Source organism: Euleptes europaea, chromosome 14 (assembly GCF_029931775.1).
Source record: "Euleptes europaea isolate rEulEur1 chromosome 14, rEulEur1.hap1, whole genome shotgun sequence".
In the NCBI taxonomy this organism is placed as follows: domain Eukaryota; kingdom Metazoa; phylum Chordata; class Lepidosauria; order Squamata; family Sphaerodactylidae; genus Euleptes; species Euleptes europaea.
Genome location: NC_079325.1, coordinates 26139114 through 26261897, shown reverse-complemented (window position 1 = coordinate 26261897; position 122784 = coordinate 26139114). Strand labels below are relative to the sequence as shown.

Here is a 122784-nt window from a genome sequence, read left to right as displayed (position 1 = left end):
CTAGGAACAGTTGAGGGCAGCAGGAAAGGAGGAAGACCCAACAAGAGATGGATTGATTCAATAAAGGAAGCCACAGCCCTCAATTTACAAGACCTGAGCAAGGCTGTCAAAGATAGGACATTTTGGAGGACATTGATTCATAGGGTCGCCATGAGTCGGAAGCGACTTGACAGCACTTAACACACACACACACACATATAATAAAAGTGTAGATCGTATGTTGTAGGTGCCAGCCAACTTAAGACACTGATTTAATAATACAGTGCAAGGTGCTCAAGTTACAAAAAGGACTCGCTTAAAAAAATATAATCCTTAGCACATCTAGTGAGCATTATGATTTCTGTCACCATCCTCCCTTTTGAAGAGGATAGGGACCCCAAACCAACCCTGGCTTCTCTAGGCAAGCCTCCAGCAATTGAACAAGAATGAACAGTTTTCCCCATTGTCACCAGTACTTGACAAATATCACAAAAGTCAGGTGTGCCATGTATTCTTTCCACTTTTTTACTTGTGCCTTTAAAATGTGAATAATGATGCCCGAGGCTGACCCTTTAATATGTGGCCATACCTCAGGCTGTGCCCAAGACTACCAGCAAATGCTTAGAGAAAGCATGGCGTATACGAGATACATCTAAAATGTAATTGAATATTTAATTTCAGTCAGTGCTAGCCGGCAGTGCCCAGCACAAGGAAATTTTAAATGAACCCAACTGGTTCACCCCTTCTGTTTCGCAGCCATGCCATATCATTCCGTCCTGGGTGTAAGTATGATGTGTACTATTTCCGGCAGGACAGTCACAGCAATAGCAAAAAGCCAGTGCTGGAGATTAGCCACAAGGTGCCATAGATCAGGCTTCTGGATTTTATCTATAACATTTGCTAATGGGCAGCTGTGCTCAGATTAAGTATTTTCAATGTCATAGACTAGAATGTCATGGAGAGACAGCAGGTTGTAGTGGTTAAGAGCGGCGGACTCGGAGAGCCGGGCTTGATTCCCCACTCCTCCACATGAAGCCTGCTGAGTGATCTTGGGCCGGTGACAGTTCTCTCAGAGCCCTCTCAGTCTCACTTACCTCACAGGGTGTCTGTTGTGGGCAGAGAAGAGAATGCAAGGGTAAGCTGCTCTGAGTCTCCTTAAGATAGAAAAAATGAGGTATAAAAACCTTATCCTTTTAAAAGAGGCAGCGATTAAGTTCAGAACATCCCACCGCTGCCCCCATAACTATTCTTAAAGAGATATTAATGATTTGCATCAAATCTAGATGTTGGTGATTTTTTATTTATTCAGATATTTATGCCTTACGTTTCTTTCCAATGAGGACTCAAAGCCACTTACAGTATCATTTTCCTCTGCTCATTTTCCTCTTGCCCAAAGTCACCCAGCAAGTGTCCATGGCAGAGTTTGGAACTGAACCTGGTTCTCCAAGCCGGACACTAATCCCTATGTCACACTGGCTCTTCATTCCTGACTACAGCTGCCTCCTTTTTTTCTAGTCTCTGTTGAGCCGGAATATTATATCTTCATTATCTTTGCTCACAATAGTTTAATATCTTCTACATCTGCTACATCTCACAAGTTCTTCATTTCACGAGATCTTAAAGCAGAGCTACAATACAGCCCTTTTTCCTGGGAGTAAGCCCCATTGAATAGACCTGAGCAGGATTCTGAGCAGACCTGCTTAGTATGGCACCCTGTTGGGCTGCTTTTTGAGATCAACCGTTTGAGTTGTTTTTGTGCTGTTGGGGCACACAGAAAAGAGAAAGGGGTCTGCACCTTTGTTCTGAAACATTCTATTATCAGAGATGAACAACTAATTTAACAACAAAACATACTAGAGTCAGAACTGAGATTCCCCCCCCCCCCTAGTCTTTCACTGATAAAGGAAAGATGCTAGGAATTGAGCCTGACATATTTTGGAGAACGTTGCCAGGCTGCTGCTAAAGAAGCAGCCAGATCATTTCTGACATGGCTGACTCCCATGCCCAAACCAGAGGTTGCAGCTAAACCCAAAACTGCTCTATGTTAGCAAGTACACCGCTGTAGCTGCTTGCCAAAAGAGGGAGCTGTTGGCCAGCTATCTGCTAATATTAAGAGCCACCAAGGCAGGTGCCCAGAAGATACTGCAACTCAGGGCCTCTGCCATTGTCAGGTGACCCACAGGATTGGTGGCTTTTCATCCGGCCCAGAAAGCCTCAAACCTTTGCTAAACTCTTATGTTTGAGCAAAGACTAGAGCCTGATTTACACTTGCAAATGAATGCTGGCTGAATTGACTGTACCCCATCAGCCTCCAGGTAGTGGATTCCAATTTTGAAGAAGTTGTTTAAGAAAACAACAACTCACCAACAGAAAACTAGCACTGCAGAAGAAACGGCCAACTCACCCCTCAGTTTTGCTTGCTGTGCTGGTTTTATATTTGCATGCAGCATTTCAACGCATGATCCTCCACCAGCAATCTGAAGAAGGTACTGTCGACTTGAGTGTTCCAGGCATGAGATGATCAGAAGCGGTTTGGCATTGCCTTCCTCCACACAGCAACCCCAGTCTTCCCCGTCAGTCTCCCATTCAATCACTAACCACAGCCAACCCTGCTTAGATCTCACAACCTGACAAGCTTGGGCAAACTGGGCTTATCAGGCAGCTCACCGGCAATCTGATGTGGACAGAAACCCAACTTCATCCTCACCTTACTCTGTGTGTGTGTAAAGTGCCGTCAAGTCACAGCCGACTTATGGTGACCCCTTTTGGGGGGTTTTCATGGCAAGAGACTAACAGAGGTGGTTTGCCAGTGCCTTCCTCTGCACAGCAACCCTGGTATTCCTTGGTGGTCTCCCATCCAAATACTAACCAGGGCTGACCCTGCTTAGCTTCTGAGATCTGACGAGATCAGCCTAGCCTGGGCCATCCAGGTCAAGGCCACCTTACTCTACTCTACAGTTAAACCAGGCCTTTGTTGCTAATAGACTGCCTGCACCTTCCCTCTCATTCACATGCCAACCTGCCTTTTGCCTATCCCACTCAGATGAAGGAGGATGTGACTCCACAGCGCAGCTTTGACATTGCCCTAGGTGAGAGTGCACACCAGAACATGCACCATAATCTTGTGTACACAATGTTACGGGACTTGTAAATGAAACCCTTTCAGTCCACTAGAAGAGAAAGCCAAGATGTTGTGTTGTCTACTCTGTGAGCAGCAACTCTCCAGGGTCTCAGGTAAGGTCTTTCACATCACCTACGATCTGATCCATTTTAAACTGGACTGAACCTGGCATTTTCTGTATTGAAAGGAGATGCTGTACCACTGAGCTATGATAGAGTTCCACCTGCATCCCATTTCCTGGCTGGTTTCTTCTCTCCCTTGCCAGTCATCTTCATGAGCTTTTGACTTAACCTGCTATAGGAAGTATATTATAAAAGGTCATGTAATCAATTTGTGAAATTTCATAATCATACTACATTAGAACAAAAAGTGACCAAATGAACCAAGAAGAAGCAGGCATGAAACTGAGAAGAGGGGTGAAAGGAAGGTAGTATTGATATAGCCGGTTCCATTGACAGACAACAAGTAAAAAAGATCTGTTTGGGCTCTTTTCCTCCTTGGAAACTTTGAGAAGGAAACCAGACAATTTGTCCTTTTCAGTCTGATAGAGATTTTAAAGCTGATTTTATAACTGTTCCCACCTTTGTGCAATACTCTGCTCTAATTCCTGGAACGTCACAGCATTGTTTATTGCTTTGGGTCAAACTGTAAGGACCAGATGCAAAAGTGGGGGGGGGGGGACAGGACTCCTGTACCTTTGCATGTTGTGTAGAAGGGAGAAATTGGGCTTGGTGGGGACAGCTTGTCTTGAAACAGTGCTGCAGGAGAGGGGGGGGGGAACTGCACCAGATGAAATTCCCTTGTTTACAGCAGCCCGGTCTTTCCTCTGCATCTGGTCCCCTTAGGTCAGGAACAGATTACACATGCCTCAGAGCTGCAGAAAAACTAAGCGCACAACCTGAAGTCATGTCTGGCAATGACATGCCAGGCAACTCATTTTATGACGGTCACCTGACCGCTCTGGTATGCATGCATAAGTGATTGATCACAAAGCAAAGGCTGTGGGAGGTGACCTTGGAATCTCGACTTGCCTGGTGGTTGCAGCAATAGCACGCAGCAGCAGCATTTCTGAGCTGCTGATTTCCCCCTGCAGGGATTACATAAAACACCTGACAATACCCACCTACCTGCCACAGGAACCTCGTGACAGCTCCTGCCAGGGCAGCGTTTATGCAGCTGCAGCTCTTTCACAGAAAGAAAGGGCTTCTATTTTGGGGAAAATGTTTTCATTTGACCTATATTTAAAAGAAGAATGCGCAGTCACAAGGCAGGTGCTGAGCACCCATGCAACTAGATGAGATTTTGTTTTGTTTTAGTAACTTTCAAATATAGGAAATTGCCTTGTTGGACCTCATAGGCCGGGCAGCCAACTCTTTGCCAAATTTACTGGGGGTGGTGGTGGTTACTACCAATATCCTTATGTGCATAGCTTTTAAAGAGATTGGATGACTGTTCTGGTTAGAGTTTGAATCCTGTAAACTCTGTGCCCCTGCATAAATCCTAATCCATAGATTGTGCTTGTGTAATAGATTATGTGTGTGTTATGTGCTGTCAAATCGCTTCTGATATATGCCTATCCTATAAATGAATTACATCTAAAACATCCTATCTTTAACAGCCTGGTTCAGGTCTTGCAAACTGAAAGGCAGTGGCTTCCTTGTGGTAGATTACTTTAAGGGAAATCACATTTTTTTCACTAGTGCAAAGTCAGAGGGGAGGGAGTGGTTTGTGATTATAACTGCTCAGGGGAGAAGAATAAGAGCTTATCAATGTTACATTGGGGGTAGAAATAAACAGGAGACAGAAGATAGCTGAACTTATGAAGCTGCATTATACTAAGGTGTTTACCACAGAGGGAGAGGCTTGTGTAGTTTCCCCATTGCTGCTGAAGCTACAGATATAGTGTAGCAGCAGAAGGGCTTCCACATGGCAAGTCTCCCTGTAGTTTTCCTGTCCCAGTTTGCTAGCAGCAGCCATCCCTCCCTCCCTGCACCACTAGGGCCTTGCCTTTTCAGTATTTCTTTCCCCAATTGGCAACTGCATATTGCTATACTGTTGTAACAATATAACCATTTGAATATCAGGTTCTTACTTCCCAGTTTTCATTGAAAAGAAAGTCTCTTGTCCATTTCGTTGCCTTTCCCCTTATACTTCCACAACAAAAGGGGATAGAAACTTAACTTTCTTCTTTTAAATGAAAGCTGGGAATCAGAGAACCTAAAACAAAGATTTATAATTATATTCAGTTGGTGGTTTTTAAGAAACCCTTTGGTGGAAGGGGAGGAAACAGTCACTGCAGGGATAGGGTAGGGTAAATGGCTTCCATGTGGATAGGAATGGACAAATCTGGCAGCCATGCAAGTTTTGCTGCAATCTTTCCCAAACTTCGCAGCAAAGCAGATTTGGACAAAAATAGTAGAATACCGGGGAGGTACACAAATGCACCACAATGCTGTGGGGATGCAGGGGAAAAACCCCATTCCTAACAGCATCAAACCCATTGTTTGTTACCGATGTCATGTTTTGTACTGTTTTTATCACACTGTTTCCTAATTTTGCAATCCAGTCTCATCACACTGTATGTTTTATACTGTTTCTATTGCATTGTTTTAAATTCTGTAATGTGGTTTGAATCTCAGAATGAAAGGTGTACTATAAATTAATTAAATATATACTATTAAAATTCTGTCCCTCTGTGCTGACCCCTAATTAACAATAACATTTAACCTCTGATTTTTTCCTAATTAATAGATTCTGAAGGTACAGTGAGGTAGCATACAGCAAGTGGAATCTAAGTACGGACTGACATATAATTAGTATCTACAAACTGCCAGTGAAAATGATGCAAAATAGGGGAATCAGCTTTAGGGACAATTCTTCGGCCAACTAGCTAGCAAGGCATGATGTGGAACTAGGCTACATGGTCTAGAAATAGGGTCCCTGATAGAATATTTCCAAGCTAAATCAAGCCTTCATTCTCAACATTTTACTATGTGAAGTTTTCTACTGTTTATCATGACTTGGTAGCACATTTGATTTTAACACAGAGCCCTGCAGAAAAGCTTTGAAACATATAAAAAATAAATGCTTATCACTTATTTAGCATTTGTAGAGTGTTTAAGCATTTTACATACATTATTGTAAGTATTCCCTAGAACAGCCCTATAAATCAGGTTGTTGTTATCGTTCCATTGCTGAAGGGGTAGTGTAGAGGGTTGAGGGAGGGAATATAGCCAAAACCTACCTTCTGAGTTCACAGCAGAGGCAGGAGTTGAACCAGGGATTTCCTGATTCACAGCTCAGGACAAAAGTAGTTGTGACTACAGGATATCCATGTTCTGAAAGTACTAAAGGCACCAGCTAGGGTCCCAATCCAGAACAGAAGTGCAACATGGCAGTGGTGTGTGTGTGTGGGGGAAGCTAACTCTTTCCGTGTATCATTTTCCAAATTTGTACACAAACAAAGAACAGCTCTTTGTCCCACTGGAAGAACTGAACTCTACAGGAACTATGCAGCTGCTTTCAGCACTTTAATAAACTGTGTACAATTTGATAACAGCACTGCTGTAAGGAAGCATGTGGAAACAACCATGTGGAAATAACCACTACTGATCTGCCATACTTTTCCCACAGCTGGAATGTGCACTGACACTCCGTAGGTCTACACTTATTCAAAGCAATTTAAATCGCAATTTATCTCCACTGGAAAACTGTAAGGAACCTCAGCCATGTGCTTGGCGGAACATCTCTGTCTTACAAGCCCTGCAGAACTGGGCCAGATCTTGCAGGACTCTGGTCTCCTCAGACAGAGAGTTCCACCAGGCAGGGGCCACAGCCGAAAAGGCCCTGGCCCGGGACGAGGACAATCCTTGCAAATACAAAATCAGCAATCTACCCCAGCCTCAGCAGCAGCAACAGGAGGGTATAGCATCCAAACACCCCATTCCAAAACAGCACACGGCTGCTTCCACTCCTTGCTCCTCCCAGAGGGTTTCCAACCTCCAGGTACTAGCTGGAGATCTCCTGCTACTACAACTGATCTCCAGCCGACAGAGATCAGTTCACCTGTGAGGGGAAATCCCTGCATGGAAACAGTCCGAGTGCAAAAACTAAAGGCAATTCCAAACCAAACAGCTAGTGTGGAACCACCCAGTAGGTCATACAAATTCTCCAAGTGGTTATGTTTTTTTCTCCCATGGATAGTAATAAGCACTCTGGTGCAACAGATAATAAAAACAGCTTGTGACATAACATTAGTGGCAATTAAGTTATCTTGGCTGTGTGATTCCCTCACTGCCTTTGGTGGTGCAAGTTCTTTTACCCATGGTAGTACTGTCCTCTGTATCACTGCAGAGGCTGCTAATACCCAGCTGCTGAGGTTTTGTACATTACTGATGTTAAAAAAAATATTAATTCCAGTGACCCATCACATATTAATACAGTCATGTGTGAGGGCAGGGAAACATCAGTGCCAGGTAACCTGCACACCTGTATTTGTATTTCATGGATAGCAGGAGCTTTTGTTTAATTCTGATCCTCAAAGTAAGACAGGAAAAGATGCAAGCTCAGCAACAAGCTGGATTTATGGGCATTTCCCCTTTAATAACAGTTACACATGAAAGTTGAACCTACCCAGGATTGTCCTTTTGCCACCAGTGTTCAGTCATTATCTCAAAAAACAGTTTTGTGCCAAAAGCTCTTGGGAACTGTAGTTTGGTGAGGATGCTGAAAATCTGCTGTTAAAGATTCTTAGCCCACCTCAAAAATCCCTGCATTGCCTGAGGAGAGGGGATAACTATTAAATTATTTCAAGTATTTATATCTGGCAATTCTCTACCAGACGTGATGCTTGGGGCAGCTTACAACAGAGCATGTAAAATGCACACCTAAAACAGAAAAAAAGCCCTATAAAATCATACAAACCTAAAACACAAATGTGGCCAAAAAAAGTTATTTACCGTGCATTCCTGAGGGGATTGCCTGTACTGGGCTTAGGAGGTTTCGGCACCTAAATTTAGGAGGTTTCGGTTTAGGAGGTTTCGGCACCTAAATGGGCTTAGGAGGTTTTGGCACCTAAACTTCCGCCTGGCGCCAAAAATCTGTGCAACCCTCATAGGGAGAGTTCCTGAGTCGTAACGGCTTAGGAGGCCGGGAATGGCCTTCACGCCGTCGTTGGGGCCACAAACGCTGGCGTACGCTGCCCGGACACTGGCGCTGTGGGCCCTTGTGCTGGCGCAGGCCTTCGCTGGCCTCCAGAGGCCTTTTGTCCTGGCTGCCAGCGCGGCTCAGGAATGCGTGGTTTGAAAAAAGTTAACATATAATTAATAAAAACCAGACAGCACAATATCCCAAATAAAGTTGATAAATCTTAAAAGTCTGTGCATTGGGCACTATGACAATAAAAACATGTAACTCAAAAGCCAGCAGGAAAATACATTTAAGCAAAGAATAAAAGGGGGGGGGGGACTGGCAACCAGCTTAGGTTGTGGTGGCCTGATAGGTGCCTAGTGAAAGTAAGCCCTTCTTGTGCACATTGAGTTTTGTTCTCCACTCCTACTGCCAGCCAGAATGTCTGTTATAATCCAGCCAACATGTTTCCATGCGATTCCCAGTCCCAGCAATCTTCACTAAGTAGTCTTGTCACGTGAACCCAACTGCTATTACTGTAATGACAAGGTTTTGCAAGTAGCCGGTCTCTAGGTGAGGCTCAAGTTCCCACATCATCCGTGGGAAAGCCCTTGAGACAGGCAGGTAGTCACGAGCCATTTCCCTCCCATAATGAGTACAGCAGCTGAATAGGCCTTCTTTGGATTTGACTCAGGGAGATGCACCTCGGCATATGTCATTGGATGTCTCCTTACCCATAAGCACCTTTGCCCCACTGTTGATATCATGGAGTACAGCCATCAGGATACAACAAGAGAGGCAGTTGTTACGTAATTTCAAACACGTCTACAAACAATCTGCAAGGCAGAAAACACCTTCCCTCTGTCCTAGCCTGTTCACAATCCCATCTACACTTATGGGTAGGGATGCCATAGAACAGTGATTCTGAGGCATCTACAAATCTGTGGGGGGGCATTCAGAACTGCTGGGGCAAATGAGGTCCATTTACAATTTTAGCCAGCCTTTTGTCCCCACCTGCAGTGGTTTATGACAGCCAGAAGAAGAGTTGTAAAGAACCAATGGTTACAGTGTTGGATGAGGGACTGAGAGACCCAGGTTAGAATCCCCACTTTGCCATGGAATCTTGAATGAATGAAATGAAAGAATGAAAAAACCTTTAATGGCATAAGTAATATTACAATTGTTACAGAAGGTACATAAAATATGCAGTCATTAAGATAAAAACATAGGCCAGTAAATTCTAAAAATAGAAATTACAAACTTTGGGCTTTTTGAACTTTCATCACATCCACCAAAAAATTTGCAACATCTACAGTAACCTCCGGATCGGAATCATTTAATAAAAATTGACGTTTTGCTTGGGTAGATAGGTGATATTTGGAAAGAAGCCAATTTTTTAACCATTTCCCACGGGGTGTTTCATATAGAGGGCAGACCAACAGAATATGATCAATTGAGTCCAGGGAATGGGTATCACAGGGACAAGTCCTTTTCCTGGATTGGTATTTGTTGATACCTTCCATATAGCATCCTTGAAGGAAAGGCATTAACCCTAGCGAGAGAGAAGGCTCTGCGGAGGGGTGGCATGTCCAGAGTGTGAAAATAATGGGGAATATTGTTGGAATCTTGTTGGGTGCCTCCGGGCCACACACTCTCCGTTTCACCTACCTCACAGGGTTGTTGTGAAGATATAACCCTTCCCTTTTTATTTCAAGCTCATCTGACCAAAGATCTTGAGCGCAACATACATAAGATAAAAACAAAATTTACAGCATTATAGAGTGAAGATATAATAGAGTAGAGGAGCTGCTCTGGGTGTCCCCTTGGGGAGAAAGGTGGGGTTTGAATGCAGGAAATAAATAATTTGTAGACTGTTTACCCTGCTCAAGGATAAAATCCCAGGCCCTTCAAAAAGAGGCATGTAGTAAATAATAATCAAAACTATCCATCTCTGAGTTGTATGTATTTATCATAAATATACCTAAATAAAGTTGCCTTGTCTGGAGTGCTGTTTTATGTTCTAATATTTACTTGTGGCTTGGAAGGGACCTGCGGGGCACATGCAGGCCCCATTTGGATTAAGATCCCCCTCACACCATTTTCCTGACCTGAAGCGGTCCAGCGGATAATATTTCTTCCTTTGGGGAAACAAGGTGTCCCCATTAATGAAATCTGAAGTCCCCAACATGGCAAACAGCAGCCTGTTTCAGGTCAGGAAAACAGCATTGCGGACTGCGATCCCAACTGAAACTGGGCCTGTGTGTGCCTTAATTTCCCAGCACAGAACCTGCAATCACTTTTGACCCAGTGAGGACTTTGGGGGGGGAACCAAAAAAAAAAAGCCTCTCTCCCTCTTATTTATTTAATGCAGTTTTATCTCATCCTTCTTCTAAGGAGCTCGGGACACATGGTTCTCCTCTAGGGTTACCAGGTCCCTCGTTGCCACCGGCGGGAGATTTTTGGGGCAGAGCCTGAGGAGGGAGGGGTTTGGGGAGGAGAGGGACTTCAATGCCATAGAGTCCAATTGCCAAAGCAGCCATTTTTCTCCAGGTGATCTGATCTCTGTTGGCTGGAGATCAGTTGAATTAGCAGGAGATCTCCTGCTACTACCTGGCAATTGGCAACCCTATTCTCCTCTCCTCCATTTTGTCTTCACAACAACCCTGAAAGTGCCCTAAGGCCACCTAGGAGGTTTCCTAGCAATATCTGAACTCATCTCCCCAGTCCTAGTTCAACACTCTGCACTTTCCTGGGAGTCAGCCGTATGGAATAAAATGGGACTTTCTTCTGTGTAGACCCACTTAGGACCAGTCAAGGACCCTATAAAAATTCCCTTTTCCCATATGTTCCTATCATCCCTACTAACCAGGGACAGGTCCTTATTTTCTTATCCTGTCCTTAGTAAATCACTGTCCCTATTTTTCCCTCTTAGAATGCTGGGGATCATAGAATGGGTCTTCTGCAGGCTTTTAGTAGTGTGAATTGCTGTGCTGTTTACCCAATAACCTCCCCCCCCACAACCAAGCAGCTCTTTGCTCCATGCAAAGAAATATACAAGCACCATACAAGGATGTGGGGTGGAGTTGTGGCTTGGTGGTAGACTATCTGCTTTACATGCAGAAGGTCCCAGGTTCAATCTCCAGCATCCCCTGTTACAGGTGATATAAAAGATCTTGACCTTTGTCCTGGTAAAGATGCTGGCAAGTTGGAGTAGACAGTACTGATTCTGAGATCAGGAAAACAGCACAGGGGGAAAGGCTAAATTGTCATGCCACTACTGAATCCCCCTCCCAAGCTTTTAATAGCCGTTGGGAGATCCATTCATAAAGCCATCGTTAATCTTTCTTTGTCCTGAGTGTACACATGTAGGGTGTTGATAGAGGAATGCATCTTGTCTTCGGTGCACATTAATGTAAATTTATGCACATTAATCAAGGCACCATGCTGAGCACAACCTCAATGTCCCTACTCTGCAGCTAATGAGGAATATCTCAAACTGTCGATTAACCATATAAGACAGTAACGATGCTCTAGAATATCTTTAATGCAAAAAAAAAGGAACACCTGCTTGGCTTCTAAATCAGTGGAGACATGACTATTGCAGAGTGAATGTATGTAATGCACAGTGGGGAGAGTGAACCTTCAGTGATAAATAAGATCAAGCAGTATGAAATGTATGGAACTCACACAGATGCTGCTGAAAAGGAACCATAAGCCCATCAGCTGCGCAGATACTGGTCCACGGGCCAAGACTTAGAATGGTGTACCTCTGCTTAGGATTGCACTGTAGGCCCATCCTTTTCAATTTTTACTATTTATCACTAGTTTCTGTTGCTTCGTTAGCCATCTCAAGCAGATTCTGGAGAGGCAGGGTACCAATAATCTAAATCAATAAAGCATGATGAGGGCTCATACTACAAATAAAACTGGAGTTCTGTGACTGGAATACCATAGAAGCCACAGTCCCTAAGAAAGGGGGGCTGACTTTCTCGGGTGCGATTTTCTCAGTTGAAAGTCTCCCACCCGCCCCCACCTCCACTGCAACACACACATTCTGTTTTATGCCCACTAGGCAAGAAAAAGAGGTATCTGTGTTGTGCCTGCCTTTCCCCTTCCCCCTTCCCGGGCTAAAAACAGCCTGGAGGGTCTCATTTTTGATCAGGGAAATAAGGAAGAAGGACCAAATTAAATGCACCCTGGGGGGGGGGGCTTGCAGCTGCTTTTTCAGGGCCGGAGTTCCATTCACAGAACTCCAGCCCCACAGGTTCTTTGGCTCTGAGAAGTCAAGCAGGCTGCAACAACTACAGGTGGAATTACAAGGCTCACTCCTCACAGCATGTATTACAAAAGGGGCTGCAGCACAAGCCATAAGGCCAGGAAGGTTGCTGGTGCTATAGGGATGAACGCAGTCACATGCCAGAGAGTTTATACGTAGATAGCCTGAAGGCCTGTGGCTCATAGACTGGTTTTTCCCTGGAATTCACTGTAACATGCAACCATGTAAGGAGAGAACCTTTGTCTCAGACCCTTTGTAATCTGCCAAGGCTCAGGGAATGCGGATATGTCAATTTCCCAGAACACAGTTATGCAAGCAATTACCAGTCAAAGCCTTCAGAATGCAGTCCCCTGACTCTTCTGTAGCTAGCGATGTGAAGACCCAGGAAAAAAAGATATTTCCTTCAGGGGGAAAAGCACTGGTTTTGTGTTGTTGTTGTTTAGGCCTTTTTTCAATTGGAAAAAAGTAAAATTTTTGAAGAACACTAAAAATACCACCTTTGATTTTTTTTTCTTTTAAATTTTTAAGACATGGTTTTACTCACCCAAAATGTACAGCATGAAAAAATCTTACACGACACCTACACCACTCCAAAATGATAATTTCTGTGTATGTTGTAGACATGTGCAAGAGATTATCAACTATGTTTATTATTTAAATATAAATAATTTTAGCAACAATAAGCTATAATGTGTTTGGCAATCATAATTCATTAAAGGGCTTGGTGTTTTCAGTATTATAAAGTTTTAACTTGATGTCCAAATATGCTGGCAGTCCTATCTATTATGACTATGCGAGACTGTTCCTGACCAAATAACACACTTCCTTTTCTCTTTACTACAAAATTTTCTAATTTCAACTTTTATTTTTTCCAATCTCTCCAATGGCAAAAACTAAGGTATTTGTGCTAAGGTAGCACAGAATGCAGAAGTTTGCAGCTCTGTCTCCATGTTTCTCGCTCTGTGTGTGTGTGAGAGAGAGAGAGTGTGTGTGAAGTGCTTCCAAGTCGCTTCCAACTCATAGCGACCCTATGAATCAATGTCCTTCAAAATGTCCTATCTTTGACAACCTTGCTCAGATCTTGCAAACTGAGGGCTGTGGCTTCCTTTATCGAGCCAATCCATCTCTTGTTGGGTCTTCCTCTTTTCCTGCTGCCCTCAACTTTTTCTAGCATGACTGTCTTTTCCAGTGACTCTTGTCTTCTCATAATGTGACCAAAATACGATAGCCTCAGTTTAGTCATTTTAGCTTCTAGAGTCAGTTCAGGCTTGATTTGATCTATAACCCACTGATTTGTTTTTTTGGCCATCTACAGTATCAGTAACACTCTCCTCCAACACCACATTTCAAAGGAATCTACTTTCTTCCTATCAGCTTTCTTCAAAAAAGCTCTCTCTCTCTCTCTCTCTCTCTCTCTCTCTCTCTCTCTCTCTCTCTCTAATACTGGGTATATTTGCAATTATTCATATTTTTAAATTTCCTAAATATGCTAATCAGTACAGTTTTATATGCTAAAACAGGGTCCCCACTGTGGTGCCCGTGGGTGCCATGGCATCCATCAGCACCTTTTCTGGTGCCCGCCAAGCATTTTAGGAAGTGGGTGGATGCCCAGCAAGGCTCCTGATTGACTGCTGGAGATTTGACTGGCTGTGCAGATTTTTAAAAATGTTGCTTTGGCAGCAACCACTACCACAGCACAAGGATCTGAACTGTATTACTAAGGTTTAACTGTGTATTTTGTGGCTGGCTCTGCCTCCTGTGGCAGTAGGGTTGACAGGTGGGTGGTTTCGGTGGGCAATTGCCTGCCAATCCACTGGGGTGCTCCGGAGTGGGGATCACCCCCTGAAACCTCCCACCAATCGAGAGGGGGGACCTGGCAACCCTATGTGGCAGCTATTTTGTTGCTGCACCCACCCACTATGCCATGTCAGAATTCCAAATGTGCCTGCAGGCTCAAAAAGGTTGGGGACCTCTGTGCTAAGATGTGACAAATAATGCATTTATGTCATTAAAGCAGACAATTATGTTCAGGTTTAATATGAAAGTAAGTATTGCATATATTTCTCTTTTTCCACAAATTTGCATTCTTTCGGGGGGGGGGGGGAAGGAAACAATCAATGTTTGTTCCATGGCTTCAGAATTTCTGAAAATTTTACATCGCTGTCTGTGGCCACTAAAGATTAAGCATAGCTGCAGAAAGCCAAGAGGCCCCAGAGCATGGCAGTAACTAAATTAAAAGGTTAGGTAACATTTGCAACTGGAGAAAACAGCGTGCAAGTGTGGGACAGCACATTCCTACCTGACCGCTGTTGTCTGAACAGAGGTACTTTTTAGATATAGATCAGTTCCCATCCACTTAAATGGAGATCTCCCATGGGATAATTTCCCATGGAGTGGCAACATACCAGCTCTTCATTAAGCACTGCAGTAGTTCATCCACCCTTTCCATAACCTGGACATTGTCACCTTGCTGACTGTACATCTTTTGGTTCCCACTGAATCACCATAATCTCATGCAGGTTCCCAGGCACTTAATTGTTCCCTCTGGAATGCTCACCTTTTCTGTTCACATTGACTCACGCTCACCTTTCCTTAGCCACCTCCTCCTCCTTGCCAGGATTTAATTGCATTCTTATCCCGAGCACCTGTTTGCCTGACTATAAAACAGCAGGCATCTGAGCTGGTCAGAGTGTACATTTGTAATTCTCTGGCTTGTGAACGGTGTGGGATATGATCCTGTAGGGAAGAACCAAGTACTCAAAGGGCCAAAATCACAGACTCATCCGAGTTCCTTGAAAGGCATCCTCCTGTAAGTAAAAGAACATTTCTGCTTCTTGTGGTAGAATAAGAGAAAAATTGCTCAGAATATTGTAAAGATGATATCTCCTGCTATGTCCCACCTTTTTGGGAATCTGCTTTTTTGTTGTTGCCCTCCCCAATCCTTACGGGGATGGAGGGAGGGGTGATAAAATCCTTGTATAAAGTCAGACCTACAGGTGGTTTTGCAGAATTGTTCCACCTTTCTTTCCCTGCTCTATTGTATTATGAAAATACGCCATATATCTGTTCTGAGCATCCTGTCTTCCTTTCAGTGCCGTATTTAAAAATTGATTTGTTGTCACTGCATGTTTATTAATTTATTCCCTTTAAACCCCGCCTTTCTCCCCAATGGGGACCCAAAACAAGTTACATCGTTCTCCTCTCCTCCATGTTATCCTCACAATAGCCCTGTGAGGTATGTTAGGCTGAGAATGTGTGACTGGCCTAAGGTCACTCAACAAGCTTCCATGGCAGAATGAGAATTTCAATCTGGGGAATCCAACACGCTAATCCCTATACCTGTGTTGGCGAACCTATGGCACGCGTGCCAAGTCCGGCAAGTCGAGCCCTCTCTGTGGGCACGCGCAGGGGCGGCGGGGGCTTTGAAGGGAGCGCGGAGCCCTTCAAAGCCTCCCCCCCCTTCCCTGGACTCCCCGCGGGCCCCCCTTGCCGAGCTGGGAGGAAACCTCAGTATTCAGGTTAAATTGCCGTGTTGGCACTTTGCAATAAATAACTGGGTTTGGGGTTGCAGTTTGGGCACTCGGTCTCTAAAAGGTTCGCCATCACTGCCCTATACGGTATAATCCGGTGCCGGATTTACGTATAAACTAAACAAGCTATAGCTTAGGGGCCCTCTCTCTTGCCCCCCCCCCCAAATTAAAGGAAATAATAATTATTTAACTGTTAATATACTTCCTCTTAATTGTATTTCAGTTCAACAATTACTTTGATAAAATACATATTTTGTTATGTTCAAATGGCTTTAGATACCTATTAGGTCCATAAATTACCGTATAGCACAAAAAACAGCGACAATTTGTTGTTGACAAAGGACAGCTGGACATATAAAGGGCCCCATTACCTTCAGTAGCTTAGGGCCTCATCAAACCTAAATCTGGCCCTGCCTACACCACATATATTGTTATGATCAGAATTAAAAGACCCTTTTTGGCTTGCAGATGTTTCCACATACATCTCCAAGTGCTGATGTTGGCCTATAAAATGCTTAACAGCCTGGGATCAGGATCTGATCGTTCACTTACGTCATTATTTGAGGCTCTGCCCTGGTGCTCCTGCCTTCATAGATTAGGCGGGTAAGACAGGACGTTGTCACTGGTGGCAACCTAACGGTGGAACACCCTTCCCAGAAATATTCACATGCACCTATTCCTCTGTCATTTAAGTACCTGCTGTAGACTATCATTCCCTTGACATTTTTAGTAACTACATCACGCTGTCTTCTTGTTGTTTATGCAGCTGCTGATTTAGTTACACTTTATGGTGTTCTTTAATTGTCTCATCCTGTTGTTTTATTCATTTCTTTTATCTTGTTATTGATTGCACTGCAGTCTTGAAAGCGGTGAATGGACTGGTGGGATACAAATATTTTAAATAGATATTAAATATGGATGGTTCCCATGTGCTATTTCTAAAGGCGATTTAGATTGGTTAGTCTTCCTACAAAGGTTTTAGTTTCTCCTTTTTGTTCCCACTGTTCCCTGTCTTTCTAGCATATGTTGGATAGTTTATTTATTGTTTTTTAATTAAACATATATCCTGCCCTCCCCAGCACAGAAACCGGGCTCAGGGCAGACTGTTGGGACTGTGTTACTCCATGCTACACATTGCAATTATTTGCCCAGAAAAGCTTGATTTTGTGTCCTGTATAAATTATGCATAATTCATATTATTTTGCATAATTTATTCTAGTTTTGATAATCATGGAGAGGGTCAAAGAGCTGTTCAGGACACTGAAACCAGGCATCCAATCACTAGAAATATTATCCAGCTGCTTCTCTGTTTCTGAAATTTTTGGCAAACATCACCCACACGCTTTCAAGTGTACTTCACAGTCACAAGGGATAGACACCACTTTTAAAAATTAAATCTGGGATTTTGTTAGGAAGTTGCAGACAGCAACTTTCATCTTAGAAGAGGGCACTCTCTCTTCTCTCACATACATGTCTCTTCTAATTCTGCATCCAACGTCCTATTTTGCTTATGGCTGCAATGTTTAATCAGTTGATCAGGTAATTAAACCAAATGACTAAAAACAATGCCCCTGATTATTAGGGTAGCATTTTTTTAAATACAAGATCTGACAAAATCAGAGATGGCAAACCTCATATTACAAGAGGTATACTCGGAGGCTTTGAGAAAAGTTTTCTAACATTCATTGACTTAGATCCAAACTATCGGATTCAATTCAAAGGTGTTCAATGGAAGAGCAACAGAGAAATCCTGTGAGCAGAAATGCACCTTTGGATCTAATCTCATAATTTAGATCAAATCCATTGTGGAAAGGGTGAACTGTACTGCGTGAACCACACTAGTAGCTGAACAAGGTTCTGTAGCACTGGATTCAGCACTAGTATTTCTACTCTTAAGGAGTCCTAAGTTTACTTTGTTTTTTTTTTCATTGTTCTCCATGGTAGTGCCCTGTCTGTGATCTCCAGCTCAGAGGGCAGAGCAGGTTGTAAAAGCACAAGGACGTATTCCTATTAGTGGAAAATTCCTTTCTATTGAGTCTAAGCCTTAATTGTGGTTCAACAGGTTTTGGCCCTAGCTCTTTTCCCCCCTCCCCGTTGAAAAAAAAAATCAACCCTAGGGCATTTGTCAGATCACATGGGCAGATAATATAAGAATGGAGCTTACCCGCTCACACCAGATAGCATTTCCAAGAACAGAAAGATCCAGAGCCTTGTTCCTCAGATGTCAAGGCACACCTAGGAGAGCAGAGAGCACAAAATCTTGCATGTTAAGCCAACAAGTCCATCCCCTGCGAAACCAATGCACAGGTAACAGCTAAGCTTTCACAGTTAATTTCTGGACCTTTTCTGTTTCTCCTGGTGCCAGCTATTCTTCCATTAAAGGGAAGGGGAATTCTAAAAATTACGCGGCAGGGCCTTCTCTCTAGTGAAAGAGGCATGCATTTCCACCTAGACATTCTTGGGGACAGTGTTTCTTTCTGAATGTTTGTATGACTCTCTTCCCTACCCCAGCAAGAACCTTGGAGGGGAAGGGGATTAACTGTCGGTGGTAAAGAAGGCCACAGACGGTTTTGTTTTAACAGGAGTGCTTTGGACATCTTAAGTATTAGTGATTGTGTGGGGCAGCAGTCTGCACATGGCAGCACACAGCCAGGGGTGAAATTCACTTACATTTCTTACTGACACTGTCTCTGTGTGGGGGCTTGAAGCAGAAGACGGGGAGGTAACGCTTCACCCCCTTTCTTACTGGTACTCTGTACCATCCCATACCTGCTTATTTTTACCCCCTCCTAGGCCAGGCTAGCCTGATCTCATCAGATCTTGGAAGCTAAGCGGGGTCAGCTATGGTTGGTACTTGGATGGGAGATGACCAAGGAACTCTAGCACTGCTACACAGAGACAGGCAATGGCAAGCCCCCTCTGAATGTCTCTTGCCTTGAAAACCCTATGGGGTCGCCATAAGTTGGCTGTGACTTGATGGCAAACCCCTCCCACCAAACCCCAGCATGTTCTGTGTTACAAGTACTATATTTCATTCATGGCTGCTTGAGCAATGTTCTGAGTAGGGCTGAGGCATTGCTTTTTCAACTAGCGTTCCAAAATATTTAAGACCAACTCTTGGAATGGTTTACGTATTTACAGTGATTCAAGAGCCGTGTGCATCTGAGAACAAAAGAAACGTATTCCCATTAACTTTAACAGAACTGAGAGGAGGACTATGGTTAACATGTGCCCACAAGATGTTCCCACTCTTCTTCATTTTCTCCTCCCTCTTCTATATATTGCATGATGTGTCCTTGTTTAGTTTTTAGTGTACTGGGAGAGTGTGTGTGTGTGTGTATTTTTTTAGTGTTTCCATAGGAGTCAACAAACAACCATATGAATGGTGTTGAGTGCCATTAATTCAAATTAATTTGGAGCTAAAAGATGATGTAAAGGATTCGTACTTTATTTTTATGACCCTTTCTTCTCTTGTGACCTGGAGTTGCCCTCTCTATCTTCAGCCGGGCATGCTACTTTCACCTTCAAGCAACTGGAATGAAAGGGATTATTCCTTTCCACAAAATACTCCTCCCTTCAAGGGATACACAAACCCCCTAAAGCCATTCAGGGATCCCTGAAAGTGTCTTAAATATCCCTCAAAATTAGCATCCAATTGTGCTTTAGGTGAAATTCGGTGGCAATGTTAGTCCTGTCTCAAAATTTCCATGCATATCTAGAAGTAGATTACTGAGCCTTTTTTTTAGTTTGTGTGAATGTGTGAACTAGTCCATTTTTTATACAGCCTTAAGATTTCTACATGAGATGCAGCACATAAATGCAGCAGCTGCGATTCCCTGCAGCGGGGTACAAATGGGAGGGGAGAGAGGGCAAATGTGGATTTGTCTCTGTCTTAATTAATGAACTGGCCCATAATTGAGAATTACCAGTTTTCAGCATGCAGACACGGAGAAGAGGGAGGCAAACTATTTGTGGCAAATGGTGTTGTTTCGTAAAGTAGATACACACATGTATTCATATGCAGAAGCAACCTCCAAAACAATATTGCTGTCATATCCTATAGGAACTTTATGTAAAGTGACTCTCGCAGACAGTCTTCAAGATTGAAAATCCATATTGGTTCATTTGCCACCAAAGAAGCACCTTCTCTGCATGTATAGTAGCAAGTTTCCTTTGCAGCAGTGTAAACAGAAGGGCAATTACAGTGAAGAGGGGTGAGAGATGCTTTCATACATGCTGAATAATGCACTTTGCAGCCAAAATCCACTTGCAAACAATCATTAAAGTGCTTTGAAAGTGGATTGAAAGTGCTTTATTCAGTATGTGTGAAAGCATCTTAAGTGAGCAGAGGCTGCTGCAGACACTACCGATAAGCAATTACCCAAGAGGAGGTGCTGTTTATACCACTCCTGCAGGTTCCCTTCCTGCCCTGTTCATTGTAGCCAGAAAGCGCTGCTTGTAAATACTTAGATTAGTTTTCTTGAAGTACACAGTTCTGGGCTGATCTCCTAGAAACTGGATCTCTCTCTGCAGAGTCTTGCCAGGTCACGAGATCAATTCGTTCTCCATCACTGCAGAGGGGATGTGAGGATTGTGTAGAAATTCAGCTTCAGGGGGCATCATGCCTGACCTCCCAAAAAGGAAGCAGGACTCTAAAGTAATGGGGGAGGTGTCTCATTCTTCGTGGACTGCAGTGACTGGCTGTAAGTTTAAACCGTTCAAGGGGGGGGGGGGCTCAGAGACTGCCATCAAAATGGCTTCGCTTCTGCAGCATCCATGGGCTCCCGTTATTGTTTTTCTTTATCCAGTAATTTAGCTGCCTGTGGTGTGCCAAGCATCCTGGTATAGGCTTTTCAGGAAGCTGAGGCACACTACAAACATGCATTACCTTTATCCCCTGAGAACTGTAGTTTGCTAACGAAAGAGAATTCCCTGTAGATCCCAAGCTCCCCCTCCTCACCGAACTTCTCTTCACAGGGTTTTCTGCAAATAAGGGATGACTGAAGTTTATAGGATAAATTGGGGCTTAAAGTACCAGATTAGAGAAGTCACTTGTCCAAAATTTCAACCACTACGCCATTCTGGTCCTCCAAGTAAGTGAGGTGCGAAAACAGATATTCATGGTACCCGACCCACCCATTCATCCAATTTGCAGGCAGAACGCTCCCCTTATCTGCTGCAGCCTTGATTTGTTTGTCTCTATTTCCTTCTTTTCAAACTAATTGTATTTTACAGTCGCCGCTACTGGATTTTCTCAGCCAGAGGAGACCAAATGAAGTCTACAGTTTTTCCTCAAGACCTCCTTTCTGTTTCAGAGTCCAGTCTCCCTGTCCCTCTCTGGGCTTCAGCCTTCTCCTCGGCCTCCATCCCCCTGAAATACGGCTCCCCACCCCGAAATAGTTCACGACCGCTGTGCAGTTCAAGCATGGCATCTTCACCCTACCCAAGGTTCATTCATGCTGGAAAATATGGCGAGAATGAACAGGCAAGCTTGGAGATGTTAGGTTCGACTGTAGTACTTCTTTCTGCAGGGGGTGGGTTCCATCTTTTCCTTCATACAAACAGAAACCCAGCTCAGCAGGGAAAAGAGTTCTTCTTTCGCTTTGCTTGCTGAGCTACTCTTCTGTTTGGAGGGAGTTTCTAACATAGGGGAGCATTCCAAAACATGATTCACCACCTTCAGTTTGAAGTGGTACAGTCCACTCCATGACCTTATCCATCTATATGCGGGAAGGATACCTGAATTGACCATTTGCGGTGTTGTAATGGCTTCCCAAAGTTTGCCAGGCCCCCTCACTTTCCCCAATAGTATGTCCGCATGCTAAAGAGCAAGCCTTTTGATTCTCTGTGCAGGAATTCCTCCACTGTTCAAAATAATAATAATAATGAAGGCATTGATAACACTTAGCTCAGGTGCCTTATGAGTGCATAGTGAAAATTAATGCATTGCAAGCTACTTGCAAATGAAAAGGGTGAAGTATTACTGGTAACATTATCCTATTTTTGTGCAAATTTCCTTAGTAATAAGAAACAGAGGGGGGAAGCAGCAGGAAGCAGGAGAGAAATAATGGGATGTGCTATTAAAAGCAAAACCACGTCCAAAGAGAATTTTTCCCCGCAGTTTTTCATACAGCATCAGCAGCTCTTAATACTGGATGAAGCTGTGAATACTGTATGAAGCTACAGTTCAGTGGGGAGTCAGGCCTCTAAATGTTTCATGCCAACAGCTGCAGCTTTCCCCCTGGGCTCTGCATTTGCTGGTCCGTGTGCGTGCACAGAAGCAAGGCTCACTGACTGAATTGCATCTATACAGCCGTAATTAGCATTGTTTTGTAATAAACATATCTTCTTCGGTTCCTGCTTCTAAGCCAAGCAGAGTTCTGCCGCTGTTAGACAGAAAGCTGAGGTTTGTCTCATCTGTGTCCTCCAGTGATGACAAAGAGAGAGAAGCACAGGTGTATGAATGTATAGTATGCAAACTGGCTAGAAAAGATTGTGTATGGTATGCAAAATGACCCTGGGTAGAAATTTCAAGGTCTGTTAGGATCTCTTTCCCTTCCCCATCCCTGTCTCCAGATATTGTTTAAGGGCTGCGCCCATAATTTTTCACCAAAATAAGACTATAAGAGCCTTGTGCAGGGCTGGAACAGCATGGTGGGGGATAGAACTGCGCTCAGAGGATGCACAAGATTGACCCTCTCCTATGACCCTCTCTTCCCCCCACCCGTCCCATACAGGCTTTCAGGGTGTCTGCATACAGAAGGCCCTCTTTACAAACAAGTTGAGTAATTTTTCCTGTTTGGGGTTTTAAATAGGACCCTGAGATACTAGACACCGCATTTCTGAACTGAAGTGCTGGTCTGTATCCCACAAGATCCACTTGAAAATAAAGCCTCACAGAGTGGGACTTTCCTGCTTCCCCTTCCCACTGAGTCCTTTGATTCCTGGGAATCAACAGATCCTCAGGAATAGGATCTGGGCAACGGGGAGATCTAATGCAGGAAGGGGAAATGGATGAAAATTGCAGCCTTTCTGTCCTCAGAATGTTGTGGTAGGATAAAAGCTGCTATTTATAGATAGCCTTGGTTTAAAATATTAAGCCAGATTTCCATTCAAACCTTTGAGGAAAATCCGTCTTAGTGTCCAACCGTTCCTTAGAGACCGGGCCCATGCCCAAAATAATGTGGCTCTTTCAAAATTATGTAACCATCTGAATTGTGACATGCAAAAAATCGAAGGGACCAAAAGTACACCCTGACAACACTGCCTCTTGATTACATAATCTTTATCTGAGATGTGAGATCAAGAATGTCAGGTGTGCTGTCTCAAACCCTTGCATCGTACCACCTGATACTGATATTGCTTACATTCTTGGCTAGGAACAAAACACATATACACAATGCAGCCTATGTTATTATTACCTGCTTTAACTTCAGATTTTACCAACTGATTGTGTAAATCAGGGCTGGCTGGGTGGGTGGGTAGCTTCCCACTCACGTATATCTACCTCACCCTTCCTCCCAGAAGCTGACAGAGCTGTGTCACAGCTTCACAACAGTGCTACAAGGCTGAGAGATTTTTTACGCAAAGCCACGTTCACAGCAGACATCATAGGTGAGCAAAGATTCCCATATCAAAGCACAACATTATTCAGCATATAATTATTCTGCCCTTGCGGGCTGAGATACAATTTCCCCTATGGTTTTATAAAGGCTTTGCTTAGATCCGTGCCAAGTGAGTGATGGGAGAAGATGGGAGGGGCCGTGGTTCAGTGGTAGAGCATCTGCTTGGCATACAGAAGGTCCCAGGTTCAATCCCCGGCATCTCCAGTTAAAGGGACTAGGCAAGTAGGTGATGTGAAAGACCTCTGCCTGAGACCCTGGAGAGCTGCTGCCGGTCTGAGTAGACAATACTGACTTTGATGGACCAGGGGTTTGATTCAGTATAAGGCAGCTTCATGTGTTCATGGGAGTAGGGGTGTCATGCTGCACCTCTTGCTTATAGCCTTTGTAACTCAGGGCCCTTGAGGAAGCCCAGCTCATACAGGCAACATCCCTTTTTCCCTGCCAAGGAGCAATGGTTCCTTTCACTACTCTCTTCCCAGATTGAGAGAGAAGGTAAGCAGTAGCACGCTGCAATGTAAACAGGTGCTCTATGCCATCTGCAACTGCCTCGCTTGCAAGCCTCCTTACGCCAGTTCGTTTCCCAATAGCTCTCTAAATCACAGGCTCCCTAAATCACTGCCATTTGTATGCCTAAATACTTCTCACTGGGGGGAAAACCAAACAAAAAGCATTACACCTAAATGCAGGAGGGGCCCCCTCTTTTTACTGGAAAACTAAATCTCCCTGCAAATAGAAAACGAAATAGACACTGTCCTTCAGTGTTACTCCTCTGAAGATGCCTGCCACAGCTGCTGGCGAAACGTCGGGAAAGAAAATACCAAGACCACGGTCACACAGCCCAGATAACCTACAAGAACCACAGAAAACTAACTGTTCAAGAAGAATGGTTCAGCCTAACTGCAAGAAGTCCCCCAACCAAGCAGAACCATTCAAACATGGCATCCCCGACCTTTGACCTGAAATGGTACAATCCAGGGCAGCGTGGTGAGAATGCATTAAAAGGGTAACTCCCTTGAGAATAATCTGCTTTAGAATATGCTGGGTAAATGACATGTGATATAACATTGTATCTTCCAGCTCCATCTCTCTCTCTCTGACATAGCGCCTTTGTTGATACCATGCCAGGGTTTGTGATTTTGTACAGTGCTTGCTTGGTAATTTCATTGTTTGTTAAGATTGAATGGATACTAAATCCATAAAATCATTTGACTTTCTTTGCCACTCCTCAAATCTTCCTTTCCCTCCCAACCAACCACGTCCCTAGACAATCTCTATAATGCAAGTAGACCGAACTAGGCCGGTGTTCAACTAGCAATGGGTAGCTGAAGTTTGCAAATGTATAATTACCAATGCTTGTGCCATTGAGAGAATGGGAGAGGAAGTCATATCCAGTTTCTTCCAGAAAGGGGAAAAAATGTGAAGCTTTAATTTTAAGCATTAGTATCATACTTCCCTATGTAGCTGGAGTCTGAATTCTGTTTCCTCTTGTATGGGTGAGAAGCACAGTACAATTCAGATCCTACTGCAAAAAATAGTGATAGGAAGGGATGCATCTCCCTGTTTTCATTTGGATATACTTTAAAAAACATTTACTAATGTTGTGTGATAGCTTTTGAATTACAAAAAGCATTTCCCTCCTTTTTTGCCTAATGAAGAATGCTGTGTTGCCCACAGGGTTGCATGCTCTTATATAAAAAGATGTCTGTTTGCTTTATCCAATTTGGTTCTCTTACTCTCCAAGAGGTCACTACATGCACTAAAATTAGCATATACTGAGTTTGACCCATGTAGCTCAGAATTGTCCGCTCTGACTGGCTATGGCTCTCCTAGGTCTCCATCAGAGAACGGTTTTCCCCAGCATCAGCTACTTGACAAATGGGGGTACCAATCTGGGATGTTCTATATGCAGAGTGTGCATTCTTCTACTGAACCTCAGCTCCTTCCCAAAATTGGTGGAGTTCTAGGGTTGCCAGGTCTCTCTTCGCCACTGGTGGGAGGTTTTGGGGGTGGTGCCTGAGGAGGGTGGGGTTTGTGGAAGGGAGGGACTTCAATGCCATAGACTCCAATTGCCACAGCGGCCATTTTCTCCAGGTGAAATTATCTTTATCGGCTAGAGATCAGTTGTAATAGCAGGAGATCTCCAGCTAGTACCTGCAGATTGGCAACCCTATGGAGTTCTGATATAGTAGTGGAAGTATATCCTCAGACAGAAAATAGGGAAGGATACAGATTTTATAATGCTTCTCCTTGTACAAACAAGCCCTACAAAAAGACTGCCAGCATATGGGGGGAAAGATTCTAGATTCCCAGCATGTTTGCCAGACCATTTTGCTTGGCACCTGGGGCCACACCTCTGCCCATGCAATTGAGCCACTGCCAGGACTGCTGGGGCTGGAGGTACAGGAGAAGGCAGCAGGCATGACTTATGCCTTCATTGCCTCCCAAGCCTGCACAGCAACCAGCCAATCCAAGGCAAATCCCTGAAATGCTGGCAGCCCCACTGGGGCTTGTCTTGCTCCAAGCATGTCTGGCCATGTACAGCCCTCGTCTGCCCATCCCATTTTGTTTGCCAGCACCACAATGTCTTCACAAGTACTTTTTTCAGCCCTTGGGCCAAAAAAAGACCGCCTCTTTCCCTACTGTATTGTCTAGTCTTCTTCTTTAAAATAAAGGCTGTTACCGCACTTGTATTCCCAGCGATGTATTAAGAGTTTGAAAATGCTATAAAAAATACTGTTTGCACTTTCTTATTCCCACCGATGTATTAAGAGTTTGAAAATGTTATAAAAAATACTGTTCGCACTTTGTTTGGCCCCTTTAGCTGTGAAGACGTCTTCTAAACATTTATTAGCCATGGTATCCAAAAATCCTTTTAAAGCGATGTTTTTTATTACATTTTCAAACTCTATTGCTGGGAACACAAAGTGCGGTAACCCCCATAGTCTAAAATAAAGTCTTCGTCTTTAAAATAACAACAACAAAAAAATGTGATCCCCAAACTTCAGGCTAAAACAGAAAAGTCCATTCTAGAGGACTCTACCATACCGTTCTGCTGAATGTGTAGATCCAGCCAGTACTCTCTTCACCAAGCATTTCCCCTTGAAAATGGAGACCCTAAAAGTTAAAGTTAGAAGAGGCTGCACTGAGCTTTCTACTATCCCATGCTGTCTCGACCAAATGTGTTTAACCAACTACCCTTTAAGAGTCAGCTCCTAGGGTTGTTCAAGGTTCAGCCAAAGAAACCACTTAATGTCTCCATAGAGGAAACTTTGGATAATGCCAGCAGCTGCCTCTACGAATCAGGTATCAAGACCTGCCGCTAGATAGCTTAGAAACTGTTGTTAAGGCAACTAAACAGAGAAAGGAGGCGGGGGAGCCCTTGTTCTACTTTCTAACAGAATTCACGGAAGGAAAGCTTCCTTGCAAAGTACATATGACCTGCTTTGACCTGTGGGAAGCCAGGTTATGCTTAATAATGCTAAGCTGCTCCGTTCAAGACATCACATCAATAAGATGGCTTAATGCTTGACCAGAGTTTAGCACCCAAACTGTTGTGTTTTGCAGATCGGGAAATTCATGAGCAGATTGTCAGGGTGAGAGCTTATTTGTCCTTAACACGTAGTACTCTGAACAAACACCAGCAAAGCTATAAGGAACAATCTATTCTCCAAGCTTGGTTAAGGCCACACCTTCTGGCAATGAATGCCATAAGTGAATGATGTTCAGACTATCCCTGTGTGATGATGTCCTTTTTTCCTGTCCTAAACCTATTGCCAGTTCATTCCATAGGGTGATCCCAAGCGTTACAAGACAGGGAGAAAAAAATATCTTTCCATCATAGCTTTATAGATCTCTCTATAACTTCCCTGTTATCTTAACAGTATTAAATTTTCTGCCCGTGAATGGTTTCAGCTTTCGGTGTGTGTGTTTTTAATGGCTTTTATATAACTTTAACAATTTCCTATTCAATTTCCTTCTCTGCTTGCCTTCGTGTCAATTTTCATTTGTTTTCTAAGAGATTATACTCTTGTTTTGTCTTTGTTTGTTTGGTGTGTGTTTTTTTCATTTGGAAGAACTGTTTAAAGAAAGTCTTTTGTCCTTTCAGAGCAGACTCCCAATTACAAAACTGTCCATATACAGAGCCAATTTTCTCATTATATTAACCTGTTTTTAGTATCCACTGAGTTTCTACTCAATAGTGGCCCTAACCTTTTTTCACTTTTGTACTGGATTCTGGATTTCTGAAAAGTTCGTATCTTGAAACTATAAATCCAGTAATCTGATAAAACCAGATTATCATACAAATGTTATTTGAGGATAGTATAGAAATGTTATTTTTAATCTGAATGCCAAAATATCTTGGGAGGGTGGACAGGAGCATTACGGGCTTGCTATTAACTTCTTGTTCATTTAAAGTGTACCTGTTTACTCCCAAATCCCAGAGGATATGCAAGGCAGGACATAGAGATAAGCTAAATTTAGCATTTTTCTAAATCTTCCATCCCTTTAGTCAAACCAGAAGCTGATATAAGAGCCCTGGCTAGAAACCACGTAATTTCCTAGGTCAGGAAGTAGCATATTCTGCATACGGTGGAGAATGAAGGAGAGGTTTACCACAAAGGTAGTTTCAAAATAGAATGGCTGATCTCATTCTCCTTCACTTTCAGACTGTGTAGAGAACAGAAAGAAATGGCATTCAAAGGCAAAACCCACCTCAAACTGAAGAAGACCAAAATGGATGCTGCCTTGTGAGTATTTTGATCTGGCAGTTTAAGTTGTTGTTGATTCAGGAATAATACCAAACCACAACTTGGTGCTGCATGATACTGGGGGTGGGCTACAAACTAGGATTGCAAACTGGCTTCAAATCATGATCTGGGGGCCAAGCACAAACCCTAGTTTAATGTGAACCATAATGACCAATGAACTACAAATCACATCAGAAGATGGAACCACTTGGGGGCAGGTACCATCCTGCGAAAGTTGAAACCCCCAACATGAGCACTCCCAGAAGGTGATATACAGTGCAATCCTAAACAGAGTTACTCCAGTAAGCCCATTGATTTAAATGGTTAGGATTGCACTGTTTGTCACAGGGTGCTTTCCTATGCCCATGCTGACAGCGGAGATCTACCACTCTGCTACATTTAACTTCACTGTATTGATAAAAGAAACGTCCGTTGGCTTTGGCGCAATGGCAGATCTTACCCTTCAGAAGCTCTGGCCTGCTTTGCAAGTTTTGTCATCCCCTTGATGCCCGCCCCCCACACACACACACACTGCAAGGTACCACATTTACCATCTTTTTATAGACATTGCTGTTCTAGTTAGAGAAATCAGCGCTTTACAGAGTTATACCCATTGATATCATGGACTTAGGAGGGTATAGCTCTCTTTAGAATTGCGCTATTAGACTCTGTGCCTAGAAGGTATTTTTGAGCTATGAATATACTGTGAAACAGCTGTGTTAAACCAGCTAATGTCACAGCTGGGAAGAAGGAATGTGGGTGGGTCAAATCATTGTGTGGATGGCAGCCAATAGACAAAGGTAGAGGGGACTAAACTGCTTCTGATCGCATGTTATACATTTCTCTCAGTCCTGCCAAGACCATTTCTTGCCTGTCATGGATAGATATTGAACTTTAACTCGAAGTGGATGATTTTTAACCTTCCTTTAACAAGCTGACGCAAATTAGTCTGTTACATATTGACAAGTATCTGATAGCTCACACCACTTTGCCAAGAGGCAGCTAAACTAAAATGGGCTTTTGTAAGGCTCCCCGCCAGCCACTAAACCACAACAGCCAGCAGTGATTGTAAGAGGTTGGTTAAACTTTTAGGTGTTCACTGATAACTGTTCATTTAGTCAGGTATACAGCATTATCCAAGAGTTTCTGGGTAATAGACTGCAGCAGTGGGAACAAGGTTTAGGAAACTAAGGTAAGAAGAGCTGGCATTAAATAGGGGCACAGGGGGATTCTGAATAATGTAGAATGTTGTGCTGAAGTTCAGAAAAGTAGTAAAACCCTTGCAATTTATTGCAGTCTCAGAGCACTGAAACAGACTGCAGATAGAACTGGCTCAAATATTCTGAGCAAGGAAGGATTTGACATAGAGGCCAGGCAGAAGCTGTGTGATTCTGGGGAAATCAATGAATAAGGCAGAAAGGTTTAAACAGGATACCTAAAGGAATCTGGGCATCTGAGTAGTCATGATAAAGTGAACTCATAACAAATACAATACAGAATTATAAGGATGAGTCTGAGTGGTATGCAACAGAGGTAAATACTAGATGACAACTTTGTGTATGTACACAGAAGAAATTATGGAAATCTTCAGCAAAAAGCTTTTCTCTCAAATTCTTCCCCTCCCCAGGCTCCTGCCCGGGGTTGTGGGAAATATGTCCTTCTTTGGCATTCCTCCTTAGTTTTGACCCCATGGTTGATACAATCCTCAGACACAAGACCTTGGCCTTGCATGTGGACTTGGAAGTTATCTGCTTGGAACAAGGGTGATTATGAAGTGGGGCAGATGGGAGTTTTTTTTTTACAGATAAGTTCAAGAGGCTTATATCAGGGAGACAGGAGAACAGAGAATAAACTGTATTTTAATTACAGCTGTGATAAAACAGAAGGCTCTGGGGCAGGGATTTAAGCTGGTGCTTTTTGTTGAATCCAGGTTGCGGATGATTTTTTTAACTTATAGCTTTGGAATTATGTGTGGCTTCTCTTTCAGTTTAGCCACATGTCAGCTTGTTCACAGCTGCATGGAAACTGTAGGATGGGAAGCATATTCTAGTGAGTAAGCCTGTGTCAGAATCTGTTTTCTGTATCAGTAAAAGCGACTGGAGGTACAGGGTACAAATGTGGAAAGAAGGGTATTTCTGAGCTAAGGGGCAAGAGAAGAGGGAAGGGTTAATGGTCTTGCCCCCACCAGTGTGCTGCTGGCTGCATTTTATGGTTCAGCATCAAGGGAAGATGATGTGAAAGGAGAATCCTCTGGACTCAAAAGTCTGCTTATAAGGGCCAAAGTATATCTGATGCTGGAATTCCATTACTTCAACCAACCTGTAGTTTGGCCCTCAAGGGCAGCCAGGTGTGTATGTGGTGAAGAGGTGTCAAGTCAGAATCAGGCTGTGTGGATGTGTGGAAATAAGGTTTAACTCTTGCAATCCCCCATCATTTTTCTATTTTCTATTCGAAAATGCCCCCCTCAACTGTTTGAAGCCCCTTGTAAAAGAAAGACAAGCACAATATGGATATGTACCTTTCTTTTCTCTACCAGGGCTTTCATCAACATGTGGGTGATGGGATTTCTGGTCAGGAAAACAGCTCAATCCTCACGATGGAGTGATAGGAAAAACAGGCTTTTATTTATTGATTCCTCTTTCATGCTTCTTTTGAAAGTGCAGCCATGCGTGGTTTGCAAATATATTAGGGTTGCCAGCTCTGAGTTGGAAAATACCTGAAGATTTTTGGGGCAGAGCCTGAGTAGGGTGGGTTTTGGGGAGGGGAGGGACTTCAATGCCGTAGAGTCCAATTGCCAAAGCAGCCATTTTCTTCAGGTGAACTGATTTTTGTCGGCTGGAGATTAATTGTAATAGCAGGAGGTTGGCAACCCTAAAATATATACATAGGCTGGTGGGATGATTTTTCAGTAGTAAAGGGGATACACTCCGCACATGCTCAGAAGCTCTCTATTATCTCACATGTTCCTGGTGTGAACAGGCTATGGTGCAGGACCCTGGCTCAAATTAAAAGTGTTGCTATGGAGAATTGTGCATTGTAACAATAATTTGTTTCCCAAGAAGACCCGGGAATTGTAATTTGCGGGAGGGGAGTGGTAGCTAAGGAACTCAAACAAGGACTTCTGAATCCACAAATCAACATACAATTTCCTGGATCATTTGGGGGAAACCATGGCAATCAAGGTAATAGAAAATGAATACAAATTTGTGGTGTACATAGGGCCCAAGATTTGGATATTTGGATGTCTTTTTTAATCATTCCAGCTCCCAGTACCATTGTGAATATTACCAGTAGAATATGACATCAAACAGACGTGCAGACATCATTAACAAATCTCGAGCCAGAAAGTCCTTTGGTTTGTGTGCTCCCTTTCTAATACTTTTCCGTTTCATTCAATTGGAAAATCGAAGACTTCCCAGTTCAGAGCTAACTGTAATTTGTTGCAATGCCTAAATTGGTCAGAACAACAAATGATGGTTTGTTCTGTTACAAGCTGGGTACACAAGGTTGGGTGGAGAAGATATTTAGTTTTTCAGTTATGCATAAACTCAAGGACTTCCTGGCTTGTCCTCAACATGAACAAACCAAAGTTTGTTTGTGGTGTCTGAATGCAGTAGTACCAAAACACCATATCTTCTTGGAGGCACTCACTCTGCTTCCATAGCAGGCCCAGCTGAACCACCATCTATTCTTTTGCTACTGAATTTTGGCCCATTCACAGTTCCAAGTCCCAGTATTGCTACTTGACTCATGTGACAACTCTGAAGTTGCTTAAACACATATTGCTTTCTTAACTAATACAAACAATTACAGTCAGATGAAATAATTTGCTGTACCAACTGAACTTTGAAAAAAGTCTTTGCCATTTCCTCTGTCTGTTCTTGGTGTGTGACCGTGAAAATGCTCCCTCCCCTCTCCTGCCTCTCCTTTCTTTGTTCTGCCAGCGTGACTTGCTAGCTCATCCCCCTGATTACATAAGACTGTAAAAATTTCACAACTTGAACATAAGCATGTTTATTCAGTTCAATGGAACTTCCTTCCAGGAAAATGTGCTTTGAATAACAGCCCCAGCTAGTCTTAATGCATGTATACTGAGAAGTAAGCCCCACTGAGCTGAACAGGGCTCCCCAAAAAAGTGTTCACAGGTTTGCTGCCCTAAAGTTTCCAGAGACCCTGATCTTCTGCACTTATTTTGGAGGGGAAACTTTTTTCAGCCAAGGTCCAGACAACCTCACCTCAAATAGGCCCCATATGGTAGATCCAAAAGCATAAGAGGACCAGTTAATTTGGGAGAGCCGCAAGGAAAAGGGTGGAAGGGCTGATTTAACTGGAAAACCTGTCATCCCCCATCCTTGTCTAGTCTGTCTCTTATCTCATTGCTATATACGTCTGCTTACCTCTCCATCCATCTGGATATTTTTAACAGATCTGTCTCCATGGTAACATACACAAGGACTTCATAATATTTTCTAAGGTTTCTTCATGTGGTACATTTTTAATGGGTATACATTACAGCCCATGCTGTATACCCTTTAAAAGCTTTTAGTGTCCTGCAGGAGATTAAAAATAGACGTGTACGTACTTTGAATGTTATTGTATTAGCAGGTACGAAGGCTCTTAATATATATCCATTTACATTGTAATATGTGAAGCAGTGCCAAGACTAAATAGCTGCCGGGAAGCTTGCTAAAGACCCAAATTTAGCCATTTCTTCAAAATGTAAGACTTGAAACCACAAAAATTTAATTATTAATTGCCAGACGTCTGGTGAAAGACAGAGCTTGGACCATCAGGGAACATTTTTGGTTTTGGGGCTTCAGAAAAAATTCAATTTTGGTTCCTCTGCAGGGTTAAGGCCAGTAGAAGTAACAAAAGATTGTGAACCATTTTCCTTCCTGTCTTGTATAATTTTGTCCTTCCCTTCCTCCAAGGTGATTTACATTGTTCTCTCTTCCCCATGTTATCTTCACTGGTAGCATTGGTATACAGAGGTTTACTGCATATGGAGGTCCCTTTAGTCACCATGGCTATTAGGATGCAGAACATCCCAAGGTCAGTTTCCAGAACCTCCAGTTGAAAAAGGATCAGGTGATGTGAAAGACTTCTGCCTGAGACCCTAGAGAACCACTGCCAGCCTGAGTAGACAACACTGACCTTGACAAACCACTGCCCTGACCAAGTAAAAGGCAGCTTAGGGTATAAAAATACAAGAGCGAGTCAGGACATTTTCCTCCCGGTCAGATAGGAACCATATTGCTTAGTATCAGAGATAGCATCTTCAGTCTGTTCTCTAAGCCTTTACTTTTCATGTAGCCTGGTTGCAGAATTCTGTGCTGTAGTATGTGGGCTGTTTACTTGCCAATGGCACTTTTTTGCCTAGCGCTGATAAGTGGACTCCCCCAGATATGCATACGGCACCATGCTTTGTGGAGTTGAATGGAATAGCTCTGTCTTCTCCAGCACCACCCTGGCAAAACAACAATCTCCCTTGCCCTCGAATGTATGCACCGGCCTCTGTAGCATCTCCTGCTGGCCAAAGCAAAAGCTGGCACAGGAAAGAGCCAGCTGTTCTGAAGGTTAAACATGGAGCTCGAATTGTTTTGACCTAAGCCACAATTGTGCTTTTGTCTTGCGTAAGGCAGGGGGTCATTCAGGAATGAGACTGACGGTTAAAGCTGCCAGGAACTCTTTTATGCCACAATTAAGCACCTGCTACGACAGAACAAAATAAGCCAAATCATGCGGCTGGCAAGCCAAGCCTTTGTGCGTTCCTTCCCCCGTGACCCACTCGAAGAAGGAAGCTAAAAGCTGCTTCTCAGCTGCCTGCGGATTTCATTCCAGCCCAATGCAGGGAAATAAACAGCTTTGTGCATGAAGCCGGTGGCCTCCGCTCAAAGGTCCCCGTGGGCTTGCCGGGGAGCTGGCATTTAGGCAAAAAAAAAATATAATAACCCCCAAAGGATCCCCCCAGTCAAGTAAACCAAGGTTTCTTCTGCTATGGAGAGAGAGATCCCCATCTTGCGAGTTAGGTGAGAAGGAAGGCTGCGGCGGAATGGAGCCGGATGGGGATGGAGAGGGAGGGGGGAGAAGGGAGGTTGGGAATTGGGAGGTGGAGGCCTTCAGGAAGCGGAGAGATGCTAGTGTGACTGGACTGTTTAAAAGGTGCGGGGTGAGGTAGATGCCGGACCGCTGATGCAAGCTGACGCTGCATTGCATCAGTGCCGGCCCTTGGAGCCGTTCGCAGGAGCAGTGGCTAGGTTGAGCCTCGGTGGGGGAAAGAGCAAGAATGTTTATTTTGGTTAGGCATGGTGGGAGAGGGGAGGCGGGGAAAGGGAAGCAAGCCTTGAGCGAGGACAAGGAGGTATCACATAATCTAGATATGCTGGGTCGCAGATGCCGGTCTTGGCTGCCGGGGAGAGTGGGGCTGCTGCTCATCCGCTCCCCATTGGTCAGGCCCCCAGCGATGTCTTGAGATTTTACTGTCTGTCCTCAAACGAGGTGGGGTGGGGGGCAAAGGCAGAAAAGCAGAATGGAAACGATGCAGCTGACCCTCCCCAGGAGGGCTGCCCATCTGATGCAACCCAGTGTGTGTGTGTGATGCTGCTAGATGTAAAGCTGTGATAGTAGTTATCTTTAGCTTTCAGACTATTTTGGGATGGAGAAGGGTGGGGGGAAGCAAACCAAAGCTGTCTGAGTCAGTCCTTGACATGTACTTCACAAATCAGAGAGGCATTTGTATGTTGGGTTTGGTAGAAGGAGCCCTAGGTGTTGTTTTTGAATTTTATGTGTGTGTTGCAGATGGGGGGGAGTGCTATATCCTGTGGCTCAGTAGCATCTAGAAGGGCCCAGGTTCGACCCCTGGCATCTGGTTAAAAGGACCAGGAAGTACGTGATGTGAAAGACCTTTTCCTAAGGCCCTGAAGAGCCGCTGCAAGTCAGACAATACAATATTGGCCTTGATAGACCAAGGCAGCTTCTTATGTGTATTTATGTACCTCTGTCTTACCCAGCAAGCAGAAATGTAGCTGCCTTGTTTTGTCAGTGCCCAGAGGGGCAGCAAGAAGGGACAAGAAGTGTTCAGTTATGTTTCATATGTCAATCCTGTGACCAGATGTGTCAGAATTGAATGGCTACTGTGTAAGCTCTACCAACACTGATCAACACATGCAAATTCTTGAGAATTGACATCTGTCTTAGCAGAGGTTATGCTGTGGCATTTCAGTACCACTAGAGATAGTCTCCTTAGCTGGGCACTGTTTGTTTTTCACTAAAACCAATGACTTATACAGGTTGCTGGAGCATCCTGTGGAACACCTTAGAGTGGGACCACTAACCGATCAAATAGTCTGCAGATCTCAAGAGTGAACAGGTACAAGGTAAACTTGAAGCACCAGTTGAAGCAAGGGATGAGTGTGACTCTGAAGGCCAATTTTTTTGGCTAACAGGCAAAGAAATATAAGCCAAGAAGGTCTTCTCCCTTCTGCAAGGACTTAATACCAGAGATAGAACACAAGAAGATGGAAAGGTTAAGAATGTGGGAGGGATGAATGGATGCAGGGGTGCAAGAGGGGAACGTAGATGGTTCGTGCCTGCAAGCGTTAAAGAGATGGGTGAGATCGAAGTGTTCAAAGAGCTGCAAGGGACCAGAAAAATGGACATGGGAAGCAGAAAAGGACATCCCTGATCTGAACTTGAGTTCTAATCTAAGCTGTCCCTCCCCATACCTTGTTGCCATCGCGTCATCTCTAGTTTTCACCATATCTTGATTTACCAGCAGAGCTGTCTATCCTATTATTGGCCTGCAAGAATCTCCTACCTCACTAAAAAAAAAAAAAAAATACCCCACAGGTCTACAAAAGCATGATCTAATGTTTTAAGCTTGATCTATGTTTGGGGAGCATGTTTTTTTCCCCTCAGCATAAATGGGGGAGAGGGATGAGAAATGAATGATGAGAGGAAAAGGACCGTGGGAAATGTTTTGAATGAAAAGGTCAAGTGTGCTGGATAGATGGGGGGGGGGGGTTAAATTGGTGTAAGGATGCCCATTTAGGTCATAATTGCACAGGAACAGGATGGAAGAAAGAGGGGGGAAATCGAGAGGAATGAGAGGACAGGAATGAAAGATCCCAGGGTGCTAGCCGTGTGACATGGCAATTCTGTGCATTTTTATTCCAAAGCAGCTCCTGTTTTATTTCAATAAGGCTTAAAGTGTTCTTAGCATTGTAGATTTGCAGTGCAATCCTACCCGTGTATACTCAGATGTAAATCCCAGTGAGTTCAATGGGATTTACTTCCTAGTAAGTACATAGCATTGCGGCTTTATTGTTCATCAGCTTTCCTGGAAAATAATCCACTTCTTCAGACACTTCCTGTAACTGACGAAGGGAGCAACGTCTCTCTCTCTCTCTCTCTCTCTCTCTTTTGCCGGAAGGCAAGAGCAGAGAGAAAGCTAGCAGTAGCCGAAGAGCAGGGCGGGTGCCAGTCATTTCTGCACCCTTGGCAAGGCTAACTACTTGTGCCCCCCCCCCCCCGCCAATTGCTAACCAATATTCAAAAACAGATGTCTTGTAGAAAAACAAATAAAAGCACAACACTTTTTTATAAGACGTTATCATTAATGATATTCCACAGCACTGTTGTGGTACTGACCTTAAAATTATATATATATAATTAAATTTATATATAATGTATATATAATTATATAAATATATATATAATATATATAAATATATATATAATTAATTTATATATAATATAAATAAATTAATTGTCAGTTGCTTCCCCCCCCCCCAAAAAAATAATCTGTTTAAAACTGTGCCCCTCTGAGGTCTGCGCCCTAGGTGACCACCTAGTTCGCCTAATGGTAGCACCGGCCCTCCCGACGGGTAAATTTCTAGCTAGTCAATTAAGAGATTCCATGCAGAAGAAGATAATCAATAAAATACAGACTACAAAAGGACGGCTTTACACTACAACAGATACGATGAAAGCATTCGAACTATTTCACACCCGATGATATCAAAAGGATTTTATTTCGGATCGAGAAAATGGACAAATACTTGAGCAGTGTACAGGTCAGCAGACTATCCACTGAACAGCACAGAATTACGGGTGCTCCAATGCCAACCATAGAAATGAGAAGATGCAATAACTGAACAGAAGACAGATAAAACACCAGGCCCAGATGGAAGGACAGCTTTGTTGCATGGACTATTTAAGGACGACTGAAAGAACCCGTCCCCATCTTCGATACAGGGGGGCGGCCCCGGCCTCCCTCCCGCAGCCCCCCTTCCTTGGCTCGGGCTGCTGGTCCAGCCAGGCGCGCGCTCCCCCGGGCCTTGCTCCGCCTCAACCAATCGGCGGCCTCCGGGAGGGGGGATTGGAGGCGGGGCTTGCGCGTCGGAGGTTGGTTCTTTGGCTTTGTTGTTTTTTTGTGAATGAAAGCGGGCGGTGGGCGAGTCTCCTCCTGGGGCTGCAGCTGGCTCGGTTGCAGCCCGTCCAGCCCGCTCAGTTGCAGCGCGACTCCAGGGCCGGGAGGAGAGAGGGGGGCGTGTGTATAGGGGGGGTGCAGTGTGAGCCTTCCTGGGTTCCCCCCGGGCCGAGGAAGATGCTGGTGAGGAAGAGGCCATGGCTGCAGCAGCGCGAAGGGATGCACCCGCTCCGGTGCCGCCACGGGCTGTTATGTCAGAGCATCTGAGCGAGAGGGTTTGGGCGCTCCTCCCGCCACGGATCATCATGCCTCAAGCCAAGAGCTCGGCCCGTCCCGCTGGGAACTGCCTCTTCATACGTGTTGGTGTAAGTAACCGCTGCCTTGCCGGGGAGTCTGTCCAGCCGGGCCCCTCCTGACCTCGTAGACGTGCAGGCGAGCGGCCGCCTTGCAAAAAAAAATTAAGATTTGGCCATTTATACACGGGAGTTTTTGCTTTGGGCTTGCCGCTTTCTAGATGCGCGTTTCCCCCCATCTGAATTCTCAAAACTCTGCACGGAGGCTTATTTTTGAGTTTTGAGCATTCGGGTGGGGAAGACGCGCATCTACCGAGCAGCAAATCCAAGGCAAAACCTCCCGTGCATAAATGGCCATAGTATCTTGGAAAAGAAACCTGGGTCCGAGCGATGTTTTTTCCCCACCATCCGAATGCTCAAAACTCAAGAATACCCCCCCCCCCCCATGCAGTTTTGAGAATTCAGGTGGGGAAAATGTGCATCTAGGGAGCAGCAACTCCAAGGCAAAACCTCCCATGCATAAATGGCCTGTGCGTGTATGCAGTGTGCGCATACACACCTGTGTATAGTTTGCACTGCTCTCGACAGCTTTCTGCCTTTCTCTAGCATCCGGATGTGCTGGAGATTAGCAAGCTTCCGATGCCGCCCTTGATCGCTAGCTCTCTCCCCTCATACTCGCACGCACGTAGAACAGCCTTTATTTAATAATGCCTATTTCCCTTGTTGCCTGTATGGTTGGTTGCTGCACTGTCCCCAAAACAAACAACCGGAGTGGTTGCAGAAAACCCTGGCGGGATTGGGGTGGGGTTTGCAAAGTGGGCAGGGAGGGGAGAGCGCGGTAAATGGGTCCGGTGTGCAGCCTTGGCATAGTGGCTTTCGTGGCACGAGGCGGTGCGATGCATGTGGGGTTGTAATTTAGGTTCAGTTCAAAGAACTAGATGTGCAGTCTGGGGTTTGATGTGCTGAATAAGGGCGGGACGCTTAGTTGTCTGTTAGAGACACCTATTCGTACTTGGTTCAGCTTGACTTGCGATTTAAAAAAAGCATTGCTCATATTTAGGGATGACTTCAATTTGCATGATTTGTTATTTTGCATAGTGGGCATTGGCCTGCAGCTGCGGCTTCTTTGACCATGGGGCTTTGGCTTCTCTATTGAGATATTCAGACCATCCTTATGCTCCTGAAATACACAGTAGTCCTGCACTGTTCTTGTTCAATTGTTTTATTATTTTTGTTGCATTCTTTTCCTTTTGGGCTGACTGTGTGTGTGTGTGTGTGCGCGCGCCCGCAAAATATGAGATGCAGGAGGGGGGTACATTTGGCCTGGTAGTTGCTAGGAAACGGGCTAGGCTCCCCAGGAGATTCTCTAGTTTCCTTGGCAACCAGAGACTGGGGCAGCTTGCAGTGAACAAATTTCTACTCTCTCTCTCTCTCTCTGTCTCTCTCTGAGAGCAAGGCAGATTTGAGGGAGGGAAACCAAGCAGGGGACTAAGGAGGATGTGGAGCAAATCAGGGCATCGGTCGGCTGGAAGCAAGAGCTGAGGAGGGGGTAGAAGTAGCCAGAGGACTTAGTGCAGTGAGATAAGATAAGGCTAGGAGCGGTGTGTGTGTGTGTGTGTGTGTGCTGACTTCAAGAGCAAGGCGCTGGTGGGGAATGATGAATTTGGTGCACTCAGACGAAAGAGCTACAGAAATAGAAACGCAGCTGGAAACAGAAGGAATACGCCCCAGTTATCTTTCCCTGGGAGAGGGTTTTGTGTGCGTGCATCCCCTACTGCAGTTGCAAGGAGAGAATCACTGATGTTAGGGAGAGGTGGAGCAAACCAGAAACGGATTTGTCTGTGCAGGGACTTGATTGTCCTTTGTGAAATGTCACATGGACTGCGAGTTGGCTGACCGCCTCCACAGCTGGTGGTGGTGGAGTTTCACATGGCACAGGCTCTCGCTTTCCTTTTGCATTTTGTTCCGTCCCACGTGTCTTGTGCACTCATTTCCTCTGAGGCCGAAACCAGCTCCCGTTGGGAACGAGTTCTTTTAACTCTTGCGCCATGCAGTCATTTTCCTAGAGGGAGAACTAATTCGGTTACAGATGCTTGCTTGGGTGAAATGGGCTTGGCTCGGCAGTTAGCAGAGATGCTGGTGCTGAGATGGTACAAGCCCAAGTCTGCACACAGATTCTGACGGAGACCAACATCCGTTCTGCCTTTTTGTCACTGATTTATGCAGCTGCTGGTCACCCCCCTGACTAGAAACCGTGCAAACCCTGGCCCTGTTCTAAAATGTGCTGTTGGTTTTGGCAGGACACGTGCTGTTTATGGGTCTCAGGAACAACTTTATAATGTAACTGCGTAATGTTGTCTTTCTTCTGCTCCTCTCCTTTTGGCAATGATGCCTGGATTCTGGGAGGTCTGTGGAGATGGCAAGTGGAGAGTCAGTTCCTCGGGCCAAGTCTAATGTCAGCATCAGCCATCTTCCTTAAACAACACAATGCCCCTCGTTTCTAACTGCCCTCTTTCTGAAGGCACAAGAGAAACTTGCAAAGGGGAAGACTCACAATGCGTGCATATTGTGCCCGTGCTTTCATCACACGTACTATTTCTGTAGGGTCAGTTGACCCCTGATATGTGAGGTCTGCATGCATGTTATGTTGGGAATCCACCTCCGTAGGATCACCCCTGATGTTTACTTTATATTTTAAAAGAAGCTGTGTCATTTGATTGGGGCAGGGATATGGATCGATGCTGTGGTGGTGAATGAAGTTTTTCTAACTGCATCCTTCCGTTCAGTGTCCACGATCAAATCTGCTCTCTTCCCGATCTTACCGGGTTGCTTTTAGCCTTGGCAGGGGGGAAAGATGAGTTCTGTCTCTTTGACTGTCTTTTTCTCCAATCGGAGTTAAAAGCAGCTGGGTTGGTGGTTTTGACTGCAGGGAAAGCGTACTCTTTCCTAGTGTTGCTCTCTTCCATATTCCTTGGTAGTTTTTAAAGACTAAACTACGGTACATGGCAGGAGTTTTGGTTCACGTTTCCTGCTGGCCCTGTTCACATGTTACAGTTAACACACTGTATATCGGTTTGTAAGAAGGAGCCAGTGTGTGTGTGTGTTCTTGTTTTTTTGTGCAAATGAAATAGGGGACCAGTACTTAGATAAGGACATTGTTTAAATTACATGTTCAGCTGTATGAGCGTAACGTGACAATTACTCAAGACACGTATAAAGACAGATCAAGCGTACACTACTACATGGATGTGCATTTACTATAACTTGTTAACATGGCTGATGTAATGTGCCTTTTAGCTCTTAGATCTCTTTCTGGGTAACACAGTTGCTGTTGTACTCCTTTCATCTTTGGGAAATCTGTTGTTGGGATATATTGATTGTACTTGTACTTTCAATATTGTAATCAAATTATTTTATCCCTTTGCTCGTTTACTTATCAGTCAGGCTTCTTAAAAATATGTAAAAGCATGGACATTTATGATTTTGTAGTTGCTTTCTGAAATTCTGGAAGTACCTGGAGTACATGTTGAGCAAGTGGGATGTCAGTCTAAATAATACTAGCACTGTTACTACTACTAATAGTAAGATGATCACTTTATAGTGCAAGCCAATTTCCCCCGCTGATTTGCAACAGTCTACATATCTTACCTCTAGGATGGTTAGGGCAACATCCTGTTTTCCCAGCAGTTGGGTGGCAATATTTTGTTCCTGAGAAAAATATGTTGCTTCCCTCAGATACCCCATTGTTGCGATTTAGATTGCTGTGCGGAATGCAGTTCTGTTACTGGCAGGGGATGCTATTGACTACTGCTCATTGACAAGTGATGATACAGCTTGTGCAGGAAAAGCTCTTCTACTGTTACTGACACTATGGGTGAAGATCAAGAAGATCCAGGAGCTTTGAGAGCAGGAGAAGTCAGGTGGGCTTCCAACTGGGACTTCTGGCCAGTGTGATGGGCCAACAGTTTGAGGCAAAGGTTCTGTCCCACTCTCCAGATTGGGGTCCCCCACATGAAATCCAAGATGGCAGAACATAACAACAGGAACATTGGCCAATATGATTTCTCAGATTGCCAAGCCCCACCAGGGGAAAAGGGGGAAATAGCTATATTGTCACTCTCCCCACTTCTATCAAAATTAACTGTGTGCAAAAAATGAAACACTGCACAGCAAGTATAAAGAAGAAGAGTTGGTTTTTATACACCGACTTTCTCTACCAGTTAAGGGAGACACAAACCGGCTCACAATCACCTTCCCTTCCCCCCCCCCCATAACAGACACCTTGTGAGGTAGGTGGGGCTGAGAGAGCTCTAAGAGAGCTGAGACTAGCCCAAGGTCACCCAGCTGGCTTCATGTGTAGGAGCGGTGAAACCAACCCGGTTCACCAGATCAGCCTCTGCCGCTCATGTGGAGGAGTGAGGAATCAAACCCAGTTCTCCAAATCAGAGTCTACCGCTCCAAACCACTGCTCTTAACCACTACACCACGCTGGCTCTCTTGACCCCCATTGTCATTTTAGGCAAGTAGCAAAAGTGAAGCTGACACTTAATTCAACAGACTTTTGTGGCTGTGCTTTCCCTTTGAGATGGGGCTTAGACCGGGGTCCCTGCTTGCTCAAGTGCTTGGAGGCTGTGGCTTCCCCTACCTGGTGCCAGATCGTACAGTTTAGCAGTTTTATATATATGAGAGGTGAAACAGCAGCATGGTTGTTCCTCCAGGTGCATGGCTAAACCTGCTGCCCTCCCACATCAATGGTTTGGGGTCAGACATACCCCTGTTAATATCAGGATGAGTTTAAGGCCCATGATTGTGTAGGAAAACCCTCCAATTTTACCACCATGGGCGCAATGCGCTGTGTTCTAGAGTCGATGCTGCTATGTCATTAAGACTAAGATTTTTCAAGTGCTTTTAGTTGTTGGGCTCTTAATGAAAACACTTAAAGGCTTCTGTATTCAGGGTCTAATCTTCGGCAAAGGTGAATTGGCAGCACCCTGTTAAAACTAATGGAACCACTCCGATTACATGAGCTTGAAGAACTGAGCTGCGCTGCGTCGTCCTTGTGTGCTGGGCTAAGTGTGCCCAGTGCCTTCGAAATCCCACTAGTGCAGTGGTAATTGGGGCCGCCTGGTCCCTGCTGGTATTTCGCTTCTCTCATTGTGCAGGGGTTGGACTAGATGACCCTGGTGGTCCCTTCCAACTCTACAATTCTATGATTCTAAGATCTTTCTGTGTGGGAAAGCCAGCGTGCAGCATGGAGAATCCTTGTAGTACTCTGAGGTTGCTGAAAAGCGCCATTCACATCTCCTTACATAGGTTAGTGTGGCCTGCCTGGTCTTGTTCTGCTGCTCTGTTGTACCAGTGCACCAGCCTAGTATTGCAAGACCCGAGTTGACCTATTACTTAGGCCTGTGAGAAGCTCCCCAGCTGTGGGCTAGCTGCAGTTATGGAGGGAAGCATGCCCCCACCCAATACCTTCTCTTGTTAGTGTTTTTAATCCCCTGATCTACACTGCAGTGCCATAATTCCTTCTGAGTGCACTTTCCCTGGGGTACATCTGGCAGGGTCTCATCTCTCTAATGGCCACACACCCACACATGCTAGCTACTGGGTTGCTAGCATCTGCGCAGATATTTTAATCTGACAAAACAAAGTGAAGCAGCTGGAGTCCCAAATACCCAAGCTTCCCCAGAGTGGCGCCCCTGCTTAGAACAACCTGTTGAATTGCCCAAGCGTGGTGTGATTCTCCCTTAGAGCGTCGGGTTGTAAACTTTCCCACCATAGAAAACGAGTCAGAGTTCCAGCAGGGAGCCCCAGACCTTGAGCTCTAACTGTTTGGCCTGTTTTGAACCCAAGAGAAAGGCTGTGAGTAAAGATATCCCAAATGCCAGTTGTTCAAATTACCGGGCAGGCAGGCAGGGGGAGCTGGCTCCCCCCCCCTTGCTCTGTTATGCCCCAAAGCCTGTTTCTGAAAGAAGTGCATGCATGAGAGATCTTGACTGTGTGTGCGCATGTGTGTGTGCTCGCGCTCGGCTGCGGAGAGGAGTGAGATGTGAGGATGACAGGAAGAGAGGGAGGGGACAAATTCCATGTTCGGTCAGGGATGGATCTGGAAGCTTCCTTTGCCAAAGTGGAATGGGGGGGGACTCACATGAGCGAGCATGAGAGACACAAGGTGGGGAGGAGGCTGGATTCGAACCAATGGGGCATGTGTCCGACTGGGAGCTGAGCTCATGCCTGTTTTCATGAGCTTATTAAATTTTAAAGGGATGCTGCTTGGAATGCATGCTGGGAAGAGGCGGGGAGCTGGCTTGGCTTTCAGCCCTTTGCAGGGGCTCTTGTTTGTTGTTCTCTCCGTCCAGCTTGGTCTATGAGGATGGGGGAGGGCAGCCGTCCAAGTCCTCCGCTGCTTGGAAGACCTAGCAATGGGTTTCTCCCCCACCCCTGTTTGTTTGGGAGTGGACTAGGGAGATGTTCACAAGGAGTCTGGGGCATAGTGTACAGCATATTTCTAAGCCAGGCAGGTCTGTTCAGTTTGGGTCCAAAGGAGGGGCTGTGGCTCAGTGGTAGATCATCTGCTTAGCATGCAGAAGGTCCCCAGTTCAAACCCCAGCATTTCCAGTTAAAGGGACTAGGCAGGTAGATGATGACCTCTGCCTGAGACCCTAGAGAGCTGCTGCCGGTCTGAGTAGACAATACTGACTTTGATGGACCAAGGGTCTGATTCAGTACAAGGCAGCTTCATGTGTTCATGTGATCCGCTGGACGATGAGGGAATCTCACTGAATCAGACCTCAGTGGGGTGAATTTGGGAGTAGAGGAGATTCCATGATTTGACTGTTCTGTACCAGGTACTCAAGCCACCTCTAAGGGGCACCATCCTTTCTCCACCTATTGCAAGAGTGGCCCAGGTGGTTTGTTCATGGGCCTCGTTTTACTTTCTTGGCGTCAAAACCCAGAATAATTTTGCAGCTGCAAACTAGATTACGGATGCAGAGGCGCAATAGAAAGGGAAGCTCCAGCAGCCTGAGCCCCAGTTTTTGCCCCGAGCTAACCTTACCTCAGGTTGTATTGGGAATACATGCTGTCTGACTGTGGCCTTTGGTTATTTGGTTGGACTTCATGTCCTGTGGAATCTGGTTTTGCACCGGTTTCTTCAAGAGTGTGAATTCGTTGGTTTTGGAGCTGGGTAGGGACTAGAGATGCTTTCTGTTTACGAATCAGTGGGGAGCAAAGGAATGCCGAGTAAACAAGCTACAGCCTCTGGCACAGTGAAACAGAGGATTGATCAAAGAGCATCTGCTTGGTAGCCTTTGTTGTAGGGTAGAGAGACAATCACAAGGCATTATGGGGAGGGGATAAAGGTGTCCTCCCCCAGGAAGGCTGGTTTGGGAAGGAAACCATAGCATTCGTTCATTGACTAACACGCCTTTTCTGCTATCTTTTCCTCTCTACTGCTGCAGGTCCCAATTAATGGATTCTGACATGGATTATGAAAGGCCAAACGTAGAAACCATCAAGTGCGTCGTGGTTGGGGACAACGCAGTAGGCAAGACCAGGCTCATCTGTGCCCGTGCTTGCAATGCGACTCTGACTCAGTACCAGCTTCTTGCCACCCATGTGCCCACAGTCTGGGCCATTGACCAGTATCGTGTTTGCCAAGAGGTGAGCACTGTCTTTAGTGGTGGTGGCGGGGCTTTCCTGTGCTGGTAACATTTCCTCTTTTGGAGTTGGTCTGTCTGAGGTGACCCTAAATATCTTCCCCGGTTTGAGGAGCCACTTATACGCTTCTGGGGAATTGAACTCATCCTTTCTTCTTAAAGGCAGTCTGGCAATTGAACCTCTCCTTCCCCTCCAGGTATTGGAACGCTCCCGAGATGTTGTAGATGATGTTAGTGTATCCTTGCGACTTTGGGACACTTTCGGAGACCATCACAAGGACAGGCGCTTTGCTTATGGAAGGTGAGGACACTTTATTGGGGGCAGCACATGAAGGGAGAAGGTGAAAAGGAGGCAGAGGGGTGACTGTGCACACTGTGACAGGGAGGGAAATGAACAGGAATAGGGGGAGATGCTATACAGATGCAGTGTGTGGGGGGTGGGATGAAACAGAAAGAGATGTTAGGAGAGTGAAGCAATGACCAGGACTGAGATGAATGGGAGAGAGGAGGAGTTTCCAACATAGATAGGTGGAGGTATGCAGATGAATTGTTTAGACTTATTCTGATGGGGCGGGGGGCTATGCAGATAGGAGCAGATTCAGTTTCCAGTGGCTCCCTTTGGGTTATATTGGACCATGGAGATAGGGCAAAGGCTAGCATTTAGTCGCCATTCCAATGAATACACAAAGACCCATTGCATCTTCCCAAGGTGCTTAAAGTTTACTGGTCTTCCATTCACACAATCCATGACAACAAAGGGCATTTGCTAGCTTGTTATAACAGCGTGGGTTTTGCACTGAGATGAGGAAACAGGGAGAATAAATGCATGCATGGTCCCCCCCTCCAGCATGAGTGGGTGTCATATAAGGTACATGCTTGCACCTACCAGTGCTGACGGTTGCAAAGAGAAGGGATTGCTGGCTCCTGGCCGTCTCACTGATGCTTCCCTCCCTCCTCTTTGTCGGCAGATCTGATGTCGTAGTGTTGTGCTTCTCCATTGCTAACCCCAACTCCCTGCACCATGTGAAGACCATGTGGTACCCTGAGATCAAGCACTTCTGCCCCCGAGCTCCAGTCATCCTCGTGGGCTGCCAGCTGGACCTTCGCTACGCTGACCTGGAAGCGGTCAATCGAGCTAGGCGACCATTAGCCAGGTAGGCGAGACTGTAAGGCAGAGGCAAGTGGGTTGGATGGGCTTGGCTGCGAGCGGCCAACCTGTGGCACGTGTGCCACAAAATGAGAATTTCTGGCAATCTTGGAATGCAGGGGTGAACACTTGTGAGCTTGGCTAGATCTTGGGATGGTCTATGTGTATAGCAGTAGGCGAACTCTGAGAGAACGAACTGCATTGTACAATTAACTTTGTAATATTGTAAGTAAAAGGAATTAGCAAATCAAGGATCAAGTTTCTAGACCAGTAAGTTTCCTTCTATGGTTGTTTTCTCCTTGCAGAGAGTTCTTAAATTAGGGGTATATTAGAAAGTGTGGCCCCCCTTCCCTTGCAGTCAGGCCCATCTTCCACCTTAGCTGTCCATCGCTGCATTGCCATCTCATCCAGCAGCATATGTAGACCGGGCTGTAGTGTCAGGCTTATACTCAAACCCACCTCTGCAGTTTTGTACAATGCTGCCTCTTCCTTAGTTCAGCAGATTAGTGCCAGAATTACACCCAGGCATTGGGCAGTGGTGGGGGTTGCAGAGGAACTTTAGTGTGTACTAGAATGGCAGTGGTCTCCTACTTTGCACTTGGCTTGGAAGACACTTGCCAAAAGGGCTGGCCATCACTGACTAGGCAAAACAAGGGAGATTGGGGGAATACACTGTGACTGGAAAAGAAAGCTAGTGTGTGCAAAGAGGAAAAGAGGCCTTGGTTTTATGGGCTGATCTGGACATGTGATGGGGGGAAATGAGATTAACAATAAACAGAAAAAAGGAGAGTAGAAAGGAAGGCAGGTATAGCCTACTTGTTGCATCCTGCTACATGGGGTGCAGTGGTGCCAAAACCAATTGACATCCAGTATGGTGTAGTGGTTAGGAGCGGTGGAGTCTGATCTGGAGAACCGGGTTTGATTCCCTACTCCTCCACATGAGCGGTGGAGGCTAATCTGGTGAACTGGATTTGTTTCCCTGATCCCACACACAAAGCCAGCTGGGTGACCTTAGGCAAGTTAGAGCTCTCTCAGCCCCACCTACCTCACAGGGAGGGGAAGGGAAGGTGATTGTAAGCCGGTTTGAGTCTCCCTTAAGTGGTAGAGAAAGTCGGCATATAAAAACAAACTCTTCTTTGTCTTCTATATTGCTTTAATTAATTACCATGAGCCCCTAGCCCCTAGATCCACCCACTCCGATCTGATCATCATGTTGGCCTTGTGAAGTCCTTCAGTCACTCAGCAAACGTTAAGCCTGTTTTCGTCCTTCTGTTGTTTCAGACCAATCAAGCCCAATGAAATTCTCCCCCCAGAAAAGGGGCGAGAGGTGGCCAAAGAGCTGGGGATCCCTTATTACGAGACCAGCGTAGTAGCCCAGTTTGGCATCAAGGACGTCTTCGATAACGCCATAAGAGCCGCCCTCATCTCCCGCCGGCACCTCCAGTTCTGGAAGTCCCATCTACGTAATGTCCAAAGGCCATTACTCCAGGCCCCATTTCTGCCCCCCAAGCCGCCTCCACCCATCATCATCGTCCCCGACCCTCCTTCCAACAATGAAGAGCGACCTGCCCACTTGCTGGAGGACCCCTTGTGTGCGGATGTCATCCTGGTGCTGCAAGAGAGGATCAAAATCTACGCACACAAGATCTACCTCTCCACTGCTTCCTCCAAGTTCTACGACTTGTTCTCGATGGACTTGAGCGAGGAGGACCAGCAGGGCACCATTGGAAGTGGCACCGGGGGCGGTGTGGCGGAGCGAATGCTCCATCAGGAAGAAAGGCATCACGGGCGGGAATTCCTCCTGAGAGCTGCTAGCTTCGACATCTGCGAGAGCACTGAGGATGCTAACTCTGGCCAGCAAAAACCGTGCCTTAGAGCCTCCACCAGCGATGGGATCTTACGGGGCAAGAACTATGGGGAATGTGGGTTGAAGCGAGGCAGGATTCTTTCCTCTTGGAGCCGTGCCTTCGTCAGCATCCAGGAAGAGATGGCGGACGACCCCATGACGTACAAGCCCCGGCTTATGGTGGTGGTAAAGATGGAACCTTCCATCCAGTTGGGACCGTTCAGGGCTGTGCTCAAATACCTGTACACGGGGGAGCTAGACGAGAATGAGCGGGACCTCATGCATATTGCCCACATTGCTGAGTTGCTGGAAGTCTTCGACCTCAGGATGATGGTGGCCAACATCCTAAACAACGAGGCGTTCATGAACCAGGAGATCACCAAAGCCTTTCACGTCAGGAGAACCAACCGTGTTAAGGAGTGCCTGGCTAAAGGGACTTTTTCTGGTACGTTCTGAAGCAGTGTCAGCCATGTGGGACTGGGCAGTCTGGTCCACTGACATTCACTAGGGGAGTGGGGTTCAGGCAGTTTCTGGTGGAACCTCTCTTTTCAGCTGTTCCCTAGACTCAGTGTGCACAAGTAATTTGTAATAGAAAAGTCACCCCAAGGTGACTTTTCTGTTTCAGTGTCCATGAGTGAAAATGATCTTGCAAAAAGGGACACATGAACATATGAAGCTGCCTTATACTGAATCAGACCCTTGGTCCATCAAAGTCAGTATTGTCTACTCAGACGGGCAGCGGCTCTCCAGGGTCTCAGGCAGAGAAAGGTCTTTCATATCATCTACTTGCCTAGTCCCTTTAACTGGAGATGCTGGGGATTGAACCTGGGACCTTCTGCATGCCAAGCAGACGCTCTACAAACTGAGCCATGGCCCCTCCCCAAGTCATCTCTCGAATCTCAGGGTGCCATTCAAGGTCCTCCCCGCCTCCATTTTATCCTTACACCAACCCTGGAAGATGGGTAAAGCTGAGAGAGATGGACAGGCTTATGTCCACCCTACGAGCTTCCCAACCAGTGGAGATTTGAACTCCATTCTTACAAGACCCAACCCAACACTCTAACCACTATACAGTACTGGCTGTCAGTCTTGCAGTAATTCCTGTCTGTGGTGGGTCTGGTATTGTCATGGTGAACAGGACAGGAATGCAGCTTCCTTTGGGGTTTGGCAGCTGCAGGGGTGGTGGTGGGTAGCAGGATGATGAATCACAGTGCACTGATGTGCCTTTGCTTGCTTGCAGATGTCACCTTTATCCTGGACGATGGTGCTATCAGTGCCCACAAGCCCTTGCTAATTTCCAGCTGCGACTGGATGGCTGCTATGTTCGGGGGCCCGTTTGTGGAGAGCTCAACGCGAGAGGTGAGAGAGCCCGAGGGCCTGGAAGCCACAACCCCACCACACCTGATGTGCCAGTGTGGTTCTAATGAGCAAGCCTTTGCACGGCTGAGCTGAGATTCCCAGAGGACTAGAACTGCAGCACTGAAACAGATAGCGTATGCCTGCTGTTTGCTTTCACATGGGACTCTCCAGCCTGAGTCCCAAGAGAAGGGGAAAGGAGACAGGAAGACAAGAATTTTAGCACAAGCCACAGCTCTTTTGGAAGCGGAAAGAGCCTTTCTGTTCTATGCAGCAAACAGATGAAAGAGAAGGGAGACTTCATAAAAGCAGCAGGCCTTTTGCATTTTGCAGGCCGTCTGCCATGGATTTGGGGTGCTGTTAAGGACAGCAGGTCCGGTGCACAGGGCACAGTCCTCCCACACAGGCCTTACTGAAATAGATGCCATCTTGACAGGATGCAAGAGGACAGCAGTTATGGATAGAATAAGCATAGAATAAGATGATCCTACTGTAGTAGAAGGAGCCCCGTGGCACAGAGTGGTAAGCTGCAGTACTGCAGACCAAGCGCTGCTCATGACCTGAGTTCGATCCCGACGGGAGTTGGTTTCAGGTAGCCGGCTCAAGGTTGACTCAGCCTTCCATCATTCCCAGGTCAGAAAAATGAGTACCCAACTTGCTGGGGGTAAAGTGTAGATGACTGGGGAAGGCAATAGCAAACCAACCTGTAAACATAGTCTGCCTAGTAATCGTCGGGATGTGACGTCACGCCATGGGTCAGTAATGACCCGATGCTTTCACAGGGGACTACCTTTACCTTTACTGTAGTAGAGTGTAAGGATGAACACAACCATGCAACCTTCTGCTTCTGACTTTGCTGAGAAATGAACCCTCTTTGTGCTCATGTTCCTTCTGGTACAGGTGGTGTTACCTTACACAAGCAAGAGCTGCATGCGGGCGGTGCTCGAGTACCTGTACACCGGCCAGTTCTCTTCCACCTCAGACCTGGATTACATGAAGCTCATCATTCTGGCCAACCGCTTGTGTCTGCCACACCTGGTTGCTCTCACAGGTAATTTTGGGGCACCGTGGGCAAGATTTTATTGTCATAGCTGTAGTCACACATGGCTGCATGGCCTGCCAAGGAAACCTATACGTTCTGGTCCAAGAAAAAAAAACATCCAGATTTTCTTACAGGCTGCATCTTCTGGGTCTCGATGCTTCTCCTACCCCTTTAAAGTGCGTGCAGGCAATGTTTCACCCAATTGCTTAGTAAGCCAGTGAATGCAAAGGCTTTTTTTCCCCAGTTTTGTTAACGTTTTTATTTTATTGGAATCGTATAATGCAGAAAATAACCTTCATTTATACTCATACTGGGTGGCTTGTAGTTTTGCGGTTTCATTTCAACTTACAACGCCCCCTAGTGTCCTATTGGGCCTCTACAGTGGCCACAGAATGTCCGACTACAGTGCTAGTAAAGTCACTTATTAGATTGCTAGTGAACACCTGAACTTCAGGTGGATATAACTCAGCAATGGGGCTGGATGGATGTTCATTTCACTGTTAGCTGGCAGATATATTGAAGTAAAGGTGATTTAAATAAACCACTCAAAATCCGTCTGCAATTAAATGGAGCATTTGTAGAGCCTAGGATCGTATGTGGTTCAGTTGAAGAGCACCTGCTTTGAATGCTGAAGGCCCTGAGCATCTCAGTTAAAAGGATTTCGGATAGCAGGTATTAAGAAAAGCTTCTCTTTGCCTAAGAGATTCTAGAGAGCTTCTGCTAATCGGAGTAGACCATACTGCCCTAGATAGGCCAGAGGTCTATCTTGATGTAATTCTATTGGCAAATTGCCTTTCCTACTATAGCATTATGGTTGTTGGAGGAAAGGGGACAGTAATGATACTATTAAATTTATACACAAGTCTCTGTGCATTTCACATGGGAACTAGGAATATCATTTAAAGACAAAAGCCAGCATCCAAAGAATCATAATTTCTTGAGCTTAATGGGGGAGGGTCAGTTTTTTTTTCTCAGATGGAAGCCCCTCATGCTGAACGGCAAATAGCTTTTGGATTGGGGCAGCTTTCAAAAGTAGTTTGCTACTGACTTGGAGTAGGGGACATCAGGAGGAGGATCAGCTGCCGAAAGAGAAGAAGCAAAGAGATTCTACTGGGTTAGCTTAAGACCCTTTCAAGTGCCTACATAGCTCTTTGGCTCTTGGTCCAAGTGCTCAAACCTTTCCGAAGCAAAGGCTGGGCAGAATGACATTTCCCCCATGACATACAAAGTGAACATTCATGGCATTTGGTCAGTATAGCCTGTGATAGTCATAATTGCTCTAGGTACGAACCATATCATATTTATACTGCTGGTCTCAAGTTCCATGCCTTCCCAATCATTTTTTTAATATGGAAAAGTAGAATGCCTGCTTAAAGATGTTTATATTAACTTCATTTTAAACAAGGTAGTTAAACAAAGACACTAATGTTTCTGTTAAACATTTCAATCATTTTAAAATCGATTTTTAAATCAAATGTATCCGTTTTGATCCATCCTTACTGTTAGCAAATAGCTCACACTGTTAGTCGCTGACCTTGGCTGCATATGTGTTTATTTTACAGAGCAATTCACAGTGTCTGGTCTGATGGAGGCAACTCAGATGTTGGTGGATATTGATGGAGACGTCCTTGTGTTCCTGGAGCTGGCTCAGGTACAAGCTGTTCAGCCCTCATTCACCCTCAAGTAGGGATTTCACATTTCTCAGACCTGCTGTTTTGCTGTGAAATTCCCATTTTGATCACATCTCTCTCCCATTGTGCTAATTGAACCTGTGATCCTTTATTTTCACACCATGAAACTGCTAAAAAGATTTTAAAAAAAAACTTAGTAGAAAGAAATGTTTTGGTCTGGTGCCTAAAACACAGTATGGTGAATATTCCTGACTAGCTAGAAGCTAAACACACACTGTGCCCTGGTAGACCTACCAACCCAAGTGACTGAGAATCACGGCAATTACAGCCTGTATAGTCCTTGCCATTGATGTCTCTAGCTTCGTGCTAGGTTCCGCTCTGGCCTGCTAACATATGAAGAGTTATGGGAACTGGCTTTTAGAGGTAGATGGATGGGTGGAGGAATGGTGTAGAATTGTGTTGAGAACAGGCCCTCTTCACATCACCCAACTAAATCAATTGGCAGAAGAATACAGAAAGACAAAAAAAGTAGTACTTATTCTACCACCATGTAACTGGTTTACAGATTTATTGTTACTATTAACTTCATTTATAGCCCACCTTTCTCACTGAGACTCAAGGTATATTGCAAAACATGAAAAGTCATTCAACCAAACAGCAAAGACCTCTTGTCTGTGGTAGCTTGAAAAAAGGTTAGCCAAATTTAGGGTTGATAGGTCTGTTACTCATAGGCTGTTAGCCGCACAGCTAAATGAAAATCCTGTCTTCAGAGGCCCTAAAGTACCATAGTTACCAGATGGTGGAGGAGAACAGTAGATGGCTATTGCCATCTGCTTGTAAGCATCTCTTTGGCCCCTGTTGGAGGCAGGATGGTGGGTTAGAGACAGTCGGTGGCGCAGTGCTTATGTTCTAGCATTTTTAGTAACTTACAAGGACTTCTTTTTTACTTTTCCTGGTTGCATGCTCTGCAATGTCAGTAGCCTTGATAGTTCTCTGAAATATAGTTCTCCAAGTTAACACATGTTGGCTACACTGCAGTTTATTAAGGCTTATCTTGTTTCAATCTTTTTTTTCCAGTTCCATGGTGCCTACCAGCTTGCCGATTGGTGCCTGCATCACATCTGCACCAACTACAACAACATCTGTCGCAAGTTCCCTCGGGAGATGAAGGCAATGTCAACAGGTCAGCACACGTTAGGAGTCGGATGTGGCCTTTGGAGTCATTTAGACAGAAAGACAATGAATGTGTTTTAGAAATAAGGAGAAGAGGTCCTCTTAGCCACATGGAGCTCTGCTCTTTTATGGAGCCAGTAGACAACCCTTCTACAGCCTGTGGTGAAAAAGCACAACAGGCAGTGTTTCATGGCAACAGGCTGGTTAGAGCTTTTGGTTCCGCATGCACAAACACAACTTGTTTTCATTTTTTTACGATAAAAAATGAGCCTTGTGTACTCAGGTTCACATTCTCTCCCTCCTTTCTCTCCTGTGTGGAGCTGATCTTGAAGTCTACTTAAATTTGGAAGTCTTCAATCTAAGCACATTTTCTTGCAATTTCCAAATTTCGATGCTTCAACAAATTAGATGTTTGTTCCTTACTGGTAAACTAGAATTCTAAAACTGTTAAAACAATGCTTGTGGATCCTAGTTTGTAGTTGAGAATTTGTTATAGTGCTTGCATTCAAGGTGGTGAGAGAAAAAAATATGAGAGCCTAACAGATGGAAACAACATATGGCGACAGCATTAGAAAATTAAGCCCATTCCCAGGGATGGGCTATGGCTCAGTGACAAGCCATGTGTTAGGCATGCAGGTCCCCAGTTCAATCCCTGACATCTCCAGTTTAAGGATCAAGTCATAGGTAATGTGAGAGATCTCTACCTGGAACCTGAGAGCAGCTGCCTGTTTGAGTAAACAACACCAACCTTGATGGACCAGTGTCCTGGTTCTCTATAGGGCACCTTCTTGTATCTCTTCCCAGCCCTATCAGTTGTTACAGAACCTATTTCCTTAACACCTTTTGTTGTTACCTTCATTGCCCCGCTCATTGCTTCTTTCCCACTGCCAAACCAGTCTCATCCTCTCAACACAAAAACATATGGCAACCAACTGTGCCGCAGATAATTGCACGTAACGTAGGAAGGTTTGCCCTCTGTACACACAAACCATCTCTTTATTCCACAAACGACATATACATCAGATGCATTTGTTCAAATCTATTTTACATTTTATAATAGAAATTGAAGGCCAGTGTTTCACCTCCTTACTTCTTTCCACTACAGAGAACCAAGACTACTTTGAGAAGCACCGGTGGCCCCCTGTGTGGTACCTGAAGGAGGAGGACCACTATCAGAGGGCTAGGAAAGAACGCGAGAAGGAAGATTACCTCCACCAGAAACGGCAGCCTAAGAGAAGATGGCTCTTCTGGAATGCCTCCTCCCCTTCCCAGTCGCCATCCTCGTCAGCAGCCACAGCTTCATCTTCATCCTCCTCCTCTTCATCAGCTGTGGTTTGAGAGATGTCCTGCCCATGCTACCATAGTCTCTTACAAGAAGGGGGCCGACTGCCCTGAGCCAGTATCTGGTTCAACAGGCTTGGAGAAGATGGCCCCCCTCCTCAGCTACAACCCTCAGCGGAGAAAGTGCGCATGAATCATGTCCCTGAGAGGTTGGCAAGAACCTGCACAGGTGGAGCTCAGGAGCCGGAGCATCACGTCTCACGCGGAGCTCTGCGAGGTCCTGATCCCTGCCTCAGCCAGTGTTGCGACCGGCCGCCAGAGACCGCCCGTATGGAATGGCAGGCATGCCGGTTTCTTTACCAAGAGGCTCGCTCACCTAGCAGAACAAACCTCACGTTTACAGGAATGCCAGAGATTTTTTTTCTTTCTTGGTTTTAAAAAAGAAGAAAACGGGCTAGAAGATGCAACAACGTCTACATTATTTGTTTGAACTAAGATGGTTTTTTTGCTTTCCTTTGCAAAAAGAAAAAAGTGGGTGCTTCCCATTGTCTGTTGTGCGCCGTGACATTTCAAGCTGCTGTAAATGCTGGACCCCAGGATTTCTTCTGGGCTCCTTTTGATGGCAAGCAGCCATTTTCTGTTGCACTTACCCCCTCTGCTCTCACCTCTGGGATGTTAACTTAAGGAAAGGCACACATATCCGTGGAGCAGCAGGTGGCCGTAGGCCCTCCTCATGAAAGGCAGGCCCCGGCGGAGGAGGCACAGGCCGGCAGAAGCTCTGAAATAGCACCTGGACTGAGCAGCAGCGGCGAGGAGGAGGGTTCTCGACTAGGGAAGGCCACGCTTACTGCTGCCTGAGAAACCAGCCCATGAGGGCTGGGCAGATGCCGGTCTTTCTTCTGTCTTTCTTTTTGTCAGTGGCCTGCAACACAAATCTATCCGATCGACCAGGTTGAGATGGCAGGGAAGAGTCTGTTCCACACTAGCCTGCTCCGTTTGGATGTTTGGGAAGATGCTGCTTTTGGAAAGAATAGGAAACCCCAGGGGTTGACACGTCTGTTTTTGTTTTTTTAATGAAATAAACCAATACACAACAATTTGGATTTTAGTGTGGAAGGTTCAAGTTGTTAATAAATGGTATTTTAAAAAGACAGCTGTGTGCCTGTTGTGATTTGGCAGGGGGAGATGACGAGGAGACGTACCCCTAGAGAAGAAAGTAAGATATTCGTTCAAGGCCATGTGTACGCAAATGTGGGATTAAGGTTAAACTGTTCCAACAAAGCCCCCAACCATATTGACCTTGTGGGCACATTTGAAATTTTGAGAAGTGTTGAGCACCCCCACAAAATGGCTGCCTTGGGAGGGGCAATCAGATAATGGGAAGTTAAAGCCAAGCGATTTCCTATGATGCAGGCAGCTGTTGGAATGGGCGTTCCCTGCCGATCACAAGTCATGCCTCCTTGGGTCTCCTGAAACACCATCCAGTGAGCTGACGGAAGCCAGGAATTGCTTTAGGAAAATACACTTTGTGGAAGAAATAAGTGGGTACCATGTTATGGATCACTAAACTATTGTGGGCAAAGGATTACATTTTTGGGGGATTACTAGTTCCATCAAAGAAGTTGTTTTTAAACTCCGATTTTCTTGACCTTTTTAGGGAGATTCAAACCGGCTTACAATTGCCTTCCCTTCCCCTCCCCACAACAGGAACCTTGTGAGGTAGGTGGGGCTGAGAGAGTTCGGACAGAACTGTGACTAGCCCAAGGACACCCAGCTGGCTTCATGTGGAGGAGTGGGGGAACCAACCCAGTTCGCCAGATTAAAGTCCACCACTCTTAACCATGACACCATGCCAACTTTCAAAATAGCTAAAATTAAAGCCTTCAGTAATTCCTTGGCAATCCTTTTCTTGCCTTTTTGTGTACTTGGATTTGTGATTATAGCTCAGAAAGTGTAGCCTACTATTAGGAAATGAACAGAAAATAACAAGGAATTTCACTTGATTCTTTTACTTATCTCTGAAATGCTGTTTATCAGTTTAAGGTGTATGCTCTGCTACTTTAAAAAAATCTTTATACAGCTCCAATAATGTACATGGCATTTCACAGAGCTTCAAAACCAAAGAAAAAGGGGTCTTGCCCCAAAGGAGCTTACCATCTAACTTAGGAACGTTAGGTAGAATTGAACAAACTTGAGCCACCATGTTTACAAACTCTCTGGATTTCTTAACACCTCTTGAGATCCCAGTTAAGTTATGAAAAATCCACCTTGTTTGCTTTCAAATTCTGCAAACATCATTTATTAGAAATTTAAAAAAAAACTAACAACCAAGACAGATACACAGCCTATCAAGAAATGCACAAGTAACAAAACACTGAAACAATCAACAGGGCTACACAATCATGCACTAAGGTTTCATACTAGCATAGTGTTTGGGTCCCAGGTTCAATCCCTGGCCTTTCCAGTTAAGAGTCTCAAGTACTGGAAATGGCAAGCAGCTATTCTAGGCCCCAAAAGCCCCTCCAGTCACAGTAGGTAATACTGGGATAGACCAACGAGTGAGAAAAAGTAGAAAGCCAGTGTGGTATAGCAGTTGAACCAGGATTTGGGAGGCCCAGATTCAAATCCCTACTCGGTTGGGTGACACTAGGCCATGCCACGCACTCTCAGCCTAACTTCCCTCATAGGATTCTTGTGAGGATATAATGGAGATGAGAAGAATGTATGTCACTTTTGAGTATCCACTGGGGAGAAAAGTGTACATATATGAATAAATAAATGGTCTGACTCAGCAGACAACCTCTATTCATTATAACGGACAGTCTATTTCCTATATTAAGTTGTGAAGATTTTTCCTTTTTTTATATTACAAGCTGCCTGGGGGTGGAATAAGGCTGCAACAATAAACCTTCAAGTCCACCAAGAGGCAGCAGAAAGGAACAAGAGTCCAGTAGCACCTTAAAGACAAACAAAATTTCTGGCAGGGTTCCGTGAGTTCCAGCTCACTTCTTAGTAGAGGCAGTACTGGTAAGAAATTTAAGTTTCTTTCCTTCTTGTTGTAAGAAATGGGATAAAACTTGAGTAAGCCAGTTTGAGCTTCTCCAAGAGAGGACAGGATGCGAGCCTGAGGGGAGAGAAAGAGAAGGAAAAGAAGAAAAAGCGGTCTGTAAGAATTGGAAAGGAACCAGTGGGGCTTCCAGAAGTTAAGAGTTCTACTATCCAAGTGAACCTGAAGACTTTGTTTAATATTGATAATGTTAGGAGATCCCTGAGAAGAAGGGCCTAGAACCAGTGCATCTAACTATTAACTGATGGGTAGAAAAAACCCTGTTCAAGATGCTGTATTTACAACCCAACCAATATTTTGCATGAACCATTTGAAAAAGGCACGAGAGCTTCAATTTTGTACCACTCGAAGAATAAGAATTAGAAGTTAAAACTAGAAAAGCTTAGACCGTATACACTTGTACTGCCCCAGAATATTTTCTTTCACTCTTGGGAGATTCAATGCGTGAGAAAACACCGTTGCACATAGCATAAGAAAACATGGTTGCATGCACCAACCACATAAGAATGGTGTATGTGCAAGACTGGAGGATGTTCCAAAAACAGTGCAAGGCACTTTCGCACCCTTTGGCACAGTTTCCACCTTCAGCGCCTATAAAGTGGTGACAGAGCCTCTCTCCTCTCCCTCAGTTTCCTGAAGTTGCCACTGGAGAGAGGACCCAAGATTAGAATCTAAGGCGCTCACAGCAACAGAGGGAGGGGTGCGTGCATAGAACAACAGTCAGTCAACATCAGTTACATGCAAAGTTCAACCCTATTGTTCTTGTTGTGTTTTCTGTGCAGTCCCACATGGGAGAGTGGCAAGTTCGCTTAGCTGAAGAAGTGGGTGTGAAGCTCTTCATGAAACAAGCTGTAGAGGACCGCTTTGGCTACAGCAGAATCACTTTGGGAGTCCACATCAGTACTGTGGTGTCTGCTAAAGATAGATGGTGTCCATCAGCTGGCTGCTCTGCAGATCTCCAACAGGAAGGATCTACCCCAGAAGGCAGAGGATGAGGATTGGGCTGTAAAGCCTCAGAAGAAGAGTTGGTTTTTATATGCTGACTTTCTCTACCACTTAAGGAAGAATTAAACTGGCTTACAATCACTTCCCTTCCCCTCCCCACAACAGACACCCTGTGAGTTAAAAAATAAAGACACACACTGTGAGGTAGGTGGGACTGAGAGAGTGTGACTAGCCCAAGGTTACCCAGCTGGCTTCATGTGTAGGAGTGGGGAAACCAATCCAGTTCACCAGATGAGCCTCCGCAGCTCATGTAGAGGAGTGGGGAATCAAACCCAGTTCTCCAGATCAGAGTCCACCGCTCCAAACCACCGCTCTTAACCACTACACCATGCTGACTCTCAGGGAAGATGATGTTAGCTTCCTGAGAACACAGTCCAGTGAGACAATGGCTGGGCTGAAATTTTACAACCTTTTTGGGGGCCACCAAAGGCTAAAGAGATTTTTGCCCTTCCTGAGATGGTCTGTTCTGTGAAGGAGAGGGCTTGCTTAACCGAGTGAGCGCGGGGCCCTTTCTGAGTCATCCTGGACTGCTGGAAATACTGGCATTACTATATCCTGATTTAAGTGGAAAGATGAAACAAACTCTGGTAAGAATAGAAGACTTGAGCATATAAACCACCTTATTGTTATGAAACTTAAGGGATCATCTATTTAGCTTTGCAGAAGAAAGAAAAAGAATGCTGAAACAAAGCGTGCTCTTGGGTCTTACCATTATTTCAAAAGTTAAAACCATGCTGTGATCTTGGCTAATCGTTCCCAAGGTTTAGTTTCTCAGTGGTCAAGTTTCTTACTCTGAACTCCTCAACTGTAAGCAGGGGGGGGGGAGGCTGTTATAAACTGCTCCCTCAAGTACTGATGGCTTTCTGTTCTGTAGTTCTGGCTAATCTCTGCAACCCTGATAGGTTCTCGACTCTTGAGTCAAAATGGCCATGTTGTTGGCTTTTATGGCCTGGAAGCCCCAACTTGGATTTCCACAAACATAAGAGAAAAGATTCCTTTGGGAAGAGTTTAGCTGAATGATCTCTAGACCACCACAAGTCCATCTAAGCCACCCATGCATGATGGCAGTAAGTATTGTTCAATTAACAGTGCAGAGTGTGAAGAAGTATTCTGTTCTGCCTGTCCTGCTGGGGTCCAAGAATCTCATGCAATGGATACCCAAATCAATAAGCTGAAGAGACACAGATGGAGAGAAGTGCACTTGCATAGTTGCACAGGCCACCAATGGTTACAGCTATTGGCCTACAAGAAATAAAATTTTGGTCTAGTCAAGGGAATTCTGCCCCTTCTCCAAGGAACTGAAGAGTGTCCTATATGGGGCTTCCCTGGTACATCTTCCCTGGTACATCCCAGAGACTCCTACCACAGTGTCACTCATTGCTCTTCAGAGCTGCGCAGAGATTTGAATCCAGACCTGGTCCAGCTCTATCCACTCCACCACATTAGCTCTCTAACCATTTCAGAGAACCAGGCAGAAGCAGAAATTAGAGTTCAGAAACGGAAGACTGCAGAAGAGCAGAAACAAGGCTCCAAGAAATAAAAGCATTCAACCATCCTCTCAAAACAAGCCAGCGATAGCAGCCAGTAAAGACTTAATGTCTTTGGGAGCAACCCTGTTGGGGTTTACTCCAAGAAAAGCGTCTTCACAACTGCAGCCTTCAGAAGCTTATTTGACACTATGACACAAAACTAAAAACGATATATAAAAATTATAAAACTAACAAACACACACCAAAATAAATAAATATATACACACACACACATGTACACAAACACAATAAATCTAACACTTAAATATGAAAATCTCCCTTTTGCACTCTTAGCTGTGGAGATTTATATCTGCTTCCAAAGTGCATAAAGATCATATAGAAAGAGAAAAAGCTGAGGAAATAGTTATTCCTTGGGAGTGCAGGGAAACACAAATCAAGTTTGTATTAATTACGTGATTGAATATGATTGAAAGGGGTTGCACAATTGCTGTTGCAATCATCGAAGTCAGGGGACAGCTGAAAGATTCATTGTTAGGCTGCGATTTGAAATTCAGAATTTAAAATTATGCACCTAGAAAAACAGAACTAATCCTCTCACATAAGTTACGTATTAACATCTCTGCCAAAAGAAACGTCATTGCCACTCCAGTTTTCATATTAATTAACTGAAATTCTTCTCATACCTGACAGCAGCAGGATCCTTGAGCACTAACTAAGTTCCCACTCCAAAGATGACTTTGGTACAAAACTAAAGGAACAAAGTATCTAACCAGAGGAACATCAGCATGCCCAAAGATCCTTTCTTCACAGCAAGCATAAGAGGTTTTTAGGTACCACAAATGAAATCACTTTACAAAATGGAAAAAAATGGGTACCATTTTCCACTGGAAAGGCTCAGAGTGGCAGGATTTTTGCAGTGCAAATAGTTCAAATAAAGAAGTATTTTTAAAAAACTTCTGCCCAGAGAAACACACTGTATATGTGTATTCTGGACCAGCAAAGGAAATATCACAACCCGGTCCTGTGGCAAGAATCTGGGTCCCTGAGGCTGGCAACAGCCAGTCAGTGTAAACCACCGGGATATGTTCTCTACTCCTTGCAGTTCCTGGAAAAAATACTGTCAGCAAATCAGTTTTCTGCCTGGGTAGGAGGTATCAGCAGCCTACATTCCAGAAACAAAGTCCTGACACCAATAACTAGAAACCAATTATATATGACTGTGAGAGAGAATAAGTTGACAATCTGCCCAAGGAACCCAAGGCAGGCAACTATTGCTGACCGAAATTGTCTTGCAGGCCAGGTCTCTACACTGACAGCCCTGCCTTCATTCTTCATAGACATACAGATGCCTGGAGATCAGGGTTTCCCTTATTTTTATCTCAACCCCCTTGAGATTCACATTTGGGTCACAGAGTGTCTTCAGCAAAGTGTCCAAAGATGCATTCTTCCCATTTTTCTCTTGCCATGTCCGAAGCATCTGAAAGTGTTGTTCAGTCACACTGCCGTGGGCGTTTGCTTTAGCAATGTCAATCTCATTGTACGTCAAACCAAGGACCATCATGTAGGAATGCCACTTGTTGAGGGGCACCTCTTCCACAATAGTACAGAAAGACAGGCACAGAGCTAGAAGGAAAGCAGACAAAATGCTGTGAGAATGCCGTAATTCTGAGGGAGTCAAGGCAGTGGGGGGAAAGTCCAAATAAGGGGATATTGGGTGCAAAATTCAACATTTTGTGGTTCGTTTAACAAAAAAAAAATTCTGAGCTTTAAGCTTGTAAGTGTGAGTAAAAACTTGATTACTCTCTGAAGGCCAAGCCTGAACTCAATTCCCAGGGATTGGTGAAGGGGTTTCAAAGTGATATCACAGCAGGATGGGCTGAAGATAGACCACAATCCATCAGTAAATCCCTGGCTGGATCATGACAGATCTCTGAAAGCTCCTGCCTCAGAAGCCACACAGAGCCCTCATTTCACCAGCTGCACCTGTTCCTGACTGGGCCACTGGCATGCATTCTTTGGTAACATCCAGATTGGACTAATGTAGTGGACACCATGTTGTCCAGAAACTTCAACTGCTATGAAGTGAGGAGCAAAAATATCAACCACCTGAAGGAAGGACTGCCTCCACACATACATACAAGCCCAAGTAAGTACAAGCATCCCCCCCCCCCATCAGTTGCCATGCCTGGCAATCCTAGAAACAGGCCCAAGTTAGGCTCACAGTGAGTTCAAGCTCAGGTCTTTGAATACTGAGGAATAGTTTATCTTGCACTGAAATGCACATGGGAACACGGCCGGTGTGCTCAAACTGAGCTACAAGATCAGAAGAACACTTACTGTCTGCTGGGTCCTTCCCATCTGAGGGAACCAGCTTCCTCCTCTCCTCTTCTAAGGGTACTGGGCATTCCTACAAGTCAGAAAGGAGACAAACCACACAGCTTAATAAGATGTCTCATGGAAGAGAAGGGGAAGGGATATGCCACACAGTAGGCATTGTCGCTGTCTAACTCTACAATGAACTATTTCTAGTGAGTAGCTGAACAGGAGAGTTTAAAACGAACAACTGGTATCTGGCTATTTGTAATTTTAATTAGCAGCATCAGCACCAGCATCCTTTGTTCTAAGGAGCCCCAGACGGACCCTAGGTGTGAAAGTTTGATTTTGAATTTGTTTTTGACTTTAAGATTCAATCAGTGTGTATAAAAAGCAAGCCTCCGGTTACCTCTTCTCGCAAAGGGTTGGTTTCATCAGGCTGCCTTGTGCTGGGGCCAGGCTGACTTTGGGACAGCAGGTCCTTTCCTGCATTCCATTCATTGTCTTCACTCTCTGTTGGTCCGTGAGCGCACTTTGTCTGCAGCCATAGGAGAGTCTTGCAATGAGTACAAAACATGCATTAGGCCACACACAGGAAAAGTTAGCAGTAGCCCACACTGAGATGGGGAGGGAGCAATTTAGTCACAAAACCAAGCAGCAGGTAGGAGAGGCCACAGGAAGTCCCCTGCTAGACAATGGCCACCCACCCAAGCAGGAAAGATACCCCATCAGTTGCCCAAGGATTGCGGATGTGAGAACAACCACCTCACCTTCGACCAAGGGCTGCTATAGGTTTTTTGTTTTTCAAATCCCAAATTTAATCTGTTGACTGTAAACTGTGTCTATAAATCTTCCAAAAAAATAAAGCCCTTTATTTTCGTGTCGCCTCTCCACCGCTTACAAAATAAAAATCAAAAACCACATTACAAGATATTAATTAAAATGCAGCATTAAAAACCCAGCCCAGCATAAAATTAGAGACCATCAAACAGACTGCTAGCAGCTTAAAATACAAGTTTCCAGACTAAAGTAGTGTGTTTTTAAAAAGCCTGGATAAACAGAAATGTTTTGGACTGGTGCCTAAAAGAAAGCAACATAAGCAGCAGGTGACCCTCAAGAGGAAGGGCATTTCATAAGCAAGGTACCACTACTCAAAAAGCCCTATCTTTGGTTTGCCTCGTGCCTCATCTCTGAAAGCAGGGCACAGAGAACAGGGCTTGTGAGGCAAATCTTAAGTGGTGAGCTGGACAATATGGGAGGGAGTGGTCCTTCCCAAAGGTGGTCTTTCACATACTTGGTCATTTGGAAGAAAGTTCCACTAAGTTAAATAGGATTTGCTCCCAATTAAATGTGCACAAGATAGTAGCCTTATCTCTTGAAGTAATCCATAAGAAAGACAGCATGCTATCACTTTACTATATCCTTCTATGAAACTGGGATATATTTGGAGAAATTGAATATCTCAACAAGCGTCAGATTCATTCGCTTGATAATTTGGAATCTTTACATACCCTGCTCCCAAATAGCTTAAAGATGTTTACCCCCCCAAAAAACCCAATATAATCAAAGCAAAATGGGGGGGGGGCGCTGTAAATAATACAGAACTAATCATAAAAACCACCACCATCCAAAAAAGAAAAATTCCAAATACTTCGTAACAGTCAATTGCAAGTTAAAAAACAACAACAAAAATCTTTACAACCTTCTGTGAGCTGGGACAGAGAGGATGATCTGCTAACCTCTATATGGAAAAAAGTTCCAAATTTTGCAAGCCACAGCTGTAAAAAAGTATACTTCTCACTACGTTCCAAATTTTGCAGGCCACAGCTGTAAAAAAGTGTACCTATAACTACCATTGTTGTGGCCAGTTGTGGGACAAAGGGCGAGCAATGCAAGCGATCTGACCTCAGTTAGAGGGGAGGCTCTCAGAGAATTTTTCCATGATAAGAGGTTAAGATACCATAGAGAAGGAGTCGTACAGAAGTGTCTCTGTTTGTATATTTAGGGGAGGCGCTGTGCATGGCTCAGTGCAAGAGCACATAATTTGTGCGCAGTTCCCAGTTCAATTTCAGATTCCTGTAAAAGGATCCCTGTTAGCAGGTGTTAGGGAAAACTTCTCTGTCTAGGATTCTGGAGAGCTGCTAACAGTCAGAGGAAACAGTTCTAAGCTAGATGAACCAGTAGTCTTACCCAGTATGATGGATGGCTAATATACATGACAATATATGTATTAATATACGAGTCAGTGTGATGTAATATTTTAGTGACAGACTAGGTAGATGAAGGGAATGCTGTAGATGTAGTGTACCTTGATTTCAGTAAACATTTGATAAAGTCCCCCATGATCTTCTTGAAACAAAGCTAGTAAAATGTGGGCTGGACAGTGCTAAGGAGGATTGGTAATTGGTTGACCAACCGAACCCAAAGGGTGCTCATTAATGGCACAATTTTATCCTGGAGAGGAGTGACCAGTGGGGTGCCACAGGGGTCTGTCCTGGGACTGGTACTATTTAATATTTTTATAAATGACTTGGATGATGGGATAGAGAGCATGCTAATCAAATTTGCAGATGACACCAAGTTAGGAGGGGTAGTTAATACCCCGGAGGATAGGGTCAGAGTTCAGAATGACCTTGATAGACTGGAGAGCTGGGCCATAAGTAATAAAATGGATTTCAATAGGGAGAAGTGTAAGGTACTTCACCTAGGCAGAAACAACATAAGGCACAGGTACAGGATGGGAGAGAGTTGGCTTGACAACAGTACATGTGAAAGAGATCTGGGAGTCTTAGTGGACCACAAACTGAACATGAGTCAACAGTGTGATATGGCAGCCAAGAAGGCCAATGCAATTCTGGGCTGCATCAATAGGAGTATGTATCTAGATCAAGGGAAGTAATACTACCACTGTATTCTGCATTGGTCAGACCTCATTTGGAATACTGTGTCCAGTTTTGGGCTCCACAATTTAAGAAAGATGTTGACAAGTTGGAGCGTGTCCAGAGGAGGGCGATCAGAATGGGCAAAGGTCTGGAATCCATGCCCTATGAGGAGAGACTTAGGGAGTTGGTTTTGTTTAGTTTGGAGAAGAGAAGATTGAGGGAGACATGATAGTCATGTTTAAATATTTGAAAGGATGTCATGTTGATGAGGGAACTAGCTTGTTCTCTGTTGCTTCAGAGACTAGGACACGGAGTAATGGATTTAAACTAATAGAAAAGTGATTCCACCTAAACATTAGGAAGAACGTCCTGATGGTGAGGGCTGTTCGATGGTGGAATGCACTGCCTCGGAGGGTGGTGGAGTCCCTGTCTTTGGAGGCTGGATGGCCATCTGTTGGAAGTGCTTTGATTGTGGGATCCTGCATGGTGGGGGGAGGGTTGGGGTCACTGGGGATGTGGGGGGAGGTAGTTGTTAATTTTCTGCATTGGGCAGGAGGTTGGACTAGATGACCCTGGTGGTCCCTTCCAACTCTATGATTCTATGATTCTAGGGCTAATGAGATATGGTTTCAAATGCTTGCTCAGCCAGGAATCTCAACCAGGAAGCCTGAGCTGCTTGGAGGAGTGGCAAGATAAGAATGCCATCTATCTATTTAATTTTGAACTGACTCCAGAGTGCAGAGCCAAAAAAAATCCACAAAATGTGCTTTGCTAGGAAATCCAAAATGGCTAATACAAGGTGGGTTGGCAGGGACGGATGAGTGGCAGGGTTGGTAGCAGAGACAAGAAGGATGAGTAAGGGAGGGAAGCTAGAGAAAAGAGAAGAAAGAAAAAATGCAGCAAAATGGAGGGGAAGAAATGCTAGGTGGATTGAAGGTAAGTGAAAGATGGGGGGAAGAGAAGGGTAGGTGGGAGGGGAAAAAGCAGGGAAAGGGGGAGAAGCTGCAGGGGATGTGAAGGGAGGGAAATGTGGGGGAAAGAATCAGGGTGAGAGGGTGGGATTCCTCCTCTCTGCAAGACCTCACTGGTCCCTCACACATTAACAGTTACTTTCTACCTTCCACAGAGATGGATGCAGATCACATTTACTCACCTTTGAACGGATCGAGTTTGCTCTAGTTCTTGTTGCGTAGTCTGCAAAAGAGGGCAGAGTGCCATTAGACAACTTCAGCCTGAAAAGCCCAGATCAGGGCTGGAAAAACCATTTTAGTCAACTAGCCAAGAAGAGAGGTTGCCTCTTGCCCATCTATCATCATCAAGCCCAGCATTCTCAAAAGTTTCTGATGCAGAAGAAAAAGAAGAGTTGGTTTTTATACCCCACTTTTTCTCTACCTTCAAGGAATCTCAAAGCGGCTTCCCATCCCCTCACTACAACAGGCACCTTGTGAGGTAGGTGGGGCTGAGAGAGTTCTGACTAGCCCAAGGTCACCCGCAAGCTTCCCCCCATTACTAATTGTCACCCTGAGCTCTCAAAGGGCAACCCAAACAGGTAGGCCTCAGAATGCTTCCGAAGGTCCTTGCGACTGGATTTGGGGGGAACCTGTGGTAGGGATACCCCTCATGGTGAGGGGGCAGCAACCAAGAAAGCCATTCTCTCATTCTTGATGGCTTAATTTGATGCATTATGACAGCCATTGTATTTCAAAAGCTAATGAGACACAAAGGAAAGGCAGCAACTAAAGTATGTTGAAGCTAATTTGTAGGTTATAACCAGCATCTTAAACTGTACTCAGAGAGTAGGGATCTGGTGTGGGTGTTGGGGCACTGATACAATGCATTATTATGTCCTCGATGAGGCACAAGGACCTAAACATACACACACACACACAAAAGCCATGTGCTGTATTCACACTACTTTCTGTTCACTGGATTTAGAATTGTTTGTGGCTTCATGTGAAATGCTACCAATACAAGAGGGATGGGGCCAAGTAATTCCTTTTCTATTCAATGTGCAAGTTTTGAGGAGGAAGCAAAAAAACAAAGTGCTGCAACAGCAACTTTAGAATCCAGTATCTGAAAAAATTTCGACTTTGTAAAGATAGCAAATTTCTACACCTTATGCAGCAGAGACATGCTAGAAAGCATGTGGGCCATCCCCACAAACATCACAGAAGCCAGAGAGCCTGCTGGATATGATTTCCAGTAGTTGGAGGAGGGGAGCTTCAGTGTTCCTTGCCCATCCCCTGACCAGCAACTTCAGAATAAACTATGCCTGATTATAAAATACTGGTTGCAGTATACTGCAGAATTTCAGTCACTTGGGTGCAAATTTTTAGTTTCTTTTAATATAGCACCACCCACAGCCCTGGTATTACAACTATACTCTGCCCATTTACAACTGAGAACATTAGGACTTGTCTCCCCAATACTTAACGCCGAAATACCATTCTTACCTCGAAAACAGCACCGGAGATTCTTCCTGTACTTGTAAATCGCAACAACGATACACAGAACAAGGATGCCACCGAAGATGCCAACCCACAGTGGAGTAAGTGTTTTGGAATCTCAAAAGAAAGACACAAGATAATCTCAAAAGAAAGACACAAGATAATCTCAAAAGAAAGATACAAGAGGCCAAAGGCTGTTAACAATATAACAAAAATAACTGCCCGGGTAATAATAAATAAATATAATTAGGTAAGACAATAATGAAGTTGTAATTTGGATTCAGTACCTTATCCCTGCTTATAATAGCAAATTGGGCTATTTTTGGCGCAACTCTAGAAGGAACACTGCCTCTCCCACCTGTATGCACACACACTCTCCACACACACAGAAACCTACCATTCTTTCCTGATGGAACAGTTGGTGAGCTTGTTGGGATTGGCACACACTCTATGTCACTCTGTGGGGTGCAAGGCTGCGCCATCTCTTCTCCATCAGGACACCTAGGTGACAGAAAAAACAATGTACTTTCTCCAAATGGACTACAAGAAACTAGAATTCCAGATGCATCCTTGAGAAGCAACACTGAAGGAGTGAAATATACCTTCAGAATAAAGAATGTGGTACAGCCCCCTCAGGTAGGCAGATAAGCAACATTATGACGCAGTGGAATTAGGTTGCATTGTACCAGCCAGAAGAACAGTTCACTCTTTGGCAACTGATCTTCTGGAAACAAGGTACCTGGGGTTCCAGTTGGCATAAGGGTGCGGCCTGTATGTTTAGACAGGTCTCTTTTTTGCCTTTCTGTTTGAGCATAAATTAGTCCTCCTGAAATTGTACCATTTCAAATGTAGACGGAACAAAATACACTTTCCAACAACCTTTCAGGTACAAAGCCCCATGTTCTATTGTTGAGGAAGAAGAGATCTGATCTAGCTCTCTTCTTGAAATGCTAGCTCTTAGTTTTTGTTTTGTTTTTAAAAAGAAAAACAAAAATGAGAAAGGGGGATTCAAGAATGTGACCTGTGCTTTCTGAAGTAGTACAGTCCTAGGATTGCATTACAAGTGTTTTTCCTGAATGCGCAGTTCAGTTCATATACACTGCAGTTAGGACTGTGCACCCTGCCCAAGTAAGCTGCCTGTCAATGACTGCACTGTGAATCATGGAAAGAAAAGCAGAGAGATCTCAGAGTATCCCAAGCACTTTCCCTTTTGTATTTTGGAAGAGATGTCACAGTTGCATACATATTTGCATATCTGCACCAAAGGCATAGAAGCCTGAGAAGATTTGGATGGGGTTAAGTGGTGTTGGGGTAGGAGCCCCATGGCGCAGAGTTGTAGCCCAAGCTCTGCTCACGACCTGAGTTCGATCCCGACAGGAGTCGGTTTCAGGTATCCAGCTCAAGGTTGACTCAGCCTTCCATCCTTCCGAGGTTGGTAAAATGAGTACCCAGCTCGCTGGGGGTAAAGGGAAGATGACTGGGGAAGGCACTGGCAAACCACCCGTAAACAAAGTCTGCCTAGTAAACGTTGGAATGTGACATCACCCCCTGGGTCAGGAATGACCCGGTGCTTGCACAGGGGACCTTTACCTTTTTTACCTAGTGCACAGTCAGCCTTCTCTGTTCTTCCCCTCATCTCTATTTTAGTCTGACTGAAAGGAAGGGTGGATGGGAGGGATTCCAGACACAGTAAAGTCTTCCTAACCTCTTGCTATGAGGACAGAGAATGCCAAGCATCTAACACGCATCGTTTTGCACTGACCTGGGCTTGCACTTATGGCACGTTTCACATGGCTGGCTGGGAGAACAGAAGGTGCCCTCCTTGCAGGCACATTCAGTATTGCTGGTTTTGGAGCATGACTTTAGCATCACTTGATCTGGAAATGCAAACACACTTGAGCTTGCACAGTTTCACTCATTCAGTTCCCAATGAATCAATACAACATCTTTAATTAATTTTCACCTAAGCAGCTGTGGCTTTTGTATAACCTGGGCTGTGCATAGATGGCAATTTGGGAGGAGCAAAAACCAAAATCCAGTACAAAGAACTCCATGTCCTGTGGATCTCGGCTTGCAGTTTAAAAAGTAAACAAGTGTGTAGTCTTTGTAACTGCGCAGTTGGTTTGCCAAAGCTTGTAGATATGCTTGGCATATGTAAAAAAGTCAAAAGAGTGGTTGAATTAGATTCCCAGTTGTTCGGGGGACAGGTCTTTCTGCCCAGCTGCCTGCCCTGTCCATGACTAGCAAAAGCAAAATTAAATTATGCAAAATAAGTCGATTGGCAGAAATGCAGAATGGAGAATCCAGCTTCTCTTGATCTAGAATGTTAATAATGTTTAGCATGGCGTAAACACTGCCCTGAGTACTGCGAACCTAAGAGTTCTTAGCACTTTCCTCTATAATGTTTAAATTATGTGCAGTCACTGATATTCGTAAAGCTGCTTTATTCTGAGTCGAGCCATTGGCCTATCAAGGTCAACATTGTCTATTCTGACTGGCAGCGACTCACCAGGGTCTCAGGTTAAGTACTTGCCCATCACCTACTACCTCTGTCTTTTAAATGGAGGTGCTGTGGATGAACCTGGGACCTCCTGCATGCAAACAGATGCTCTACCACTGTACCATAGCCCCTCCTCATTCAAACAGAGCCCTTCCTCTGTAAAGGGTAGCTAGTTCCAATCACTACAGCCATTGGCAGATTTTGAACATAACCCAAGCCTGCCCTTAAGATGAGAACCTCCCTTCCCTCTTCTTCCAATGCTAAATACCTAGAGATCTGCAGATTTTGCAGGGGACACACTCATGGAATGAATTCAAGTGCGTGGAGAATGAATCATTGGAACAGGGCTTGCAAGTCGAGGTCGTGCCTGAGATCTCACAATGATGAGCGACAGAATAACCTGCAAGAAAGCAACCACATAGGAAAGCATAAACCACTGACTCAAGAAGTATGGATTTTTCAGTGACGTGATCTTACTGTTTCCCCCATGTACAAGGTCTCCGTGGCATGTGGTCATTACCATTAGGAGGCAGATGTTGGGGCCGAGCAGCTTGGGTTTTTCTGCCTCAAGCACCAAAATGTCCTGGGTTGACCCTTCTGTGAAGAGACAGTTAAGCTGAGGCACTGGCTTCAACCCTCAAGATGACTGGGCTGAATGGCAGGTGAACACAGTGGCATACATCTAGCTACTGTCATGCTCTGCTTATCTCTTACTTTGTTATCTTGCCCCTCCTTCAAAGAACTCGGAGCAGATGATTAAGTGCCCCCCCCCAGTTTATCCTCCCAACAACCCTGTGGGAAGGTTAAGCTGAGAGAAAGCGACTGGCTGAATGTCATCCAAGAATATTGTGGAAGGCTTTCACGGTCAGAGTTCATTGGTTCTTGTAGGTTATCCGGGCTGTGTGACCGTGGTCTTGGAGTGTTCTTTCCTGACATTTCGCCAGCAGCTGTGGCAGGCATCTTCAGAGGAGTAACACTGAAGGACAGTGTCACTGTCCTTCAGCGTTACTCCTCTGAAGATGCCTGCCACAGCTGCTGGCGAAACGTCAGGAAAGAAAATACCAAGACCACGGTCACACAGCCCGGATAACCTACAAGAACCAGTCATCCAATGAGTTTTATATAACTAAATGTTGTGTTTTTCTGTTTGCACACGACCTACCGCTGATTAAGCCAGCAAATATTCAATAAAAGCACTGATCGTTCAAGGTGTCAGGTTCAAGATATATGCGCATATCCAGGGTCCAGCTCCAGCTTCAAATCCCCACTTGTTCCAAGGAAGCTCCCTGGGTGACCTTGGGCCAGTCCCACTCTCTCAGCCTAACCTACTTCGCAGGGTTGTTGTGAGGATAAAATGTAGCAGAGGGGGTGTAAGCCATTTTAGGTCCCCATTGGGAAGAAAGTTGGGGTATTAATGAATTAAATAAAATTTAAACATTCAGGAAAATAAACAACAAAAGTATAGCAAGGGATTCCTTGTACTGAATCCTGCACGAGCAGAAAGGTGACACAGGATATACCATGTATAACTTAGCTGAAGAGGCCATTGAAAGGGTTTTTTTATGCTTCCGCAAGGACACTGATACATGCGGAAATCTTCCGATGGGCACAAGTCAAAGCCCCTGGAGACAGTCTCGGTATCGGAAATGCAAGACAAAGCATTAGCTAGCTATTGCTAGTCAACTTCCAAAGCCATTTTAATGAAAAAGCCATGTCATGAAAAGAAAAAATAGCTTTCCCCCTGGCCTGAGTAATGGGACAGTTTTTATCAGCTAGTTAAAAGTAACAACTTGAAACACATATTGCTCAACAACGAGCAGCATGGGTAACTGTACAGGCTGAACTAAGGGCCAGAAAGATCTGGGGAAGGAACATGGTACCTGGAGGACACATCCTGCAGTGACGCCCTTGATGATCGTAGAACTCACTCTCCTCACCCCTCAGATTCGAGACCACAGGTGTGGCATTCTTCTGAGAGAGACTCAACGCTTTGGTGTTGCACTGAAAACGAACAACAAAAGTATGAGCGGGGGGGGGGGAAATTGCCAGAAAGGTTTTTTGTTCAAGTAGCAAATGTCTACTAGTCAATTATATAGTGATTATGATGATGCCGAAGCTGAAGGGCTGGGGACTCAGATAAAAGGAAGTATTTCGTCACACAACGCATAGTTAAATTGTGGAACTCCCTGCCCCAGGATGTGGTGATGGCTGCCAACTTGCAAGGCTTTAAGAGGGGAGTGGACATGTTCATGGAGGAGAGGGCTATCCATGGCTACTAGTCGAAATTAATACTAGTCATGACGCATACCTATTCTCTACAGGAGGAGCATGCCTATTATATTAGGTGCTGTGGAAAACAGGCAGGACAGTGCTGCTGCAGTCGTCTTGTTTGTGGCCTTCCTAGAGGCACCTGGTTGGCTGCCGTGTGAACAGACTGCTGGACTTGATGGGCCTTGGTCTGATCCAGCAGGGTGTTTGGGTCGGCAAAATGTATTAAGCTGGGTCTGGTTCTAGTTATCCCTTTCCAGCTGGAAAGACTCAATTATGTTCTAAGTTGCAGAATAAGTCATCTAACATGGAGTTAGCCAGTTTCTGTAAAGTGCTATCCCAGCTGTTTATTTTGGGGGGAAACACACAAAGCAATGTTGCTGGCCCTGTAGGCATGATATCAGCCTTTATCCTGCATTGAAAATGCTTCTGGCAACTCTTCTGCTGGTGAAAAAGGGAGGATGTCTTTGACCACCAAAGAGGCTAGCAAGGGACCTGCATGTACAAGTGTCAGGGGGAATAAGGGCGAATGGATGAGACTGAGCCAAAAAGCTGGCTGGATCTAACCAACCTATAATAATTATATTTTGGTTGGTCCTTATACATTTCTCTCTCTCCATGGACCATCATAATTGACCTACAATTTTGTTCATATATGTAACAGTTTCCCTTTGCAGATGTGCCTTGCTCAGTGATAATCCTAGGGATTGTCATTTTGTTAATTATCAGCTTTCCTTTTGTTTGAGAACAAGAAAGAAAAACATACTACCCCATTTGAATCTGTTTTGAAAGCAATTTGTCAAAAGCAAATGATCTTCTTTTGCTCTACAATTACCTTCCACTTATCTCAGTAGCTTAAGCGCTAAACAACTGTCCATCTTGTATGGAAAGCTTAGGGAAGAGAAAACCTATTCAGTCTTCACCATCCATCTATGTGTCAAGTGAGTTAGAGCATCAGGATAAGTTGCCACTGGTAAATGGCACTGAGTCCAGCTCTCCAAGAAGTAGACTGGACCATTGCCTCAAAAGAGAAACTCCTCTCCTAGCATACTTTGGAAAAATTGAGCTTTTGCCTATGGAAAATGCCCAGTTTCATCCATTCTTGGAATAGGTGCCTTTCAGACCTTAGAGACAGCTCAGAATAAGAGCATCAATGTTCAGCTAAACACAGAACTATTTCACTTAGTTTCATTTATTAATTATCATGCTTATGGAAGCTCTTTTTAAAATTTATTTTTATTTCATTCGCATTATTTATATTACACCTTTTTCTCTGAGACGCAAGGGGTATCACAGTGTAAGTCAATACAGCCAACAGGATGGGATATTCAAAAAGCAACTATTAGGACAGCAGAAATATGAAACCAAACAGAAATCTGAGACAAAGCTGAAGCAAAGCATAAGTATTAACATAGCATGTTAAATATGCAGAAATTTCACAGTAGGATCATACAGCAACGGACAGCAGGCACTATACAAAGTAGTATAGTCCAAGTCAAAGCAAGTGAAAGGGAAAGTTCCCAGATAGCCTGTGAATTGTGATGACTGCAGGGGGAAAAAAAGGATTCTGATGCAATTTCAGCCAGTGAAGCTGGAGGGGGCAGTCTAAACCATGTCATATTCTGCTTTAGCTGTCGAAAAAGACTCCAGAGGAGCTGGCCTTACAATTAGAGTTGTGTTTCAAAGCTTGTGTCTCAACAATAAGGAATTCCCCTGCTTCGTATGGAATTCCCCCACCTTCATGACTGACTGCTTGTCAGCCAGCTCTGGACATAGAAGATTTTGGTGCATTTGTGAGCCTGTAACTAGCTCTGTTGGGGAAAACTCTGGGAGAGGAAGCTGTATTCACTCCAGTGCTCTTACTATAGGAATGATTTATCATCAGTTGTGATGCAAGAAGTGATGGAAATCTATCCTCTGAGAGGATCAGGAGAACATTTTACTTTTAGGAAATGAATGGGTTTAAAATAACTACAAAGGCTAGTCAGACCAGTATTGGATTGTGGCTTCCCAGCCAACAAACCTGCTATTGCTCTTTACAAAACGGTAAAAATATTGGTTGAAGCAAAGTGAAGTTATTTTTTAGTAGAACAAGAACAAAGGTACAACTGTTCATTATAGCAAAATGAATATTTTCTATTGGAACAAGTTGTTTTATTGAATCAATTAGAGAAACAGTTATGGTAATCATGATGCATTTCCTTTTTATGTTAAAACGCTATTATTTTCTACAAATGTACTTTATCTGCAGATGGTCCCCTATCCTTTCCCTTTTTTCCTCTGTATCCCCCACTTTTGAAATAAATAAAATATTTTTTAAAAAACACCTGTTACTGCTGATGGGACCAAAATAGGACTTATGGGAGATGCCACGCTTGTTCGCAGATGTGGAAAATGGCATGGACACAGAGATGGGCATATGGCTAAATTAAGGACTGTGGTCTATATTACTGGGTTTAGCTTGTTGAAACTAGGATCCCACCATGTCATTTTTGCATCATTTAATGTGTCATGTTATAACTTACTGCTTTGCTTTAGTTCTGTTTTTAGATTTCTGATTGATTATACAACCCTAATCCTACTGTATTGTTTCTTAAAATGTTCTACCCTGTCGATTATAATGGCCAGTTATGCATGGCTGTTTCCCTTGGGGTCACCCCTCCAATCACTTTGACTACATGCGGTTTCTGACCGTCAGATGTTGCCTCACTCTCCCCCTGAGTTTCTGCATGTTTTGCTCGCCGTTTTCAGGGATCTGTCTTATCTCAGATTTGAAAAGGTGAGAAAAACGTGGGGAAATGCAGGGGGAGAACTAGGCGACCTCTGATGGTTGCATAATCAAAACAAAGACTAGAGACCATGAGGGAAACAGCCACGCGTAACAGGCCATTGACTCACTCTGTGTAATCCACCTTGAGTCCAAGTGAGAAAGGTGGATAATAATATACTGGTTCTGAAGCGGGTCAGTGCCTTTCAAGAGACTAGGCTCTTAGAATCGACCCCTTCCTGAAAAGGGATATGTTATCTTATTCAGCCAGTCACCTATTAAGCAGGACTCAATTACTTTACCTCCTTTTAAAAAGCAAGTCTTTTTATTGATATACTTCCAGTAAATATGTGTAAATGCAAGTTATAAAGTATTTATGTTCAGTTACAATGTATACTGTAAAGCAAGCAAGTTCTACATACTATTCAGTATTGAAATCCAACAATTTAAAGGTAACAATCTGATTTAGTTCAAAGTATCTAATTCAAATTCTAGAATAATATATTTGTTAAGCCCTACATACCAATCAGCCTCTTCTGAGACCCTCTGAGAAAGGTCTGAAATACTAGTCTTTCTGGGTCTATATTTATACTATTTCAGTCACCTTTAGGCTGTGAGTCCCTGCTCAAGTTTAAGCACCCTTCAATATTTCAAGTCTCCTATTGCATAAACATGCTTGAATTTCCCCTTACAAGAGACTGCATTACTAACTATAAACAATCAGTTTTAAGCTTTATCATTACTCTATATATTCATATTTAGTATCATTCTCATCTACATAAAAATAGCTTTCATTTGAGCCTATGCATTAATTTCTAGGACCTAGCATTTATGTTTAAATCATAAAACATAATATAGTTTACATTACAATATTTGTATAACATGATTAGTTTGGACAGTGCACTTGTGCACCTGTCTGTGTAGTCATAACATTCAACATCTGAGATTCTGCTGGAATTCTAGCAGTATGTTTATAGTAGTCAGTACTGATTCTGATTTCCAAGCTGGAATTTCTCCAGTAGGTCATTGGCAATGATAGACCTGAATGTTATGTGAATGTTACTGAAACTTATTAAGGTGTCTGTAAGAGTGTTTCTGTAAGAGTGTGAACAGTGAAATGTTAATGTAAGAGACAGAAGCCTTTTGCAAAAGAATATTCTTCTTCTTCCTTTTAAAAGGAAATATATTTAAGTATTTTAAAAGGAAATATATTTTCTGTATGTTGTGTTTGTAGTTGTGTTATATTCTGAATACCGTAATTCTGCATATGTACACCAATACCATGTTCATTGTGCTCTATATGTCAAAGCTTGTGACAGTTCCTAGGAGGAGAGTGGATGGTGAAGAGAGCTAGGGTCCCAGAAGACACTGAAAGAACTTCACATTGTTACATAAACAGTCAATAGACCTGGTAAATTCCCAGACAATTAACACGGATTTTAGGGACTAACCCTTCTAAAGACTTGCAAATGAGTAAAAAAGCCTCTTTCACAGCTATTAGATAACTTGTCTCGGTTTCTCAATGGAATGAGTCAAAGATATGGATTCTGTGCAAAGTCAGCCTTAGAGCAATTTTTTGGGTGTGGATTTCCCTTGGAATATATCTATCTGTCTGTCTAAGACTGTCATTATTTTGCTTTCATTATTTTAAGAAAATTGAATAAAGAAGCCTTCTGGATATGAACTTTGATGAGCTATAGTTGCATTCTGGCCTTGTGATTTCTACCATTTTTTTTAAGCCTTCTGTTATGTACCAACCTACAACTAAGGAAGAAATGAGAAACAGCAATGAGCATAACGCAATTTGCAACTCTGTGTAGGGAATGCACTCAGATGGTGTTGGACCATATGGGAAAATTTGCTCTCTTCAAGTGCTGACCCCTTTGAAATGCCATGCTGTTCTGCCTGAATATGCTGGCTGGAGAAGTAAGGAGGATGCTGTAGAAAAGTCTAGAAAACCTGAGCAAATATTGTGGGGGATAAACTGGTTCCATTGTAGCAATTACTTCTACCCATCCCAAACTGCAAGTATATCCAGAATAAGAGTCCAAAAGAAGAAAAGGAGAAGCTTGGTCCAGGAAGATCACCCAAGGTCCTGAGGGTGCAACTTATTACTGTATTCCCACCAGCTCCTTGAAGGGACCAACAACAGCTTCAGACAATTTTTGCTGTCCTTTGTTTGATTCTTGTGCCTTTTCATAGTTCAAGTGGAGAAGCTATTGAGTGTCTTGACAGAAAAGCAGCAGGCGGTAAATAACTAGGACCACTGGGCTCTAACTATTTGTCACCAAGAGGTTCTCCTTGCACCCACTAATTACTACTCAGCAACTACACCAGCTGGCCACATTTTGGTTATTACTGAACAAGAAGGATGTGGCGGGGAGCCACATAAACTTCTACAGGTGACCACATTGCTGGTGCGGGGGGAAAGAAGAGCAATCACATCCCTGTGGTGCACTCGGAAACACACGAGGTCAGCATACTACCCACCTCTTTCAGACATACAAGAACTGGGCTAAAAAGGGACAGAAAGAGTCTTGAGTCTTACACAGTGATTTTGCATGCTATTTTAGGGAAACATGTAATGATGTCTAAATGCAACAATAATAAGGAGTGTGGAGGTTCTTGCATCATTGAGCACTTGCATGCGCAGTGGGGCCATGTCTCCCGTTGCCAAAAATGCTGATATTATTATTATTATTGGAGCTATTTGAGAACCTCCACACTCCTTATTATTGTTGCATTTAGACATCATTAGAGCAATTTACAGCTGTTTATTGACCTACTGCTCCTGCAGCTCCTTTTTGGTAGACTTCAATGCAGTCAACTACTGAGAAAGTACATTTTTGCAGAATGTATGAATTGCAGTATTGCAGTCAAAAGCTCTGCTTATGACCTGAGTTCGATCCCAAAGGAATTCGGTTTCAGGTAGCCGGCTCAAGGTTAACTCAGCCTTCCATCCTTCTGAGGTTGGTAAAACGAGTACCCAGCTTGCTGGGGGTAAAGAGTAGACAACCGGGGAAGGCAATGGCAAACCACCCCGTAAACATAGTCTGCCTAGTAAATGTTATGATGTGACATCACCCCATGGGTCAGTAATGACTTGATGCTTGCACAGGGGACTACCTTTACCATAAGTACAACCTGATCTACAACATAACTATTGTGGCAACTTCCAAAGTTGCTCTCGACCACATGCCAGTGTATGGCGAGCAGAGAAGACTCACTGCAACAGAATAAAGAGTGAAAGCGACCTTTGCAGTGTCCAACTGGATGTCCACAAGACCCAAAAAACAGAAACCACATAATAGGACCAACCCAATTTTGGTTTGGACCAACACAGCTACCTGCAACCCTTATTATGAGAATACAGAAGAGTGTCCCTGTTTTCGATCTTCAAAAGCAGGGGCAGCGGTGTAAAGAAGGGACGAACAATTGGTAGCCAAAAAATTGCCCCCACAACTGCAAATAGTAAAAGTAATAGCCATCATTGCGCTAAGCAGTCCACCCCTAGACCAGGGTTTTGATTGGTGGAAGGGAGGAGACAGAAAAGCAGTGAGCTTGTGTTTCCTCTTTCACACACACATAAACCCCTACCTCTTGGCTAAACAGAGGCATTCTGGAAACATGCAGAAAAACTAGAACATGCTTTGAGACCAGGGCAGTAAGATACCACTATTGTTGTGTAGTGGTAAGAGTGCTGAACCCAGATTCAAACCCTCATTTTGTTATGGGCGCACGGTGGGCAACCCTGCCTAACCTATCCCACAAGGATATATTTGTGAGAATAAAGTGGAGGAGGGGAGAACAATGTTGTAAAGCTGCTTTGGGTCCCCATCGAGGAGAAAAGTGGGATATGAGTATCTCAATAAAGTCTGAGAATTTAAGCTGCCAGTATCTGACTGAACCTTAGCACCAGCCATGATCCACCAAGGACAAATGTACCCAGGTGTTGCTCTATCCCGGCATCTCATACAGCACATCTTACGACGCACCGTGCATACGCACAGCAGCCAATTGAATACCAGAAGTGGCAAGAAGGAATGTACGCAGACACACCCTCCTGACTTGGCCCCTTTCCCTCCCCATTATCAAAGACGTGCAGCTGCAGTTCAGCAGCTTATTTGTGTCTCCTCCCCCCTCCTCCACTGGGATGGAAACCAAGGAATGTTTCCAGAATGAGTCATGGGGGGCGGGGAAGAGGACACAAAGAGATTATCCGTCCCTGCACCTGATTTCGCTTGCTGATTGCAGCTACTCTATTGGGGGAAAAAGCACACTGGATGCCACAGCCATAGTCCACCACCCACAGAAGGTGCTTGGATGGGTGGTGGTGGGGCAGACTTCATCAGCCTGCCCAGCAACAGTACCCTGAACAACTCAGCTCCTCCAAGGCCTCATGTACATTAAAAAAGGTAAAGGTCCCCTGTGCAAGCACCGGGTCATTCCTGACCCATGGGGTGATGTCACATCCCGACGTTTACTAGGCAGACTTTGTTTTATGGGGTGGTTTGCCAGTGCCTTCCCCAGTCATCTTCCCTTTACCCCCAGAAGCAAGCTGGATTCTCATTTGACCGACCTCGGAAGGATGGAAGGCTGAGTCAACCTTGAGCCGGCTACCCGAAACCAACTTCCGTCGGGATCGAACTCAGGTCGTGAGCAGCTTGGACTGCGGTACAGCAGCTTACCACTCTGCGCCACGGGGCTCCTGCCTCCTGTACATTAATGAGCTCTGTTTGGCCACACCATTTCCTTTCCTTTCAAATCTCTGCCAGGTTCTGTTGCTCAAGAGGCAGGAAGAGGCAGGTCAGTCCGGAACAGATGCACAGCCTAGTCAGGGCATTGGAAATTGCAGCACCAAGGCTTGTAGCATCATTCAGGTGCATAAGAACATAAGAACAGCCATGCTGGATCAGCCCAAAGGCCTCTCTCGTCCAGCGTTCTGTTCACATAGTGGCCAGCCAGCTACCTCTAAAAAGCCCACGAACAGGTACAATGTTGTTGTGTGATGAACCAAAGCTTTTGTTTTGATTTTAAAATACAATTGGACAGAGCTACAAAGTTCTGCATTTGCTTCCCCTCCTGAAAGGATTAAAAACACGACTTTTTCAGAACACATGACACCAACCCTTCCACCTTGAACTATTTTGCTTTAAGAAACCACATCATTGCCTAGAATGAAACCCCCCAATAACCTCACACCTTCATGTTTTGACACAGTACTGCTATGACTCACTTACGTACAATGTCTTTTGTTTGTGATACGCTTTACAACCTCCATACACTTTACAACTAATGTCAGAGAGGACTGAGGAAATCCAGGTACAAATCCCTTTTCAGCCGTAAAGCTCCCTGGGTGACCTTTGGTTATCCCACAACCTACCTATGATGAGGTAGGTCATCAAAAGTTGAGAAATTCCATCTAAGCCAAACGGCATAACTGGGTCCCTAGTAAAGCTGACATCAGAGTAGAAGACCTTAGGCTCAATCTGCATAATTCAAAGTGGGTACGTATTTTTTTTCTTCAAATATACCACTTCTGGTGGTGTGGTGATCACATGTTTGAATGTTCCTCTCCAACCCACAGGGGAAAGGGCTCAAGCTAACAAGTGAGTGCCCACATATTTTGCTGCTGTGGAATAAGAGTCTGTTCAAACATGCTTTTTCATCACTCAAGTAAGAACCACGCAACACAAAAAGCAGCACACAGACCTGTGTGAAACAGCTTCATGGAGCAAACACTGAACATTTTATCATCACCAGAGAACACCTCCAGCAACCTGCTCTTCAATGAAGGCCATTCACACATTCAGCTGAGAAAGACACTGCATCAGTCAAAGGGCATGCATGCAAAAACTGGTTCCACCACCATCATTCTAGGAAACAGTTTGGGAGATCACTTATGCCTGGGGGGAGGGGCAACTGAAGCCACAAGTGGTGAGCTCAGCAGAATGATCCTTTGTAAACAAAAGAAGGCAAGAGATCACAGTGATGTCATTCTTCCCATTGGGGAAATTCTTCCAGGCACAGAAAAAGCAAGGTCTTAAAATAGCAGTCCTTCCCTCAATTGCACAGGCTGATGCAATCTCACCTCCCCCCACAGACCCCCACCTCTTTTGGAGGGTGAGGCATTGCATCATCCTGTCCGAACTATTCATGTTAAACTCTAATAAACTGTTGTGGTGGGTCATTATGAGTTTGGTGCTCAAAATCCCCTTTACTAACACGATACAAGAAATTAAAAGCACTTTTATTTGGCCGCATTATTTGGCCGCATCAGCCACAGCTGTTAGGAAGGTATTCTAAGTTCATGTACAATGGCAAAAAAACTGAAATGGGGGGGGGGGAATTAGCTACCAGGTGTCAACGGCTACCAGTTATTCCAATATTTATGTAGGAATACTAGAAAGTAGGAGCAGGCTTACTTCTTACCAACGGCAACTGGACAGAAAGCTGCCTACCTTCCTTCCCCTTCAGACTGTAAATAAGAAGCTAGACATGAGGATCTTTTAGTTTTCGTTTAAATAGAAGGTGAACACTTCAGAAGGGGTCTTAGAACAACCCAGTCCCCCCCCCCCAACAGATAAAAGTTCTGGTGGCCTTTCGGTATCTTATCACTACAGGTAAGGGAAACCAAAATGGTCAATAACATTTACCTTACAATAGAGAAGAGCAAGAGTCAAGTAGCACCTTAAACACTAACAAAATTTCAGGCAGGGTATGAGCTTTCGTGAGCCACAGCTCACTTCTTCAGATACAGCTAGAATGTGATTCCAGTTAGGCTGAGAGAATAACTGGTCCAAGGCCACCCTGTGAGTTTCATCACGAGCGAAGATTTGAACCCAGGTCTCCCTGGCCCTACTCCGACACTCTTAACAACTACATCACAGTGTGACTTCAAACTGGCAGACTCTTCTAGCAGATAGGCATTATCTGCTAGAAGAGTCTGCCAGTTTGAAGTTAGGGCACGTTTATGAAGCAGTGGCCCCTTTGAGAAGAAGGAAGTCATTTGTCTCCCCTGCTATTTTTCAGGAAAAACATTAGGAAAGACCCTAACTTGATGAACATATTGCCCCCCCATCATCTGTCTGCACTGGCACATCTATAGGGTTTCCATGCCACGGTGGTGGTTGAGGAAGAAGCATCCTAAAAAAGGGGGGCGGGGGGCAAGAGTTCAGCAACACCTTAAAGACTAAATGTGGTTCACAAAAGCTCATACCCTGCCAGAAAGTTTGTTAGTCTTTAAGGTGCTCTTTTCTACTGCTAGTGACAGACTAACATGGCTACCCATCGTGATCTATCCCCAAAAGAAAATGTAAGAGATATTTTGGATATATTTGGATTTACAACTAGCCATTACTGTACAGTTCAAGATTTACAAACATATTCCAGAGAAGTAGCCACGTCAGTTTATTGCAATCAAGACCAGCAAATATACTGCAGCAGAAAGTTTTGTGGACTACAGTCTACTTCAACACTTGCCTGACGTTATATAATAAATACACAGGTATAACAAACAGAAGAGGGAGAAAAGGAGAATGTAGCTGAAGGGAGAAAAAAGATCAAATAATTTGAGAGATCGGTGGTACCCAACAAACCAGAAAATAAGTTCAAATACCACACCCATCTCATGACTTCACCATGGGGAGGTCTAAAACTGTACTTAAGGATCAAAGTATCTCAAAACAAGTTGCGTCATCCAGGCAACCTCCGTTATGACTCTCCCCAACACTTGTAATATTATCACTGTGATTTCCTGAACTTTCAAAAGAGACTGTGTTTTGTCTCACATGCTGTATTTAGCATTAAAGCAGAGTTTAACACAATGTGGTGTTCCTAAAGCCACATGGTTATTAACAGCAAGGGCAGACTGTATATCCAGAGGCTACTCTGTTTCAGCCTGGTGATTACTGCTTCCAATACAATTGCCATGCAAATGGAGTTTCCCAAACAGTATGTAGAAAGCTGAAGGTGCAGGTTTTCCACTGAAACCCATAAGGTTAACCACCTCTATTGAAACCAAATGCTAGCCAGCATCTTTAGTTTAAACAACCAAGCCAAGCTCCTGACAACCCCAAACCCCCACCTATTTAACAAAGTGAGAATGGCCCATTAACAACCTAGCCAGTATAAATACCTTCATCATCATACCTAACTAGTGTGGTTTACTCCTACCCCAAGAAAGTGAGGGTTGATGAGATATCCTTGTACTTAACTTGAGACAACTCCACTGACTCAACCCCCCCCCCCAAACAAACAAACTTGGAAATAGTTTTTCCTTGGTATTGAAAAGACAATCATGTTAGGAAAAGTTGAAGGCAGCAGGAAAAGAGGAAGTCCCAGCAAGAGATGGATTGTCTCTATAAAGGAAGCCACAACCCTCAATTGCAAGATCTGAGCAAGGCTGTTAAGGACAGAACACTTTGGAGGACATTGATTCATAGGGTCGACATGAGTCAGAACGGCACTTAACACACACAGAGAAGAAACCACACAAAGGTAAAGATTACTTATTTCAAGCAGATTTGAGTCCAGTAGCGCCTTTGAGACCAACAAGATTTCTTAAAGCAAATGTTATCAGAGTACAGAGCAAAAAGTCAGAAACACCCCATGCTGCCAGCGTTTCTTTGGAGGACATCCTGGGAGCCTCCTCGCTGGCTTCAAGGTCACTCTGAATATCCTCAGCGTCTTTCTAAGAGGGCTGCAGCTCCTTGACTAAAAAGTTAAACTGAGTCATTGCCTTTGAAAATCAGGCTTCTGAAAACCCTGGTGTCTCCTTACATATGCAGTTTATATGGATTTTAAATGGGAAAATTCTCTATTTTTCTTCCATTTATTTGTTAGCCCGGGACACTGCACTTGAGAGCAAAGAGAGAGAGAGAGAGAAAGAAACTGGTAACACAACACATTTTATCTGCAGGAGGGCCTGTGGTCTGGGCCAGATCACATCAGGAGGACCATGCTTGGAGCTCACAACGTTATTTATTTTTTTAAAATTACACTTGTATCCTGCACTCCTCGGCAAAAACTGGGGGCGCAGGGTGGCACACATAATCTTAAATCACAATTACAATAAGATCACAACAAATCATTTAAAAACCACTGAGCCTGGGCCCCTCCCAGAACAAGGAATTAACACCCAGATTGCTCCAAGAAATACTACTGGCATCCTGAAATGGCTCCAGAACCACAAACCAGGTGTTGAAACGGGCTTGGAACAGAATGGAAGAAAATGCAACAGTTCAAATCTGCCCCCCATCCAAATTCGCAAAACTCAACAATAAGCACCCCCCATGCAGAGTTTTGAGAATTCGGATGGGGAAAACATGCGCCTAGAGAATGGCAAATCCAAGGCGAAACCTCCCATGCATAAATGGCCCGCGTCACGCGGGTATGCGGTCGACGCGGGTCGAGATTCGCGGGGAAAGGAGGGATCGTGTGACCCTGTGCGGATTCAGGATTTATTTCGATTTTTCCAAGGCACTGGAAAAGGGAAGGAAAGGAAATATTTGGATTTTTGGTGGGAGGCTATGATTTCTGAAAAGCTTAAAAGGAAAAGGTGTTTGCTCATATCCTGGAGAAAAGGCTTTTTAAAATAATGGCTGTAGTAAAGAATGAGAAAGAGAAAGAGAGAAAGTGCCCAAAAGCTCCTTGACCATCTTCGGATCCAATGGTTGAGTTATGATATTATCCACGTCCTCAATATAACAGCCCCATAAAGAACATCACGGCCAACAAAAGTGTCAAGGAGCGGCCGGCCGAGGAAACGCCGCTCCCCACGCCCCGCGTCTGCCCCACCGGCCCCCCACGCCGGGCGTCTCTCCCTCCACCTACCAGCCCAAAGGCACCGCTCCGGGCGCGCCTTTTCCTTCCCGATGCGCTTCCCCCGCCAGCCCGCTTCCTTGCAGGCGACCAGGCTGCAGGCACATGCCCGGGCTTGTCCCCGGCGCAGAGGGGCTGCAGCCAGGCCCCCCCGGCGGACCCCCACCTGTACGAGCGGGGGAAAAGGCTGGGCTGGGTCACCGTAGCCTGCATTCGCTGCCCCCCCTTTCGCAAGGCCACAGTCGAAGCCTGGCGCCCCCCCCCTTTTCTAGACAAGGCTCCGGACTCCACCTAGAAGAGATTTCCCCACCGAATGGGGGGGGGGGGAGAGACACACGTGCCACGAAGATCTACTAGGGAGGCTCGCTTGGCCCGCTCCCGCCCCGAACCGCGGAAGAACTTTTGTTTTTTAAGTAAAAGTTGTATTACTTTTCCAAACTTATTAATCACGTATTTTAACAACGACGTAAACAGTAAAAAGAATAAAAACAAGCAGGTCACATTGTTGATACATTTATATATGATAAAGAAGTGTTGACTTCGCGGGAGGACTTTTCCACCCAACGGGTCGCTTTGTAAAGCGGGGTGGGGAGAAGGGGGGAGGGTCTCCCCAAAGCTGGGGGCCGGGACGCGAAGCGCGCAGCCCGGGCAAAACGCGCGTGGGCGCGTCAAGCCGACTCCTGGTCAGCCCAGGAAGAGCGGCGGCGCACGGTCGCTGGAGCCTCCTTTCTTCCCTGTTCCAGCCAGGATCCAGCCAGGATCGAACGCACGAACGTTCTTCCCTGTTCCAGCCAGGATTCGGCCAGGATCGAACGCACGAACGTTCGATGCGTTCGATCCCGGCTGGAACGTTCGTGCGTTCGATCCCGGCTGGAACGTTCGATGCGTTCGATCCCGGCTGGAACGTTCGTGCGTTCGATCCCGGCTGGAACGTTCGTGCGTTCGATCCCGGCTGAACCCTGGCTGGAACAGGGAAGAAAGGAGGCTCGAGCGACCGGGCGTTTTCGCCCTAAGGCTGGTTCAAGGCAAGGGGCTATTCAGAGGGGCTTTGCCGTGGCCTTCCTCTGCAGAGCCTTCCTCGGGGGGCTCCCTTCCAAATACCAACCCCGCTTGGCTTCTGAGACTTGAGCCACACCGCCTACCCTCGAGGGGGGGGGATTAAAGGGGGGTCCAGTCGTCCTCCGAAAGCGCCCGGGGAAAACCTCGACTCACCTGGAGGCCCAAAGTCACCGCGAGGGCCAGAAGAAGCCGCCGGGCAGCCATCCCGGAGGCGACGTCTGGCGGGGCTTCGCTCCGCGTCCTGCTCCAAGCCCCGTTGAACTTCAGCTCCGCTCCGCAGGCGCGGCTTCCCCCTTCGCCTGCCGCCGACGGTGTGCCGCGCTCCACTCCTGGGCAGAGGAGGCAGACCGGCGGTGACCGCCCACGGGCGGTTTCAACAGGTCTCCCCGGCGGCTGCCTCGGCTGCGGTTCTCCCTTGCAGGTCCCGGAGTGCCGGTCCTCCCCACCCTTGCCCAAAATTGCGCAAGCTTCGCGGTTCAGGCCGGGTGTTTAAGAAGTTGCAAAGGGGGCGGGAGGAAGAGAGGACGGAGAGACTTGCTGGCTGGGATACCTTGCAGAACACTCGTTGTCGGTTTTGAAGGGACTGCAGGCCTGTAGGGGGAGAAAGGGCAGAAAGAACTTTTAACAAGTTGAGATCTGAAGATGACGCCACATTAGTGGCAGAAAAGGGGGAAGGCTTGAAAGGAATCATAGACTCATAGGGTTGGAAGGTGCCACTAGGGTCATCTCATCCAACCCCCTGCCCAATGCAGGAAATTCCAAACTACCTCCCCTCCACACCCCCAGTGACTCCATGCCCGGAGGATGGCCAAGGGGCCCTCCCTCTCATGATCTGCCTATGGTCATAGAATCAGCGTTGCTGACAGATGGCCACCTAGCCTCTTCTTTAAAACCTCCAGGGAAAAAGAGCTTACCACCATCACCCCTCCCAGGAAGCCTGTTCCACTGAGGAACCACTCTTAACTGTTAGAAAAGTCTTCCGGATGTCTAGATGGAAACTCTTTTGATTTAATTTCAACCCACTAGTTCTGGTCCAACCTTTTGGAGCAATAGAAAACAATTCGGCACCATCTTCTACATGACAGCCCTTCAAGTACTTGAAGATGGTTATCATAGAATAGAATCATAGAGTTGGACTCCTGATGAAGGTTAAAGCAGCAAGTGCCAAATCAGGATTGCAGCGGAACATCAAGAAGACAAAAGTCGTGCCTACTGGGGAATGACACAACTCTAAGGCTGATGATGAAGAAATGGACATTTTTCTGTTCCTTGGCTCCATCATCAACCAAAAGGGGAGACTGCTGTCAGGAAACCAGAAGGAGACTGAGACTGGGAAGAGCAGCCATGAAGGAACAAGAACACATCCTAAAGTGTAAGGATGGCCATTTATGCATGGGAGGTTTTGCCTTGGATTTGCCACTCTTTAGATGCACATTTTCCACATCCAAATTCTCAAAACTGCGGGGGGGGGGGGGTTACTATTGAGACAAATCAGTGGGTTCTAGATCAAATCAAGCCTGAACACTCCCTAGGAGCTAAAATTACTAAACTGAAGCTATCATACTTTGGTCACATTATGAGAAGACTCACTTGAAAAGACAACTGAACTGGGGAGGGGGCTCTCCCACTGGGAGCTCTATTCACAAAGCTCCCAGGTCACATGTACATCTGCCCTTGGGAGCTAGTTGTGGAAATGAGACTTGAATAGTCGATTTCCCAGATCGTAATCACATATCTTACATTGCAATTCTAAGGCACTTTCCTGGGAACAAGTCTCATTGAATAACGTGGGTTGGGACTTACATCTGAGTAGACTGATTTAAGATTGCTTTCTTAGTCACTTGGGAGCTCATATTCCATCTTTTCTTTCTACCCTGCCCCCACCTTTGGGTTTTTTGGTTTTGTTTAGGATGCCTTTGGATGAGAAAGCTCTAGAGGCCTGTGGTGTCTTGTAATTCTGGCTTTAAGCCAATAATAGTGGAAGCAAACAGGCAGCTGCTAATCCTTCATTATATCTCCCAAGAGAGCGCCAAGACAGCTTCAGTTTCACCCATTTCTCTACTCTCTCATCTCTGGCAGATTCCCTCTAAATTAAAACTACAACCTGGCTCCTGTTTCTTTCCCTAGTGAATTAAGAGTGTCACCTTCCCCTTACCCTGAGTTCTCCATTCCAAAAACTGGAGAGAGATTCCCACTATTAGAACATCTCTTTTCATTATAGCAGTTCTCACTGGCAAAAGATTAGCCAGTCATTTCTGACTTTTAACAAGCCACCAGCCTAGCAAAGGATAACCTCTCAGCTAGGGAATGCACCATGGATGGCAATTAATTAATATCCAAACCAAATACACCCTATTCTTTCGTTTAGTAATTGTAATGAATCCAAATTAGGTAACTGACATTCAGAAAATAATCAGGAAATGCAGTTGATGCTCAATATTCTGGCTCTTTGCTGATGTCATTTCAGGCCGTCAAATTTCATAGTAGTTGGTTGGGAAAAAAATTAAAATTAAAACACATAAGAACGGTAATAAAAACAAAATGAAGCAAAAATGAACACAAGTAAACTTTTGGTATGCACCTCCACCCTCAGTAACATCGACATAGGGTGGGGCTGCCAGCATGCTTTGCTTGGAAGTAAGTCCCATTTAGTTCAATGGAACTTTCTTACAAGTAATCCTTATGAGTAGTTAACCTGTGGAATTCACTGCTACAGAAGTGCAGTGACTGCCACCAACAGGTGGCTTTATAAGAAGGTTAGACAGATTAATGTAGGATAGGTTTATCAAAGGTTATTAGCCATGATGGCTAAATGGAACCTCTATGTTCAGAAGCAGTCAAACTTTTAATACCTGTACAGGGGGGAAACAACAAGGGAGAGATTTTGGCTGCTGTGTCCAGGTTTAGGCCTTATAATATAGCCTCGGGGGTCCCTAACCTTTTAGAGCCTGTTGGCATCTTTGAAATTCTGACACTGGGTAGTGTGTGCAACCACAAAATGTCAGGCAGTGAGGTTATGCATACCTCTCATAGTAATTCTTTGACATTTAAGGCAGAAGCTCTGTTTAATCTGCACAGCCAATCAGAAGCCCTGCTGGGCACAAGCTGCACTTGGCCACGCCCACTTTCTAAAAACACTTGGAAGGTGCCAGTAAAGGTGTTGGCGGGTGACAGTGTGAGAGCCAGTATGGTGCAGTGGTTAAGAGCAACAGACTCTAATCTGGAGAACCGGGTTTGATTCCCCACTCCTCCACATGCAGCCTGCTGGGTGACCTTGGGCCAGTCACTGTTCTCTGTGAACTCTCTCAGCCCCACCTACCTCACAAGTCATCTGTTGTGGGGAGGGGAAGGGAAGGTGATTGTAAGTCGCTCTGAGACTCTTTAAAAGTAGAGAAAAGCAGGGTATAAAAACCAACTGTTCATCTTCTTCTGCTTCCATGGCACCCACTGACACCATGCTGGGGACCCTGATATTTATTTATTTATTTATGTTTATTTACATTATTTATAGTCTGCCTTTCTCACTGTGACTCAAGGAAGATTACAGAGAGTGAGTCAATGTAATCTAGCGGATGTGATACTGAATAAACAATGAAATAGGATTTGGGCTGTAGAGCCGACCATAAATCTAACAAAACAAGAACTGAAGCAAAGTTTAAGGGTTAACATGACACATTAAATGACGCAAAATTACATAGTAGGATCCAAATTACAGCACACAATTTAGTCTATCTGTATAGCCTATCTAACTATATAGCATATAGGTGCACACAAGTTTCCCCAGTGAGGCAAAAAGAGGCTCCTGTGGTCCATTTTAGGTTGGAAGAAATGCGCATGAGATCCAAATACCGATTGTTCCCCTGCATGCCTCGGAATTAAGTTCCAGACTTGACATTCCCAGTGCAACGGGACCTGCAGCAGATACAAGGACACTGTATCGTGTAGTTAGGCCCATCGGTTAGTTTTTACATACTCCTTTGCTATATTATTGCACATTATCAAAGAGTGGTGTAAACTGAGGAAACATCAAACTACCCTGAGAATTTATGCTTTTCCCAAATTTAGAATTGTTTTTGCTGACCATTGTGGGAAGGAACTCTGATGAAATCTTCCTGGCCTATGGGTTTAAATGCAAGAGTGTTCTGTGGGATTTCTTTTTGCCTCTGACTACTCTCCCTTTTGATTGTTCTCACTCTCAGTGCACTTCCTCTCAGGAGAATATTGTTTTGTGTTCCCCACAGCAGGAAATAGCAAGATCTTGTGGTGGTGGTGGGGATAACCGTTGACAGGGCCACTGAGGAGGGAGTACTGGGGACTTACAATGTTTTTATAGCATTGTTTGTTTACAAAGATACAAGATGAAGGGGGGGGTACAGCAAGCAGACAGCGCTAGTGTTTAAAGTTGGTTTCTTCAAAGCAAATAGCATGTTGCCCATGGGTAGGCAAGCCTCAGTGCCCCACAGATATTCATGCTAATCATGTGTATTCTTATCTAGTTTTCATAACCTTTGTAGAGTTCAACAGCTGGTCAGGAAAAGTACAGGACTGCCTTTTAACCTGACAATTTATTAGTGTAGCTGAAGAAATAGTAGATTTATTGCTTTTTCAATCCTGAATGAATGCCAAGTTTAGCCTTATAACTTTGCTTTGAGAAACTGATGAACATCATCAAGATGTATTCCAAGTACACCTATTTCTTATATTTATAATGACTTTGGGGACCAATCGTTTTATTTAGAGGACAACCAGGTCTTAAACTTAAAAAGATTTATTTCTGTGCCCATTGCCTTCTCTAGAAAAATTGCTGTGCAGAGTTACGGGTTAATCAAGGTGATAGCCAGCGTGATGTAGTGGTTAAGAGTGATGGTTTGGAGCAGTGGACTATAATCTGGAGAACTGGGTTTGATTCCCCACTCCTCCACATGAGCGGTGGACACTAATCTGATGAACCGGGTTCGTTTCCCCACTCCTACACCTGAAGCCAGCTGGGTGACCTTGGGCTAGTCACAGCTCTCTTAGAGCTCTCTCAGCCCCACCTACCTCACAGGGTGTCTGTTGTGGGGAGGGGAAGGGAAGGCAATTGTAAGCTGGTTTGATTCTTCCTTAAGTGGTAGAGAAAGTCAGCATATAGAAACCAACTCTTCCTCTTCCTCCTCCTTCTTGCAAGCCCTGAGGTGGATGAAGCTAACTACACCTTCAGGTGTTTGGATTGGTCAGCTTCCAATAAAACAACACGTGCAAGAAAGCAGTGGCGGGGCTGGTGCTTTCAAGACCCCATGGATCCCAAGTATGATATCCCCACAGGATGATTAAATTATTCTATGCTGTCCCCCAGTGACGAAGGCACTGACAAACAGCTCACTCATCCAACTGAAGGACGTAAAGGAAGTTGCAGCCTTGCGGTTCCTCAAGATAATGCTTACATCCAACGGTCCTGCTAAGCCTTGCCATGACACAGCATCACATATTTGAAGGGGTGTACCAACAACTAGGTCAGTCAAGTGTCAAAAAACACAACAGCATGTCAATGTTCATCCTCACAAGAATCACTGCTCTTAAAGGTACGTAGAAAGTACATGAGTTGGGAAGAGAAGTGACACAGAAATTTTCAAAATCAAGGGCTGTCTGACTCATAGGAGTTTAGAAATCATGTTTAAAAAAACCCCTGGAAAGTGGTTTCTGGCCTTTAAAAAAAAAAAAAAGGGATGCAACCCCCTCCCCCTGCATAATGATTAATGAGCTTTTAGAAGTCAGTTTTGTGCATGAACCCAAGGAGAATAAATCTAACATGTTTTTAATTAGAAATTTTAAAGGAAAGAAAGGGAGCAAATGCTTTGCAAAATACAAGATTGTATCCAAGATAGTGAGTTGCATTCAATGACTCAAGTTGGATCCAGTAACTTTTTTTTCTGAGTAAAAACTTCCTCCTATTAATAAGGGGTGTGTGTGTCTCCAGGCCCTTCGGGGTCGCTGTTGTAAGGAGTCAGACCCCTCCTCCTGCTAAGGGGTGACATGATGGCACGGGAGCCAAAGGCTGGCATCAGAGCAAGACACTGCTCTCCACAAAATGGATGCCTCTCAAAGAGTTCTGGGATCCATCTTGTGCGTCAAGCCTGGGCAGGAAGGCGGTTGACCGCTGAACTTTTCCCCTGGTCCTTAGGTGTGCCTGGCTGCACAATGGGGTTAGCTAATCTCCATTGTGCCACTCTTAAGGTGATTTAATCAGTGCTCTGAGCAGACCATACTTACCTTATCTGCACCCATCCCAGCAATCAATCAATATTCAAGAGTAGAGGCGTTATCTTGGGTCCTGATGACTCATCAAGCCTGTCTTATCTTTTTGTTGGTACCAAGGTAAAGCAATAAAATCTTTGTCTCTGCCTTTTGTGTCAGTTTACCTCATAACACCTAAGGACCCATTTTAGGGTATAAATATTGGTCCTTTGGCCATTCATACTGTGTGTGTGTCTTGGATCTGTGCATGCACCCCCACTTGTGTAGGAGGGTGCATACTTGAAACAATGGTAATTTTCCTCTTCAGCACTGCTTTCCCTGGACGTCCCTACAAGACTGGTACATATCACCCATTGCTGGGTGACTTTGGGCCACTCACACCCTCTCAGCCCTCACCCTGAAATTAAATCAAAAGAGTTTCCGTCTAGACATTAGGAAGAATTTTCTAACAGCTAGAGCGGTTCCTTGGTGGAACAGGCTTCCTCGGGAGGTGGTAAGCTCTCCTTCCCTGGAGGTTTTAAAGAAGACGCTAGATGGCTGTCTGTCAGCAATGCTGATTCTATGACCTTAGGCAGTTCATGAGAGGGAGGGCACGTTGGCCCTCTTCTGGGCATGGAGTAGCGGTCATTGGGTGTGTGTGGGGGGGAGTTCAGAATTTCCTGCATTGTGCAGGGGGTTGAACTAGATGACCGGGTGGTCCCTTCCAATTCTATGATCTCTGAAACCCTATCCAACTTGCTACCTTTTCTCTTAAGTCAGCTCTTGTATGCTTTGTGCATTAAAGCATATTTCTTGTTTTACTATTTTATTCATTAATAATATTCATTGTACAACTGCCTGCTCATTTGAAAGTAAACAAAATGATGACTGAATGGCCTCTAATATAGTGTTCAGTTAAATTAATTAGATTGGTGCATGGTGTTTTCACATTCAATAGAATATTCTAAGTCATTTTTTAATGATCTGGGGTTCATTTTTCAGATTTAGATAACTCACCATAAACTGAGTCATATTGAAGTACATTTATGTCATGTGAATCAGATCTTACTTTTTTGTTTTGTTTCCTTATTACTACTAACCCACATATTATGATGTTACTGAGCTGAAAAAATTATTATAGTTGTTTTGTTGTTGTTAGAATAATGCTGATGTAGCCCAGTGACTAAGTGACAACTCAGGAAGTCCCAGGTTTGAATCTCGCCTCTGTGTCCAGAACAGTGATGCCAGCCTCCAGGTGGGAGCTAGAGATCCCCTGGAATTACAGCTCATCTCCAGACTACAGAGACCAGTTCCCCTGGAGAAAATGGATGCTTTGGAGGATGGACTCCATGACAGTATACCCCACTGAAGTCCCTGTTCTCCCCAGGCTCAATCCCCAAATCTCCAGGTTTCCTAATCCGGAGCTGGGAAAAGATGGGGTTTCTTTTGGGACTGTACCTGTCATTGGACTCTTTGAAGAAAAATTAATACATACTTGGAACAATGTGGCAGTTGGTGCATAAAGACTGCACTTAAACTGTATATATTGTATATAACCTTGGTTGTTCCTATATGTAATTTTCACTCTGTTCTGTTGATGTCAATTATGTGTAAGCACTAATAAGACTTGTTTGCTACTTTTGTATTGGAGTCATAATACCTGGAGGTTGGCAACCCTATCCCTGGTGGGGTTTTCAAGGTTTGTCTCACACTAGTGAGTTCATAGCAGTGTCCGTCTCTTCCTTGCTTGGGCAGCTCCCTTTCTCCCCACTCACATTTTAGTAACAAATACACTAACAAACAAAATTAACAGGCAACTTGAGAACATGTAACTGGTGCACATGCCTTTTAAATTTGTTTAGGTCTAAGCTGATGTCCCTTCTGTTGGCTTTTCTTTTTCTTTTAACACAGCAAGGAATTTAGGGCAGTGGTGTGATCGTATGTTTGCATTCTGTTTCCTCAGCAGAAGTCAGGCACCTGGCTGTGGTTCTCAGCGGATGCAATCGAAAAAGATGCAATTGGTTTATCTTGCCACTTCGTCTCTGCCCTCAGGTAAGGGTGCTGTACCATATATGGCCACAGAGTTGTTATGCTGAGTCATTCAGTCACACTTGCCTGGAATTTCCATCTTCGCTGAAGCAAGCAGCAAAACCTCTAAACAGACATGTTTTCTAACCAAGGATCTGAGTTGACAGGCAAAGCTTATCTTTCTTAAACAGACTTGCTGTACCCATATCTGAAACTGTGCAACTGGCTTTGAATGGGGAAGGGTGACAGAAGAACAAGACTCAAGGGAGATATCTGAGGTCTGTGAAAAGGGCTGCAAACTTACCGGGGTGCTCCCAAGCACTATTTCCATGTCCCACTGACTTGGTCAAATGAACTACAAATGAGTGTGACAAAGAAATAAAAATTAAATGTAATTGCAGGTAGCTGTGCTACGTTGTCAGTAAAAGAAAACCCAAAGTATCTTAGTTAGGACTAACTACATCATTGTGAAGTAAATTTTTAAGTCCCACCACCAATATCTAGGAAACCACCCCACCAAGTCCAAGTCAGAGCTGCAGGTGTCAACTCTTCACAGGCATTATTTGCATCCATTAGCACATGATAATGCTGATCTTTGTGATCATGATTTCTGCAAACCAAATGACTGTAAAAAGGAAACAAAGTTGTGGTACCTTAAAGTCTTAATTAACTAGAGCAGGGGTGTCAAACATAAGGCCTGCAGGCCGGATCCGGCCCCTTGAGAGCTTTTATCCGGCCCACGAGACAGCTAACCCCCCACCCCCACACTCGATCTGGGCTGGCGAGGCATGGCCCAGGCCGACCAAGTGACATCCCTGAATTCCAGCTTCCTTTAATAGAGCTCAAGAGCCTACAAAAGCTGATGCCTAAACACACACACACACACACACACACACACTTCAAGGTGCCACAAGATCTTGTTTTAGATTTAAAAGATTAATATTGTTGCTGCTTTATCTCTGGTAAAGATGCCGGAAGACCCTCTTGCAAGTGTGGTGCTGGACCCTACCATTTCAGAACACAGGCTTGGGGATCTGGTATTTGAATATCTCTTCCAATATTAAAACATTCTAAACAAGTATATAAGGTGACTAGTTTATCATGGGCTAGTAGGGTTTTCTGTCTCATATTGCTATCTTTATTACTACAGATATGGTGTAAATTTTCCCCATTATTTATGGCAAACCTTCACCATTCGCAGATTTGGGAGTCATGCTTTCATTTATTTGTGGTTTGAAGTCTGATCTCGTGATGTCGCCTCCAGACTGTTTTTACACCCTTAATTACATAACTGAATTTGGCAGGAAATTGTATTATTTTGCTAAGGGAGGCATCAGAATCCTGAATCTCAGTATCTGTAGATTTGTAGGTTTTGCTATTCACAGTGATCACAGTGAATGGCAAGCGTCTGCTGCAGAGGTCCCCAACCTCTTCGAGCCTGTAGACATCTTTGAAATTCTAACACGGGGTGATGAGCACAACTACAAAGTGGCTGCTGCAGAAGGCAGAGACAACGAAATGTCAAGGAGTTTTGTTATCTATAACTCTAATAGTAACTCTTCAGCATTTCAGGCAGAAGCTCTGCTTAACAGAGTGCCTTTTAAAATATTGATAGATTCCACATTTATGAAGCATTCGTCTGAGTTCTCTCTCCTACCTCGTAATCATGTTTTATTTTAGTAGGTGTGGTACCATTAATCGTTTTAACGGAATTTGTTTTTAAGTTAGCTTCTGAAAAATCAATACTGTAACAGCCTAATGACATAAAGCAGGGGTTCTGTCACTTAAATGAAACAGTGAAGGATACCCCTGTATACTGTAAACCTATTATGATTGAAAGGGCTCTGAAGAAACCTTATTTTGATTTTGGACTTTTTATCTCCCCCCCCCTTTTTTTAATTGGCAGAGAGGTTTTCATGTATGTTGAGCAGGAAATTCTATCAAAGTTCTTTTCAGCTTCCTGAACATTTGTTTTTCAAGTCAGAAATCCGTAGTCCTTTTATATAAAGGACTAGTTCCTGTTACAGGAAATGCGTTGTTTCAGGGTTCACAGCAACTGCTGGCTAGAACAATAGCAATCATATGCTACAGTTAAGCATATAGTTGAGTCACACAATTTTTTACAAGTTGGGTAGTTATGTGCTGGGGCTGTCTGTTCTTCTTTCAGCACATTAGGTTTTCTAAGCAGTGAGCTGCCGCTTCAAGACAAGTTTGAAAATTTACAAGGTGGAGCAAGAGTTTGCAGTGTTCACGGCCGGCTCAAAATATTTTGGAAAATGTAAATGACATTTCTGCTCCCACTGATTAACATGAAGCACAGTCTCCAGAGAGGCTCACCTGTGCAGCTGAAATGGTGGTGGATATCTACATACCTCTATAAATATATATGAAGCTGCTTGATTTGAGTGAGACCATTGTCCAATTAGCCCATTGACAGTGGGACTTCAAGTGATGAGAGTCAGTGTGGTATATTGGTTAGAGAGCGGGACCAGAATCCTGGAGACCCAGGTTTAAAAGAGAGCCAGTGTGGTGTAGTGGTTAAGAGCGGTGATTTGGAGCGGTGGACTCTGATCTGGAGAACCGGGTTTGATTCCCCACTCCTCCACATGAGCAGTGGAAGATAATCTGGTGAACTGGGCTGGCTTCCCTACTCCTCCCCATGAAGCTAGCTGGGTGACCTTGGGCAAGTCACAGCTGTGTTAGAGCTCTCTCAGCCTCACCTACCTCACAGGGTGTCTGTTGTGGGGAGGGGAAGGTGATTGTGAGCCGGTTTGATTCTGCCTTAAGTGGTAGAGAAAGTCGGCATATAAAAACCAACTCTTCTTCTCCTTATCTGCCGTGGAAGGTAGCTGGGTGACCTTGGGCCAGCCAATCTGTTTCAGCCTCACCTACCTCACAGGGTTGTGAGAATAAAATGGAGGGGAGGAGAACAATGTTGTAAGCCACTTCGGGGCCCCATTGGGAGAAAAGAGGGATATGAGTTATTTTCATTTTGGTATTTTAAGGAATGCAAGAGAAAATGTAGATTATGACTTCACAGTGATCAGCAGGTTTTGCTTCATAAATTGAAAGTTATCTTGCATATCCTTCAATATCTGCATTAAAAGTTTTAATCATATGCAAATGTAATCAGAGGAAATGACTAAAAGTGCTGAGATGAGCCAGTTTTGAGAAAGCAAATGAACAAAAGACAGCAGACAAAAACATAACGACCAAAGAGTAATTAGTGATTAAATACTATTTTTAGTTTCCCCCCGGCTTATATCATGTGACAGCCTAAACGAAGACATTCTGCCCAGGCAGGCTTGGGAGTGGAGTAGTGTGATTTTAGGTGTGTTGGGTGCTGGGTGTGGTGCTGGAAATCATCAGCTCCTGATCTGCAAGATGAACCTCTTGCTGTGACTCAGCGTCAGGTTTCAGTTCTCTACTGTATTATATAGCTCTATTATATAATAACACTGCCTCAAAAGTTTGCTTTCGCCTGATTTTCCAGATAGGTAATGGTTTTCTATCACATTGTACATGTGTAAAATGTTGGTGGGGGAGGGACCTTAATGAGCCCCCACCCCCACCCCAAGCAGCCATTTTCTCAGCTGTAATTCTGGGAGTTCTCCAAGCCCAACCTGGAGGTTAGCAACTAGGGTTGCCAGGTCCCTCTTTGCAACTGGAGGGAGGTTTTTGGGGCAGAGCCTGAGGAGGGTGGGGTTTGGGCAGGGGAGGGACTTCAATGCCATAGAGTCCAATTGCCAAAGCGGCCATTTTCTCCAGGTGGACTGATCTCTGTCAGCTGGAGATCAATTTTAATAGCAGGAGATCTCCAGCTACTGCCAGGAGGTTGGCAACACTTATTGGCAACCTTAGTTCAAGCTAAAGTGGACAGTGGGGAATAAATAAAGCATAGTGAGTCTAGCAACTCCAGGCCGCACCTTGAGGTTGGTCACCGTATCCGTGTATTTCATGTTGGGTTTGACTGTCCTTGAATGGGAGAAGCCAGATAGTACAATCAAAAGATCCAAGGTTCTGGAGCTGTAGAAATATTGGGGAATATTCCAAGGAGCAGGAAAGCACAGTTTTCCCCCCTCCCACCCAGCCTGCATAATCCTGGGACTTTAAGATCTGAATCAGGCTGCTGGATGGCAAAGACTTTGTGTCATTTACTCATTTTACTGGTAACGTTTGTCAGAAAAGTTGTATATGAACATTCATTGGGAATTTTGCTTTTGCTGAGTCATCCCTCGCAAACAGGTGTTAACGTGCAGTCTCCCAAAACCAAGGCTCTCCCTCTGCTTCAGGCAGTCAAGACAGACACTGTTTTGACGATTTGAGGCAGAGCTGGACTTCAAGCTAAATAAACTACAGTTCTGGACCTCAGATTATGAAAGGCTTCTGAATACAAACAGATTGCTAAATTACTTGGTGGGGGGCTCTTAAATTTGGCATAGTTCGGGGCCTCAGTATATCTTAATCCAGCCCTTTGGGGCAGGATCTGCCATACTGTAAAGAGGCTTATGCACTGTTAGGAGGATTGCCACCCTCCAGGTACTGAACAGGGCAAGCTCAAAAAATCAAGGATATCAAAAACATATATTTAACAATACAATGAGTGCAAAAACAACTGATAGGTACAGTTAAAGTGTGGCAAATTATGTACAAATATATACAAAAATATGTACCCAAGCTGTTTCAACAGTAAACAGCTCAAATAAGCACACTGGCTATTTCCAAAAGGACATGAAGCAAAGTCTACTTCAATTGGGTGAATATGATGTCAATTTCAATTGTTCTAAGTCTTGCCGTTGCGACACCGCAAGCAAAGACGAAGAGGAAACGCTTTTCCGGATATTTCTGGCGTTTTCACCATAAGCAGCTTCATCAGCCTCAAAAAAACCCAGTAGACAACCCGGATGGACGTTGTCCAGGTTTCTTAGGGAGGAACACGAATTTGCTTTAAGGATTTGGTTAGATAACCATCTCCATTTTCATATGCTTTTGCTATTTTTTATTTTATTTCTTAAAATTAGTTTATGCTCCCACTCGAACCTGGCTGCAAATCTGCCAGCAGGTCCTTGCCCAGATGGCTCCCGTTCACCCCCCTGCCCGTCCTTGGGCTTTCAGCAGGCAACTCCAATGTTATGGTCTGAGTTAGTTTCGCTTTCTGAGCTCTCTTGCGTCCTTGAGCTTTCAGCAGGCATCTCCGATATTATAGCTGAGCTCATTCCTTGCTCCCCCTCCCTGCTTCTGCTCCCTGTTTCTTGTAGGCTCTCTTATCTGCCAATTCCAAGGCCGCTTGAATGCTTAAAGGGGTTGCTGTGTAGGTTTACTGGTCATTAGCAGCTTTGAACTTGTGGATTGCTCATCATGCTGTATCTGCGTGTTCCTGAATAAACGTTTATCTGCTTAAGATCTACCTGTCTGAGCAAGTGACTTTTTGGGATTGCTGAGGGCAGCTGGAGAACCTCACATGGAGACTGGTACTCAAAACACCAGAGTCCAGATTGCACTAACATGCTTACTCGTTCAGTGTATATATGTGTGTGTGTGTACACACATGGTTGTGAGATTCAGCACACATCTGCATACAGTCTACGAATGTCCAGCAAATGTGCGGAAAGTGCTGCATAGTTTAACCTGTAATCTAGAACAGTGTTAGGAGCCCCATACGATTGCAGGTTTAAAACAGGACACACAATTAATTTAATTTACTTCATTTATACCCCATCTTTCTTCTGAATGGGGTCCTGATGCAGCTTGCACCATTCTCCTCTCCTTCATTTTATCCTGACAACAACCCTGTAACGTAGGTTAGCCTGAGTTTGTGTGACTGGCCCAAGATCACTCAGCAAGCTTCCATGGCAAAATAGACATTTGAACCTGGATCTCAGCTCCTAGTCCAGGGGTCCCCTTTTGGAGCTTGCGGGCATATTTGGGATTCTGACATGGGATCGTGGGCACAACAACAAAACAGCTGCCACAAAATGGCTGCCGCAGGAGGCGCAGCCAGCCACAAAATGAGTGCCACAGCTTAACTTCAGTAACACAGTGAAGATCCTTGTGCTGTGGTGGCAGCTGCTGCCAAAGCAACATTAAATAAATCTGCACAGCCAATCAAACCTCCAGTGGTCAATCAGAAGACTTGCTGGGCAAAAGCCATACCTGGCCCACCCACTTCCTAAAAAGACTTGATGGGCACCAGGAAAGGTGTCAACAGGCACCATGGTGCCCACGGCCACCACGTTGGCGATCAGTGTCCCAGTCCAACCCTCTATACATGCTGTAAAAATATAGTTGTTTATAACAATTCTGCAGTGCAGTCCAGTGTTGCCACCCTCATCATTCACCTGCATTATGATTACTATTACGGCATGTATGCGTAGGTTACACACAAGGCCACAGACAGAGTTCCAACAGCAACCGCTTTATCCAGCTAACCGGGAAAAGAGAACTAACTTAACTGCAAAACACCTCAACTTATATACAGTTCCCAACCACCCAGAGCCACCTCCCCCCCAGTCTGTGGTTGGACGCCCCAAGTCCACTGTCCAATAGGAAAAAACGGACGATGGAGCCTGGAGCAGAGCCTCAAGTTCAGCACAGTTCAGCACAGCTGAGTTCAACAGTTTAGCAGTTCAATAGTTCAGCATAGTCCTTACACCAACGAAATACATTGCAATGACGATTGCCAGCTTCAGGTTGGGAAATACCTGGGAGATTTTGGGGGTGGAGCCTGAGGAGGGTGGGTTTGGGGTGGGATCTCAGTGGGGTATAATGCCATAGAGGCCATCTTCCAAAGAAACAATTTTTTCCCCAGGTGGACTGATATCTGTAGCCTGGAGAACAGTTGTAATAGTGGGAGGTCTCCAGCCACCACCTCCAATAAGAAACTCAATTTTGACCCCCATATTTTATTTGGCGCTTTGGTGGAAAACAATCGCAACAGCTCTCTAAAGATGGCTTTAAGACCTATCGTTTTGATCTTTATTGGTGAAATACAATGTCTTACCAGAGGTCTCCGCTATAAGGGGCCGTGGCTCAGTGGTAGAGCATCTGCTTGGCATGCAGAAGGTCTCAAATTTAATCCCCGGCATCTCCAGTTAAAGTGACTAGGCAGATAGGTGATGTGAAAGACCCCTGGAGAGCTGCTGCCAGTCTGAGTCGACAATACTCACTTCGATGGACCAAGGAAGTGATTCAGTATAAGGCAGCTTCATGTGTTCACGTGTATAGCACAGCACATTACATGCACACATTACTAAACTGCATTCCGGCAGTAAAATGATTTCAAATTAGGATTTATATATATTTCACACCAATACTATCATTATCTCACATCACCTGAACTTTTCCCATACTGAAAACTGGGAAAGCAGAAAAAGATCCCCAGATAGATATTTCCACACACAAAAATCTACTGTGCTGGTTTTTAAAAAGTGAACCTAGTTAAGCGATTCCCCTCAGTGGTAGAGCCTCTGCTTGGCATGCAGAAGGTCCCGGGATCAATCCCCGGCATCTCCAATTAAAGGGACTAAGCAAGTACCTTTAAGCATGTAGGGGATGTGAAAGACCCTGGAGAGCCGCTGCCGGTTTCAGTAGCCAATACTGACTTTGATGGACCCAGGGTCTGATTCAGTATAAGGCAGCTTATTAAAATAGTTAATGAATTATATACAATTTTTTAAAAAAACAAAAGCAATAATAACAATGTTAAATACTGTCAAAACACTTCTCCTGAAGTCCAGTGGTGATGGGATACACTGTTAAGGTGGGTGGTGGATATTAGATCACTATATATTTTAAAAATTATATTATACACTGTAATTGCAATGGTTGTATAAGTGCTCTTTTTGTATCTGTTTTTTTTATGATTTATGTTCTATATAATTTTTTTTACTTTAACAAAAAATAATAAAAACTTATATATATATATACATATATATATATACATATATATATATAAAAAGTATAAGGCAGCTTCATGTGCGTCCACGTGTGTCAAGCGAATGCAAACGTGACCACGCCCACTCCCCCACACACCCAACAGCATAAAGTGAAAGTTCGAACCAAACCGGAAGTATAGAGCTGGACGTTCCTTCCTCTCGTTTCCCCTTTCCCTGTGCTTGGATTCGCGGCCGTCGCCCGCCTTCTTCACGCATGCGCAGTCTGGCGGCGGCGCATGCGTGGTGTTGGGGCGCCCCGTCTCTGAGGCAACGCCTGGCTGAGGGAGAGGCGAAGGGAGCTAGGCCCAAGCCGGGGGGCTCGCCTAGATGTGTTCGCCGGAGCAGGCGCGCGTCGCGCCTGTCCCGGAGGGAGACGTGCCCCCGGAATGGGAGGCGGACGAAGAACGCATGGCCTTCCTGTTCTCCGCCTTCAAGCAGAGTCGGGACGTCAACGCCGCCGACTGGGACAGCAAGATGGGGTTTTGGAGCGAGCTGGTGCTGAGGCGGGGGCGGCGCCGGGGGGAGGTGCGCGCTTGTTTGCGGGAGCTCCAGCACGCCTTCGAGCGGCGGGGCAGCGTCCCGTTGGGCCTGGGCACCGTGCTGCGCGAGCTGCTCAGGTACCGCCGATGGGCCTTCTGTTTGGGTGAACCACGAGCGCCTCTGAGCATGTGCAGAGTTGTGTTCCGAGGGCCGCGGCCAGTTCCCTCATCTGGGTTGGAACTTAGGTCGCAAACAGGCAGCTTCTCTGACAACTCCTCGTCTCTGTGGAGCAGTGGTTCCCAACCTTTTTTTGACCAGGGACCACTAGGACTTTTTTGTTCGGTGCAGGGACCCCAAGGTTCAAAATAAAAATCCCGAGAATTTGAAAATAAACTTTAATCATAACTGTTAGTTAAACATTAAACTTAGAATAATATTTGAATATATAGTTTTATAGTAGAGAACTTTGAATTGAAAATATTAATTTATTATGGGTGTATAACTTTGTTTCGCGGACATTTAGTTCTCGCGGACCCCTGGTTGGGAACCAGTGCTGTAGAGCTTTTTGCTTGGCTAGACTGAATGCTAACCCTTCTATGGTAATGCAGGGCAGAATCCTGAATATACCATACTCAGGACAGGATCTGCCCTTGCTCTACTGGCTCTATTGACTCATTAGCCCATGCCCTTTTGGAAGGCCGCTTTTACGAGGAACTTCGATCGCACTATATTTCCCCCCTTTTAATATACAAATCCAATGCCTCTGTGACGGACATAATGCCTTTTTTACTAAGTGATAGGGACCCCAAGGCTACATTGTCAGTGGCAAGGTTTGTTTCAGTCCTTATATCCCTCCAGCACTAGAGATATGCTGCTCAAGAGGAGCTTCTAAGGGATAAAAGGAAAAGGAAAGGAAGCCAGCTGGGTGACCTTGGGCAAGTCACTTTCTCTCAGTCCCACCTACCTCACAGGGTGTCTGTTGTGGGGAGGGGAAGGGAAGGTGATTGTAAGCCGGTTTGAGTCTCCCTTAAGTGGTAGAGAAAGTAGGCATATAAAAACCAACTCTTCTTCTTCTTAAATCTGCAGATAAGGGGAACACTGACATCCCTCCAACACTAGATATATGCTGCTCAAGATCAATTGATCAAGGAGCTTCTAAGGCAGGGGTGGGGAACCTTTTTTCTGCCAAGGGCCATTTGGATATTTATAACATCATTTGAGGGCCATACAAAATTATCAACTTAAAAATTAGCCGACCAAGCCCCAAGCAGGCAGCTTTCTTGGGCAGTCCTAGCATCTCCATAGCTAACGACTCTTCTGCAAGTGGGGGAAAAGGTTCCTTTTTTCGGCAAAACAAACTCACATCCGCCTTGAATAGAGGCTATTCCTGTCCGCGGGAGGGGGGGGATTACCAGTCTTAGATCCTTCTGAGCTAGAGATCTGCCAGGACCCACAAAGGGCCAGACCAAATGACTTCGCGAGCCTTAAACGGCCCCTGGGCCTGACGTTCCCCACCCCTGTTCTAAGGGATGAAAGGAAAGGAAACAGGCAGTTAGGGGCGAAGAAGTGTGTTAAGCAGGCAGTAGGCTCTATTTATGGCTTTGGAACTTGTCACGGTTCAGTTCTAATATCCATCCCACTGTTCTCGTGTATTAGCTTCATCTTTAGTATATTAAAATCTTACACTTAATAACCCAATGTATCAAGCTCTGTCGGCATTCAGTTGCATCTGATGCTGTTCCTTAGACATAAGTAATGCAACCAAATTGTATATTTTTCTCATGCAAAGCGTTAATGTTTCCATCAGCACACTCAGATGGAAACATCTGTTCCAGTCGGGTGAAGCCACAGCTCATGAAAGCTCATACCCTACCAGAAAATATTTTTGTTAGTCTTTAAGGTGCTACTGGACTCTTGCCCTTTTCTACTACTGCAGACAGACTAACACGGCTACCCACTGTCAGTTTTCCTTGTTTGACATTTCTGACTGCCATGGATTCTTACCAGATGCGTAAGCATAATTATGCAGACTGTCCCAGAATCTTTTGAATTGGTCTTCTTAATGAGGCCTTCAGCAGCCATTTATTTGCTAACATGATTTTTGCTCTTTGTTAAGAAATTGGTGATCGCAGTGAGATGGACTCCTTATTTATTTATAACATTGCTATTCTGACTTTTCAAGAAAGAGCACTGGTTTGGTATCTTCTGCACACACACACGCCCGGTCTTCCTAACAACCCTGTGAGGAAGGTTGGACTGAGAGATACTGACTGGTCCAAGCAGGTCATTCAGTAAGAAGGGTCATTGTAGTTTTAGTGGGGATTTGAACGCACCTCACCCTGGTGTAAGTCCAACACTAATTGGTGATTGGCTCAAGAGCACCCAGTGAGCTGTCTGTCAGCCTAACCTCCAGGCTTGAAAGAGTTAAAGTGGGACAACCATATATTCTAACCTGAACTCCTTATAGTAAGGTTGTGATAAAAGTGTAAGAAAAGGCATGCTATTTTTGCTTTTATACAAGGAGTTACTGTGTGCTTCTGTTGGTGGGAGGAAACATGAACTGTTCATGGGCAGGGAAGCGGTGAAAGTTAACAAATGCGGATGCAAAGAAGGATTGGGGATACTACTGAGCCGGTTGCGGAGGTGGCTCTACAGGCCGAAGGTGAGTCCAGCTCCCAGCCGGGGCCTGTGGGGCCGCGGCCTCCCCTCGCTGGCCTTCCCAGCAGCTCTGGCTGCTGGCAGAGCAGAGGGGCCAGCCCGCTGCGGCAGAGGCCGAGTCACGGCTAGGCGGCTCCTCCGACCCTTCCCGAGAGGGAGGCGGCTTCTCTCTCCCCCCCCCCCGCCATGCACACACCTGGTCAGGTGTGCAGGTGGGGTCGGAGAAGACCCATCGCATGCATGGAGCTTTGCAGGGCTGACTTCCTAAACAGGCACCCTTGTGTTGCAAAGTACATGTTCTTATGTTGACAGAAACTCTTGGGAGGGGCTGTGGCTCAGTGGCGGAGCATCTGCTTGGCATGCAGAAGGTCCCAGGTTCAATCCCCGGCATCTCCAGTTAAAGGGACCAGGCAAGGAGGTGATGGGAAAGACCTCTGCCTGAGACCCTGGAGAGCCTCTGCTAGTCTGAGTAGACAATACTGACTTGGATGGACCAAGGGTCTGACTCAGTAGAAGGCAGCTTCATGTGTTCATGTGTGTACATGATTGACTGGGGTAGATGCAAAAGTGATTGACTGGGGTAGATGCAAAAGTTAAGGACCTTGAGTTTTAAATAGTGGGAAGAAATGCTGGTGTTTCTGAGAGATTCAGGGTCCTAAGGAGGGGATTGGAGAATGTGTGTATTCCATAACAACACTGTCTTTTCTGTAATTAGACGTGGCAAGTTGCAGCGAGAATCTGACTTCATGGCAAGTGTAGACAGCAGCTGGATCTCCTGGGGTGTGGGAGTTTTTATTCTGAAGCCCCTGAAGTGGACTCTGTCCAGTGTCTTAGGTGACAGCAAAGTGCCGGAAGAGGAGGAGATCTTGATATATGTGGAATTACTTCAAGTAGGTCTTCTGGTTTTTAATTAGGGGTTTTATCTCACCAGATTTTAATGGTCTGCTTCAATATCATAAATAAATTTGCTATGTTGTCTGAGCTGCCTTCATTCAGGATGAATTGAGAATGCCAGTACTTCACCATATTGTTTTGTGGACTTGGTGTGATGGATATCATCTCTTGCAGTATCTTGCCCTTTCTGAATGTTTGGTGCTGGCTATATAGGCAGCAAATGGAGTTAAATGCTGCTGGTTTTTTTTTTTTCTTTAGGAGAAAGCAGAAGAAGTTTATCATCTGCACCAGAACTCTACACTGTCTTCACACCCTGTTGTTGGCCTCTCAGAGTTGCGTTCCTTGTGTGCCACCGTCTGCCCAGATGAAAGGACATTCTGTCTGGTGCTGCTCCAGCTGCAGAAGGAAAAGAGGGTTATAGTCCTGGAGCAGAATGGAGATAAGGTACAGAGTAAATTTAGCTGCTTGCTGAATGAGTTCAGGGCAAGTGGCTAATGGAAGACAGACTATCACTAATTGAACAGAATGCCAAGTGGGAATGAGACTGCTACCAGAAACTAAGTTTTCCCATTCTAATATACAAATCTAAGGAGACAATAAAGATCTTGGGCAAAAACCCCAACCACTAAAGCAAGGGAGTTACGTTGAGTTATAATTTCACAATTCAAAGTGGAAACGAGGAGACAGGATATTAGACAAGGGAATAGGAGAAGTTCCCATCTTTTATAAAAGTCTGCGGGATATATGGACTTTAAATGTATGCAGCTGTGAAGTATGGGGTGGACCTTGTGATTGTTGAAAACCGTCACCATTCTGTGCAGCATCATGGTTTTTTGCGATGTTTTTCAGACATCCTAAATTAACTCAGGTTCTGTTTTAGCATACTTGTTGGAATTATATCTAGGAAACAAAACTTTAAAAAGTACATCACGTTAAGTTTATGTGCTGTATAAATATTTCAGCAATTCTTCCAGTAATCAGAAATAGCTGAAATTATATATTTGATGGCAGGGCAGAGGCTTAGAATTCAGTGAAGTCCACTTAATGGGTTGGATCTTGCTGATCTGTTCCAATAACAGTGGCACTTTATTCTGGTGCAAGGAGCTTTCTATTATATAGATATATGTAATATATATAGTCTGGAAGCTAACTGGATTGTCTCGACTTCGTTGTTGGGTTGTCTAGACTTTGTTTTTTATACTTTTATCCTCAATATTTATGATTTTGTTAGGTGAGGCTATTTTAAAACAAAATTATTCTTTTATTATGTACATTTCCTGAGGCTCCTATTTGTATCTGTATTTGTAACGTGGTTTATTCATACTTTGTATTGTGGACAGGTTGGAAAAGTCTAACAAGTCGGTGTGCTTTGTGGACTGTTTTATTGAGAATAAATAATTATATACGTGGACACACAACACTTCCTAGGAACAGCCATCTCAAAAAAGTTGATTACAACATTAAAACTGTCCAGTTTGACTGGTATTGCACCATTTATCATATTGATAATAAATTTTATGAATCAATTCATTTTTAGAAAATTTTCCATGGAAAAATAGTTGTGGATAATTCATTATTGCAGATAATTTTCTGCATAAAGTTTCTATCGCTGATGCTCTGAAATGAGCAAAAGCAGCTATCTGAAAAAATCTTGTTATGGCTGGACAGCTCTGGCTTTTAAATTCAAACCACAAACAAGTTGAGAAGGGTGGGGAGAGAAAAGAAGCACTGTGTATAGGAAAGAATACTATAATACCTATGTAGTCAAATTTGATTTTACAAGCTTCCAGTGGACTACTGATATTGCTCTTTCTTCTGTGCCTTTACTGACAGTGTTGATTCAAGGGTCTAATACACTAAGCTAAATGTAGCTGTCTCGGATAGCAAATATTGGTTAACTAAAGAGGCTAAGAGGGCAGCAGGAAAAGAGGAAGACCCAACAAGAGATGGATTGACTCAATAAAGGAAGCCACAGCCTTCAATTTGCAAGATCTGAGCAAGGCTGTCAAAGATAGGACATTTTGGAGGACTTTCATTCATAGGGTCGCCATGAGTCGGAAGCGACTTGACGGCACTTAACACACACACAAAGAGGCTAAAAGTTTAAAACGAGTTTAAGAAATAATGGTTGCATGAAGAAGTTGTACATTTTAAACATAGGAGCCTGCGATATAGATAGGGAGATTTGTGGTTCTATTTTCAGTAACATTTTCTTTCAGATAATGAAATTTGCACGAGGTCTTCATGCCAAAGTGTCCCCAGTGAATGATGTGGACATTGGGGTGTACCAGTTGATGCAGAGTGAGCAGCTGCTGTCACAGAAGGTGGAATCCCTTGGCCAAGAAGCAGAGAGGTAATGCATACCATATTGCTCAGCTGCACGCCTTACGAAAGGCAAGGGAACATGTCTGCTTTACTGCTACTCAGGAATAAGTTCTCTTTGTGAGCTCGTAAAGCATCTTTGGTAAACGGTTTGTTGTTTGTTGGATACGAAAGAGAGAGAAATACTTCTGTAATTGGCTTGGAGAGTGACTGTAGGATAACAACCCTCATTCTTAGAAAACTGAGCTACTTGCATTCTGCTTTTGTAGGTGTAAAGAGGAGGCCCGGAGTGCTTGCAGAACTGGGAAAAAGCAGTTGGTAAGTACAGATGCGAAGATTGTATGCACACTTGCAAAGCTGCCTCAATCCTGTATATTCTCAGAGTTTCAAGGATTTTACAGCCTGCCAAATCTATTCCTGAGGGAGAGGGGTGTATCACAGGTGTGTGAGGACCTTTTCCTGTAGGTGTAATAAATACAGTTTTTTGATTTCTAGCATATCTATATGCCTTAAAGTACCATACCGCTGCACTGTGTGAGCATTTTTGAAAACAAAAATGAAATGCATTGTCAGGATTCGCTTTTGGCTTTATGGTAATGCCTTGCAGTTTTGTGAACCTTTAATTTTTTTTCGGAGGCTGTGCTTTCCTTTTCTAATGGAAGTCTGTGTTTGAGGTAAATAAGCAGCCAGAGGTGTTCCTCCCACCCTCCCAGAAGCAAGCCTATGCTAGTATTTGTACCTTGCAGTCATTAACATTTGGATTAGCTGTGGAACTAGAGAAGCTAAGAAGAATCTAAAACAAGGCACAGTGTTCACTTAATTGAAATTATTCATTTCTCCTCCGAGGCAAGGGCATCTCAGGATTGGGTGTTTTCCCGCTGCTTCCAGGAGGCAGGACTAAAGGAAACTTCCTGTCTCCTTGGCGGGAAGACCGCCCACTATCCCCAGTCTTTGTCCTGCCTTGCTCCGGAGAGCAGCGACCTCCTCTAGCTCTAGCTTAGTTCGTTTAAAAAAAAAAAAAAAAAAAAAAAAAAATTCCCTTTGTGCCTGTTCGTCCTCCCTTGTCTCCCCGTATTTCTAGTCTCCCCCCCCTCGTTTTTTCGTCCCCCCCTTCCCGCTAGGGCGGGTTAGCGAGGGACTAGAAGAAGCCGGCCACTCATCCAAGATGGCCGACGCAACAACGGAGAGGGAGGACGACCTCCTCTCCGTCGAGGATTTTCAGGCTGGCGGGCTGGTCCACTCCGCCCAGGCCCCTTCCAATGACCGCATCGGCGGATCATCGGACAGGGAGGCAGCCGCGGCAACGCTATCGGGCGAGGAAGGGGAGCCCGCGCCTTCAAAGAAAAAGGCGCGAAAAGCCGCGCCGAAGGTGGCGCCGCTCCCGGGCGCACAGAGAAGAAAGAGGCGCTCCAGCAAGCTGAAGGTCGGCTCTTCCAAGCTTGCTCCATCGTCCGCCAAAAAGACGACCCCAGTTCAGCCTGCTACCTCGGTGCAGCCTTTGAACCTCGTCGGATTACCGGTAGGAGGGCTCCAGGCGGGAGGTGGCAACCCCCCCCCCCTTGAGTGCTGGGAGTGAGGGGCGGACCTATTCCAGTGAGGAGGCTAGTGACCTGGTCAACCTGGCCTTACAGAGGCAATGGCAAGCCTTCCAAGCCTTTCAGATGAGGCTTCCCCCCTCCTTCCCCTGGGTAGTGCAACAAGCTTCCCCACACTCTTCTTCCTCCTACCCTGCTAGCACTGATAGAGAGGATCCAGGTCCTGGCCCCTCTACCTCCGCTAAGTGGCCCACTAAGGCGGCCAAGAAGGCCACAGTTCAGTCCACAGGGCTTCAAGATGAGGACCCTTCCTCAGAGGAGGATCAGTCCTCGGATCTAGGGGAGCGCGAGGAAGGTGAATACGACTCAGACGAAGACATTCCCCCTCCAGATGAGCAACAGCCAAGGCTGTTTTCTGGGGAGGATTTTCAGAGTCTATTAGCTAAGGCCCTTCTGGCACTGGACCTCATGGAGGATCAGGAAGCCTTAGAAGATCCTTCCCCAAAACGCAAGCGGGGAGTGCAGGAGTGCTTTCCTAGGAAAAGGCCCCAGACTAACACGGTACCATTTCCAGAATTTTTTCTGCAAGCGGTTACAGACGAATGGGACAACCCCACCTCAGGGAAATCAATTCCTAGTGGGGTTAAAAAGAATTACAACCTAGCACCTCATGCAATGAGCCTCCTCAAGGTCCCCCTGGTGGAGGCTCCAGTTATTGACCTTCAAAACCCCGGCCTAGTTCCTGAGGATGGCGCTGGTTCCATCAAAGACCAACTAGACAGGAAAGCTGAATCACTGACCAGGAAGGCTCATGAGGCTGCTGCCATGGCGATCCAAGCAAACGCAACTACTTCCATCTTTGCCAGAGCTTCCTACCTCTGGATAAAGAAACTTATCCAGCTGGTTCCTCAGGAGAACCAACGTGTGGTTGCTGGACTGGATAGGGTACTTAAGGCAACTTCCTTAATGGCTGATGCTTCTCTGGATGCTATCTCCTTCTCAGCCAAATCCATGGCTTCGGTCACCTCAGTCAGAAGAGCACTGTGGCTCAGAGCTTGGCCTGCTGACTTCAAGGCCAAGTCTACATTGATGGCCTATCCTATCCAAGAGGGGAGGTTATTTGGAGAGAAGTTGGATAAAATCCTAGTGGAAACTAGGGACAAGAGACACGTGATGCCTAAGCAATTGAGAAAGGACAATCGCCCATCCGGATACCAGTCCTTTCGTGCCCCCAGAGCTCCCTTCAGATACAGATCAGAGTCCAGGAAAGGGTCTTGGAGCAGCAATAGTTCCAACTCCCGAACCTTTCGTAAGGGCGGCAGATTCCTTAGGCAAGGCCAGCAAACCCGGTCAGATAAATCCGACAAGTTTGCTAAACCTAACCCCCAATGACTCCAGCTCCCTCCCCATCGGCGGAAGACTGCAAGCGTTCGCAACAAGGTGGCAACAATCGAACCCCGACAACTGGACCATGCCGATTGTTTCCAGGGGCTACCTCCTGGAATTTTCTACCCCACCTCCGGATCGCTTCATTCCTTCCCCACTTCCAGCAAACAAGAAGAAACATCAAAGAACTCTTCAGGCCATTTTCCATCTTCAAAAACTGGCAGCCATAGAGATGGTCCCAAACCAAGAATGGTTTCAGGGAGTGTATTCCATCTTTTTTACAGTCCCCAAAGCAAATGGGGACTGGAGGGCAATTTTGGATTTGAAGTTTGTCAACCGCAGGATCCTGAAGAAGCATTTTCGGATGGAAACAATGCGCTCCATTGTGGAATCCCTCTTACCAGGAACCTACATGACGGCGCTGGATCTAAAAGAAGCCTACCTTCATATTCCTATCCACCCCATCCACAGACGTTTCCTCCGCTTTACCTATGCCCGGGAACACTACCAGTTCCGGGCACTCCCTTTTGGTCTTTCCTCAGCGCCCCGAGTCTTCTCCAAGATCCTCATCACCATCATGGCATCCCTCAGACAGGAATCTATCCAAGTACACCCTTACTTGGACGACATCCTGATCTGCGCACAATCTCGACACCAGTCCCTGGCGCATACCGCGAGAGTGGCACAGATCCTACAGGATCACGGATACGTCCTCAACTTGGAGAAGAGCTCCCTGGAACCCTCCCAGAACATCATCCACCTCGGAGTCCACATAAACTCAACTACCAACAGCCTTTCCCTACCACGGAAAAGAATCCACAAGATAATCACCCTAGCCAGAGCCACTATACTGAACAGAAGATCCAGTCTAAAGGCGCTAGCAAAACTCATGGGTCACATGGTCTCGTGCATAAACATCGTTCCATGGGCAAGATTCCACCTTCGCCCACTCCAGTGGTTGCTCCGACCTTTTCAAAGACACATCACCCGCAAGACACACAAACTAATCCAAGTGCCAGTCTCTGTGAAGCACAGCCTCCAATGGTGGACCAACCCATCCAATCTGGGCAAGGCTCTGAAGTACCTCCACGACGATCCGCTGCAAGTCTTCACGGACGCCAGTTTAGAAGGCTGGGGAGCAACCCTCAATTCCAAGGTAGCACAAGGTCGTTGGTCACCACAGGAAAAGGGGCTCCATATCAACCTTCTGGAGCTTCGGGCGGTCCGGCTGGCCTTGCGGGCGTTCGCAAAGGACATTCAACACCATCACGTCCTCGTGCGCTCGGACAACATGACCACGAAGGCGTATATCAACAAGCAGGGAGGGACCAGGTCCTCGGCCCTTCACCAGGAGACGTCCCTGATTTTCAAGTGGGCACAGGCCAACGTGCAATCATTGAAGGCAGAGCACATCAGCGGAGTCCTGAACACGCAAGCGGACTGGCTAAGTCGACAGACAGTGCAAGAGGGAGAGTGGTCCTTAGACCAGATGACCTACCAGACCATCACAGCCAAGTTCGGTCATCCCGTAATAGATCTCTTCGCGTCTGCCTCCAACCACAAGACCCCTCGGTTCTTTTCCAGGTACTTCCACCCAAGGGCAGAGGGAACAGATGCTCTCCTCCTCCCCTGGCCCCAGGGACTGCTATTCGCTTTCCCACCGATTCCAATTCTTCCCAAGGTCCTGCGCAAGATTCGACAGGAGAGGGCCACGGTCCTTCTAGTGGCCCCCTTTTGGCCACGCAGACCCTGGTTTGCGACACTCCGCAACCTCTCCATCCAGGAGCCCTGGAGGATCCCAACCTCTCCAACCATGCTTCAGCAGGGCCCTCTGACTCATCCAAAGCCCCAGTGGTTCTGCTTGACCGCTTGGCTCTTGAGCGCTCAAGACTCCTAGCTTGCGGATACTCACAAGAGGTGGTGGCTACCATCCTAGAAGCTCGCAAGCCATCGACGCGACGAATATATACTGCATCCTGGAAGGCCTTCGTTAGATGGGGACAGAGAAAGAAAGTGAACCCCTTAAATCCAGGAGTTAGCAAGATATTGGAATTTCTACAGGAGGGCGTGAGGCTTAAATTATCAGCCTCAACTCTCAAACGTCAGATCGCAGCCATCTCCACAGTCGTTCCTTCTATAGAGGGCGTTGCCACCTCTCAACACAGGGACATCTCTGCCTTCCTAAAAGGTGTCACACACATGCGCCCACCGACCATCCACCGCTTCCCCACTTGGAAGCTGAACCTAGTCTTAAAGGCTCTCACCTCAGCCCCATTCGAGCCGCTGAGGAAGATACCCCTTCAGTTCCTTCGGATGAAGGTACTATTTTTAACGGCTATCACCTCAGCCCGCAGAGTTTCTGAACTCAGAGCCCTCTCAATCCACAAGGGCCTGTGCACCTTCCATAAGGATAAGGTCGTCCTACGGTTGGATCCAGCCTTCCTTCCAAAAGTAAACTCCTTCTTCCACAGAGCCCAGGACATCTCTCTTCCATCATTCTGCCCGAAACCTTCTTGTCAGGCCGAGAAATCATGGCACACCCTGGACCTTCGCAGGGCTATCCGCATCTACATCGATAGAACAGAAGAGTTCCGAAAGTCTGACTCGATGTTCATCAATATCTCCAACCCCAACAAGGGGTTAAGAATGTCGTCCGCCTCCATAAGCTACACTCTGCGTAGGTGCATCATAGAAGCCTACAAAGCTGCTAAGGTCACTCCTCCAGAAGGGATCACTGCTCACTCCCTTCGCAGTTCGGCGACCTCAGCGGCGTTCAACCGACAGGCCCCAGTTGACGAAATTTGCCGTGCGGCCACCTGGTCTTCTATTAACACATTCATCAAGCACTACAGAATTAACACCTGGTCTTCTGCTCAGGCGGCCTTCGGACGCAGGGTCCTCCAACACGTGCTGGAACAGAACTGACCCACCCTCTCTGGGAGCTCTAGAAGGTCCCAATCCTGAGATGCCCTTGCCTCGGAGGAGAAGGATGCCTTGGTCCTTACCGTGAAGGCTCTTTCTCTTCCGAGGCGAAGGGCATCTGGCCCACCCGGATGGAATATCTACTCATTTGCAGACCAGGTTGCTCCTGACTCCACTGTCTATTGGATCAAGAAATGCACGGCGCTCTCTCGGCCAACACCTGATTGTTCACGCTCAAGCAGTGCGTTTGGACTTGAAGTTCTCAAGTTTTTTCCGCCCGTTTTGGCGGCCCAGTTTCCAATTAACCCTCCGGGGTCATTTAGGTTCACTGTTCAATGTTTTTAACACTCCTGTTTTTTTCCTTACATGTGTACTGTTCTCAGCCTTGTTTAGCAATTCTCTAGGAGCTAGGCAAGCAAGTAACTGAGGATAGTGGGCGGTCTTCCCGCCAAGGAGACAGGAAGTTTCCTTTAGTCCTGCCTCCTGGAAGCAGCGGGAAAACACCCAATCCTGAGATGCCCTTCGCCTCGGAAGAGAAAGAGCCTTCACGGTAAGGACCAAGGCATCCATCTCACTTCTCCACCAGATTGGTTTCCAAAACAATTTATAATTAAAATCAGTTGCAATAGAAAACATAAGTTCATGGGCATAGAGTGGAGAACAGGGGAGCAGATATTTGCCACTCTTGCAATTTCATGTTGTTTCCTTTTTTCATTTTGGATTGCTCTTGCTATAACCCGCCTGATCAACCTAGTTTTTGTATGTACTCTTTAAAACCAACTTATGTGCATAGTTCAATTTCTTTCTGCTCAGTGGAAGAAGCTTCACAGGGTGTGTGAACTCAGCTATAAGAACATGGAAACAGAGTGGGCACAGGTACAAAGGGGAGGAGAGATGTGAACATGCCTGTAGGTGTACCATAAAGTAAAGATACCTGCAGTTATACCCAGGACAATGTCTAAACCAGCTAGGCCCTCAGTTGCTAGATATGATAGTGAAGGGAGTGTTTTAGATGAGTCCTATGTGCTGTCCTGCCCAGAGGTTATTGCTTTAAGAGAGCATTTTTTTTCCAAATATGTCTGGGTTTATTTTAATCCAAAATGGGTTTTTAATGTTCTTAGGCTCTGAGATTTTTGAAATCCAGGCGAAGAACAGAAAGGCGCATTGCAGAACTTCACTCCAAGCTGGATGTGGTACAAGGGATTTTGGATCGGATATATGCCTCTCAGACAGATCAGATGGTATTTTTCTGTTTGTGTGTCTGTTGCATTGTGTGTTTTTGTTTGATATAGCTCTCCAAGCTTTTTCTTTGTATATCTGCTTAATACTGGAAACATAATTCTTTTCACTCTGATGTTGAATTACTTTGTGAATGTTGGGGCTTGTTTGCTTTTGTCTTAACCCAGCTGCAAATATCGTTCCCTTCTCTTCTAGCATTCCTTTCTGACACAGTGCATGCTATACTATTGTTAGCCTAGTGCTTGTTGTAGGGCACTCTGCCCATTGTGGGTCACTTGGTTCCACTTGGTTTCTCTTTGTGCCTTGCTTTCAGGCAAGTAATTTCTGAGATAGGAGAGCCATTAAAGGTAAAATTGCAATAGATGGTTGAAGGTGTTTCAAAAGTAACGCCCCACTCTTTCTTCCCACTAAGGTATTTAATGCCTATCAAGCTGGAGTGGGAGCTCTGAAGCTATCAATGAAAGATGTAACGGTGGAGAAGGCAGAGAATCTGGTGGATCAAATCCAAGAGGTACTTCAGGAGAAAGGGATTGCTTAAGCAAAGAGAGAGTGCATATGTGGGAGAAGTGTGCTAGTTGGTTTAGACTGGAGATTCTAGATCCATCTGAATATAACTGCAGGTTGTTTCAAAGCTTTGTGCATAGTAACTTCTGTATTGCTCAGCTTTGCCTATATGGAATCATTCTTAGTGGACTTTATTTCAGATGCTTGTGGGTGGGGGAGGATGTGCAGTGGTTAGCATGTTGGACAGACCAAGGAGACTGTGGTTCATATCCTTACTTAGCCATGAAACTCTCTAGCTATTCTTGGGGCAGTTGCAAGGGTCTATCCTTCCTCATGGGGTTGTTGTGAGGATAAAGTGGTGGGGGGAGCCTTGTACGCTACCATGAGCTTCTTGGAGGAAAGACTTGCTCAAAAGTAATAGAGGTTTGTACTTATGCTTCTTTTCCAGCTTTGTGACACCCAGGATGAAGTATCCCAAACTTTAGCAGGAATAGGAATCAATGGCTCAGGTGAGTGCAAACTAGTTAGGTCCAAAGTTGGTCTTATTAAATTTTCTTCCTTACAACCTCACATCCAGGCATTTTGGAAGTTTTTTTTTTACATGATTCTAATACTCCTAACTGTTGAAATGCAGCTGTTCTTTCATTCCTTAAAAAGGAAATAGATTCATATGGGGGTTCCTGTTGCCTGAAACTGTATTTCTCAGCTGGCATGCATTACAGTTCTACAAGCTATGATAGTTAGGAATAGCTGATTAGTTTTGCACAGTGGGGGACCCACAAGGACTTGTAGAGGGATTTCATTTTTCTTTCCCCCATTTCTTCTTTCCCTTCTATGAAAGCCCCTTGGCATCTCCCCTTTTCCAACATTCTTCTTTCCTTCCCACCTACCAGCTAACCTACCTTTTTCTGATCCCTGTCTTCAGAGTTCCCTTCTTCCCTCCCCTTGGCAGCCTCTCCCTGTGAAACGTCTGCACAGTTCCAGCTGCTGGGGAACCTGCAATGGCTTGTGGGGACGACGACGACACACATCGCTTTCCCCTCTGTCACCTTCCCCACAGTTTCCTCTTTTTCCTCTCTTGGCAGCCCCATATCCTCCCTTTTCTCCTCCCTTTCTCCTTTTATCTGCCCCCCCCAGCTTCAGCTATATTTATTATGTACTTCATTTATAACCTCACCTAAATTAGTCTAAGAATGTATAAGTGGACCAAGCTTACCCAGTGAGCTTCTGTGACAGAGGGGTGATTCAAACCTCGGTCTACAAGATCCTAGTCTGAAACTGTAACTACTGTACCACACTGGCTTTTGTGGGGTGGCTGCTGTTAAAGCAGCTGACCTGTGGGAATCATACATGCCAGGTGGTAGCAAGTAATTTGGCTGGTTGCAGCCAGGCCTGGCCCTGATGAGTCTTCCCTCAAAGGCCAGAACAGCCCTGGAAAGGGCTTTGTCCCCTCCCCCTGCTTTTTACTGTCAGAAACCAAGGCTGAAAGACTGGTAATACTGTTGTGGTTGCCTAGCAGATGCTATGAAGTTGCATCATTTAGGGTTTTTTAATCCCCAACATGTGTGTGTGTTTCTTACAGATTTTTCTGCAAACCTAGGACATTTTACAGGTTTGTAGATAGATCTGCTTATCTGTTCATGGCTCCGGTTTCTGAATTTTAGTATCATCAGATTTGGCTATAATGAAAATTAGATATATTGATATGCTCCCATGTTGTAGTTTGTGTCAGCCCTTCTGGGTCTTAGATACAGCACTCCACTGTTAGATATTTTCCCAACATTTCTATTTAAATAAGCATCTGTGCACTCTTTCTCTCTCCACCCACTATGATATCTCAAATTTAACACCTTTAATGGTTGTCATGGTCACCCACATTCCTGGGTGGCCTGAAGCAAGAAAAGACCCCTTTTTAACAAGCATGTGGCGCACTGCTTTTGATCTTACTACATGGGAGTTTTGAGTGGGACTGTTTGATTTACAGAATCTTTGCTATTTTTCCATTACATTCAGAGTTTGATTGGCAGGCTAACTACCATTCATCGTAATACTTTCTGTTCCAGCACTTGGTTTAATATGAAGGATTGTTTAAAAAGATCCCTCCAAACTGGAATTTGAACTAGATGAAGATTCTTACCTTGATGGGCTTGTGTTGAATGGTCTGATCTTCCTCTTTAAAAGCCAGTTATCTTTGCAGCAGGAAGTTAACTGCAGGCAGTTTTCCGTACCTGCATCACAACTTGTTGGCAGCCATTGGATAGCCTAGGCTTCTGCGGGGAGGGCGGGCTATAAGTCTAATAAAATAAATAAGATAATTAGAGCAGTGATTCCCAATGTGGTGCCTGCTAATGCGTTTCTTCAGCAAAACTTCTCTTCCCCAAAGCCGAGCCAGTTCTACCTTTACTCCATCTTCTTGGTGGAGGAGGTGCTTCTGAAGAATCCAGGAGGCATCACCTTTGTGTCTTCAGGGAGCACCCGTGCAGAAACAGCTGTCTCCATCATAGTAGGAGGCTTTCAGCCTCCCAAGGTTTTGTGAATGTCCCTGGCACCCTGTGGGAGCGATTGTGTGGTGGTGCCCACCTCTTGCCTTCAAACTTCCAGAGCATTTTCAGGTTTGACAAGATTGGGGACCCCTGGGTGAGCAGTTGCAAGTAACTGCATTGATGCAAAGCAAAATGCAAAAACAAAAGCATGGGTTAGTATTGAAGAGCCTGGGCAGGTCTCTTTCTCCAAGGGCACAGCAACGCCAGAACAAAAGAATTGCATTTTTAATAGTTGTGAATTGGTTATCCAAAATAATGAGTTTTTTTGAGCCCTTGCATTTCCTGATCATCACAGGGTTGTAGTCTGTCTTTTTGCTACACATTTCTAAGCTCATCTTCCATTCACAAGGTTGCAGTACCCAGCTTTGAACTCAGCAGGACTTACTTCCAAGTCATCGTGCATAAGATTGGCCCATATTCTGTGACCAAATGTGTTTGTTTTCTAATCTCAGAGGCTGACACTGAGGAACTGGAAAAGGAACTGCATAATCTCCTCCTGGACTCTTCCAAAGATCTTCCAGACCTGCCTTCTGTTCCCCAGAAACCCTTGTTTCCTGAGTCTGTGGTGCTTCCCAGCATATCGGATGCTGAGCTTGAAGCGGAGTTGGAGAAGCTGACGCTTTCAGATGGAGGTAGGTTTCTTTCTTGGGTCTGACGTTGCCTTCAAAGGACTCATCACCAGCACTCTGGCCTTCCTTTCTTAATATGCTTCTTTTCTCAGATATATCCTCATTTTTTGGTGATGAGAGGATTCTTTGCTGGGTAGTTGTGCTGGTACAAAACTATTTTTCTTAAGGGAGCTTTTCTTTTCTTTGTGGTTGAAATCATCTGACCACCTTGTGTATGAATCTTACTCAGTTCTACAGCTTCTTCATTCAGCTGAAGTTTAGCTACGCTAGACCCTAGAGAGGCAGAGTCACTGCAGGATCATCCTTAGGACAAAAAAATATCTCATGTGTCTTGAGAGCTAGTCTAGCTTGCCACTTACTAAACATTTGTTAAAAAATTATCGGGAACCTGTTAAGAAAAGGCAACTATTTAACAGGAATTAGGCATCTATCATTTTTATTATGATAAATCCTATCCTAAATAGCACTTTACAGAGAAGTGCTATAAAGAAGATAGAACCTTGTCTTAGGGAGCTTACAAACTCAGCTTTAATTTGGAGATTCTGACAAGAGACAAAGGGATGGAAGGGTAAAGAGTCTAAGACTCTTAGTCTAAGATTGGAACCAGACTGATTTTTCTGCTAATGGAAGGCCCTTCTGTCAGCAGAACATAACTTTCCTGCCTCCGTCTGCAGTGTACTGATCTCCCCAAAGAGCTGTTGCTGGGGGTAGAGGACCCTCACGAATGGCATGGGGGCAGTTTGGAAGGCATGTTGTGGGTTTGCAGCAGGAAAGGGAAATTGGTGGAAATTATGCCTCCCCTTTGATTAGCAGAAAATTTAATTTGGATCCATCCCAAGGAATGACCGCAATTAAATATATGTAACAGCCTTGTTTCAGTTATAGCTACAGTTGTGTTTGATTTTTTTCTCCCATCACCTACTTATGCTTTTGCTTCGTTTACAGGATTGGCACAAAAGACTAATTCAGGCTCCTCGCAGTCCGAAAGAGCTCTGGAATTGCATCTCTAATGGCTCCAAATCAGCTTCCTGCTATGAAGATGTCTTAATTTTGATGATCGTTCTTAAAGAACTTGTGGAATGTGGGCTGATGCCCCCTCCTTGCTAGACAGCACTTTTTGGGGGGAAGAGACGGGATGTACTGCTGTGACAATCCATCCTCTTTCAAACAGACCCCAACTGCTGTTGCTGTTGTCTCTTTCAGTGCCAAACTACAGTGTTCCTGAGTGACTTGCTCACCTGTGTTGCCAGTAATGGTCTCTCTTCTCTGGCAAGTTGGCTCCTGCTGGTATTTTAATGTGCCACCCATGAGAGCCCGCTTAACACTTAACAGAACTCAACCTAGGTGTGACAACCATTTGGGAGAACTAGAAACACAGCAGGGGTGCTATTGCTGTGGTGTGCACCTGTGTTGTGTGGTTGTACAAATCATTTGGTGCACAGTACAGACACTGTGTCTGGCAGCCAGCTTTTTGGCAACAAGCTTACACATGTTGATGGTCTTTCTATTCTTCCTTATCTGTGTTTGCACGGTTGTGGACAATTTAGGTGTATGACAGTTTTATTGTAGGAGACTTATTTCCTGTTGCTGTTCCCATGAAGGGGTAGCATCAGCCAGCACAGAATAAAACCTTTCCCCAATACTAGCATAGCCTTAAAGGGACCTGCAAAGGATTTTGACATGAAGGTGTTGCATTTTTTGTTGCTGCTTAAAGATGATAAAAGTCTTCTGATGTTTTAAAAGTGCTTCTTGGTTTAACTGGAGGAAGAGTAAGTAATGTTGTGTCCTGGTTCAGTGGAACGCTCGCCTTAATAGCCGCAGAGGATTTAGGGCGAGCATTTGAACCAGAAGAAAACAGATGGTGGCTTTGTATCCTCCACAAGGCTCTTTTCTTGTATGTGTTGGAAAACCTTTAAAAACGATAGATTTGAACTGAGTTTCCCCCACTCCTGTAGCATCTCCCTTGGGGAGTGTCACTTTCCCAGCAGCTCGAAAAGCAATGAACGAACCTGATGGACAAAAAAGAATGAGATGGTTTTTATGCATCTGAAGAAGCGTGCAATTGTTTTTCCCCTTTGGAGGTCACCTTTCTCACCACTTAACCGCATGTGAGAAAACACAGGCCTGCTCTGTCTCGAGGGCAGCTACTTTTCTGCATGGCCAGAGTCACTGCTTGGGGAGGAGCTGAGCACTCAGTGCAAGTGTCCTTCGTGGAGAGGTACCATTCCATGCACTTGAACTGGGTGCCAGCCTATAGCGAGAACGTGTAGTAAGTAGTGGCTGTTAGTAAACCTGCAGCCTGCTCTGTGACAGGGTGTGTGCTGTTAGAAATAATGGCCTTACGGTATCTGCTGTTCCACTGAACTTTGTTCGCAAAGTGGAGGAAAGCTTTGAATGTTTTATCGAGGATGACATTGGAGCCTGAATTTGGGAGTGGGGAAACCAGTGAAGTTTTTACTTTCAGCCCACTACATTGGAACGGATACTTTGCTGTTTCCCCACAAGACACTTCTTGGGCTTGCTGTCAATATGACACATTGTGTGGCCTTGTGATGGAGGCAGGCTGCAAACAGGATTGTGTGAAACGATTTTAATGGCGTTGTGTTACTTTGGT

General features: G+C 45.0%; 3 protein-coding genes across 5 annotated transcripts; 2 read left to right on the top strand and 1 right to left on the bottom strand.

Annotated features, from left to right (window-relative positions):
• Positions 1-28325: 28325 nt before the first annotated feature.
• On the top strand, positions 28326-55564 carry RHOBTB2 (Rho related BTB domain containing 2). Of its 3 annotated transcripts, none has more exons than XM_056860564.1 (10): positions 28326-28406; positions 45590-45791; positions 45985-46088; positions 46756-46941; positions 48216-49225; positions 50021-50139; positions 51037-51187; positions 52741-52829; positions 53887-53992; positions 55088-55564. In XM_056860564.1, exons 1-10 carry the CDS (start codon positions 28348-28350, stop codon positions 55318-55320), a joined length of 2259 nt encoding a protein of 752 aa, XP_056716542.1. In that variant the 5' UTR covers positions 28326-28347; the 3' UTR covers positions 55321-55564. The 3 variants fall into 3 exon arrangements, with proteins under 3 accessions (XP_056716542.1, XP_056716543.1, XP_056716544.1); XM_056860565.1 differs by lacking the exon at positions 28326-28406 and adding an exon at positions 34360-34435; XM_056860566.1 differs by lacking the exon at positions 28326-28406 and adding an exon at positions 38145-38201.
• A 6585-nt stretch (positions 55565-62149) lies between these two features.
• Positions 62150-96338, bottom strand: LOC130487419 (tumor necrosis factor receptor superfamily member 10B-like). The gene is made up of 13 exons (XM_056860910.1): positions 96311-96338; positions 95429-95479; positions 87434-87474; positions 87037-87330; positions 72848-72968; positions 71236-71367; positions 70230-70344; positions 68865-68968; positions 68474-68584; positions 67174-67214; positions 63548-63676; positions 63163-63232; positions 62150-62448 (listed from the first exon to the last, which is right to left on the bottom strand). The coding sequence occupies exons 1-13, from the start codon at positions 96336-96338 to the stop codon at positions 62150-62152; spliced, it is 1536 nt and encodes a 511-aa protein (XP_056716888.1).
• A 7047-nt stretch (positions 96339-103385) lies between these two features.
• On the top strand, positions 103386-121520 carry CHMP7 (charged multivesicular body protein 7). The gene is made up of 10 exons (XM_056860219.1): positions 103386-103675; positions 106912-107086; positions 107349-107534; positions 109310-109443; positions 109682-109730; positions 116377-116496; positions 116907-117005; positions 117447-117507; positions 119994-120173; positions 121116-121520. Exons 1-10 carry the CDS (start codon positions 103386-103388, stop codon positions 121178-121180), a joined length of 1359 nt encoding a protein of 452 aa, XP_056716197.1. The 3' UTR covers positions 121181-121520.
• The last annotated feature ends 1264 nt before the right edge of the window (positions 121521-122784 follow it).

What these genes read in the sequence shown, in the direction of transcription:
- RHOBTB2 (XM_056860564.1), top strand. Translation starts at nt 28,348, where the DNA reads ATGGCATTCAAAGGCAAAACCCACCTCAAACTGAAGAAGACCAAAATG. An exon ending in ACCAAAATGGATGCTGCCTT is followed by an intron (nt 28,407 to 45,589) that starts GTGAGTATTTTG and finishes CTACTGCTGCAG; the next exon opens with GTCCCAATTAATGGATTCTG. An exon ending in GATGAAGGCAATGTCAACAG is followed by an intron (nt 53,993 to 55,087) that starts GTCAGCACACGT and finishes TTTCCACTACAG; the next exon opens with AGAACCAAGACTACTTTGAG.
- CHMP7 (XM_056860219.1), top strand. Translation starts at nt 103,386, where the DNA reads ATGTGTTCGCCGGAGCAGGCGCGCGTCGCGCCTGTCCCGGAGGGAGAC. An exon ending in TATATGTGGAATTACTTCAA is followed by an intron (nt 107,087 to 107,348) that starts GTAGGTCTTCTG and finishes TTTTTTCTTTAG; the next exon opens with GAGAAAGCAGAAGAAGTTTA. An exon ending in CCTCTCAGACAGATCAGATG is followed by an intron (nt 116,497 to 116,906) that starts GTATTTTTCTGT and finishes CTTCCCACTAAG; the next exon opens with GTATTTAATGCCTATCAAGC.
- LOC130487419 (XM_056860910.1), bottom strand. Translation starts at nt 96,338, where the DNA reads ATGACTCCCAAATCTGCGAATGGTGAAG. An exon ending in TCTCCGGTGCTGTTTTCGAG is followed by an intron (nt 67,215 to 68,473) that starts GTAAGAATGGTA and finishes CCTCTTTTGCAG; the next exon opens with ACTACGCAACAAGAACTAGA. An exon ending in CAAACTCGATCCGTTCAAAG is followed by an intron (nt 63,677 to 67,173) that starts GTGAGTAAATGT and finishes CTATGGCTGCAG; the next exon opens with ACAAAGTGCGCTCACGGACC.